The 144,179-nt window shown below is 44.4% G+C and overlaps 1 protein-coding gene across 2 annotated transcripts; it reads right to left on the bottom strand.

Annotated features, from left to right (window-relative positions):
- Positions 1-49,423: 49,423 nt before the first annotated feature.
- C3H21orf91 (chromosome 3 C21orf91 homolog) lies at positions 49,424-87,070 on the bottom strand. Of its 2 annotated transcripts, none has more exons than XM_069760887.1 (5): positions 86,506-86,608; positions 78,495-78,628; positions 56,720-57,223; positions 53,276-53,338; positions 49,424-50,324 (listed from the first exon to the last, which is right to left on the bottom strand). In XM_069760887.1, exons 1-5 carry the CDS (start codon positions 86,571-86,573, stop codon positions 50,176-50,178), a joined length of 918 nt encoding a protein of 305 aa, XP_069616988.1. In that variant the 5' UTR covers positions 86,574-86,608; the 3' UTR covers positions 49,424-50,175. The 2 variants fall into 2 exon arrangements, with proteins under 2 accessions (XP_069616988.1, XP_069616989.1); XM_069760888.1 differs by lacking the exon at positions 86,506-86,608 and adding an exon at positions 86,963-87,070 and having other exon boundaries at positions 49,501-50,324.
- Between the last annotated feature and the right edge of the window lie 57,109 nt (positions 87,071-144,179).

Below are 144,179 nucleotides of genomic sequence, written 5' to 3'. Positions count from 1 at the left end.
CCTCGACTCCCTCATCTCCCACAACAAAAATAATAAACCACAATGGGGAAAGACACGCAGGGGGGAGAGGAGTGCATAGGAGAGGATTAGATACTGACTGCTGAGCCGTGTATCTAATCCTGTCCTGTGTGATACTGTGCTGTGCCGTGTATCTAATCCTATCTTGTGTGATACTGTACACAGGACAGGATTAGCTACACAAGACTAGATTAGCTACACAGGACAGAGGTAGCAGTGGTAGATGGTATATAGAGGCAGGCAGCAGTGGTAGATGGTATATAGAGGCAGGCAGCAGTGGTAGATGGTATATAGAGGCAGGCAGCAGTGGTAGATGGTATATAGAGGCAGGCAGCAGTGGTAGATGGTATATAGAGGCAGGCAGCAGTGGTAGATGGTATATAGAGGCAGGCAGCAGTGGTAGATGGTATATAGAGGCAGGCAGCAGTGGTAGGTGGTATACAGAGGCAGGTAGCGGTGCTATACAGAGGCAGGTAGCGGTGCTATACAGAGGCAGGTAGCGGTGCTATACAGAGGCAGGCAGCAGTGGTAGATGGTATATAGAGGCAGGCAGCACTGTTAGGTGGTATACAGAGGCAGGTAACGGTGGTATACAGAGGCAGGTAGCGGTGGTATACAGAGGCAGGTAGCGGTGGTATATAGAGGCAGGTAGCGGTGGTATAGAGAGGCAGGTAGCGGTGGTATGCAGAGGCAGGTAGCGGTGGTATATAGAGGCAGGTAGCGGTGGTATACAGAGGCAGGTAGCAGTGGTATATAGGGGCAGGTAGCAGTGGTATATAGGGGCAGGTAGCAGTGGTATATAGGGGCAGGTAGAGGCAGGTAGCGGTGGTATATAGAGGCAGGTAGCGGTGGTATACAGAGGCAGGTAGCAGTGGTATATAGGGGCAGGTAGCAGTGGTATATGGGGCAGGTAGCAGTGGTATATAGGGGCAGGTAGCAGTGGTATATAGGGGCAGGTAGCAGTGGTATATAGGGGCAGGTAGCAGTGGTATATAGTGGCTGGTAGCAGTGGTATATAGGGGCTAATAGCAGTGGTATATAGTGGCTGGTAGCAGTGGTATATAGGGGCTGGTAGCAGTGGTATATAGGGGCAGGTAGCAGTGGTATATAGGGGCTGGTAGCAGTGGTATATAGGGGCTGGTAGCAGTGGTATATAGGGGCTGGTAGCAGTGGTATATAGGGGCAGGTAGCAGTGGTATATAGGGGCAGGTAGCAGTGGTATATAGGGTCAGGTAGCAGTGGTATATAGGAGCAGGTAGCAGTGGTATATAGGGGCAGGTAGCAGTGGTATATAGTGGCAGGTAGCAGTGGTATATAGGGGCATGTAGCAGTGGTATATAGGAGCAGGTAGCAGTGGTATATAGGAGCAGGTAGCACTGGTATATAGGGGCAGGTAGCAGTGGTATATAGGGGCAGGTAGCAGTGGTATATAGGGGCAGGTAGCAGTGGTATATAGGGGCAGGTAGCAGTGGTATATAGTGGCAGGTAGCAGTGGTATATAGTGGCAGGTAGCAGTGGTATATAGGGACAGGTAGCAGTGGTATATAGGGGCAGGTAGCAGTGGTATATAGGGACAGGTAGCAGTGGTATATAGGGGCTAGTAGCAGTGGTATATAAGGGCTGGTAGCAGTGGTATATAGGAGCAGGTAGCAGTGGTATATAGGGGCAGGTAGCAGTGGTATATAGGGGCAGGTAGCAGTGGTATATAAGGGCTGGTAGCAGTGGTATATAGGAGCAGGTAGCACTGGTATATAGGGGCAGGTAGCAGTGGTATATAGGGGCAGGTAGCAGTGGTATATAGGGGCAGGTAGCAGTGGTATATAGGAGCAGGTAGCAGTGGTATATAGGGGCAGGTAGCAGTGGTATATAGTGGCAGGTAGCAGTGGTATATAGTGGCAGGTAGCAGTGGTATATAGTGACAGGTAGCAGTGGTATATAGGGGCAGGTAGCAGTGGTATATAGGGACAGGTAGCAGTGGTATATAAGGGCTGGTAGCAGTGGTATATAAGGGCTGGTAGCAGTGGTATATAGGAGCAGGTAGCAGTGGTATATAGGGGCAGGTAGCAGTGGTATATAGTGGCAGGTAGCAGTGGTATATAGGGACAGGTAGCAGTGGTATATAAGGGCTGGTAGCAGTGGTATATAGGGGCAGGTAGCAGTGGTATATAGGGACAGGTAGCAGTGGTATATAGGGGCTAGTAGCAGTGGTATATAGGGACAGGTAGCAGTGGTATATAGGGACAGGTAGCAGTGGTATATAAGGGCTGGTAGCAGTGGTATATAGGGGCAGGTAGCAGTGGTATATAGGGACAGGTAGCAGTGGTATATAGGGGCTAGTAGCAGTGGTATATAGGGGCAGGTAGCAGTGGTATATAGGGACAGGTAGCAGTGGTATATAAGGGCTGGTAGCAGTGGTATATAAGGGCTGGTAGCAGTGGTATATAGGAGCAGGTAGCAGTGGTATATAGGGGCAGGTAGCAGTGGTATATAGTGGCAGGTAGCAGTGGTATATAGGGACAGGTAGCAGTGGTATATAAGGGCTGGTAGCAGTGGTATATAAGGGCTGGTAGCAGTGGTATATAGGAGCAGGTAGCAGTGGTATATAGGGGCAGGTAGCAGTGGTATATAGTGGCAGGTAGCAGTGGTATATAAGGGCTGGTAGCAGTGGTATATAAGGGCTGGTAGCAGTGGTATATAGGGGCAGGTAGCAGTGGTATATAGGGACAGGTAGCAGTGGTATATAGGGGCTAGTAGCAGTGGTATATAGGGACAGGTAGCAGTGGTATATAGGGGCAGGTAGCAGTGGTATATAGGGACAGGTAGCAGTGGTAGATGCATAAGAAAATAAAAACTCTGTACTTACCTTCAGTCCTCTTCCAGGAAGTGCTGAGTCCTGTTCAGGGCAGAGCAGTGTGACGATCTCCCTGCTCTGCTCTGAACAGGTCGGCAGTGAGCAGTGATTGCAGCCTGTACTGTAATAATAAGTACAGGCTGCAATCACAGCTCCTGGCTGCAGATACTCACCCCGAACCTCTTCCCAGCAGCAGCTTCTCCCTGGCAGCTCCTGCTATGATCGCACACACTGAGCTGTGTGTGCGATGACAGAGGAAAAAAACAAAATGGCCGCGATCTCCTCTCACAGCTGTGACGTAGCAGCCCAGGGGGCGTGCCCAAGTCACAGCTGAGAGGCAGGAGGAGCGGTCGGAGCCCGACCGTTGGCTCCTATGTCCATGGCTGCCGTAAGTGAGGTGTGCAAGTGTCGTGCCCAGACACTTACACCCACACTAATGAAAATGGCGGCCTCCAGTGGCAAAAGTAAAAATGAATAAATAAAAAAGTATTAAAGTACTACATTTACTTTTGTATTAAAAATAATTATTAATACAAAAACTAAAATCACGGCACCCTCCCTTTAATAGCACCTCAAAAAACAGCAAACACAGAATAAAACCATTTAAAATGGGCCTAGATATAAGACCAATAGGCCCCACCCCTATACAGTAATACAAGATATGGCATAGTGAGACAAAATACCAAAAACAATAACATGAATGGCTAGATATGGGAACATATGGCGTCCCTAGTACAAGATGTATAATACAGTACAGGGCTAACGAGGCATGTAACCCAAAGGTCTAACTGACCCAATGACACAGCTGAAAAAGGTCACGACACACATTATGTTTCAAATATAATGAAATTCGAAAAATTATTGGCAAAAGAGTGCACATATAAATAATGCCATAACAGATGAAAGGCATGTGCACATATTATTGGTACCATACCAAGAGCTCTTGCCTCACCCCTCACTTGGCTTTGCGTCCCACTGACTTCGGGTCACTGACTTGAGCTGCTTATACTGACGCTACCTTCTCCATCTTCTCCGGTAGTATCAGTTGTCTTACAGACGGACCTTATTGGGGTTTAGTCTCTGTTGGCTGCATATTATCATGGGTACCTCATGTTTTATACTGGTATGGTACCAATAATATGTGCACATGCCTTTCACAGCTTTTTTTTTAACCATTGATTTACATTGTACTGTACATCACAGTGCGGATCTGCAGCGTTTCTGCACGGAAAAATCCACTGCGGATCCACAGCAAATCCGCATCGTGTGCACATAGCCTTACACCCGATTCATATGGATACAATGAAATGCTGTCATGGGAAGCTGTAAATGGTTAATAGCTGCTGCTGTACAAAATCAGCCTAGAACAAAGTCCAGCTCACCATGGTCGACATCCTTGGAGACTCGGAGCACGGAACCGCTGTGTCAGGGCGTAGGAAATCGAAGAAGAAATGAGGAATCCAGCTCAACGAGGTAGTGAAAAAAACTTCTTTCTTTATTCACTTGGAAATATATTCAGTGGAGGATAAAAACATCAGCAGTTACAAAAAATAAAAAGCGATATCAACGCGTTTCTGGTGACCAAGCACCCTTAATCATGATAACAAAATCAGCCTGCACTGGGATGACAAGTGAGAAAAATAACGTGACCCTACACTATAGAGAAGAGTATAGGAAAATGCTTGAAAACACCTCCACACCTAGAGCATGCTGCCACTGGGAAATAGAAGCTTCTGGGGCCAAGGGAACCTGCCACCAGTTTTCCCGATATAATCTCCGGCAATCCCCTTTTAGCCCCATGTGACGGCATTCAATAATGCTGCATGTATGGCTCCAATTCACCCTGCAAAGCAAAAAAAAGACCTTTCATTATACTCAGCTACGGGGCGGTCCGGTCCGATGATCGTCACGGTCTTGGTCCGGTGCCTCCTCCCCTCCTACGTTGCTGTCCTTTTTCATTCAGATGACGTGTCCTACGTCAGCCACACAGTATTCCCTTTCGCACCTCTGCGCATGCGTGCTTCTTTCTTCTTTCTGCCCTGCTGAGGGCAGAGTAAAGTACTGCAGTGTGCGTGCAGCAGGAAAGGTCAAAAGAGCATGCGTGCATGCGCACAGCAATACTGTGCTCGCAGAGAGAAGTGCGCCTGTGCAGGAGCGAGGAGAGGAACACTGTATAGATGACGTAGGAGGCGTCATCAACACGACGCACAGAAGGAGGACGGCATGGTAAGAAGAGAGGAGGCACCGGGTCAAGACCAGTGACGCCCATCGGACCGCCCCGTAGGTGAGTATAATAAAAGGTCTTTTTGTCCTTACAGGGCGAATTGGAGTCATAGTGCAGCATTATAGAATGCGCTCACTTGGGGCTGAAAGGTGATGGCCGTAGGTTATATCGGAAAAAAATGGTGACTGGTTTCCTTCAAGGCCTTAGTCAGACATACGATTTTGCTCATATGTAAAAATACCCGGACTATTGTTTGTCAGTGTGCTGGCTCCCATTTTTATCAGTGATTGATCCGTGTGTCCTCGTTTTTGCCATCAGTGTTTAACCAATTTTTCTTGAGTTAAAAAAATGCGTAATTACTCATCATTAAACAGTGAGAACACAGACAGCAGTCAGGCGACATCTATGCACTATGTGGTTTTTTTTTTTTCGTGGACCCGTTGCCTTCAGTGGTCACTGGTGCTCTGCAATACAGATTATTTATGAAGACAAAGAAAAACAGACACGTTATCTGCTCCATAGGCTATAATGAGTTCTATCTGCAAAAAACTGGTGTCTGAATGAGGCCTAAAGGGCAGCACAGTGGCTCAGTGGTTAGCACTGTATGGTGGCTCAGTGGTTAGCACTGTATGGTGGCTCAGTGGTTAGCACTGTATGGTGGCTCAGTGGTTAGCACTGTATGGTGGCTCAGTGGTTAGCACTGTATGGTGGCTCAGTGGTTAGCACAGCAGCCTTGCAGCACTGGAGTCCTGGGTTCAAATCCCACCAAGGACAACATCTGTAAAGAGTTTGTATGTTCTCCCCATGTTTGCGTGGGTTTCTTCTGGGTTCTCCGGTTTCCTCCCACATTCCAAAGACATCCTGATAGGGTATAGTGAACCCCATCGGGGACAGTGATGATAATGTCTTTATAGCGCTGTGGAATTAAAGACGTTATATAAGTGAGTAAAATAAATAAAGGACATACAATATATCTTCTAGAGGGCCATAGAATGTAAGTCCGCAAGGACAGGGTCCTCTCCCCTCTGTACCAGTCTGTCACTGTAAACCTGCTTACTGTAAACGATATCTATAACCCTGTATGTAACCCCTTCTCATGTACAGCACCATGGAATTAATGGTGCCATATAAATTAATAATAATAATTATAGAGGCTGAAATCTTTACATTTCTAGTCTTGCACAAGAGATGAATGTCTCTTCTAAAGCTGTTTTGCCTAGTATTTTGCATTTATCTAATTATTATCAATGTCTCGGGAAAAAACAGGTATTTTTTCTATAGGGGATCCTCAAATCATCACCTTTTAGGGGGATTTGAGGATTGATTAGGATCACTGCTGCAGATTTTACGCCATTAAATCTGTCTAGACTGTTAAAAGGTATCAACTACTGAGGACTCTCAATTCTAAATATTTTTCTAGACTGTTAAATCATTTTTAGCCACTAGATGGCACTTTTGTTCAGCGACAGATATTATTTGAGCCATTAGTATAGGTTAGTATAGAACCGGAATCCACCCCCATATTATCAGCTATAGAGAATTCTTTGGGGTGGAGGGGAGGTTCCTTAATGGAAATTTAACACCTATGGATTTAGCTCTAAGCGCTTTCTATGCAGAAAGTAGTACAAATACGTTGATAATTAACCTCCCAAATCCTGAATTCTGCATCTTTATATCCAATGCAGAAGGCAGATTGTGTTCCCTGCATACTTAGCACTCGCTGTGAACAATCACTCATTACAAATGATAATTATCCTATGTGGGAGTGAGGGCATGGATGATTCATCGGGGGATCTTCAGATTGGGAAACTTGGAATCTACCAGACAAAAATGAAGAAAAAAAGACAAGATATGTGGCACCTTAAAGGGAATCTGTCAGCAGGATTTCACACCGCAAACTATTTTTAATGTCCATGCAGCTCATCCAAAGACAAGCCCAGCAGAACCTTTACATGGCCAGTCCAATCCTCCGTTCCTGAGAAATCGGTATTTGAATTGATATGCAAATGATGCTGAAGAGCTATGGTAGATCTGAAACCTCCATCTGTCACTCCAGCTCTATTCTCCACCCAGCGCTGCCTTTTCCTGTGCATATGAATAGTTTTGGGCGAAAGGGATGCAGATGGGTTCCTTGTGAGGTGGATGCACAAGATATGGGTGAAGATGAATTTGCAAAGAGTTGGCAGAAAATACAACTCCTATATGCAACCCTTAAATGGGTGGTCCGCAGTGGCGTAACTACAAAGTTATGGGCCCCGGTGCGAACTTTCAAATTGGGCCCCCCACCATGCCAAAATAGTTTCCACCCAAATTCACATTTTCCCTATTAATATTGCACACTATAGCTTTATTGCAAAGTTGTATAGTGTGACCTCAGTTGCATAACTATCCAGGGCCCCATCCTGGCATATATTTGTCCCCCGTACTGCCATTGTTATGTAATGTATAAAAGAAAATAAACCATTATACTCATCAGGGGCTAACATAGAAGTCATGGGGATCCATATGAGAAGTATAATGCACCCCCATAGTACTCCTTATAGTATAATACACTCACCATAGTCCCCCATATAGTATTGTACACTCCTCAGTCCTCCATATAGTATAATACACTCCTCCGTATATTAAAATACACTCCTCATAGTCCTCCATATAGCATAATACACTCTTCGTAGTGCTCCATATAGTATAATACACTGCTCAGTCCTCCATATAGTATAATACACCCCTCATAGTCCTCCATATAGTATAATACACTCCTCAGTCCTCCATTTAGTATTATACACTCCACATAGTCCTCCATATATTAAAATACACTGCTCAGTCCTCCATATAGTATAATACACTCCTCATAGTGCTCCATATAGTATAATGCACCGCCATCGTCATCCATGTTGTACAATTCACTTCCCATAGTATGATGGACCATAGTTCTTCATATAGTATAATATATTCCCCATAGTCCTCAATTCAGTATAATGCAGCCCACATATAGTATAATACAGCCACCCCACAGAGTATACTGCAGCCCTGCCATACAATACAATGTAACCCCCATAGAATATGATGTAGCCCCCCTCACAGTGTAATGCAGCCCCTCCATACAGGGGCAGTGAGAAAGACATGAGCAAATGGTGACTAGGGGGCAGGGGACAAGGACACAAGGGGAGTAGGGGAGATAGGCACAATGGTAACATAGGGGGGCTAGGGAGCAAGGAAGACAGGCACAAGGGGACACGTGGGGGCTAGGAGGCAGGGGAGAAGGTTACAAGGGGACTAGTGGGCAAGGGAGACACAAGCATAAGGGGACAAGGGAGACAGGCGCAAGGGGACACACAGGGACTAGTGGGCAAGGGACACTGACACAAGGCTACACACGGGGACAAGGGATAGAAGCACAAGGGGACTCATAGGGACTAAGAGGAAGGGGAGAAGGGCACAATGGGACACACGGGGACTAGGGTGCAATGGAGACAGGCACAAGAGGACACAAGGGGACTCCGAGGGCAGAGTAGATAGGGACGCAAGGGGACAGAGGAAGATGGGGGGGGGGAGACTTGGGAGGAGGGAAGAAGGGGGCACAGGGATTACAAGGACAGGGTAGATGGAGAACACACGATGAGAAAGGGGACAGGGGAGACTTGAGAGCAGGGCAGACGAGTCACACGGGGACAAGGGGCAGGGAATGCATGGGGGGTGCAGGAGGACTCAGGGCATGGGAGATGAGGAGCATTGGGAGACCAGGGGAGGAGGATCAAGGTGTGTACGGGGAGCCCAGAGGAGCACCATGACCTGAACCTGGGGACCTACTAGGACATGGGGCACGGGACAGCAGGGACGAAACGGGGCTGGTGTCACAGGGGGCCAGGGACGCTGGGGGCCGAGACGGCGACACACGGGCAGCAGACACACCTCACTTCCGCCGGTCCCGTACACCTCCATGTTCATCCCCGGATCCTCCATATGGCTGAGCCGCTGCGGCATCCCCCTCCTGGGCGGCTTGGTCCACGTGCCCCCCACTATCTCCGGAACCGCCTGTTCCCGGTCCCAGCAGCCGCCACAGGCTTTGCCAATATGGCGGCCACCATCACCTGTGCTGCACTGCCTTGGCCCCACACACAGCAGGTGCGCGATGAAGTGATGTCATCACGCACCCGCAGTGGCAGAGGCAGAGGGGAATGATGGGAGAGGGAGCATCAGCTGACGCTCTCTCCTCCATCATTGCTTTGAACTGTACCGGCATCATAAACGCCGGTATAGTTCACTGCGGCGGCTGCGACGGGGGGAGTCGGGTGCCTCTGACCTATCAGGCCCCTGACTTGCCAGTCTGTCGTAGTTACACCCCTGCCTCACACACACTACAGATATCACACACACACTTCAGATATCACACACACACACACACACACTACAGATATTACACACACGCACACACACACACACACTACAGATATCACACACACACTACAGATATCACACACACTACAGATGTCATACACACACTACATATATAACACGCACTACAGATATCACACACACACACACACTACAGATGACACACACACACACTACAGATATCACACACACACTACAGATATCACACACATGCACACACACACACACTACAGATATCACACACACACTACAGATATCACACACACTACAGATGTCATACACACACTACATATATAACACGCACTACAGATATCACACGCACACACACACTACAGATGACACACACACACTACAGATATCACACAGACACACACACACTACAGATATCACACACACACTACAGATATCACACACACACACTACAGATGTCATACACACACTACATATATAACATACGCACTACAGATATCACACACACATACTACAGATATCACACACACACACACACACACACACTACATATATAACACACACACTACAGATATCACACACACACACACACTCTATAGATATCACACACAAACACACCAGCTCATACACACATCTCACACTCCTCTCTGGTAAAGGGGAGGCTGATATTAACCTGCAGCTCCTCAGCGTCTCCTGCTTGCACACCGCTGTCATGTCCCGCCCCTCCCCCGCTCTCCCCTTCAGTCCCAGGGCTCAGAGCAGGAGACGCTGTCACAGTGCTGACTGGAGCTGCTTCCAAGTTCCTCTCCCATACCGCAGCTGCCCCCTCCCCCTAGATACGCCTGGGACTGTTGCCGTGCGGGAGGGATCTCCTCCTGCACTGCAACATGGTGTTGGCCGGTGCCTCTGACCTGCCGGGCGGAGGGCCCCTGACCAGCCGGGCCCCGTCGCAATGGCGACCGCTGCGACCGCGGTAGTTACGCCACTGGTGGTCCGGTATCTACAATATCCTTTCTAAATATTATTTTTATTTATATAGCACCATTAATTCCATGGAGTTGTACATGAGAAAGGGGTTACATACAGGGTTATAGATATCATTTACCGTAAATGAATTTACAGTGACAGACTGGTACAGAGGGGAGAGGACCCTGTCCTTGTGGACTTACATTCTACATTCTAAATATCTATCCCCAGATTCCCCACACACCAACCACTTTTCTAGTTTGCTTTATTACATAATGCCCAACTCTTCTCCCTATCCTGCTAATCACTGTGCTTTTTATTTACTTCCTTTCCTGTTACGTTTTAATTGAGAGGAGTATCAGACAGGATGTCACAGGAGGCTGGGGCTGCACTCACTTCCCTGCAGTGTCTGTCTTCCATCCTGGAAAAGGACATCATCAGGGGCGACGCTACAGTTACTTACTATGGTCTCTTGCATCGTCACCCTCTGAGGACGTCCTGGATTCACAGTGCTGATGGACACTATGGGAGAGGTGAGTGCAGCGCCGTCTCTCTGCTTCTATCTCCGCTGCATTGCTTCTAACTGTGAAACAAGACATCATGAGTAGAGATGGGCAGACACCTGGATGTTCGGGTCTGGTGGGTTTGGCCAAACAGTTGCAAAAAGTTCAGGTTTGGGTACCAGAACAGTACCTGAACCTGAACCCGGACCCTATTCACTTGAATGGGGGCTGAACATTAAATGTTTGCCATGCTGTCATGTGCATGACAGCGAGGCAAACACCACTTCTGATCGGCGGTGAAACCATCCCCACCAGTCAGAGAGCCGCGGTTCCCACGCTGTCAAAAGACAGCACGAGCGCTCAGCTGGGATCGGAGGTATAAAGTGTACCTCTGGTTACTGGTGTCAGCGGATGGGACTACAGCTCCCATCATCCTGAGTCACCAGCCAGGGCAGTGGGATACTCGGTACCGGGTCCGGTATTTAAAGGGGATGTCACGGTGGCTGGGACCCGGTTCGTGGCCCTGGGTGCCCAATTAAAGGGAAAGGTCTTTTAAGGGGAATTGTAAATAAAGTTTATGTTCGTGACACCACCTGTGGTATTCGGTCAGTAGGGACCTACACTATTTAAAGGGGTCTTCTGGGGTGATGGTATGGCAGCTAGATGGTATAACTTCCCACAGGTGAAGTGTATCCCCAGGGCTTCCCAGTGTGTAGATGGAAGATGGTGTGAGGTGCAGTAAAGAACAAGGACACAGGTTTGCAGTCTCTTTACCTCATTTACTGAAGACATCGGGCAGCCACAGTCCAGAGCACCAGATCACAGGGCAGGCAGGGTCCGGCCGGCTTGGAAGCGAATCCAGAGTCCCCTTTAACAGGTGGAGATGAAAGCCTTCCTCTGGCGTGGTGGTGTTGTAGTCCCTTACTGCCTATGGCTTCTGGCAAGGTCCTCACAGTTCTTCTCTGTCCCCCATGTAGGTTAGGACACAAACCCGTATGACAGGTAACTCGAGCCTTTTTATAGGGTCTCTATCATGACCCGGGCTCTATGCATCACTGTAATTAACAAAATCAAACAGCACGTAGTAGTCGTACGGGCCAAGAGCATATTCTGTTCTCCAGCTCTCCCCAACTCATACAGCAATGATATCTCCAATGTAGTTCTCCAATACAAATATAAATACAAGAGGAAGGAGTAAACAAAAACACTACCAAAAGAAATAAAAGAAAATTCTTTTATTAAATAGATTAACAAATAAACAAGCATAAACTTTAAGTACAAAGGATCACAAGTAAAATGAGGAGGAAACAATGCCAGTATCCTGAGGAGATCCAACCGGTCAATAGTGTGGTATGGGCAGACAAAGGCAGCAGCACTCAGGTGCAGACTAACGTCCGCATTATGATTTCAGTCACCAAACACATATCATTCCATAGTGAACACCCGTATACAGCTGCCTCAGAGTAAAGCGCTATGTTAAATAATGTGCTTACCATAGTGAATCCAGACCGGCAAGGATCTCCCCGCAACCCCTGACGCGCGTTTCGCGTGCCCGCTTTCTCAAAAGGGGAAGTAGCTGAAATCATAATGCGGATGTTAAGCTGGGTTCACATTGCGTTAATAGCAGCCCGTTCAACACATACGTTAACGGGCTGCTGTTAACGCAAGTGCTGTTATGGCAGCACGCTAGCGCAGATAGAGCATCTGCTAGCTCTATCTGCGCTAGCGGTGACAAACCCGGAAACGCTGCAGCCCGCGTCTCAGGGTCCGTCACTCAATGACGACACATGACTAGCGCACACCCATTGTAGGCGTGCGCTAGCGATGCGACCGACATTGGACTCAATGGCAGTGTTAACGGACTACATTAACGTAGTCAGTCTAATGACCACGCCCAACGCAATGTGAACCCAGCCTTAGTCTGCACCTGAGTGCTGCTGCCTTTGTCTGCCCATGCCATACTATTGACCGGTTGGATCTCCTCAGGATACTGGCATTGTTTCCTCCTCATTTTACTTGTGATCCTTTGTACTTATAGGTTACACTTGTTTGTTAATCTATTTAATAAAATAATTTTCTTTTATTTCTTTTGGTACTGTTTTCGTTTACTCCTTCCTCTTGTATTTATCTGTGCATCACTGTACCTCCTGGGTGTTAGAGCGGACAGGTTACTTGCAATAATCCAGCTGTCCTGACGGTTTCTGCTGTAAGTCTTAGAGTCCCTCACACTCTTGGTCTTCCGGCTACCGGTATCTGTGCTTTCCAGGGAGATAGCCAAATCACTGCTCTGCTCCACATGTGTCACTATCCTGTGCCTTTTCTCTCCTGTACACTTACCACAAGCTATCCTTTCTTTCTTAATTCTCTTTCTCTAGGATCTGTAGCAACTCTGGCTACAGGGCCCCTTCAGTCCTTCCGACACTTAATGTCTGACTGCTCTCTTCTCTGCCCTCTGACAGACTGACTCACTTTCCTTCCCTCCAGCCCAGAATATGGGGAAGTTCCCCTTAATCCGGGTTCAGAGCTCCCCCTTCTGGCCTGGAGTGTGAACATGTTGTGCGTATGTGATTACCTGATAAAAGAGATCTTTTATTGCTTCCTGTGAGGAAAGAAATGCCACTGTGACGACCAGGACCCTGGGGTGTCACAATCTGACACTTGGTGCCGCTAATAACAGCGAGAGCAGGAGCAGCTGATGGGAGTATTCATTAGCCTGCTCCTGCTGTGTAAATAAATCATTTAAAAAAACCTGGTGTGGGTTCCCCTGTATTTTAGTTAACCAGCCAGGAAAAACTCACAGCTGGGGACTGCAACCCTCAGCTGTCATCTTCAACAAGGCTGGTTATCAAGAATAGAGGGGTCCCCACACCGTATTTTTTAATTAGTTAAATAAATAATTTAAAAAAACGATGTGGGGTCCCACCCATTTTTGACAACCAGCTTTGCTAAAGCAGACAGCTTGGGGCTGGTATTCTCAGGCTGTTAAGAGGCCATGGCTCCCCCAGCCTAAAAATAGCACCCTGCAGCTGCCCAGAAAAGGCGCATCTATTAGATGCACCAATTCTGGCTTTTTGCTCGACTCTTCTCACTTGCATTGTAGCGGTGGGAAGTGGAGTTCATATTTGTGGGGTTGATGTCACCTTTGTATTGTCAGGTGACATCAAGCCCACGACTTAGTAATGAAGAGGCACGCATCCATTACTAATCCTATAATTATATGGTAAGTAAATACACAGAATGAATACAGGCTTTTATTAGAAATAGATAATAGACGCTGCGGGAGAGGTGAGTGGTGAGTGCAGCGCCAGCTCTCTGCTTCTATTTCACTACTGTGAAACAAGACGTCATCAGGGGGCGGAAATAAAAGCAGTGAGTGACATCAATGCCGCCCCACAGCTTCTAGCATCGTTCTCAAACGAATCGTCATCAGGGGCGGTGCTGATATCATTCACTGCCTCTACACGCCTGATGATTATTTGAAGGCACTTCTTGATCCAGTGGGACGCCGCTGGTGTGATTCAATACAAACATGTTTATTTTTCAAAGTAGCACCAAAAATGAACAGATACATTTTCTTTGGATTTCATTGCAGAATCCTAATTCACATGCACGGGAAGGCGTTTGTTGTCAGATTTGACACCTGAACATATTGTCTCTTGAAGATAAGCCACTGCCAGACATTTCTGTCGATGGCTCTCTTTTACAGGATTTACTAAATTAACAAATACTCCAAGGGAAAATAGCAACGTTTAACAACTAGAAAAAAAACCCCATAAAAAGATATATACTTTATTAAATAACCAAAAAATAGAAAAAGTAAGTATAAAAACCTACAACAAGCCCCTATCAAATATATATAGTCCTAAAAAGCGAGGACAGAGATCCCCTACAGATAACCTTAATACACACTAGTAGAAAACAGATAGACCAATAAATGTGTAATGCAATCTGTGATATATTTAAAGCATCTACCAGGGTGACTGATATAGGTGAAAAATATCCCTACAAGCTACACAGGATATAATAAATACCTACACGCTGATCCTGCCTAGATGCGGAGGTTGGCACCATAAGAAACAACGAGAATGGCGCCCCCGCTCGTACGATGACTCACCCTGAACTCCTATCTACTCCCTATAAGGGATAGGAATAGAACGTGGCTAGAGCGTGTGAGTTAGTCCTCTTGTATATGGGGACCTCCCTGTCCTCCTTCTTTATGGAGGCACTATGTAGGTTCTCATGCGCTTGGGGCCTTCTTGACTGTTTGTGGTATTACTATCTTGGTAAACCATGAAACAGGAAACCATCATGCGAGAGTGGTTGTTTAAAAGCGGGACCCACAGGTAATTTATTGCAGCCCTATCTTTTCAATTCATCACTGCCATGTACATATCTGGTCTCTCCTGATGAACCCAGTTCTGTTTGGGGGAAACGCGTCGAGAGGTGTTTTGGAGATGTTATCTGCGCGGTTATCATTTGGCTGGCCACTACATCTGGACTGATCTTCAGTTGTGGACTATTTAGTGCAGCAGATGAGTATATCATTTTTTTCATTGCTGTGTTGTGCATCAGCCGCATTGTTCACACTGTTGGAAATATCTGGGTGCTATGTATCTGGATGTATGTGGTAGCGCGGTTTTATGTATCTATATGGTTTATATGTATTGTTTCTATCAGTCCTGAATATTCAATGTACATCTGATATTGTAGCATTTGCTATGTATTGTGTATCATAACCACTGGTAGATTTATTTGGTTTTTTGTATATAGTATGTGCGCTTGATATATATATATAGCTCTATCCCTTGACCTCACATCACATTTGAGGGGAGGGTCTGTATTTTTTTGATCACATATCTATACAAGTTAACTACAGCCATCTGGCCTTCTGTTTCTATTCCTATCCCTTATAGGGAGTAGATAGGAGTTCAGGGTGAGTCATCGTACGAGCGGGGGCGCCATTCTCGTTGTTTCTTAGGGTGCCAACCTCCGCATCTAGGCAGGATCAGCGTGTAGGTATTTATTATATCCTGTGTAGCTTGTAGGGATATTTTTCACCTATATCAGTCACCCTGGTAGATGCTTTAAATATATCACAGATTGCATTACACATTTATTGGTCTATCTGTTTTCTACTAGTGTGTATTAAGGTTATCTGTAGGGGATCTCTGTCCTCGCTTTTTAGGACTATATATATTTGATAGGGGCTTGTTGTAGGTTTTTATACTTACTTTTTCTATTTTTTGGTTATTTAATAAAGTATATATCTTTTTATGGGGGGTTTTTTCTAGTTGTTAAACGTTGCTATTTTCCCTTGGAGTATTTGTTAATTTAGTAAATCGTTTATTCGTTTTTTCTATGGCTGGCTTTTTATCTGGACCTATCAATACTGAGCAATGGGTGGAGGATGCAAATTTAGCTTTCTCCACTGACAATGGTCCGTCAGGAGTTAGCAGTTCGATGTCCATTAGGAACTTGTTTAACCAGCTTTTTGTGGGTTATAAGAATAATATAAAATCGTTTTGGGAAATTAAGGCTCTGGAGAATTATCTCAAAAACAACATCGTCCCTAGTGGGTTGAGGATCAATCTCTTACCATCACCGAGATTGATTAATCCTCAGTTTATGCAGGTGTGGCAAAGAGAATCAATAGAGTCCTCCTGCAGGTTTATGAGAATTTTTATTGAAGAGGAGAAAATTAATTTTGAACGCACGAGGAAAATATTAGCTGAGCTTATTGATAAAGCTCTGGTGTTTAAATCTGATCCTGAGTTCACAAGGAGGGAGTCTTTGCTACAGACCTCTGTGGAGAAGTTCCAAGCTGGTATTAAAGATAGGAAACATTTCCAATTTACCAGAGATTATACTGAATTTAAGGAGAATAGAGCGTACAATTTTTTGGATCCTCAGCGTGACAATCGCAACCACATTACATCATCAGAAACAGATAACTCTGATAGGGATAGATCGAACTCCAGAAACAGGTGGAGACAGAGAGGTAGAACAAGGGGTAGAGGACAGAGACGCAGATGGCAGGGCCACAATACTTTCATGAATGCCCATGGAGGACCTACTATGGATATGCAAATACAGGGAGGTCCTCAAATAAACAACGAGCAACCCCGGGTGGCCCCATTGCCCTCATTGTCTGTGCCTTCCTCGTCTTTTTTGGAACAGAGGGCCCCACTTGGTTACCCATTGAGAAACAGGATGGTATAGGCCTTGTGGGGTCGAATCAAATTGTCAACCTGAGTGATTACAGACTATCATATGATGAATATAATGTGTTGCTTAAAGGTCTTAATTTTGTCCCCACAACTAGGTTCGATGCATTTGGCTGGGTTAAGGATATTAATTTGTTTGCGCGTAAACTTAAGTGGCACAAATTTTACCTTGGCAAGGATAGAGAAAGATGTGAGAGTCTGGGTATAACAGCGGATGACCTCGAAGCCGTTGATATCCTGACAAATTTATTGGTGGATAACGAACGTACTGATGGTTTGGGTCCCTTTACGTCTCTTAAACGGAAGAGTACTAGAGCACCCCCGGTGGGGGGACTGGATTCCGTGGATATCTTTTTGAAGGTTGTTGAGGAAGAGTTGGTGAGAATAAATCCTAATGATAAGGGGAATGATGTTCATTCTAACCTTTCTAGATCTGAAATGTTGGCTCTTACTGGACTGGAAAGTAATAAAGAAATTGTTATCAAGCCCTCCGATAAGGGGGGCAATATGGTTATAATGAGCCATAATCAATACATGTCTATGTGCCAACTTTTACTTGATGACAAAGAGACGTATGAAATATTAAAGAAGGACCCTACCCCTCAATACAGTAACACCTTGATGGATATCTTAGTCAGAGGTCTGGACCTTAGATTGATTACTAAGGATGAATTTGATTTTCTTTGCCCTTCCTTTCCTCTGGTGCCTGCCTTTTATTGTCTCCCTAAGATACACAAGGGATTAACTCCCCTCAAAGGTCGCCCCATAGTGTCTGGTGTTGATTCTCTGTGTCAGAATGTGGGGATATACGTAGATAAGATTCTTCGTCCTTTTGTCATCGCATTACCCTCGTATTTGAGGGATACTATGGATCTTCTTACGAAACTTGAGGATATTGATATTGGGAGCAATACTTACCTAGCATCTATTGATGTTGAAGCATTATACAGCAACATTCCGCATGAGGCAGGCATCAGGGGGATGGAATTTTTTCTTAATACCCGGTCTACACAATGTGTTCCACACAATAATTTTGTGGTGGAACTTATGTCGTTCATTCTTAACCACAATTGCTTCCTTTTCTTTGGGGGTACCTACCACCAGCTCAGGGGGACGGCGATGGGGAGTCCCTGTGCCCCATCGTATGCAAACCTCTTCCTGGGCTGGTGGGAGGAGACTTATATTTTTTTGGAAGAGGCCTGGTGGTTTCCCAAGATTTTGTTTTGGTCGAGATTTATCGACGATGTGTTTGTGTTGTGGACTGGCACAATTGATGAGTTCAATCAGTTTATGTTGTGCATTAATAATAATACAATCAATATGAGGTTCACATCGGAGATACAGGTTGAGTCTATCAATTTTCTTGACCTCAGCATAGTAAAGAACCATAGAGGTGGGCTTTCCACCAGGACGTTTCGGAAACCTACATCCACTAACAGTCTCCTCAGGTGGGATAGTTTTCATCCTGGAGCTCTACGTAAAGGTATCCCCAAGGGCCAATTCTTGCGTATCAGGAGGAATTGTTCTGACAACTATGACTTTACTACACAGGCTTTTGATCTGAGGTGTAGATTTGGTCAGCGGGGTTACCCTGGGAATGTGCTCGACGGAGCTTGGAGGCATGCAGCGGACTGTGCTCGTCATGACCTACTGTATCCATCGCCCAAAGTGGACACACCCGAAATCCCGAGAATTATTGGCATGTTTGATAATAAATCTAGTGTGGTACGGAACATTCTAAGGAAACATTGGGGGATCCTAAGAGCGGATCCTGAACTGAAAGACTTTGTTCCACCTTTCCCTCAAATTACGTTTAAGAAGGGCAGATCCATCAAGGATCGTTTAGTTCATAGTTTTTATGATCGACCCAAACCAACTGGCACTTGGTTGGATCGCAAGCCTTGCGGTACATTTAAGTGTGGGGATTGTAAATTCTGCCCATGGGTCAGGAAGGATAAAGTCTTTAAAAGTACTACATCAGCCAGAATTTATTATATGAGGGATTTTGCAAATTGTAAATCTGAGGGAGTGGTATATATGGCCACTTGCTTGTGTCCACTTAATTACATTGGGAAAACCAGGAGAGAGCTGCGCAGACGCATTGGTGAGCACCTTGGTGACATCAAGCATGGACGTGATACACCAATAGCTAAACATGTCAGATTAGCCCATTCGAATGATAGTAGGGCAATTTCGTTCTGTGTCCTTGAGGTTGTGCGTCGTAACCCTCGTGGTGGTAATATTGATAAATTGCTCCTTCAAAAGGAGTGCCAATGGATATTCAAACTGCGTACTCTTGTACCGGATGGTCTAAATGAGCAGCAGAATTATTGTTGCTTTCTATGATGTAGTGATCCATTATCACTAGCCAGTCTTTGTATGTGAATATGTTTATTCGTTATTTATCATTATCTTTATTAATCTGTTTTTGATATATTTTTTCTGTGGTACCTGGGTGGGTCTCTATGTGGGCTTTATTAGTTATATGCTGTCGTATGTGAGCCACATTATTTGAGCTTGGCTATCTATATATGGCATATTAGCTTGTGCGCTTGTTTATTGTAGCGGCTGTATCTGGGCTATATTATGGCGCTATAGCGTTCATTGAGGTTTTGCGCCTGCGCACATTGCTCTCTTTATGTTTGCCGGCGCGTACGTACTTGTTCTCCGCTTGTTAGCATTATCATATGGTATGCACCTGCGCACTAGCTCCTTATCGGTCTCTATAGCCATTGGCTTTCGGCGCGTGCGCAGAGTCAGATGGGGGTGTGTTCTACCTCACCTCGTACGCCTGCGTATTTTGCCGCTCCATTGACTATTCAGCCCACGGCGCATGCGCCGCTTCTGGCGGTTCTCCTGTCGTAGCTTCCGCTTTATTCGGCGGCTAGAGCGTGTGAGTTAGTCCTCTTGTATATGGGGACCTCCCTGTCCTCCTTCTTTATGGAGGCACTATGTAGGTTCTCATGCGCTTGGGGCCTTCTTGACTGTTTGTGGTATTACTATCTTGGTAAACCATGAAACAGGAAACCATCATGCGAGAGTGGTTGTTTAAAAGCGGGACCCACAGGTAATTTATTGCAGCCCTATCTTTTCAATTCATCACTGCCATGTACATATCTGGTCTCTCCTGATGAACCCAGTTCTGTTTGGGGGAAACGCGTCGAGAGGTGTTTTGGAGATGTTATCTGCGCGGTTATCATTTGGCTGGCCACTACATCTGGACTGATCTTCAGTTGTGGACTATTTAGTGCAGCAGATGAGTATATCATTTTTTTCATTGCTGTGTTGTGCATCAGCCGCATTGTTCACACTGTTGGAAATATCTGGGTGCTATGTATCTGGATGTATGTGGTAGCGCGGTTTTATGTATCTATATGGTTTATATGTATTGTTTCTATCAGTCCTGAATATTCAATGTACATCTGATATTGTAGCATTTGCTATGTATTGTGTATCATAACCACTGGTAGATTTATTTGGTTTTTTGTATATAGTATGTGCGCTTGATATATATATATAGCTCTATCCCTTGACCTCACATCACATTTGAGGGGAGGGTCTGTATTTTTTTGATCACATATCTATACAAGTTAACTACAGCCATCTGGCCTTCTGTTTCTATTCCTATCCCTTATAGGGAGTAGATAGGAGTTCAGGGTGAGTCATCGTACGAGCGGGGGCGCCATTCTCGTTGTTTCTTAGGGTGCCAACCTCCGCATCTAGGCAGGATCAGCGTGTAGGTATTTATTATATCCTGTGTAGCTTGTAGGGATATTTTTCACCTATATCAGTCACCCTGGTAGATGCTTTAAATATATCACAGATTGCATTACACATTTATTGGTCTATCTGTTTTCTACTAGTGTGTATTAAGGTTATCTGTAGGGGATCTCTGTCCTCGCTTTTTAGGACTATATATATTTGATAGGGGCTTGTTGTAGGTTTTTATACTTACTTTTTCTATTTTTTGGTTATTTAATAAAGTATATATCTTTTTATGGGGTTTTTTTTCTAGTTGTTAAACCTCTCTTTTACAGGACAACAGGGTGTTCGGCTGAATAAGCACTCCTGCGTTTGGGGGTTACTGACACCGTTCGGCCGGCCTCCATGTTGTGTGTATGGCGGAATTAAGTCTGACTGCGGGTGGGAGGCTTTGCTACAGTGTATCAGTGAAGCTATAAGCCTAGATGTTTCGCTTACAAATAATGGTCTAGACTTGATACCTTGTAGCTGTCAGATGTATAAGATTGATCCAGTTTCTATCCCCTGGATGTAAACAAGACACAAGACAGTTCACAGTCAGAAAGCAAATATCTCACACATAGAAAATAGAACAAAAATGATAATAAAAAGTCGGAGATTATTTATTTCAAGTAAGCCCAAACATTCGGTATCCTCGTAGGGTAGTTTCAGGGTTTTCAGGTGACAGCTATGGTGGTGTATAACTAAATATTCAGAGGAAAATCACATGGAATGTCTTTCTCAGCAAAAAAAAAAAAAACAATCTTACTAATCCACTCGGGATCTGGCTGATTAAATGATTCTTAATTATACGGCTGCAGTGTTATCTGTCATTAACACAATTTACCACAAGAGGGGGTTGTTGATTAATTACATGCTAATTGCCAAACATCAGCGTTAAAAGGATCTCATCTATCAAGATGCTGCACATTTCACCATCGGTGGGGAATTGATGGCAGGAGATGGGCTGACAATATTATTATAATCTGTCTCTGGTATGAATCCACCCACCTCCTCATCCCTTTACAAGTCCATGGACGTAACGTGCAGATGTAATAAATATCCGCACTTAGGGCCAACATATCATTAGGCTTAGTGTAAGCCTCGATAATTGCTCAGTATGTCGCCTAAAGAATAATTGTCAAAACAAGTTGGAGAATGGGCGTAGTGGGAATAGCAGGGAGATACAATAGTGAGGCCTAACACAAGATGCTTTCCATCAATTATAAGATGACAGCCAAGAAATTATAAGAATCATATTACAATCTTTAGCTGCAAAGAGACCACGCAGCGCTCACAAGTGATCGGCCCCAGCATCTACTGATGTCGTTATGCTTTATAATATAGAGAATGATGGGATTATGGGGAATGTAGTCAGAATAATTACATGGAAATTTCATAGTTTAAAGACTCATAGAATCACCCTTAGGTCAGGGTCACACTGGAGTGTGGAATGTGAGAAACTCGGCAATCTGGAGCGCCCCCTAGGGCCGTGGGATACTCAGTATCGGGTCCGACATAGTTCTTAAAGGAGAAGGTCACGGCAGCAGTGAACCGGTCCGTGGCCCTGGGCGTCCATAAATAAATTGTTGTGTTGTGGTAGAAAGGTTATGGGGAAAATGTTAGTGACGCCACCCGTGGTGTTTGGCTATAATGGCCGACGCTGCAGTCAGATCCTCTGGGGCGATGGTGGTGCAGCAGGGATGGTGCAGCTCTCCACGGGTACAGCTAGCCCCAGGGCAGATGTAGAATTAAGTGTTAAGATGGCGGTTGTAATTATGCCGGGCAGGTGACACATTTGAAGTGATGGCCGGGGACCACCACGGTGCAGGGAGACAACAGTACACAAGATGAGGTGCAAACAACAAAGGGTAAATTTATTGGAAGGCAAGGAATGAAGTGGACGAGGAAGGTGCAAACAGGGGTATGCAATGGCAAAAGATAATTTACAAGAGTTGTATTCTTTAGCTGGGCCGTCAAATAGCATGGTGCTCAAACTGTTTCAGACTCAATATATGTCACACAAGCAAATGCAAACAATAAACAAAGAATGATGCTACTCTACGTATAGCCTCCCTGGCCTTTACTAAGCAGGCCTCACGGCCGCCGTGTTCTGACTATTGAAGCCTACACTAGGCCCTAACGTGCACAAAACAGGAACAAACTCATGGTGATGTTGGAGACTCAGATCCAGTCCCTGGCGGCCCCAATAATCCAGTACGGCGCTCTCTGTCAGCTCCATGAAACGTGGACTTCTCCTTGCTTCTGAGTCTGGGAGGTGCTCCTGGAAACTGTAAATCCCTTTCTCGGTATCTTCGTGGCTTCTCAAACTAGCACAGGACAGCCACCCTTGCTGCACCCGAAGAGTCTGTCCAATTTCACGAGTCCACTCCATCCCAGGCTGTGGGTCCTCTTTTACAGCTACAAGCACAAAGTTCTCTGCAGCAGCATCAGCTCACACAACCTGTCCAGGCTCCACCCCTCCCCTCAGCACAGTGCAGTTCATTCACACAGTCTATTGCAGATGGGGGGGGGGGGGGGGCCGAACATTCCATCACACCAGACAAGGGGTGCTGTCTCTTAAAGTGACAGCGTGTTCCTTACTGTACAACGAGGTCAACCATCAGCACTCAGACAGGGGATGCACGCTCCAAAATCCAAGGATCCAATCGGACAAAAACGCATATAAAGAAGAAAGAGCAGCATCCATACCAGGTGATGTTAATCCAAAAAAGTTCTTTATTCCGCCATGATAAAAATACAACGTTTCGGCCTGATTGGCCTTTGTCAAGTATACACATTGTCCAAAGTAGCCATCTTAAATAGTGTGAAACCCACATGAGCTCCAATCACCATCAAGGGGCGGCCTTTATTAAATATACATTTAATGTGCTTAAATATCAAATACTATACATATATCTACTAAGTAACAGCTAAACGGCACCATCACTACCCATATCCTATGAAAATATATACAGGAAAAACATAAAATTCAAAATCACATATATAAACAAACGTCACAAAGGTGCACAGTCCAATGATTGCATTTGTTGTCTGGTTGCCATATCGACATCTCCACCAATCGCATAATGTCCATGGGCCAATCCCCTTTCTCATCCAATCCCTGTGGGTTAGGAGAAAAGGCGCACAAAATAAACCCCCCAATCAAAGCAGAAAGTACAAGGATGCATGCGAGCGCCATAGGACGCCGGCGCACACGCACGGCAAACTGCAGGGCCGATCACCTGACCGCCCCACAGCGATTACCAAGTGCGCAAGCGCCGGACGTCCCCGACGTCATAGAACGCAGGAGCGCACGCGCAAGGCGCACCAAGGGGACGACCAGCAGGCCGCCCCCAGCACAACCAAGCGCGCACGCACCAGGCGCCCCAGAGTAAGCGTCTACATCGGAGCACCAGACCCGGCAGCGAATCACACGGCCGGACCAGGCGCCACAGCCCTATTGCTATGGCAACCAGCCCGCCCGTACGCCACACCAGGCCAGCGCTCCAAGATAGACGCAAGCATAGCCATCTCCATGGCAACCATCCCTCACAAACAACCGCGATAAAGCAGGCAGGGAGCGCAGGGAGAAAAAAATGCAAAACATATCAACATATAAACAATACGCCATAAATAGCAGATAAGGCACCTCCATCCACTCTCTGACTGCCAAATCACGACCCTAGGCACAAAAGAGAGAAAAAAACAAAAACAAATTACAATAAAAACAAAGCACAGAAACAGCACAAGATTAAAACACACACGGAGTAGAGTACGCACACTGTGTCAAAAGGGAGAATCCTATACATCTGAACACAAATATCAGACTACCTGTAGCACATCAATATTGTAACATAATTATGTAGTGCAAATCTGTAGGTTATAGTCTAGATTAAGCCCCTTGGGCTGCAGTGTTTCCAAAACTGAAATCCACCTTAGTTCCTTTTGCTTCAATATAAGATTCCTATCACCCCCTCTCCTCAGTGTCGGGACCCCATCAATTACTCTAAAACGCAACTGATTAACAGAGTGTCTGCACTCACTAAAATGTTTAGGTATTGGCAGGTCGGTTAGATTCGTACGTATCGTGCTCTTATGTTTGCTTATTCGTTGTCTCACTTCCATTGTCGTCTCACCGACATACATTAGTCCACATGGACAGACTATCAAATACACGACAAACTTTGGTGAGCACGTATATCGTTCTTTTATTGAAAATTTCTTACCAGTATGCGGGTGACAAAAACTGTCGCCCTTAGGCATATTCCCGCAGCACGCACAATTGAGACAAGGAAAGTTGCCCATCCGAGGAGGGCACAAAGTCCTCTGGACGGCAACTCTCCCGGCCCCAATATCTGATTTGACCAATAAATCTTTAAGATTACGTCCTCGTCTATAAGAGAGAATGGGGCGTGAGCAAAAATCTTGAATCTGAGGTAGACCCCTATGCAAAATCCCCCAATGTTTATTAAGGATATTAGCAATGCCATTGCTGGCCGGGCAGTAAGTGGACACAAATGGTACCCGTTTCTGTTTGTCCCCCTTCTGGCGTTGTAAATCCTCCTCAGTCAATCTAGCCGCCCTGTCTCTATGACCCATAACTTTCACTTGTGGGTACCCCCTTCGAATAAATTTGTCACACATTTCGTCCAACCTCTTATCACAAATCTGTGTATCAGTGACTATTCTTCGTACCCGAAGAAGTTGACTCCACGGTAATGAATCCATCATATGTCTGGGATGGTAACTATCATAGGATAGAAGGCTGTTCCTATCAGTTGTTTTAATAAACAGGTCAGTACAAAGTTTGTCATTCTGTTTATAGACCATAGTATCTAAAAACTGTACCCTCTCCACCGAACAGGTCATCGTAAATTTCAATTCCGGGTGTATATGATTAAGTTCTGTCAGAAAACCAAGGAGGTCCTCATGGGTACCCTCCCAAACACAAAAAATATCATCGATGTAGCGCCACCAGGCCCGGACGTGCCGCCAGAAGCTGGATCTGTACACGTGTTGGTCCTCGAGTACCGCCATGTAGATGTTGGCATACGTGGGGGCCATTGCGTGTGCAATGCGAGAAACTCACTCGAGTCTCTCGCCTCAATACATGGCACTGTCGCCGGCATTCGGGACCGGAGTGTGCAGCTGCATGTATTTCTATGTAGCTGCCTGCTCCAGTCCCAAGTGCCGGTGGCAGTGCCGGGTATTGATGTGTGGCACCCCTGAGGGTCCAGTCACCACAGAGGTACTGCACCTCATCCAGAGGTGTGGTATCCCACTCTCAAGTAAGGAGGGGGCACTACCCAGGACTCTAACATTCACACCCAACACACACGAGTTCAGTCGGGGCACCTGGGCATACCCCGGGGAGGATGACCTCATCCCAGGCTGGATAGGACTGGGTGGTAGGAGTGGGTGGAGTAGGTAGGAAAAAGAGGAGGAGTTTAGAGGGCGGCAAAGCCAGTGTGCGAAAGCAGTTGGTCCTGGGAGACCAAAGGAAAAGGAGTGAAGAAAGTGACTGAGAGGAGAAGTGTGAGGGAGAAACAGAAGGAAAACCCCAGAAGGACAGAAGGGGTCCTAGGCACATGGGAAGTGCAGAAGCCACTCGTGGTGCCCACATCAATGCCGACCATAGTCGAGTGGAGGAACCAGGTTGCAGTCAGGGGACCGGCCCCAATTTAGTGGAAATCTTCAAGGGTTCAACTAAGAAGCCGGCGGAGGCTGTGGCATCTGTAGGAGTCACGGCCACATTCATCCATAACTTGCTAAAAAGGCAGCCGTATAGAATCCAGGGGCTCAGGTTCGTGGCTGCTGGCTTGGGACATTGAGGGTGAGGCGCTGGGCAGGAGAGGTGGAAGCCAGCTTAGTGAGATGACCAAAGAAAGACATAAGAGAGGACTCCTGAAAAAGTGCAGTTTAAATGGGAGTTTGCTGGGCCACTGACCTGAAGGACACAGCACCTGGCTGGCGTTTGTGGACTGGAGAACTGTGAGTAAAAGTGGAAGCTGCACCTTGCTGTGTCCTTTGAGTTATTGCTGTGTAAGGGGGTGGTGCTGTTACGGACAGTAAGGAACACGCTTATAAAGAAGAAAGAGCAGCATCCATACCAGGTGATGTTAATCCAAAAAAGTTCTTTATTCCGCCATGATAAAAATACAACGTTTCGGCCTGATTGGCCTTTGTCAAGTATACACATTGTCCAAAGTAGCCATCTTAAATAGTGTGAAACCCACATGAGCTCCAATCACCATCAAGGGGCGGCCTTTATTAAATATACATTTAATGTGCTTAAATATCAAATACTATACATATATCTACTAAGTAACAGCTAAACGGCACCATCACTACCCATATCCTATGAAAATATATACAGGAAAAGCATAAAATTCAAAATCACATATATAAACAAACGTCACAAAGGTGCACAGTCCAATGATTGCATTTGTTGTCTGGTTGCCATATCGACATCTCCGGATGACCCCATCAATTACTCTAAAACGCAACTGATTAACAGAGTGTCTGCACTCACTAAAATGTTTAGGTATTGGTAGGTCGGTTAGATTCGTACGTATCGTGCTCTTATGTTTGCTTATTCGTTGTCTCACTTCCATTGTCGTCTCACTAACATACATTAGTCCACATGGACAGACTATCAAATACACGACAAACTTTGATGAGCACGTATATCGTTCTTTTATTGAAAATTTCTTACCAGTATGCGGGTGACAAAAACTGTCGTCCTTAAGCATATTCCCGCAGCACGCACAATTGAGACAAGGAAAGTTGCCCATCCGAGGAGGGCACAAAGTCCTCTGGACGGCAACTCTCCCGGCCCCAATATCTGATTTGACCAATAAATCTTTAAGATTATGTCCTCGTCTATAAGAGAGAATGGGGCGTGAGCAAAAATCTTGAATCTGAGGTAGACCCCTATGCAAAATCCCCCAATGTTTATTAAGGATATTAGCAATGCCATTGCTGGCCGGGCAGTAAGTGGACACAAATGGTACCCGTTTCTGTTTGTCCCCCTTCTGGCATTGTAAATCCTCCTCAGTCAATCTAGCCGCCCTGTCTCTATGACCCATAACTTTCACTTGTGGGTACCCCCTTCGAATAAATTTGTCACACATTTCGTCCAACCTCTTATCACAAATCTGTGTATCAGTGACTATTCTTCGTACCCGAAGAGGTTGACTCCACGGTAATGAATCCATCATATGTCTGGGATGGTAACTATCATAGGATAGAAGGCTGTTCCTATCAGTTGTTTTAATAAACAGGTCAGTACAAAGTTTGTCATTCTGTTTATAGACCATAGTATCTAAAAACTGTACCCTCTCCACAGAACAGGTCATCGTAAATTTCAATTCCGGGTGTATATGATTAAGTTCTGTCAGAAAACCAAGGAGGTCCTCATGGGTACCCTCCCAAACACAAAAAATATCATCGATGTAGCGCCACCAGGCCCGGACGTGCCGCCAGAAGCTGGATCTGTACACGTGTTGGTCCTCGAGTACCGCCATGTAGATGTTGGCATACGTGGGGGCCACATTGGACCCCATGGCGGTACCCCTCAACTGCTGGTAGTAATCATCCCCAAAGAGGAAAAAATTCCTCCTGAGGATGAACTCCAGCAGTGTGAGGACCAACTGTGCACAATCCGGCGACACATACGAGTCCGACAGCGCCACACCGACTGCATCCAGACCCCTCTCATGTTCGATGGAGGTGTACAAAGTCACAACATCAAATGATACCCAAAAAGTTGAGGCACACACCGAGACAGTATTAAGTTTCTCTAAAAAATCATTCGTATCACGAATGTAGGAACCGGCAGAAGTTGAAAAAACCCGTAGAATCTTATCCAAAAAGATTGACACCTTATTACACATGGAGCCCCGGCCCGATACAATAGGGCGTCCGGGGGGATTTAACAAATCCTTGTGTATCTTTGGCAATGTGTACAGGACAGGGGTAATAGGCGAATTAACAAACAAAAATTCAGACAGCTTCTGATCGATGAGTCCATTATTTAAGGAGTCATCGATCAGAAGCTGTAGCTCCCTCTGAAAACCTGCCGTCGGATCACATGTAAGTTTCTTATATACCGCAGTATCTGATAATTGTGTCATAATTTCTGCCCTATATTTCACAGTATCCATTACCACTACTGCACCGCCTTTATCGGCAGGTTTCACTGTAAGTGCAGTATTATTTGAGAGGCGATCTAGTGCTTGTCTCTCAGCCCTGGACAGATTATTGAATCCATGATGGCAAAATCGCTCCCTTAATTTTTTGATGTCCCTCTCCACCAAAGTAATATATGACTCGACAAACTGATTTTTAACGTGGGGTTGAAAAGAGCTTTTGTTAAACAAACCAGCTCCTTTAAGCGTAAAACCCCCCACCACCACATCCGTTGGTTCATCAACACGCGGCTGTATCTCTGAAAAATAAGAGGTTAGTCGCAGCCTTCTATAGAAAGCAAACAAGTCACATTCGATCTGAAACCAATCAGGAGAGTTTTTCGGACAAAAAGACAAGCCTTTAGCCAACATATCATACTCGATACCAGTCAATTGGGCAGATGATATATTTAACACCAATTCATTGCGGTTTAGTTCACTTTCCGACGTTCGTCCATGTTCCGTGTTCTCATAGGGAACTTGTGGAATTTCCTCCGTTCCCTGTTCGAACCGCCATTTTTTGTGTTTCCTCCCGCCTCTCCGGTTCCTCCTTTTGCTGTTGTTGCGGCCACTTGTCTGACCCCTAAAAAACTTAAGGATGAAGAAGAAGCTCCCAAATTAGAGTCATCAGTTGAATCAGAATCTGCTGTTGTAAAGCCAAATCTGTGTGGGTCCCTCTCCTGCGGTCTCTTTCTCCTCCTTTGCTGAAGAGGTCTAGACCTCCTGTTGTTAAACGATAATTGTGTCCCCGGATGCCAGGAAAAAATCCGTCCTGATTTATAGTCCTCCATATCACGGAACCATTTGGATCTTTTGGTTTTCTCAATATCACTCCGAAATTTTACAAGGTTACCCTCCAATTTATTTCTGTATGCTGTCAGCTCGGGCACAGTCATTAGACCAGTCAATTGTTGCTCCAATTCTAGCACAGACCCCTTGATAAGCTCCATCTCCTTACGGAGGAACTCTATATTCAGGAGCATCAAATCAAAGGAGTATTTGTTAGTGATGGATTCAAATTTATTACAGAATTGAGCATTGTCTACCATCAGAGTGGGACGTAGATGTGGACGTAAGCCGCGAGGTATTCTATGGGCTTTATAATATTCAGTGAGTGTAGTCACATGCAGTTCAAAGGAGATCAATCTCCTAGATTCAGTCTCATGTTTCTTACATACCATGTCTGCAGTCGGTTTACTTAAAAAGGTATTGTCATTAGAAGTACCAGATAAAATCCGTACTGCGTCCTCCTCCGTGTATGAGAAAATTGAGGCAGTCTCCAGTTCACCCACCTCTGGAGTAGATAACGGCTCCATGGCCATAGTCCGGTGCACGTTGGTTAGGATCCACAATAGGACTGTACAACGAGGTCAACCATCAGCACTCAGACAGGGGATGCACGCTCCAAAATCCAAGGATCCAATCGGACAAAAACGCATATAAAGAAGAAAGAGCAGCATCCATACCAGGTGATGTTAATCCAAAAAAGTTCTTTATTCCGCCATGATAAAAATACAACTGTTCGGCCTGATTGGCCTTTGTCAAGTATACACATTGTCCAAAGTAGCCATCTTAAATAGTGTGAAACCCACATGAGCTCCAATCACCATCAAGGGGCGGCCTTTATTAAATATACATTTAATGTGCTTAAATATCAAATACTATACATATATCTACTAAGTAACAGCTAAACGGCACCATCACTACCCATATCCTATGAAAATATATACAGGAAAAGCATAAAATTCAAAATCACATATATAAACAAACGTCACAAAGGTGCACAGTCCAATGATTGCATTTGTTGTCTGGTTGCCATATCGACATCTCCACCAATCGCATAATGTCCATGGGCCAATCCCCTTTCTCATCCAATCCCTGTGGGTTAGGAGAAAAGGCGCACAAAATAAACCCCCCAATCAAAGCAGAAAGTACAAGGATGCATGCGAGCGCCCCATTCTCTCTTATAGACGAGGATATAATCTTAAAGATTTATTGGTCAAATCAGATATTGGGGCCGGGAGAGTTGCCGTCCAGAGGACTTTGTGCCCTCCTCGGATGGGCAACTTTCCTTGTCTCAATTGTGCGTGCTGCGGGAATATGCTTAAGGGCGACAGTTTTTGTCACCCGCATACTGGTAAGAAATTTTCAATAAAAGAACGATATACGTGCTCATCAAAGTATGTCGTGTATTTGATAGTCTGTCCATGTGGACTAATGTATGTCGGTGAGACGACAATGGAAGTGAGACAACGAATAAGCAAACATAAGAGCACGATACGTACGAATCTAACCGACCTGCCAATACCTAAACATTTTAGTGAGTGCAGACACTCTGTTAATCAGTTGCGTTTTAGAGTAATTGATGGGGTCATCCGGAGATGTCGATATGGCAACCAGACAACAAATGCAATCATTGGACTGTGCACCTTTGTGACGTTTGTTTATATATGTGATTTTGAATTTTATGCTTTTCCTGTATATATTTTCATAGGATATGGGTAGTGATGGTGCCGTTTAGCTGTTACTTAGTAGATATATGTATAGTATTTGATATTTAAGCACATTAAATGTATATTTAATAAAGGCCGCCCCTTGATGGTGATTGGAGCTCATGTGGGTTTCACACTATTTAAGATGGCTACTTTGAACAATGTGTATACTTGACAAAGGCCAATCAGGCCGAAACGTTGTATTTTTATCATGGCGGAATAAAGAACTTTTTTGGATTAACATCACCTGGTATGGATGCTGCTCTTTCTTCTTTATAAGCGTGTTCCTTACTGTCCGTTACAGCACCACCCCCTTACACAGCAATAACTCAAAGGACACAGCAAGGTGCAGCTTCCACTTTTACTCACAGTTCTCCAGTCCACAAACGCCAGCCAGGTGCTGTGTCCTTCAGGTCAGTAGCCCAGCAAACTCCCATTTAAACTGCACTTTTTCAGGAGTCCTCTCTTATGTCTTTCTCTGGTCATCTCACTAAGCTGGCTTCCACCTCTCCTGCCCAGCGCCTCACCCTCAATGTCCCAAGCCAGCAGCCACGAACCTGAGCCCCTGGATTCTATACGGCTGCCTTTTTAGCAAGTTATGGATGAATGTGGCCGTGACTCCTACAGATGCCACAGCCTCCGCCGGCTTCTTAGTTGAACCCTTGAAGATTTCCACTAAATTGGGGCCGGTCCCCTGACTGCAACCTGGTCCCTCCCCTCGACTATGGTCGGCGTGGATGCGGGCACCACGAGTGGCTTCTGCACTTCCCATGTGCCTAGGACCCCTTCTGTCCTTCTGGGGTTTTCCTTCTGTCTCTCCCTCACAGTTCTCTTCTCAGTCACTTTCTTCACTCCTTTTCCTTTGGTCTCCCAGGACCAGCTGCTTTCGCACACTGGCTTTGCCGCCTTCTAAGCTCCTCCTCTTTTTCCTACCTACTCCACCCACTCCTACCACCCAGTCCTATCCAGCCTGGGATGAGGTCATCCTCCCCGGGGTATGCCCAGGTGCCCCGACTGAACTCGTGTGTGTTGGGTGTGAATGTTAGAGTCCTGGGTAGTGCCCCTCCTTACTTGAGAGTGGGATACCACACCTCTGGATGAGGTGCAGTACCTCTGTGGCAACTGGACCCTCAGGGGTGCCACACATCAATACCCGGCACTGCCACCGGCACTTGGGACTGGAGCGGGCAGCTGCATAGAAATACATGCAGCTGCACACTCCGGTCCCGAATGCCGGCGGCAGTGCCATGTATTGAGGCGAGAGACTCGAGTGAGTTTCTCGCATTGCACACGCAAGTGTGACCCTGGCCTTAAAGGGAGTCTGTCTGTACTAATTACCTATAGAAGTAGTGGTACGACTGTGTAGGTGCCTGTCCCACAATAGAAATGACTTGTCTGTTGGTTGCAGGCTCTATGCTAGGGATAAGCTGCACCTCAATGGGGAGGGGGCCGGTGTGCTGAGGGGAAAAATGACTGGAAGGTTGGAGGAGTTTAATCTTGAGGCTGTGGAGCAGGGCAATTACTGTACTGCTGGGGATGATAGTGTAGAAAGTGAGCTGGGCATAAGTAATGAAATTGGGGGTCAACAGATTAAGCAGGAATTGAGGTACAGAGAAAGACTTAAAGTGCATGTGCACTAATGTCAGAAGCCTCAGCAACAGGATGGAGGAACTAGAATTAATAATGTGGGAAGAAAATTATGATATGGTGGGGATAAGGGAGACATTGCTGGACAACATATAATGGAGACATGGCTGGATGAAAGATAACGGAGACATGGTTGGATGACAGATAACGGAGACATGGCTGGATGACAGATAACGGAGACATGACCAGACGACAGATAATGGAGACATTGCTGGACAGCAGATAACTGAGACGTGGCCGGACGACAGATAATGGAGACGTGGCCGGACGACAGATAATGGAGACGTGGCCGGACGACAGATAACGGAGACGTGGCCAGACGACAAATAACGGAGACATGGCCGGACGACAGATAATGGAGACATTGCTGGACAGCAGATAACTGAGACGTGGCCGGACGACAGATAATGGAGACGTGGCCGGACGACAGATAACGGAGACGTGGCCGGACGACAGATAACGGAGACGTGGCCAGACAACAAATAACGGAGACATGGCCGGACGACAGATAATGGAGACATTGCTGGACAGCAGATAACTGAGACGTGGCCGGACGACAGATAATGGAGACGTGGCCGGACGACAGATAACGGAGACATGGCCAGACGACAGATAACGGAGACATGGCCAGACGACAGATAACGGAGACATGGCCAGACGACAAATAACGGAGACATGGCCGGACGACAGATAATGGAGACATTGCTGGACAGCAGATAACTGAGACGTGGCCGGACGACAGATAATGGAGACGTGGCCGGACGACAGATAACGGAGACATGGCCAGACGACAGATAACGGAGACATGGCCAGACGACAGATAACGGAGACATGGCCAGACGACAGATAACAGAGACATGGTCAGACGACAGATAACAGAGACATGGCCAGACGACAAATAACCGAGACATGGCCGGACGACAGATAATGGAGACATGGCCGGACGACAGATAATGGAGACATTGCTGGACAACAGATAACTGAGACGTGGCCGGACAAAAGATAATGGAGACATGGTCAGACGACAGATAGCAGAGACATGGCCAGACGACAAATAACGGAGACATGGCCGGACGACAGATAATGGAGACATTGCTGGACAACAGATAACGGAGACGTGGCCGGACGACAGATAACAGAGACATGGCCAGACGACAGATAATGGAGACATTGCTGGACAACAGATAACTGAGACATGGCCAGACGACAGATAACAAAGACATGGCTAGACGACAAATAACGGAGACATGGCCGGATGACAGATAATGGAGACATTGCTGGACAACAGATAACTGAGACATGGCCAGACGACAGATAACGGAGACATGGCCAGACGACAGATAACGGAGACATGGCTGGATGACAGATAACGGAGACATGGCTGGACAACAGATAACTGAGACGTGGCCAGACGACAGATAACAGAGACATGGCCGGACGACAGATAATGGAGACATTGCTGGACAACAGATAACTGAGACATGGCCAGACGACAGATAACGGAGACATGGCTGGATGACAGATAACGGAGACATGGCTGGACAACAAATAATGGAGACATTGCCGGACGACAGATGCCGGACAAGTGACCAGACGACAGCTAATGGACGAGACCTGTGACCGGAATGAAAGGGGGTATCCTCTACGTCTAGAGAAAAGAAGGTGTAATCATATTCACTGACGGCAATTCTTTACAGTAAGAGCAGTTAGATTATGGATTCTTTATTGTAAGAGCAGTGAGCTTAGGGAACTCTCTGCCACATGATGTCATGGTTAAGCCATTACAAAAAGGACAAGGATTGCTTGGATGCCTTTGTTGAAAGCATTACTCGGTATGGGCACTAGATTCTGTGATGAGACGTTGATCCAGGGATCTAGTGTGATTGTCGTATGTGGGGTTGGGAAGGAATTTTCCCCCTAATATGGAGCTGTTAATATCTGCCCCATGGGGTTTTTTCCTTCTCTGGATCAACATGTTGGGCTATAACTAGATGGACTTTGTCTACCTTCAACCTAAAAAACTATGAAACTATAAAGACATATCTGTCTGCCATGGTGCACTAGGCGCTGATTCATGCTGCCTGAGGTTTGCGCAGCATCAAGTAGGTTCCTTGTAAGAAGAATGGATATAGAGGCTTATTGGCAATGCTCCATGCGGGAAAACTATACAAATTAGCTTTTTGCAGAAGGAGAGAAGTCGTAGAAGAAATATTTCGAAGACACGTGAAGACACTTGTGCAGGTTGTCAGCCAGGGAACAAGACATATGTTTATGGTGAGACCGGTGAGGGCTGGAGGGGTTAGGATTAGAATTTACAGTAAAAGACAGGAGAAAAATGTTTGGGAATAGAATATATTACCACCCCGAGGAGAAGACTTTGTTGAAGGTGATTAGCATCTTATTTACCATCTGTCACTTCTCCGCTAGATAAGAGGGAAATAAACACTTAAGAAGAACTGTTTAGTGGTATCGTCCCATCAAATTGCGTATTAATGGTGTCTTATGTTGATTTTCCTCCTTGTTCCTATACGTGGTGCAGCTCTGGTTTATAACTTAGGACCCGCTCTGCTCTCGTAGGGATCTCCAGCAATCTGTCTCACTGTTGGAAGATGGGATTTCCACAGCAAACATCCACATGAAAAGTCTTAGCCCATTAACGCAACAACACCATGTTCACCAGACCACCAGTACAAAGTCCAAAGATGTGGTGGGACCAGTCCCTAGATCTAGAATACCACAGAAATGAACATAGATGGAAATTACCTACATTATGGCCAAAATATATCTTAAATTTGCAGACATTTATGGACAAGTCTTCAGTTATTACCAGAAAATCCCATTGATCACAGACGCTTGGTAGACCATCAATGTGAAATTTGTGTAGACCTACGTTGCTGGCGCCCTTACACTGCAGCACTTAGCACAATGCCACTCTACATATGTGGCTGTAACTGTTACTGAATCACAGCTTTTTTTAACTTAAAGGGTTATTCCTGAAAAAATGAAGCTATAGGATAGGGAATAACTTGCTGATTGCTTCAAGTCCAATCTCTGGGACCCTCAGCAATCTTGAGAACGGGGCTCTGGAACCTGAAGACAGCGCTCTGCGGAGCTCCTTCTTAAATGGAGTTGAGGTGCACAAATTCAGACTCCACTCCATTCATTGTCTGTGGGACTGCAAGTGAAAGCCAATTGGCGTTCTAGTTTTGGCTGTCCCATAGACAATGAATGGTGTGAATGTTGAGCATGTGTACTTCTGCTTTATTCAAGATGGAGCTCTGCAGAGAATAGTCTTCATGTTCCAAAACCCGATTTTCCGGATTACTGAGGATCTCAACATTAGGACTCACCCCCCATCAATTTATAGGTTACCCTCTATCCTATTGATTAGTGATAGCTTCATACTTTGGGAATAACCCTTTAAATGGGTACTGAACTCATTTACATGCTAAGGACCCCCATAGATCCAACATTTATGGCCGAGCACATGATTTTTGTGTGCTTTATGTGCGAATATCTTGTAGTTTACAACTTATTAGAACTTGGAGCCTGGCAGCCCGTCCATAAACGCCGGACCGCTCCAACCACCTTTCTGCTGTTAGTAATAGTATTCTTACTATTACTGTACTTAGGGGAAAGCTGCCAATCAGGGGGTTGTGGGTGGAAAATATCCTTAAGAAACTCCTATCATTTGGTGTCATCAGCTCCTATGCACACTTATTTGTCTCTATGGTTACAGACTACAAATAAATCTTGTGTAGTCTGATATTGTAGTCACGTGTTAATCTGCAACTTCTTGCTAAACTGCTTGCTGTGAAGGATTAGGAAAGTAACGTCGGTCTGCAGGATCCATCTACAGCCAGGAATGGTAAGCACTAACTAATTTCATTCCCACCAACTCTACTGCAATATCCGAGAGACTAATGGAAAAGGCGGACAACTTCTATACTTCAGATTAGCTGGAAAGTCACCAGGTTGGCTCAGACGCCTGCTGCAACCTCACAAAAAACAGCTTTCCCCGCCCAAAGTTTTCTGTGTGTATGTAAACTTCTGACCCACTTGATCTACTTTATTATGAATGAAATGATCCTTTGGTAAGATTCTGGAACACATACTTGTCATGTACAAAGTAGGTATCAGAAAAAAAACTTGCTCAAACTATGAGCAAATGGAGTTTGTGAAGGGATGAAAGAAGAGTTTAATGATTTTCATATAAAGGGAATCTGTCAATAGACTTTTGCTATGTAACCCGAGAGCAACATCAGGTAGGGACAGAGAGCCCGATTCCAATTATGTGTCACTTGCTTAGCACTTTCTGTAGTTTTGAAATCAGTGTTTTGTCAGCAGGAAATTATCACTGCCGGACTAGTTGTCATGTGCCAGGTAGTCCAGATAATCTGTGTAACCCCGCCCCCACCACTGATTGGTAGCTTTCTGATAATATAGTGTACTCAGGAAGCTGTCAATCAGAAGTGTGGGAGGGGTTACACACAGCGCAGCATTCTGGGCACTGCTACATGTACAGCAGAGAAAACAGGGATTCTATCAAAACTGCACCAAGTAGTCCAGGACGTGACACAGATTCCCTGTAAATTTATGTTAAAATATGACTTCATCTGTTAGTGTCTCTACAACATGGATAGCGTTAATGTTTGGTGATTCTATGACAAAAACTGCGAATGATAAAAAAATGAAGGCAGAAGGTTTTGTGTCTCAGAAGTGAGATCCAATATCCAAATCGGTGACGGCCACTTTAGAACCTTCATTTAATCATGGAGCTATACGCATCCTTGCCACAAAATTGTTTATTTCATTTAATTATTATATTCAGTTGCCCTATCTCTGTTGCGCCCCCTGCAGTTTGGCGTCAGTATTTTTTTTATTAAAACATCTGCCTTCTTTCCCTTGAGGTACAGAGCAGGGACTTCGCAATAGTCTGTCAGTTCGAGGTTTCCGTCTGGATTGATACAGATTCACTGATGATTGTTGGTGGCTGTGGCACAACGCAGGGAGAAGAATTCTTTACAGTAATCAATCTGTAAATGTCTGGCAGCGAGTTGGGGACGCTGACCTTCTACCCAATTATCAGGATTCCTGTCACACACTGACTGGGGGGCACAGAGATGAGCAGAGGGAAAGCTCCAAGTCAATCCCAATCTGAAGAGACGAGAAAAATATTATCTACCAACAAGTCAGTGAAAATAAGTAAAGTAGAGAGAGAAATCCAGCCGGGGGTACCACAGCACAGATAATTGGGACACTGAATATCTTAATTTTCTCATTACTGCATTCCGAGAGATGCCATTTTTGGAATGTTTCCTTTTTTGGGGGGCTGGGCTAGGTGTGTACAGTGGCACGCAAAAGTTTGGGCACCCCTGATCAAAATTTCTGTTATTATGAACAGTTAAACAAGTTGAAGATGAAATGATCTCTTAAAGGCCTGAAGTTAAAGATGACTCATTTCCTTTGTATTTTAGGCAAAAAAAACAAAACAAAACATGAATATATATATATATATATATATATATATATATATATATATATATACAGTGGGGCAAAAAAGTATTTAGTCAGTCGGCAATAGTGCAAGTTCCACCACTTAAAAAGATGAGAGGCGTCTGTAATTTACATCATAGGTAGACCTCAACTATGGGAGACAAACTGAGAAAAAAAAATCCAGAAAATCACATTGTCTGTTTTTTTATCATTTTATTTGCATATTATGGTGGAAAATAAGTATTTGGTCAGAAACAAACAATCAAGATTTCTGGCTCTCACAGACCTGTAACTTCTTCTTTAAGAGTTTCCTCTTTCCTCCACTCATTACCTGTAGTAATGGCACCTGTTTAAACTTGTTATCAGTATAAAAAGACACCTGTGCACACCCTCAAACAGTCTGACTCCAAACTCCACTATGGTGAAGATCAAAGAGCTGTCAAAGGACACTAGAAGCAAAATTGTAGCCCTGCACCAGGCTGGGAAGACTGAATCTGCAATAGCCAACCAGCTTGGAGTGAAGAAATCAACAGTGGGAGCAATAATTAGAAAATGGAAGACATACAAGACCACTGATAATCTCCCTCGATCTGGGGCTCCATGCAAAATCCCACCCCGTGTGGTCAGAATGATCACAAGAACGGTGAGCAAAAATCCCAGAACAACGCGGGGGGACCTAGTGAATGAACTGCAGAGAGCTGGGACCAATGTAACAAGGCCTACCATAAGTAACACACTACGCCACCATGGACTCAGATCCTGCAGTGCCAGACGTGTCCCACTGCTTAAGCCAGTACATGTCCGGGCCCGTCTGAAGTTTGCTAGAGAGCATTTGGATGATCCAGAGGAGTTTTGGGAGAATGTCCTATGGTCTGATGAAACCAAACTGGAACTGTTTGGTAGAAACACAACTTGTCGTGTTTGGAGGAAAAAGAATACTGAGTTGCATCCATCAAACACCATACCTACTGTAAAGCATGGTGGTGGAAACATCATGCTTTGGGGCTGTTTCTCTGCAAAGGGGCCAGGACGACTGATCCGGGTACATGAAAGAATGAATGGGGCCATGTATCGTGAGATTTTGAGTGCAAACCTCCTTCCATCAGCAAGGGCATTGAAGATGAAACGTGGCTGGGTCTTTCAACATGACAATGATCCAAAGCACACCGCCAGGGCAACAAAGGAGTGGCTTTGTAAGAAGCATTTCAAGGTCCTGGAGTGGCCTAGCCAGTCTCCAGATCTCAACCCTATAGAAAACCTTTGGAGGAAGTTGTAAGTCCGTGTTGCCAAGCGAAAAGCCAAAAACATCACTGCTCTAGAGGAGATCTGCATGGAGGAATGGGCCAACATACCAACAACAGTGTGTGGCAACCTTGTGAAGACTTACAGAAAACGTTTGACCTCTGTCATTGCCAACAAAGGATATATTACAAAGTATTGAGATGAAATTTTGTTTCTGACCAAATACTTATTTTCCACCATAATATGCAAATAAAATGATAAAAAAAACAGACAATGTGATTTTCTGGATTTTTTTTTCTCAGTTTGTCTCCCATAGTTGAGGTCTACCTATGATGTAAATTACAGACGCCTCTCATCTTTTTAAGTGGTGGAACTTGCACTATTGCTGACTGACTAAATACTTTTTTGCCCCACTGTATATATATATATTCTTTTAGATTTAAAAAATTACAAAAAAGAAAATGGGCTGATGTAAAAGTTACCACACTCTGCATGGTTAGCACCTAGTACTTTTACAAGTAACACAGTTTGTAAATTCTTTTTGTAGCCAGCCAAGAGTCTTTCAATTCTTTCTTGAGGGATTTTCATCTCTTCTTCTTTGGGAAATTGTTCAAGTTCTGTGAGATTCCTGAATCATCTTGCATCCTTTGCTATTTTGAGGTTTAGCCACAGATTTTCAATGATGTTCAGATCAAGTGACTGTGAGGGCCATTGTAAAACCGCCAGCTTGGGCCTTTTGAGGTAATATATTGTGGATTTTGCTGTGTGTTTAGGATCATTAGCCATTTGTAGAAGCCATCCTATTTTCAACTTCATCTGTATGACAGTGTTATGTTTACATCAAGAACTTGTTGAAATTTCAGTGAATCCATTCTTCCCTTTACCCGTGAAATGTTCCCTGTACCACTGGCTGCAACACAACCCTAAAGCATGATTGATCCACCCCCATGCTAAATGGTTGGCAAGATGTTCTTTTCCTGAAATTCTGTGCCCTTTTTCTCCACACATACCTTTGATCATTGTGGCCAAAGATTTCTATTTTAACCTCATCGGTCCACCTGACTTGTTTCCAAAATGCATCAGGCTTGTTTAGATGTTCTTTTGCATATTTCTGACACTGAATTTATGTTCAGGATGCAGGATGATTCCTGATGACTCTTCCATGAAGGCTATATTTGTGCAGGTGTTTCTGAACAGTAGAACAATGTACCACAACTTTTCAATGTTGATTGTGCTTTCACACTCGTGGTAGCATGAGATGGACTCTACAACCCACAAAAGTGGCTCAGGTAGTGCAGTTCATCCAGGATGGCACATCAATGTGAGCTGTGTGCAAGGTTTGCTGTGTCTGTCAGTGTAGTGTCCAGAGGCTGGAGGTGCTACCAGAAGACCGGCCAGTACACCAGGAGATGTGGAGGGGGCTGTTGGAGGGCAGCAACCAAGCAGCAGGACCGCTACCTCTGCCATTTTGTAAGGAGGAACAGGAGGAGCAGTGCCAGAGCCCTGCAAAATGACCTCCAGCAGGCCACAAATGTGCATGTTTCTGCACAAATGGTTAGAAACCGACTCCATGAGGATGGTCTAAGTGCCCGACGTCCACAGATGGGGGTTGTGCTCACAGTCCAACACCGTGCAGGACGCTTGGCATTTGCCTCAGAACACCAGAATTGGCAAATTCACCACTGGCTCCCTGTGCTCTTCACAGATGAAAGCAGGTTCACACTGAGTACATGTGATAGAGTCTGGAGACAGTGGAGAGCGATCTGCTGCCTGCAACATCCTTCAGCATGACCAGTTTGGCAGTGGGTCAGTAACGATGTGGGGTGGCATTTCTTTTGGAGGGCCACACAGCCCTCCATGTGCTCACCAGAGGTAGCCTGACTGCCATTAGGCACTGAGATGAAATCCTCAGACCCCTCGTGAGACCATATGCTGGTGCGGTTGGCCCTGGGTTCTTCCTAATGCAGGACAATGCCAGACCTCATGTGGCTGGAGTGTGTCAGCAGTTCCTGCAAGATGAAGGCATTGAAGCTATAGACTGGCCCGCCCGATCCCCAGACCTGAATCTGATTGAAGACATCTGGGACATCGTATCATGCACCGTCACATTGCACCAGACTGTCCAGGAGTTGGCGGTTGCTTTAGGCTATGTTCACACTTTGCGGATTTTGCTGCGGATCCGCAGCAGTTTCCCATGAGATTACAGTACAATGTAAACCTATGGGAAACAAACGCTGTGCACATGCTGCGGAAAAAAACGCGCGGAAACGCTGCGGATTACATTCCGCAGCATGTCACTTCTTTTCTGCGGATTTTCACCTACTCCAATAGGAAAATGCAGATGATAATCCGCATAAGAATCCGCAGTAAAAACCGTGACGGGTTTTCACTGCGGATTTTGGAATTCCGCTGCGGAAAAATCCGCAGTGGAATCCGCAAAGTGTGCACATAGCCTTAGTCAAGGTCTGGGAGGAGATCCCGCAGGAGACCATCCGCCGCCTCATCAGGAGCATGCCCAGGCGTTGTAAGGAGGTCATACAGGCACGTGGAGGCCACACACACTACTAAGCATCATTTCCTTGTCTTGAGGCATTTCCACTGAAGTTGAATCAGCCTGTAACTTCATTTCCCACTTTGATTTTGAGCATCATTTCTACTCCAGACTTCCGTGGGATATTAGTTGTGATTTACGTTGATCATTTTTAGGTGTTATTGTTCTCAACACATTCCACTATGTAATGAATAAAGATTTACAACTGGAATATTTCATTCAGTGATATCTAGGATGTGGGATTTTAGTGTTCTCTTTATTTTTTTGAGCAATGTATTTAGTCATATGATGTCCTACTGCCAATATTCATTTTTGGTCTGATATTAGCCCATTTCTGCCCTATTTATCTTACCAATTATATATATTCCTGCCTCTTTCGTGGTATTCTGCTCATTTTGTCACCCATCACTGTTGATTATTTTGGTTTGTACTAATCGTGATGTAAATGTAGACCTTGTCTGCCGTGATTCGTCACTATATTCCTTTTTAATTATTTTCATGGTCCTTCTTGTACAATAATGCTTTCATTTTCTTTCCTCTGGTGATATTTTTTTCTTGTCTACCATGTTATCCATAATTTTTTTTGTTAAATATCCTTTGCGTTTCATATAAATGTAATTAAGAGATTGATATATTTTGTAATGGTCTGATTTACCTGGTATAATTTTTTTTTTTTAATTACTACAAAAATAAAGTCCTAAAAAACAAAACCCCCCAAAAACACAGCTTTTGGCTTTTTCGAGTAGTTTTTGAAGCAGAAACTTTCCAAATCCTCCTCCAATTTTCAAAACTCCTTAAAGGGACACTGTCACCTGAATTTGGAGGGAACAATCTTCAGCCATGGAGGCGGGGTTTTTGGGTATTTGATTCACCCTTTCCTTACCCGCTGGCTGCATGCTGGCTACAATATTGGATTGAAGTTCATTCTCTGTCCTCCGTAGTACACGCCTGCGCAAGGTGCAATCTTGCCTTGCGCAGGCGTGTACTATGGAGGACAGAGAATGAACTTCAATCCAATATTGCAGCCAGCATGCAGCCAGCGGGTAAGGAAAGGGTGAATCAAACACCCAAAAACCCCGCCTCCATGGCTGAAGATTGTTCCCTCCAAATTCAGGTGACAGTGTCCCTTTAAAAACTGGAGTCTCTGTTCCAAAAACTGAGCAAAAAAAGAATCAGTGCACACCTATAGCTATAAAGACTTAAATAATTTAAGTTATAGCTGTTGTAAAGGGACGAGGAAAACAAAAATAGCTACATCTTCAAGGGAAAAAAAAACAAACAAAGCAGACTGGCCACTAAACCTTGACTTCTGCTTTCAGTTCCGACTTTTCAGTAGTCTCTTTATCATCATAGACAGGATTAGTGACAGATGACACCGCTATATACAGTAGATAACACAAGATCCACCATTCACAATAGGTGATGTCACAGCTCACCTTCTTCCCTTCCTGTACAGTCTTTTATTCTAACAGGCAATCCCATCATGTGTGATGCAGCCCACGCATCTAATCCAAGCGCATGATTCAGTCTGTGCATCTAATCCCAGCATGGGATACGGCGAGCAGTTCCCAACAAAATGTCTCCGCACTGTGATCCTAAACTTCTTCCTCCCGCATCCTTTTGCAAACGCCAGAAGGGGAGGAGTGATGTCACACACACACACACGTGACCAGACCCCGCCCACATTTACAGCAGTCGTAATGCGAGCTAGTGGTACATTACATTTTCATAGCAAATTTCAGCAGCTGCTCCCTTTAGTGTTTAGAAGTTGAAAACATCAAAACAAACATTTTTTTTCCCTATTTTATACCATTAAAACGTGAATATTGGAACATTAAAATACACTGATATGTTACATTTTTTTCAACTGGAATTTTTCTCTTTTTCTATGACATTCCTTTTAAACAATGGGTTATTTTAGGATGATACATTCATGGTAATGTATGTAAAGGAAATGTAAAGAACTTTTCTAGTATAATTCTCCATGACTAATGCCCAGGATTCGGAGCTGCAGCCAAACAGGGCACATTTTGTCATGTAAGTAATCCTGACTCTTCCGCGAGACGATCGTCAGCGGTTTAGACTAAATGAAGCAGAAAGCTGCATAATCCAGGACTTGTCAGATGACAGACGCTATAAACCTGACTCATGTGGAAGATGGGCTCCAAAAAAAGGTTTCAACTTGTACGAGAACCCGATTGTCAGGGACAAAAACTTATAAGGAAAAAAAAAAAAATTAGGAAATGAGTAAATGTGGAAAGTGCTTATTACTTGGTATAAGATGAGAAGAATGAAATAATGGAACCGGCAGGAGCAGGGCGGCGTCGTCCTAATTATGCGCTAAGCCATCACAGCCTGCATTAGCTAATTATCATACTGAGAAAAAGGCTTGGGTAAAGCGGCATAAAGAAAGGAGAAGAAAATCATAAGAAACGACTTATGAACTCAATGGATCTCCAATCTGAGCTGCTTAATTGTGAACAGAAGATTTCAGCGTCGCCAGAAACGCTAAATCCTAAATACTTCTCCTGTTGGGGGGATTGGCTTTCCTGAAGGAGATGCACCATGCATGGAGCTTCTTTATGACATCCATGCTCTCCAATTAGGGTTACCTTCAAGAGAACGAAAAAGCTTTCTAAAAGTCGGAGGGTCACTCATCCGCTGATTATGTTAGCATTGCATCCAGGATAAACCTCGTTCGAACCCTGTTGTCCACGAGTTTTAAAAATTGACCCCATTCATCATGCCAACCAAAAACAAAGCAAAGAATGATCAACAATATTGAAGTCGCTCAACGCTCGTTTCCCGGCCTCTTTACTCCGTCTGAGGAAAGAAAAGTGATGGACACAGATGGTCCTCGACACAGTATAATGTAAGTCCATATAGTACACAGAGTATAATGCAGCTCCTCCCCCACACACACACAGTGTATAGTGCAGCTCCACCAACACACACAGCCCTCCTCCTTGTTCCCCACGCTGCTCCAGCCTCTAGCACAGGATGAAGTAACGTCATCACGCGCCCGCTGAGTCACTAGCAGAGGGGGAGTGATGGGAGAGGGGAGCGTCGTCTGACGCTCTCTCCTCCATCATTGCTTTCAACTGTATCGGCGTCTATGATACCAATAAGGTGTATGAGCGATGGGGGGGAATGGCGTCGGGCTCCATAGCCCCCGCATGGTGTCCTGCAATTAGCGGTACGCCACTGGCAGAGGGCCCCTGGAGGAGCAGGGGTCTTAGGCAGCTGCCTAGTCTGCCTGTCCCCGTCGGTCCTGATGCGCACAGACGCTAAGATATAGGCTGCCCTCACACTCGCAGTATTTGGTCAGTATGTTACATCAGTATTTGTAAGCCAAAACCAGGAGTGGAACAATTAGAGGAAAAGTATAATAGAAACATATGCAAAACTTCTGCATTTATCACCCACTCCTGGTTTTGGCTTACAAATACTGATGTAAAATACTGACCAAATACTGCTAGTGTGACCGCAGCCTAAGGATCTCAGGTACAAAAATAACAGCATATCCAAAATATGATTCAGACACATCAATATTAAAATATCTTTATTCCAAACATGAAAGAAACAAAAAAAAAAAAATTGCAGACATTATTACACAAAGCAAAAAAGTAATAAGCTTAAATACAATTCAAAACATCAAAATAATGAAAAAAAAACAACAAGCTAAAAGTTTCACTTTCCTAAAGTGAAATCAGTCTTAAAAATTTTTGTCGACAAGGCTACGGCAAAGCACAGCTTTCACCAGTGTAAAGATCTTATAAAAAAACAAAACAATATATACATATGAAAACATACGGCCGCAAGTTAAAAAAAAAAAACAAAAAAACAAACAAACAAAAAACAAAACAAAGGAGGTGGTGTCTGTGGCAAGCAATCAAATCACAGCAATATGAAAGCTAGAGCTTGGTTACAATGGGCAACACCCCCGTTTTGTTTTTTGTTTTTTTTTATTAATGATGGCCGTACAGTCCTGTAGCATTCCCTTGAACCGGGCAATATGGAAGCATGACAGGCAAAACATGTTACAAACTTTAGCTACATAATTAGCGCAACACACAAGGTTCTCAAAATAAATAAGCTTAAAATCTAAAAAAATATCTAAAAACACTACTCTAAATTCACACTAGAAAAAAAAAACAAAAAAACCCAAGAACAAGATACAAAAGTATAACCAAAGTGACATGAATTTTTTTTTTCTTTGGCAGTGCTGAAAATATCTAGAAATAAATGAAATGATTGTGAGTTTATTAAGTTGACCGATAGATAGAAATCATATTGCTACCCTGTGGCCACTTGAGTTGCAATGAACATATCGGTGCATTAATGCCGCAGCAAAAAAAAAAAAAAAAAAAAAAAAAGTTTATTTTTTTTTAAAGTTCTGGTAACACTGCATCTGCCAGTCTAAACCAGGACCCAAAAGATATTGCATAGCAACAGTTACTGATCGAAAATAGAATATATGTCCTGATGATCTCATCACAAGTCATACCTAAAGCACCAATACATATAGATCTCTGTGCATGGCTTTTATGTAAAATCTATGTCTACCGTGCATACCGCACATGTCTTGGTACAAAGAAAGTTAAAATCAGCCACCCGTGATCAATTGCCCTTTTTAGCTAACCGCCTGACAGACCCTAATTTACGCTTCGAGCGTGGATTTCTGAATTTTTAGAGAGACTCTGGATACTCAGGATAATAGATTTCAAGAAGATGGAAGGTCGCTTGTTATTGCGGAAGTGCACTGTCACTACTGGAATTTATTTGTGCTCTTCGACAAACTACAGGAATAAGGCCGGGATCACACATGCGAGAAACACGCCCATGTCTCGCATGTGAAATCCAAGCTCTGGCGCCGGCACTTGGGAGAGGAGTGTGCGGCCGCATAGCAATACATGGAGCCGCACGCTCCGCTCTGGAGTGCCGGCGCCAGAGCTTGGTTTTCACATGCGAGACACGGACGTGTTTCTCGCATGTGTGATCCCGGCCTAAGTCTTCTATATTCCGATCAGAATGGGTCAGTTCCTACATTTATAAGTGGTGAGCGAGCGCGCTCAATAAGGTGTTATCGGAGAATGCTCAGGTGCTAACCGAGGGTCTTCAGTGTGCTCGAAAAGTACCATATGTTCAAGCCCCCGCTAAACTCTGTGCGCACCCGAGCACGCTCGAGTAACGAGCACATCACTGTTTATAACTTCTAAAAAGGGTCTGTGACATTCATGGTCTATCCTGATCATACAGCACCAATGTGGAAATTCCTATAAAAACCAACAACCTCAAAACATACAATTTAAGGGTGTCCAGTAGTTGGCAACCCTTCCACCCCCACTCATTATTGGGAAAAATAAAATAAAAAGTCTCCATGGACACTATGATCGCTTCAGCCAAATGTTGCACCGTTCACATTTTATTCGAGGGTGAAGAAAAGGAGTAATGATTTTTATTTCTAACTTCCCTGTGTTAATAAGGGAATATTTATCATCAGTTATATTACTTACTTTACAGACATCATCATCACCGTCCCCATCGGGGCTCACAATCTATATTCCCTAGCAATACGTCTTTGAAATGTGGGGGGAAACCACATAAACACGTTGTCCAGTAGTGAACGACCGCTTTAAAAATACTACACACTGCGTTCTTTTGAGTCACTACACCTTCAAAAACTAAAAAAAAAAAAACTATTAAATAAGCCATTTAACCCCTTAGTGACGGAGCCAAATTTTTGAAATCTGACCAGTGTCACTTTATGTGGTAATAACTCTGCAACACTTCAACAAATCCCAGTGATTTTGAGACTGTTTTTTCGTGACACACTATACTTTATGATAATGGTAAATTTAAGTCGATATGTTTTGTGTTTATTTATAAAAAATATATAAAAAAATTTGAGAAAAATGTTAAAAAATTAGCAATTTTCAAAGTTTGAATGATTATCCCTTTAATCCAGATGGTCATACCACAGCAAATCATTAATAAATAACATTTCCCACATGTCTGCTTTACATCAGCACCATTTGTAAAATGTTATTTTATTTTGTTAGCATTTGAGGAGGTTTAAAAATGTAGCAGCAATTTTCCATTTTTTCAAGGAAATTTACAACATTTATTTTTTTAGGGAACTATCGATGTTTGAAGTGACTTTAGGGGTCTCATATACTGGGAAACCCCCCAAAGTGATACCATTTTAAAAACAGCACCCCCTGACATACTGAAAACTGCAGTCAGGTAGTTTATTAACCCTTCAGGTGCTTTTCAGGAATTAATGCAAAGTGGTATGACAAATGAAAATGTGCATTTTTACCACCTAAATGTCGGTAACTTCTGAACAGGTTACAGCAGCCGTCAGACAATAAGGCCGCTATTTGGTCGTGAATCGCCATCGCAAACATCAGGACCACACAATCATGATCTGAGGGCACCAGTTTGGATAAAGAGGAAGCTCCCACACTCTGTTAACCATTTATAATGATGTAGTCACTATTGACAGCAGCATATAAGGGGTTAAACAGATATGAACGGTGCCAACACTGATCGTGGCTGATACAGCAAGTTGTCAGCTATAGTGGACAGCCGACAGCTGCTGGATTGTCACCTGTATGGGGAGGCTATTCTCTTATATCTCAGGTCAGTTAAAAGATGCATTGGCGGTCATTAAGGGGTTAAAGAACGCAAAAAAAAAAAAACCAAGAATAGAATATATAACAAAGAATAAAAAAATAAAAGAAGAATATATAACAATGTCCCTCATCCCACCCCCGGTCAGACATGGTAACATTGTGTGCAAAGCAGAATACATACATGAAGCAAACTTTATAGAACTATAGTACCCAAAATATTTATTTGTAAAAAACAGTAGCTCATAAAAAGGCTCCTTGTAAACTTCTTTTTTTAGTTTGTAGAAATAAAATTTATGCGTTTTCAAGCCATAGTGAATTTTGTTTATTTCATTTATGTTTTTTTTATTTTTAAACCATAAGAAAAAAAAAACTAAATAGTAAAAAAAAAAACAGTCCGTCGTCTGCAAGTGGCGAGATTTTTCATTGTAAGATAATACTCAGAGAGGCTGCTTCTTGGAAGATCGATGTACAACTATAGATGCCTATAGAAATAATGCATCATCCCATCCGCTGTGGTCCTTAGTCCACTCGCTTTACAAGTAGGCACTATAGTTTTAGGATTTGTCACAATACTGACCAGTTTTAGAAAATATATCTGAAAAGTTCTCCCCCCCCCCCCCCCCTCTCCTTTCCCCAAGGAGCAAAAGCTGGCATTATTGCCTTGATGTATGGGATTTGGTAAGACAAGTGGCCTGTTTAGACGGTGGACCCAAAAGAGAACCTCAATTGACAACTCTTGCTGGTGAGGAGACAGGCTCAGCCCTCCTGAACTACGTACGATCCCCTCCATTGTAGGCTAGCCCAGGCTGAATTATCGCTACCAATCGCTTTCGTTTAACCCCACTGGAATGTTTTCTGCTTTTAAGGAAAAGCAGTAGAGAAATGCCGACCAACAGGCGTCCACGTTCATCGCTTGACATAAGTCCTATTCTTGGACAGTATAGAGCCGCGTGAGATCTACGCGAGACCGCCAGGGTCTTCCTTGTGCAGGTTAGCGTCCCATCCGCTAGTCATTGATTGTCATATTAACTCTTAATGCCTGTCCGTCCCATCTGGAGACAAGGAAGCTTGGAGCAGTTTTTTAGCAGCTGTTCTATGGAGACGTTACGGACGTGGAGCTCGGAGGACAGAGTATCTTTTTCCTGTAGTACACAGCTGAGGTCTTCAAACACATCTGTAGAAAGAAAAAAAAAGAAGAAAAGTTTGGCATACATCGCACTTGTGCCAAGTACACGGTAAATTCATCATGTTCTATCCACATTCTAAAACATGCGGGATCACATACAAAGCCAAAGCACAGGACATTGTGACTTGTACCAAGGGCAAATTCAGAAGTTTTCAACCTTTTACGTTTCCGTATATGTTTAAAAAATGCTGTATAAACACTCATTTTATTCTATAAAATGACTGTTCAAACCAAGCACTGATGCTCGGGGCACCCTCAGCGTGGCCAAGTCATTGCGTGCACCTTTATCCCCTTGTTTTATATCCAATTCCTAGATCACGATTGATAGCTCTGGCTCCACGAGAGAGGAAAACAGGAATACAAGTAGATGGGAAGGTGCACAGAACTGCTGAGCCGCACCAAGGTTGTGCCCAGCGTATGAGCTTGGTTAGATCCTTCTTAACCTATACCTGGAGTAAACACACCAGAGATCAGCTGACAATACATGGAGGACTGGCCCTGGTCCGTAGCTCGTGCCCTTGTGTAAATGTTTCCAATAATTCCTTTACATGGCATCATGGTGGAAATGGGAACGGCTGATGACGGCCATTACATAGTACACAGCAGGAGCACCTTTAGAAAATTATCTCAGCACAGGAAACATTTTATTTAAACATCCAGTTGTGGAAATAATTATAATTCCAATATCTAGTGATTAAAATGTACTTTTGTTTGTGGGAAAACCTCTTTAAAGCCAAAATGTTCTCCATCACCAAAGGTTTGATATTGCAGATTCCTATAGACAGTATTTGAGACCTTGTTCTCTTCCTCGGTCAAGAGGCTATTTGCATATTTTTATTTCCCAGGCATCATTGCATGATCTATTCATGTCCCCACATCAGTTTGTAAGGAAAAAAACAGAGGATGGATCTTTACGTGTGTAGCTGAAGACACCATATGCTGAAAAAGAAGATCCACTCGTCGAAGTGTTGAGAATCAACATTTTATTAGTAATGAAGACAAAACCACATGTTCTGTCCTGATGAAGAAGTCTGAACTTTGAAACGTGTTGACCAACATCAACCTGGATCTCCTTTTCCATCATACAGTGTCTTCGTCAGCGCAGTTAGAGATCCATCCTCTATGGTTTTCCTTCCATTGTATGTATCCTGGATCTGCAGCAGCCGTTCTACTGCGCTTTCTCTGGTGTTTCAGCACACAACCCTACCAGGTGGGCACATCCCGGCACCTATCGGTCTCATACCCTATATCCGGGTAACACCCTATTTTGCGCTATTGTCTTCTAGTTTTCTCCTATTGGATCCCACAGCATTTTGGCACTTTCCTTACAGAGATGTTCTTAAGTTTAAAAGTTATCCCCTATCCATGGTACGTAGGATAACTTTCCGATAACGGAGGGTCCAACTATTGTGGCTCCCACCAAGAACCAGGACTCTGAAGAGTTCCCTGTGAATGGAGCGGAGGTCGATCATATGCACATTCATTTTAATAGGAGCAACGAAGATGAGCCGAGTGCAGAGCTCAGCAATTTCCAGCGCTCCCATGAAGAATGAATGGAGCTGCAGTGCGCATGATTGACCAGAGTCCTAGACCCTCAGCGATTGGAACGTTATCTTTTATCCAGTCAATAGGTGATTTAATATCCTTTGCTTATATCGCACCATCATATTCTGCACCACTTTACTACAACAATCATCATCACCGCCGTCCCCGTCATGTCTGTCCTCATCACCGCCGTCCCCATCATGTCTGTCCTCATCACCGCCGTCCCCATCATGTCTGTCCTCATCACCGCCGTCCCCATCAGGTCTGTCCTCATCACCGCCGTCCCCATCAGGTCTGTCCTCATCACCGCCGTCCCCATCAGGTCTGTCCTCATCACCGCCGTCCCCATCAGGTCTGTCCCCATCAGGTCTGTCCTCATCACCGCCGTCCCCATCATGTCTGTCCTCATCACCGCCGTCCCCATCATGTCTGTCCTCATCACCGCCGTCCCCATCATGTCTGTCCTCATCACCGCCGTCCCCATCATGTCTGTCCTCATCACCGCCGTCCCCATCATGTCTGTCCTCATCACCGCCGTCCCCATCATGTCTGTCCTCATCACCGCCGTCCCCATGTCTGTCCTCATCACCGCCGTCCCCATCATGTCTGTTCTCATCACCGCCGTCCCCATCATGTCTGTCCTCATCACCGCCGTCCCCATCATGTCTGTCCTCATCACCGCCGTCCCCATTGGGGCTGGCAATCTAAACCAGAGAACCCAAAGGAAATCCACACAAAGTCCTTGCAGATGGTGTCCTTGGTGGGATTTTAACCCAAGACCCCAGCGCTGCAGAAAAACAGTGCTAACCACTAAGCCACTGCGCCGGCCAGGGGATAAATTCTAAACTTGAAAACACACCTTTAAAAAAGGAGAAACTTTACCCCTTAGAAACATATTTTTACAAAGTATGCAACTACAAGAAGGGCATTTAATTTTTCTGCCACGTTCATACAAGGATCTTGACCTCCAGACCAAGCTTTACGAGCTGATTATCTGATGCATTTTACAAAATGGTTGGGCCAATAAAATGTGCCACTTAATGGCGCTAAATCCGCTCGAGCTTGTTAAGCGCAGTCTAAAAATACGGCTGTAATGCCATCAGGCGCTGATCAGCTTTACTGTAACCTATACTTAGCCGGCAGCTTAGATTACCGCACATCTGCAGCTGCCACGGAAGGGCTGAGCTGCACTTGCTGACATATTGATTTAATGCCGAGCAGTTTTTTTTTTTTTTAAGGCAATATACAGGAAAGAAAGTGCTATTAAAATAAACAACCAAAAAAAAAAACCCCACAGTATTTCTACTAAATTTATGGAACGTGGAGGTGCGCGGGTAGCGGCAGTGTTACCGGACCTCCTGAGGATGCGCCAGTCATTCGATATTGAGACTTACCCTGGAGTTGCCGGAGGAGATGATCATTTAATCGTCCCAGTTCTTCTCTGCTCATCGAGCTCACTAGAAGCGAGGGAGAAACGTACAAAAATCAATTACCGTCACCGCAGTAATCCAAGTAATTGAAAACATCCAACAAAAAGAGAATAAGAAAATCTCTGGTTGGGATCGGCTCAGAACAGCGTACGGCTATAGCAAGTAAATAGCGTGGCAGGAGAAAAAGACTAAGTAGTTGTGTGCACTGGTGTTAATTAGCTTTGGGAGCCAACACTACAGCCAAAATCTATAACCGTGCCGCGAAGACTTAAAATTAACGAGACCGTAAAACCAGCTTTCAGGTGACTAAAGTCTGAGAAACAGCACCACACTCCTCCATAGGTTGTGTCTGGTATTGCAGTGTGGTCCCCTGAAGTGAATAGTGCCAATGTCACACACAACCTGCGTACACGTGTGGTACCATTTTCTGGAAGATAGCAGTCAAGTTTTGTAATCCAGGGACGAATATGTATCTCCAGCTGGAAATCCCTGGGGGTCCCAGCAGCAAAACAGTCTGGGCTCAGCATATCCAGAGGACAACTATGAAGTACAATCCTGGTCACCGGAGTCTGCTGCCTTCAGTACTTCTAGTTCCACAGGAGAGAGAACGATTGCAGACCAGTATTAAATTCTCCATACCAAGTGGTGCAGATCTGCAGAGGATCGGAGTTATACAACTCCCACCTCTTCTCTAAAAGCCTAACCATGAAGTCCTCCGAACTGAGCCATTACCGCACCATGATGGAATGGACGTCACGCAGGAGACCCTCAGGTTGGAGAACACAAAGCTACTCATTAATATTTGCAGAAAAATCCCCTGCATTTAAACTAATCAATTGGCAAACGCAAATCTACAAATGTATGATCTACTAAATCAAGATAATGCTCCGTACACAAGCCACCATCTATTTGTCTTCCTGTCAATCAGAAGAACCATTTTTTAAAGCAAACATCCTAGGGCAGCTGAGAGGGTTGCAGGGTTTTGAAGAAGATGATGTGACCTTGGATTATTCTTTGCAATGAGCAAACTAGAATAATCCACTACGACAGAGAATGACCCAGTGTGGACAGTCCTCACATGGGGCGAGAATCGCCAGAATCTTCCTAATAACGCTGTGCCTAGATCGCAGGAGGACAGCGCGAGGCAATTACTTGGTCACTGGTCGAATCTCCTATGCCAACTATAGAGAAGCCATATTTGTGCCGCCCTAGTCTGGTCCTCCATGTCAGCCAGGCTTCACTACCATGACCAGCATCCTGAGCAACGTGCACCCGTATTAGACCCAGCGACATGAAGATGCCAGTCACAGATGTGAAGACCGGCTAGTAAGTAGAACCGGACTGGGTGCCAGACTAGGAATGTGCAACTCCATACTTAGCTCTAAAGTCGACATACAAAATGCCTGTTTGTTAGAGGAACATCTACTTGATATTTTATACTATACATCAGTGGTCCTCAATAGTGATGAGCGAGCGTGCTCAGGTGTTAACCGAGTGCCTTTGGCGTGCTCGAATATGTTAGAGACCCTGCGTCTGAATGTCTCGCGACTGTTCGAAAGCCGCGGAACATGCTGCTGCGGGGACATCATTTTCAAAGACGCCAAAGACACTGATAGCACCCAAGCATGCATGGATAACACCTCAGCTGAGCACGTTTGCTCATCACTAGTCCTCAAACTTTTTTTTTTATCTTGCGCGTCACATTCAGGCGGTGGTGAGCCACATTCACTCGGACTCATCCTACTTCAACTATAGTGACATCAAGAATCCCACAGTCCCGGTATCACCACAGCTTCTCAACACAAAACACACCAAAATCTTGTGCCTTCTCCATTTATTGGCAGGATACTTACATTAAGGGGCTCCCACTTTACCCCCTTTTGACATTCTTGCATCAAGCACATTCACCACAGTATCACACACAAATTCAATACACCCCCCTCTAAATGGTAGTAAAATTCTGCCTCCTGTTTACTACATTTACCCCCTGCATATGCACATCCAGATCTGCTCTTCTGTGCGGGATGCTCAAGACACCATCTGAAGACCTGCTCTAGTTGTTTGCTAGACCTGGAGCTAATGGAGTAAGCTGGCAGACGGTCACGAGCCACATCACGGACCCGTGAACCACATGTGGCTCCTAAGCCACACATTGGAGACCCCTGATGTACCTTATGGCCTGTAATAAAAAAAAAACAAAAAAAAATCATCTTCTATACAAGAAATGTTTTCCGTATCATGAACTGGTCAAGAAACTATGGAGTCAAAAAAAACTATGGGATGTCCTATATAAAAAAAAACCCCGGCCAAAACATACAAACAAGTGACTGCAAAAGTTGAGCACTCAAACCAAATGTCAATTCCTTTGACGGTCATAAAAAGAGGATTTTCATGGAGCCCACTGAAGAATGCTCAAGACAGAACATACTTCTTTGAAGAACTTGATCAAGAGTTGCAAAACCATAAAAATAATAGGGGCAATTTTACATTATTTATTAGATGGCTACTAGAAAAGGATTCTCCCATCTGATAGTTAGGATGTGCCACTGCTATATGTTGTGTCGGGGTAGAGTCTATTAGACTCTTACTGATCCCGAACAGTGTACTGGTGAAGTGTAGCCTCTACTTCCAAGCTTTCCCAGCACAGGACCTTCTTGGTCCCATTAGGTTGCCACGCTGCAGTTCCCAGGTGGCTAGTATTGCATCCCCTTCATTCTAAGGATCGGTTTGGGTAAAAAAGGCCAAACACTCATCCACCATAATGTGATGGCATATGCTAGCAGTATGTCATCACTTAGAATTATAGAATGGTAGAGTTGGAAGGGACCTCCAGGGTCATCTAGTCCAACCCCCTGCTCAATGCAGGATTCACTAAACCATCTCAGACAGATATCTGTCCAGCCTGTGTTTGAAGACTTCCATTGAAGGAGAACTCACCACCTCTCGTGGCTGCCTGTTCCACTTATTGTTCACCCTAGCTGTCAAAAAGTTTTTAATATCTAATCTGTATCTTCACCCTTTCAGTTTCATTCTATTGCTTCTAGTCCTTCTTTGTGCAAATGAGAATAAAGATGATCCCTCTACAGTGTGACATCCCTTCAGATATAAGTAGACAGCCATTAAGTCTCCTCCCAGTCAAAACACAACATGGTTGCCACACCTGTCCATGGGTTGTATCCACTATGTCTGTCCAGCTCCACTAAAGTAAGTGAGGCTGCAACACCACAAACTACCTGTAGGCAAGGAGGGCACTTTTTGTTTAATCATTTAATACCTTCGCAATCCAACCTTATCTCCAGAATCTAAGGTCTAAAGGGGTTTAATATGGAGATTATATACACAACACTTCCTGCCCCATTTGCCCTCTTTAACACAATGGAAACAAGATGAGCAGTAATAGATACGTACATTCTTCTTTGTCGTAATGCTGGTGTCTTCTGCGAACGTTGGGTCCAGACGGCTGGTTGGAGTTCTCATCAACCTTTTCTTTACAGGAATTTGGCCACAGCGTACTATGTAGGACGCTCATATTAAAATCCCTGCCGTTTCTTTCCAAAACCCCCTTTGTACACGTGGATATACCCCCAGCCCCAGTATCCAGCCACTTTTCGGAATACTTGGGGACCTGCGAGTCGTGCTGAGGGATCGGACCACTGTCGTTCAGATGTCTGAATTTGTAAAGTTTGTGATGTGCGCTCTTGTGACACTCGGAATCAGAATACAAATCCTTATTTTGTGCATATTGGACAATCCAGTTTATTTTTTTGCTGAGAATAGTCTTTACTTCTTCATAGGGGCTCTTAGTAAGCTTGGAGCGGGAACAGTCTTGGTTTGCAATCTGGTGATATTTCTCGAAACAGTCCCTGTGGCCTCGTAACGATCTGGTGTGAAGAAGATCACATTTTGCTATTCCTAAGGAAAAAAAACAAAAACATAAGTTAATCAGTATATAAACCAACAATTTTTTTTTGTGGATACAAACATAACTTGGGGCCATTCTTGTGTCCAACACATCACAACACTGGCACGTTCCCTATACAATAAAAAGTGTGTGTGTCACGTTCTTGATGGGGAGTGTGGTCAATAATTCAATCCTTGCATGCTGGGCTGTGGAGTCGTTGAGTTGGAGCCCATTTTGGTGGAGTCAGAGTTGGACTCATGGAAATTGAAGAGTCGGAGGTTTGGCTTACCGACTCCACAGCCTTGCCTGCATGTGTTACGGCTGTCGAATAGCGGCAAGCCATGCAACTGCGGAGACTGGAACATAGAGTATCTTCGGCGTGCTCGGATACTATTAGCGCATGCATGGATAACCCCTTATCAGAGATCGCTCATCACTCCTGCCAACATCAGCTCAGGAATTACCAATGGATTAGCAAGCTACCAACTGGAGGTGGCATAGGAAACAATGACATACAGTTTCCAATAGGTCTACAAATCAACAATGTGGGAGGACGAAATGGCGAATACATTGACAAGACATTCTTGCTGGCACCCATCATAGAGCGATGGCTAGAAATAGGTCATCAATTATGAGATAGGAGAATGCCTCAATTGTTTTTCACGTGGAGCAAATAGGATCTAATGAGTTGTAAAAGATTAGAAAAACCACGTTTGCCAAACCGGTTCATGGGTTGTGTCCAGCATCTCAGTCCGGCTTCAATAAAAGATAGTAGGGCTGCAATACCAAAAACTACTTCTAGGCAAGCAAGGCATTATTTTTTTGTCTAACCATTTAAAATCTTAAGGTACCGTCACACTAGACGATATCGCTAGCGATCCGTGACGTTGCAGCGTCCTCGCTAGCGATATCGTCCAGTGTGACAGGCAGCAGCGATCAGGCCCCTGCTGTGCTGTCGCTGGTCGGGGAAGAAAGTCCAGAACTTTGTTTCGTCGCTGGACTACCCGTAGACATCGCTGAATTGGCGTGTGTGACACCGATTCAGCGATGTCTTCACTGGTAACCAGGGTAAACATCGGGTAACTAAGCGCAGGGCCGCGCTTAGTAACCCGATGTTTACCCTGGTTACCATCCTAAAAGTAAAAAAAAAACAACCACTACATACTTACCTACCGCTGTCTGTCCTCCAGCGCTGTGCTCTGCTCTCCTCCTGTACTGGCTGTGAGCGTCAGTCAGCCGGAAAGCAGAGCGGTGACGTCACTGCTCTGCTTTCCGGCCGCTGTGCTCACAGACAGTACAGGAGGAGTGCAGAGCACAGCGCTGGAGGACAGACGGCTGTAGGTAAGTATGTAGTGGTTGTTTTTTTTTACTTTTAGGATGGTAACCAGGGTAAACATCGGGTTACTAAGCGCGGCCCTGCGCTTAGTTACCCGATGTTTACCCTGGTTACCGGCATCGTTGGTCGCTGGAGAGCGGTCTGTGCGACAGCTCTCCAGCGACGCTGCAGCGATCCGGATCGTTGTCGGTATCGCTGCAGCGTCGCTAAGTGTGACGGTACCTTAAGTCACCCCCTTCATCTCCAGAATTTAAGGTTTCATATACGGTAAGTTATAAAGGTCGGTCGAAAATATAATCCTTCGGATTGCAAACATTTTGGCCCTGGCAGGGTGAAACCAAATTGGATAAATTAGGCTGATCAAATGCCATCTTTGTAGGTTTTCTTTGTGACTATGATTAGTTTTCTATTCAGAACACAAAATAGGACTTTTAGTGCCAAGATTGATAGGGAGCTAGCCGGTGAGATCCCACCAGTCAGATTGATGTACACCTAAGAAAACTTGATTGTATTGAGAGAGAACAATCTAGTATAGGCATGTACAAACAAGACAGGGGAGAGATATCAAAACTTTAGTTGGAAGGTAGTCAGCACTACAAATAACGTCACCATCATTAAAACAGAAAAAACCTGAAATGCAAAGCTAAAGGGGGCTGTCAACCATGCATTTTTCAGAAGGATTTTTATCAGTTCCCTCTGGCCATGTATACATCAACAATCTTGATATGGGTTCATGCTAATAATATGTCCTCCGGTGAGTTCCCACATAAGAAATGTAGTAACCGTGGAAACAGTTTACAAAATACCCATGGGTCTGTTCTAAACCTCCTCAGCTCGCTCTGATGGACGTGGTGTGTAATTATCACTATCCCGATGATCACCTGTAATACCTCATTTGCCCTTTGGTGGCCACTGTAGTAGAAATGAGTCAACAGGCAAGTTCCTCTATGAGCCAGACCTGAAGCGATCACCTGATCACAGCCGAGACTCTCACATAAAAGAGGTTACCGTATATATATTCGAGTATAATCTGAGATTTTCAGCCCATTTTTTAGGCTGAAAGTGCCCCTCTCGACTTATACTCGAGTCATTGTCCCAGGGGGTCGGCGGGGGAGGGGCAGCTGTCCATCATACTCACCTGCTCCCGGCGTGTCTCTGCATGTCCCTGCTTCTCTGGCGTCCGCAGCTCTTCCTGCATTCAGCGGTCACTGGTATCGCTCATTAATGTAATGAATATGGATGTGACTCTACTCCCATAGGGGTGGAGCAGCATATTCATTACTTTAATGAGTGGTACCAGTGACCGCTGACCACCGGAACAAGCTGCCGGCGCCACTACATCGGAGAAGCAGGGACCGCGCCGGGAAGGTGAGTAATGGGGGAGGTGATCCATGCGATATTCACCTGTCCCCGTTCCACCAAAGCGCACGCTCAGTCTTCCGCATCCTCTGGCTGTGACGTTCAGGTTAGAGGGCGCGATGATGTGGTTAGTGTGCGCGCTGCTCTCTGCCTGAACCAGCGCTATGCAGTGACAGAAGACAGAGCGGCACAGGAACGGGGACAGGTGAATATCGCATGTGCCGGTGTCCCCGCCTGCTCAGGACAAGAGGGGAGTATGTCTTTCTTTTTTTTTTTTTAAATTGCAGCAGATGAGGCATAAGTTTCTATGGGGCCATAATCAACCTTTGTGCAGCATTATATGGGGCAAATGTCTGTATGGAGCATCTTATGGGGCCATAATCAACCTTTGGGAAGCATTGCATGGGGCAAATGTTTCTATGGGGCCATAATCAATCTTTGTACAGCATTATTTGTGGCATATTTTAATATGGAGCATCTTATGGGGCCCATCAAACTTTATGGAGCATTATATGGGGCTCCTGATTCAATATAGATATTCAAAGACACTTAACCTACTGATGTCTCAATTAATTTTAATTTTATTGGCATCTATTTTTATTTTTGAAATTTACCAGTAGCTGCTGCATTTCCCACCCTAGGCTTATACTTGAGTCATTAAGTTTACCCAGTTTTGTGTGGCAAAATTAGGGGGGGGGGGGGGGGTCGGCTTATACTCGAGTATATACGGTACTTATGAGGAGATTAAATATTCACATATTAAATGGAAAATTAGGAACAATTGGGGCCATCCATACCTCCTTTCTTTATATTAGGATAACTGGGGCTTTATTTCATCAGGCAAAATTCAGCCTTAGTCAAATGTTTCCCTGTCTTATCTCATAGGAGGTGTGAGGTTTCTCCTTTCGTGCACCTGTGATGTGGAAAGACTCCATTGAAGTTCTCACTAAGGACATCAGACGATTGACTTTCTGCACTTATGAAAAATGGCTAAACTATTGAAGCTTCGTTTCAAGCCTCCTTCTTCGTGAAGATTAGAGGTAAGTGCTCCGATACAAAACAGCATTGAGCGCTCTAGCCGCAGATCACCCGCTCGCTAATGAAAAGCTCGAGTTCTGGGACTTAGAGAATATTTAAGACTCTTGAAAGACTTTTCCCCTGAAAAACTGGCTTGTTCTAAAGCAGGTAGGACTGCTGAGCCAAGATAGGATTGAGCAGGTTTTAATTTCATGCTTATTAGTCGATTTTGCAAAGGAACTGAAATTCTTGACAGGGAATGTGGACATGAAACGTCTGACGGGAAGGAGTAAAAAAAATAAAAATAAGTTAGGTCACTTTCAGAGAACATTGATGTGCACTAAACTCATCGTCCGTCTTAAAATGAATGCATTTTTTCATATTGCAGAATTTTTACATTCTATTTTTCCATGCAGGATTATTGGGGGGTTGGGGGACATCTTTCCTGAAATTTTGTTAACCGCCTTCAGAGGTTTACTTTACAGCAGCCACAGACCACAGGAACCTATAGACTGGAGACCTCCTTAGCTTTCTTATGGATTGTGCTGTGGACAGCGAGAGGGAGCGAGATGGGAATAAACTTAAAGTCATGGACACCATTAGAGGCATTTTTTTTTTTCACCTAGAAGAAAAATTAACAAAAAAATAAATCCAACAGAAGCAACAAGAGTTCATGGCCAAGTCCATGAGGGATCTTGTCCCGTGGCAGGGTCTGCAACCCTTATCTCGCTTCTCCTACACCATCTAAGCTGATTTATGACTACAAACGAGCCGAGAAGACAAGCAGAGCAAAGGTTACATAGATGTGCTTGTGGACGGGCGAATAATAATTACGGTACATTTAAGAAGCGACAACATAATCCGCAGCACTTTACAAATTATGTCACTGGTAACTCATTCTGCCATGTACATTCAGGCTGTAAAAAAGTCAAGAGGCCAAATGTTTTCATAGACTGTTGTATTCAATTTCCTTTCCAAAACAGAAAAATTGCCTCCATTAAAAACCGAGGATTTTAAAAACTTTTGACTATGAAAATTGTAAATTCACACCGAAGGCATCAAAACTATGAATTAACACATGTGGAATTATATACTTAACAAAAAAGTGTGAAACAACTGAAAATGTGTCATATTCTAGGTTCTTCATAGTAGCCACCTTTTGTTTTGATGATTCTTGGCATTCTCTTGATGAGGTTCAAGAGGTTGTCACCGGGAATGGTTTTCACTTCACAGGTGTGCCCTGTCAGGTTTAATAAGAGGGATTTATTGCCTAATAAATGGGGTTGGGACCATCAGTTGTGTTGCGCAGAAGTCTGGTGGATACACAGCTAATAGTCCTACTGAATAGACTGTTAGCTTTTTTTCTTGCCATAATACAAATTCTAAGTAAAGAAAAATGAGTGGCCATTATTACTCTAAGAAATGAAGGTCAGTCAGTCTGAAAAATTGGGAAAACTTTGAAAGTGTGCCCAAGTGCAGTTGCAAAAACCATCAAGCGCTACAAAGAAACTGGCTCACATGAGGACCCCCCCAGGAAAGGAAGACCAAGAGTCACCTCTGCTTCTGCGGATAAGTGTATCCGAGTCACCAGCCTCAGAAATCGCAGGTTAGCAGCAGCTCAGATTAGAGACCAGGTCAATGCCACACAGAGTTCTAGCAGCAGACACATCTCTACAACAACTGTTAAGAGGAGACTTTGTGCAGCAGGCCTTCAAGGTAAAATAGCTGCTAGGAAACCACTGCTAAGGACAGGCAACAAGCAGAAGAGACTTGTTTGGGCTAAAGAACACAAGGAATGGACATTAGACCAGTGGAAATCTGTGCTTTGGTCTGATGAGTCCAAATTTGAGATCTTTGGTTCCAACCACCGTGTCTTTGTGCAATGCAGAAAAGGTGAACAGATGGACTCTACATGCCTGGTTCCCACCGTGAAGCATGGAGGAGGAGGTGTGATGGTGTGGGGGGCTTTGCTGGTGACACTGTTAGGGATTTATTCAAAATTGAAGGCATACTGAACCAGCGTGGCTACCACAGCGTCTTGCAGCAGCATGCTATTCCATCCGCTTTGCTTTTACTTGGACCATCATTTATTTTTCAACAGGACAATGACCCCAAACACACCTCCAGGCTGTGTAAGGGCTATTTGACCAAGAAGGAGAGTGATGGGGTGCTACGCCAGATGACCTGGCCTCCACAGTCACCAGACCCCAATCGAGATGGTTTGGGGTGAGCTGGACCGCAGAGTGAAGGCAAAAGGACCAACAAGTGCTAAGCATCTCTGGGAACTCCTTCAAACTTGTTGGAAGACCATTCCCGGTGACTACCTTTTGAAGCTCATCAAGAGAATGCCAAGAGTATGCAAAGCAGTCATCAAAGCAAAAGGTGGCTACTTTGAAGAACCTAGAATATAAGACATAATTTCAGTTGTTTCACACTTTTTTGTTAAGTATATAATTCCACATGTGTTAATTCATAGTTTTGATGCCTTCAGTGTGAATGTACAATTTTCATAGTCATGAAAATACAGAAAAATCTTTAAAAGAGAAGGTGTGTCTGTACTAAAATATATATATAATTTTTTTTTTATTCAAGAGTATGGCTTGAGAAAAGGAAAAGTGTGGAGTACCTACTCCCCATCCCCGTGGTCAGCACGGTGCCGATTCACATGCGATACATATTGCTATGAATACATGGTCTTACGGTTTTGTGGCAAACAGATCTCCAGCAGCCAGTCTGATACTCACGATATTTGGCAAAATCCCAGAAGTGAGTGTGGGAGTGAGCAGCTCTTCAGCATTAGGAGGTGACCAACACCTTGAATGACAAATTACAAGACCAGACGACTTTCAATCTGTATAAGTGATTTGTCTTTTGTGTTGGGTTTTTTTTTTTCGGAGCCTCTGAACCAATAACTAGTTTTCTGTAAAATTTATGGTCTCAAGTTTCATCACTTTCAATGGCTGACCAGGAGTCAAATATTGTAACCTGAGGGACCATCTGATGTAATTTCAGAACATCAAAGCTTTTGGAAGTAAGTCTAGGCGTACACTAACAGGAGATAAAGCCTCTATAGACTTTTTAGTGGTCATCATCACATTTGGAAAGTCAGCTTTTGCCAGACCAATAGACACATAAAACAGCTGTGCATTTATTTATCCAGACACGTTGCTCCACATTAGTTAGAGATGTTCCTTAAATGCCATCTTCGCACACTGAAATAGACAGGCGGACAGCAGATTTGTCACTAAACCGGTCAGCTGTGCTAAAAAAACGTATGCTGCAAATTGGAGAAGAGAAAGAAGAAAAGCAAGCCTCGGGCGTGCAATGAGCATCTCTGGCTCCGAACATATTGCTAAAGCAGATTTCTGGAGGCTTGGTTCATCCTTAAGTGGATAGCGGACAAATACCGCCGAGCAGCGGCCAGCTGAGCTCAGCTTCCTCCTGTTATAGTGCTCTCATCTACGACTTTACCAAAGTCTCTGCTTCATACAGGACATCACACATACAGATTTCGGGAGAGAAAACCTTCTCCATGTTATAGAAAACTCCTCCTATATACAGCTGCCTTGGTTTGCCAAATGGTGGTCAATAAACCCCAATTCTCCCTACAGATGAGGGCCCATACATGCGAGACATTAAGGACATAAATATTAGTCCCCATCTTAAGCCACGGTTTGTACCATGTACTGTGATTCAAAGCAATTCCGCAATGTTCTGATGATCTTTATTGGAAACAGTCAGCAAGCTTGTTAGCCGGGCTCCAGTGATATGGAAGGACTCAAGGGGGGAGGTGGATTAATGACGCATGCCATGTTCATGTCACAATATCTCACTTTTTACATTTCTAGACGCTTTTCACAAGTTGATTAGCAAGTAGGGATACACTTGTCCCAAAACTTGCAAGAAAGCTTTTGTGCAAACTATGCCTGCTCGTAGTAAGCCTAGATTTCATTTTTTTGTACATGTATAGCTAAGACATGCATCAAAAGTTATGAAGAAACATTTGGCACACCTGACAGTGATGGGTTATCTGACACGCATTGTCACATACCCGCTTCTCAGCAAGTGACTTGGGGTTGCGCCTGCAAGGGTTAATCTATCTCCTCTCACTCAGTCCAGCATTCAACCTCTGTCCTATGCTGCAATGGGAACATAAATCACACCCCGACAGGCCACACACCCGCTCATACACACTGCCACCACTCACCAAACACACGGGCGATGAGTCCCGGAAATATTACTACTACTACTACTGTCTGCCAATCACAAGGAACACACACAAATATGCTATGGATTCTATAGAACATGCAAGGTTCAGACTTAAAGTTTTAAGCTTTAATAGAAATGGCACAGTGCTTACAATAAAAAGGGTATAGAATATGGAAATAAAAAGATATGCTAATATGCAAAACCGTTAATAAAAAGGGAGAAAACTTACAGAAATATCTAACTTTGTAGTCTGCTTTCTGCTCCCTGAGAGGGGAGGAATATGGAATGGATCACATGAGCATGGCTGTCCCTCAGTCTGTGAACATCGTTCTTTGTGTGTAGTCCTAATTTATAGCGTCAACCTGGAGGACAAATTTCTAGACAAGCCTCTCAGGTTGATATTATAATTGCTGGTTTGCAGCTGGACCATGACCATTCCACCAATGAATATATTATTTTCTCTGAAACTCTTTGTGTAAGTTTCTCACAGGCTGTAATTGACATCTCTCTTCAAAACAGCCAGAAGGTGTGAAACATTTCCCTTTCTTCCTTGTTCTTAGCAAGGCCCCCTGGCGAGATTGGAGACAGTAGACTGCCTTTTCAGGATAACATATGCTGTGACCCCCTGTGAGACCTGTAGTCTCAGGACAGCTGTTAAATTACTTAATAGTCACACATTCATACCTATACATATTTCACTACATTCACTTTATTGGTTTCTGCAGTTTTGAAAAAAAAAAAAAAAAACAGTTTTCTCAGCTGCAGATCTAGCAGTTCTTTAATGTTGAGCTGTGTATAACCCCACCCACAGCACTGATTGGCAGCTTTCTGCCTATGCACACTGTACACAGGAAGCAGCCAATCAGAAGTGGGGCAGGGTTACACAGACTAATTTATATGGAGGACTACATGGCAGCAGGTTTACTAGTCCTCTACTGATAGTCTGCGATCTTACCAAAACAACAAGCAGCCAGGTAAGTGACAGAGCTGGAATCAGCGGCTCTGTCCTTAAATGCTCTTAGATTGGGTGGCAAAAACCTGGTGACAAGATTCCCTTTATTCTCTGAAATGCCCTTAACAAGACCTTTCCAACAAACATCACATGGTTCTGGAGCTATAAATCATAACAAGAGCAAATGGTGGCATTGCGTGATCTGTCAGACAGGACATAATGAAGTTCATGCATCATCCAGTAATCACTTCTGTATACTCTGCTGCCGTGTGAAATGTCCTCGTTCAGTGGTGGCCTGAAGAATCCCCGAGGATGGATGGAGTCACTGTCCACAGTACCGGGAATGACTGATCTCCAGAAAGTAGTCCTCTAGTACTAGGAAATTCATATTAGCAATATTAACATGTTTGAAAGTGACCGAGTGGTTCCTACAAACAAAAAGATTTTTTTCATGTCTGCATTTTTTATTTCATTTTTTTTTTTCTTTCACTGAAGTGTAGTGGAAAGAAAAAATAAAGCTTCACTTAGCACAAAAAAAAAATAACCTATCGACTTCGAGCTTCGAGGTCAGACCCACACAAACCCTAGTGATATACTAATCAGTTTAAAAGATAAGACCTCAACGAAGCACTCATCCTCCCAAACTTTTTATCTTCTCAATATATAGCAATCCCCATATTATACAGCACTGAGCACTTACAATTGCTCATTTTGCCTTTCTACCAACTAATTCTTCTGTTTTCCATTACGTCTATGACATCACGAGAATAAAAATGGACTGCCTGAATCCTTCTAAGCTCTATGTGGAAACAAGAAGTTAATTTTCCCTGTACGAGTCCCTGTCAGGAGGTAGGAGGGAGTAAAGAAGAAATAACTGGGTAGAAAGGCAAAATGAGCAATTGTAAGTACACAGTGCTATATAATATGACTGCAATATATTGAGGATAAAAACTGATGGGCGTGCTTCGTCAGTTAGCCCACCTTATTAGTGTTTTCCAAAGAAACTTAATTTTAGTCAATAGATCTTTGAACAATAAGGCTAAGTGCACACATTGCGGAAATCAATAGTAAAAAGATCTAATGTTAAAATAATTATAAAAAAAAAAAAGTTATTCTCACCTTCCGACGTCACCGATCTCCTCAGCGGTGCACGCGGCGGCAGCGATGCTGTGTGCAAAGGACCTGGGATGACGTCACGGTCACGTGACTGATGTCATCGCAGGTACTTCGCATACAGCATCCCAGCCGCCGCGTGCACCGCTGAGAGGCGGGAGGACTCCAGGGGCCATCGGAAGGTGAGTATATCACGATTTTTTAACAATTATATGGTGCCCTGTCCGTGGAGGAGAGTCTCCTCTCCTCCACCCTGGGTACCATCCGCACATGATCTGCTTACTTCCCGCATGGTGGGCATAGCCCCATGCGGGAAGTAAGCAGATCAATGCATTCCTATGTGTGCGGAATCCCCGCGATTCCGCAAATTAATGAACATGCTGAGTTTTTTTTTCCAGAATGCGTTTCCGCTCAGGAAAAAAAACGCAGCATGTGCATACAAAATGCGGATTGCATTCTTTTAATAGGATGCTTAATGTGAGCGTTTTTTTTTTTTTTGCGGTTTTATAGCAAAAAATCCGGAACGTGTGCACACAGCCTAATAAGTTCCATAATTGGCTGTTAAAAATAAAAAAATTAAAAAAAAAATAGATGTGTCCTATGCTGAGATAATCTTATAATTGTGCCCCTGCTGTGTACTGTGTAATGGCCGTGTCTGACCGTACAGGAATAAGGTCTGATCATACCACATCTTCTGGAGCACAGGATCAAAAATAATTAATTCTGTGAGGTAAAACATTTCACTGCCGTTTTTTCAAGCAATATTTTACCTCAAAGAAAAAAAAAATCCTCTGTGATCCCATGCTGCCCTGTCTGTATCCGCTCTTTTGCTTCCTCCCCTGCCCAGGAGATGTGGTGTGATCAGACCATGTTCCTGCACGGTCAGGCACAGCCATTACACAGCAGTGACACATTTATAAGATTATCTCAGCACAGGAGCATTATTTTTAAAACACATCCAATTGTGGAACTTATTATTCCAAGATCTATGGATTACAAGGTTAATTAAAATTAACTTTGTACATAGGAAAAGCTCTTTAAGTTGAGCCCAGTCATTATTATTAATGTAGGAGTCCGGTAATATTCTAAAAACACGGCTACCTACCATCTTACAGAAACAGCGCCCACACCTCTCCACGACTGGTGTCTGGTACTGCAGCTATGCTCTACTGAAATAAATGTGAGAGAATACCGGGCATAACCCGTGGACAGACGTGTAGCCATGTTTGGCTTCCAAGTGCCGTGCTATAGTCACCTGTATGACAACATGCGGTCAGCGCACAGCAGAACAATCATTGCTTGCCACCATAACATTATTAGATATTTATTAGAATTAAATTCCACTTATTGTGTTGCAGAATGTTCCCCTGGAGCATAAATCAATACAACATTAAGCACCCGTCTGTCTGCCCTGCGGGAGCATGAAGCGCCATCACTTAACCCGGGCACACAGCAGAGGTCTCGGAGGGGGAGCTTTTGAGCGTGAGGTTTCCTTGGTCATTTGCACCAACAAATGCCGCTTTAACAAGCGGAATCAGCGAGCGGTCGGCCGCTTGCTTGGCCTCTATTATGTGTGTGCATTTCACGTTGTAAGCTGTGAAGAGCGAGTTTAGGCTTTCCGCTCCATCAAGTGACATCTATTCAGTGGAGTTTGTGCAGCTGCCAGTGCCCCTAGTATCACAGCCGGGTTCCCACAGCTACCAGCTCGTTATGGCTCCACAACAACTATTTCATGTGGTTTAGTCAAGAACTCTGCATCAAAAGAGTAGCAAGTGGACAACAAAAAGGCAATTCTACCCCGTGAGATTCGTACTAGAGGTCCTCTACCTTATGTGAATTGCACGGGGTCTCCAGTCCCTCTGACAGCCATTAAAAAAAAAACAGTTTTTGCTACGGAAGGAAGACAAAACAGGGCTACACTTATAGGTCCTTCAGTGTCAACATCTCCACCCAATGCAACCGTTCACTTGACCCAAAAAAGGGGTAAATAATTCCCAAATAGACATAAAAATGTGCCATTAAGTAAGCCCAGGAATCCATTAAAGAATACAGTGCGACACTTGCCTACATCTCAGTATTATTATACATTTTTATAGCGCCATTTATTCCATGGCACTTTACATGCGGAAAAGGGGCAAATATAGACACGCACAATACACATGAGCAAAAAACAAGGCACTAACAGGTACAGAAGGAGAGGGGACCCTGCCCGCGAGGGCTCACAGTCTGGAGGGAATGGGTGAGGATACACTAGGTGAGGGTAGAGCTGGTTGTGCGGCGGTTCAGTAGGTTGAGGATCACTGCAGGCTTGTCGGAAAAGGTGAGTCTTCAAGTTCTTTTTGAAGGTTTCTATGGGAGGCGAGAGTCTGATGTAGGCATCTTGGTTCCGTTTGGTTGGCTGAACTAAGAGGGCCAAAACGTAGGAAGTGAAGACTGAACGTTGATGAATGCCTAGGTGGCCTGATCCCGAAAAGATCTCAAACTGGGCAGTGACTTCTAATCTGTGCTAGTCCTCCTCCTCCAACCATTTTATTGCATTGACTCTAAACATGTGGAAGCCAAGATATTCACACACCTTCAAAAGAGCAAACATTGAAATTCTTTCTATCCTCTTCTCTCCCCTTCTAATGCGCTAGCATAGTCAGAAAACCTCCACCATTTTATAAGTGATGAAATTAAGGCAATCCTGAACACTGAAGCAGCCCAAAAGAAGCCATAAACGGACACTCTTGGCCTCCATCTGCTGAATTATGGCCTACAGCCACGTTCAGCATGCACCAAACATGTTCACATAAGATGCAAACATTTGAAGATCTACAAGGAGGCAACGTTGTACAAAGAAAAGGATATAGGTGCCAAGTGACCTCCTGGACAGAGAAAGCCCAATTCAGGTCGGTCTTGCCACCATTTTAATGTGCATCAATAACCTCAACCGGAACACGGTCTCTATAAATTCTGCCAGGTTGGCAAACAAAGATGTACTAGAGTCATGACCAGCAGGGCTGCGGAGTCCGAGCCCATTTTGGTGGAGTCTGAGTCATGGAAATTGAGGAGTTGGACTCCAAAGCCCTGATGACCAGGTCTCCAGGGTTTCCGTATAAAAAGGAGCCCAATTTGTCTTCGCCATAGAGACTCAGGAAATCTTTGTACACTGCTTGCCTCCTCCACATGGATCTGCTTGGATTACGAAAAATATATATATATTTTTCCCCAAAAGGAAACATGGTTTACTGCAGGTGAACCAATTTTTTGAAGACATGGTTGGTACGGTTACTATAATAGTTTTCACTGAGTTAACTTATGATCTTTCAATATAAACTTTAACAATCTGCATGAAAAGTTATCCAGCTTGGATGATCTTTCAGAAGAAATGGCGGACAATAAGTAGATTATGGCACTGTGGTGAAGGACATCATTTGCAAAAAAACTGCACGATTGTTGGGTGCGGTGAAGGTAGGCACACCTAGATTTATACGAATCTCAGAAAACACCTTCAGCATTATATCATATATTCTTGTAACAATCCACATTTCAGATAAGCAGGAAGATTTTCAGTTCGTTTTGCTGAACTTTTTTTTTTTTTTCCTTCAATTTTTAGTGTAGGGAACAATAAAAATGTGAATTGCGCATTAAGGAGTTCAACGGCTTTGGTAAAAATCCAGCTTGAGATTTAGGAAACACAATGTCTGTCTTGACGAGCCTCTTGTCACTTGCTGTAAATGAGCATGCTGAGCGCTGTCACCATCGGGGACGCATGAGCACTCAGGTGAGGCGGCAGCATCTGTGCAGCAGCGCCAGGCCCGCGAGGAGTAAGCCATAAACAGCTTATGATGCCATAAAGGGAAACTTTCTCCAGCCGCTTCCATCTCTGCGTTACGACCTGAAGTCCCTGGTTAGGAAGTCGAGGCTCCGTTCCTCAAGACTGCACCCCTCGGTGCTCATGTTAAATCTTAATTTGTAATGTCCCCTTGCAGATGAGGAAGATATAATGAATTCTCGCTTTCTATGGGGGACAAGTGTCACTGCTGATCTGGATTCACAAGTGATGAGTAAAATAAAGGACGCAGACTCGGGCGATAACGTGACAATATCAGCATACATTGGAAAACTAGTGATGAGTGCTCCCCATGGGGGTCCCGGAGCATTGCATGATGGGTATATGATCTACGCAACAGCAACAGTCCCGAGCGACGCGTTTCACATTTTCTCCATATACTGCAAAATAGGCCTGCAATTCAAGTATCTGGGAAAGTTGTGTGACGGACTAGCCTCCGTCACACATGCCATGGATGAGACTGGTCGTGGATATATTGGCAACTACCATAGTGCTAGATACCAAAAAGGATGAATAAATCACAAGACTAGCTGGTAAGAGAAAGGACTGACCCACAAAAGCATCAGATTCTGCCGGGAGCCCGAGCTGTACAGCAATCATGGCCATAAGAGGTCCAGCAGAAGAGAACCTCTTACGGAGGGGACGTTGTGGCAACTTGTCACTTGGGTCCGACTGGTTATTAATTCATCATTTTTAATCACAAATGGACCCAAGACAATTTATCATTAACAAAGATCGCAAAACAATTAGAAAAACAAAAGTGCACGGGTACAGTGGTCCCCACTTACTCTGATGGGCCCAAAGAGTCACCACCCAACTATGGCCGACAACCCCTGAGGGAGCAAGAATTGCAGTTCTACTGGAATAAGACATTGACCTCATGTAAAATTTTGCAACACGGCCAGTGGAAATCAATGGACGCATAATAAAATAGCGGAGCGCTCTCTGTATTACAGAAGGATTTTCTAACGGAAGGGTTGGTGCGAAAGAGAGGAATCGTACACTGGCACACGGGCCGCTTACAACTCCATAGAACAGAACCAGAGTGATTTTGTGAAGGTGTTCAGAATTGGAAACAAATGTTCTGCCCTTTTCCACCTGAAAAATCACATTGTTTTACCCCAAAGAATGATAGCCGCTAGTTGTCGCAGTGTTGTCTAACTTGCTGCCCACTGCCTGTTGTAAAGCGTAATCTGTCTCTAGCAGCAGCCACAAAAGACAGATTACAGGAGATGAGGGAGAGAAACTACACTCGGGCATAACAGGTGGAACAGTAAGTCCAGGCTGCAGCTGCTCTCCCTCTTCGGCAGCGACAGGGACGCCAGCAGTGAACGGGCCCCATGTGTCACTACGATCGCACGGGAGCCCGACGCTGGCACAGGAGGGGAGTATAAGCTGGTTTTATTTTATCAGGGCCAAGTGTGGCGGATGAGAAAGTTGTCCAAGTAATAGACAACTTCTTTAAGTTGAATTCGGAAAATCTTCAGTCTGTATGAAAAAAAAAAAAACCCCGAGCCCTGCTCCCCCGTCACTGGGTACGCTGCTGCTCAGATGTATTTTTTAGGCCTACAGTGCTGACGGCATATCAACAATATCCCAGCTAACAATGCAGCTCAGCGGCTCTGAGCAGCAAACGCTGAGCTCAATGATCGGCTGCAGCGCTACCAAAGTGACATCAGTGCTGCAGCCAATAACAGACACCGGGAGCAGCGGTGGAGACCAAGCGCTGGACTCAGACGGGGAGTAAAGAAAAGTGTTTGTTTGCTTTTCAAACACAAAGCGCAGTTGGGGGAAGAGGGATTTTCCAAATCCGGAAAGCCTCTAATGCTGCAATACCATACATAACCTTCAGTTTCCAAGGAAAAGGTTAGACCATTGTTCTAACCAGCTACATTGAAATGTTAATGAGATGACAAATCAGGAAGACAAACACCTTTGTTATGGGATTTTTTTTTAAATTTACTCTTTGCCAAGAGTGTGCAAAGCAGTCATCAAAGCAAAAGATGGCTACTATGAAGAACCTGGAATATAAGACATAATGTCGGTTGTTTCACACTTTTTTCTTAAGTATATAATTCCACATGTGTTAAGGTACCTTCACACATAACGATACCGTTAAGGATATCGTTGCAATGTCACGCTTTTTGTGAAGTAGCAACGATCCCGCTAACGATCTCGTTATGTGTGACAGCGACAAACGATCAGGCCCCTGCTGGGAGATCGTTGGTCGTTGGGGAATGATCAGGACTTTTTTTGGTCGCTGATCACCCGCTGTCATCACTGAATCGGTGTGTGTGACGCCGATCCAGCGATGTGTTCACTTGTAACCGGTAAATATCGGGTTACTAAGCGCAGGGCCGCGCTTAGTAACCCGATATTTACCCTGGATACCATTGTAAAAGTTTAAAAAAAACACTACATACTGACGGTGACGTCACCGCTGTGCTCTGCTTTACGACCGGCGCTGACAGTCAGTGTGGGAAGCTGACGGCGGGGGACGTGAGACAGCAGAATGTAAGCATGTAGTGTTTTTTTTTTTTACTTTTACAATGGTAACCAGGATAAATATCGGGTTACTAAGCGCGGCCCTGCACTTGGTAACCCGATGTTTAGCCTGGTTACCCGGGGACTTCGGCATCGTTCAAGACAGTTTCAACGATGCCGAAGTCTTTCCCCTGATCGTTGGTCACTGGAGAGAGCTGTCTGTGTGACAGCTCCCCAGCGACCACACAACGACTTACCAACGATCACGGCCAGGTCGTATCGCTGGTCGTGATCACTGGTAAGTCGTTTAGTGTAACGGTACCATTAATTCATAGTTTTGATGCCTTCAGTGTGAATGTACAATTTTCATAAACCTGAAAATACAGAAAAATCTTCAAATGTGAAGGTGTGTCCAAACTTTTGGCCTGTACTGTACATTCACTGGCATAAGGCATAGTGACACTCATCAAAGGAATACGGCTGGATTACTGAGAGCCATTTCCCTTAATCGCAGTAGAAGGACACTATCCAATAAAGTGTCTCGGTGCGTGTGACCACAGCGCTATCACAATCAAATTATCTTATAGAAAGTTGGATAAACCATAAATAAAGTGCTTATACGTGAATGGGGCGAGACGCAGCAGTGTTGTCACCCCATTCCGGTATAAGGAGATTTTTATGCACTTTATTTATGGTTTATCCAACTTTTTATAAGATAATTTGATTGTGATAGCGCTGTGGTCACATGCACGGAGACACTTTATTGGATAGTGTCCTTCTACTGCGATTAAGGGAAATGGCTCTCAGTAATCCAGCCGTATTCCTTTGATGAATGGCATTATGCCTTATGCCAGTGAATGGAGGTATATCCTGGATTTATGGTTGTTTATTGCAGTAATTGTTTGGTTTTACCACTTAGCTTCAAATATATTCCACATGATTTGGTGTACAGTGCTGCTTGTCTCCTAGTCTGACTTGAGGCATCCATTATATACTTTGACATGATTTTATATAGTTTTGTGAATAAACTTAATTGATTTTTCTATACACTTCATGGGCCTTAATTGGTTCGGAGTAAAATACTCTAAATACGCAGTCTATAGCCTGATCCGAGTTTGCTTTTTCTCTTCGGGGTATGTGCAGTCTGTGTGTACCAGATACTGCCGTCCTCAGCAGCACACAGCTTCGAACCTGCACTTATTTCTTCTTCACTTCCTTTCATTTCTTTTTCTATTTGGGTTTTTTTTTACCCTCCCCGAGACTGTAGATGCTTTCTCCTCCTTAGTATTGCACATGTGATGGAATTCTTGCCTTTCCAGGTAATGCAGTGATCACCTGTGTAATACTAAGGAAATCCTGAAAACAGGACCCGTTGGTGGCTCTTGAGGGCCGGAGTTTGGGAACACTGCAGTGGGGAGTGGATGACAAACCTGAGCCAGAGCCTGGTGTAGATTAATTTCTACCATTTTTTTTTCAAGGACGGAAAAATAAATAGCAGACCGACAATATCTGAAAAGTTGCTTAATATATGGCACATCCTAAATGCAAAGTGAAGACAAAAAACCCCAGATAAGCTGGCCCCTTATCTCTATGTAAGAGCCCTCTGCGCTCTATGTTACCCTGGGAACACAGAGAGAAAGAAATTATTAGTCCCCCCAAACACAAAAATAACAAACACAAAATAGATATCCGCCAAGTGAAACAAAACAGACCGACGGTGGAAACATTAGAGCGTTAATGTGCGATGGTAAACGTTCTCGGAAACAGAAACAAGGCCGCCGTCCATCCACCAGATGACAGCATCTCCATTTCCACAGGGGGTCTTCTCGCAGCTCGGCCCCCTCGCTGCTAATTTCCGATTATGCATCCTAATTACGCAGATCTGGAGACATGAGGCCGAGGACGGCGACATTCCCCCACATCGTACAAAACAGGAGGCGAACGAACGCAGCGTCTAATGTGTCCCAGCTCAGGATCCGGCAAGTGGCGCCACAACAGGAACGTTACATGCCGCACGCACGGGCCCTCACCGCCATCCGCGGACATACTCGCTATACTCAACTTGTACAATGCGTTTGTGCAGGTTTGCTGCAATTTTGACAAAAATCTGCAACTTGTGAACGCAGCCCAGTTATGAATTACTGATTTCTGGGACCTCCGCTCCATTCACCGTCTGACTGCCGGCAGGATTAGCGGAGTACAGGACTGATGTCAGTGCCAGTCCTATAGACAATGAACGGAGCAGAAGCACACCACGTGCATGGCCACCACTCCATGCCCACAGGACGTCTCAACGCTCCGTTCTCCGGATTGATGAGGGTCCCAGGGGGTCTGGAAGGTGATGATTGTCAATGTTTGGGAATAACTCTGTGCCCTCATATACAGACCAGGATTTCCAAACCCAACTACGTCACATGAAACTTGGATGTGTGAAACTGGCGTAACACTTAAGATCGGCAGGTGAACAATAAATAGTAAAGATTAGCAAAAAAGAAAATCCTTTATGATGCCAAAATTCTGCATAAGAGGACATTAAAAAAAAAAATATGCATAATTGCTTCCTGCTGCTCATGCTGAAACAGTCAGGTACACATGATAATTTCCCATCTTGGCATTAAAAGGTGTATTCCAGTCTCTAAAATCCTGTCCCAATATGCAGTACGCATAATAATATTAGCAAATACCTCCAATTAGAAATGTAGTATAGTTCTTCTGATTTGCTACGTCGCTTACCCCATGTGCAGGGCATTGCAGTTAGTTAGGTATCCATGGTTACAACCACTAACATCTAATGATCTGTCACCATTTCAGTGCTTGTAACAATGGATAGGTAAGTTACTGCAATGCCCTGCACATGGGGTAAGCAACTTAGCGAATCAGAAGAACTATACTACATTTCTAATTGGAAGTATCTGCTAATATTATTACACCTACTATGTATTGGGATGTGATCTTGGAGATGGGAAACCGCAGAATTCACAACACCCATTTTATGTCAGTTTCGTGCAGCGATTTCTGGGTGCAGACTACGTGTTTGCTTTGTCCACATTACACTGTTAATACAGTTTTTGCTTAGTTTTTTTTTTTTAATTCTGCAAAAACGTTTTTTTTTTCCAATTTCTCATAGTTGAAAAAAAAAAAAAAAAATTGCTGAAAAATTGAAATGTTGCAGATTAAAAAAAAAAAAAAAAAACAAAAACACTGCAGTTCTCAAGTTCTGTTGCAAAAAATAAAATAAATAAAACCACCACAACATGCATCATCCAATGTTATGGATCCACTGCCATTCCTGCCCTAGGACACTATTTGATCGGGCTTGACGTGGACATTTAAAAAATAAAACATGGACCCACAAATGAGAACATGGATGAAAATGGTCTGTGTTTTCGGGATGAGATCTGACCCCAGCATTACACCGGCACATGGCGTCATATAGACGATTTTTCCTAGAAGAAGCTTCTTCAAAAAAAGCACTTTCTATACTTCTGAGTGGAACAAACCCAAACAATGAGGCCACGTTATCCGGCTGCAGGACTACGGCCGCGGGTACAAGGAGTGCAAGACGAAACGTGTGCGCAGTAAAGTAATTTTTCCATTGTTGCGCACTATGTTCCATTCCAGCAGCGCTTTTTCAGGAGGAATACCCTTCAATCATCAAGGCATCCTGCCAAATACATCAGCTGGCTCATAGCCACAGGGCTAGAAAATTTGGGATGAATCTTGGGTTCAGCACTTTCTAGAGCGACTGTGGTTTTCATGGGGCGCACAGTGTTAACATGGTGCTCGTCATACCCCCCAAATATGGAAGGATCTGCTCCAAAACTGCGCTGTCACAGTCTCTGCCTACACAGCAGGCACTGGGAGAGGAGCTGCAACCATTAAATATTAACACCCCGGATTAAATATTTACATGAGGTCAGCTTAAGGCTATGTGCACACGTCAGGATTATTTGCAGAAATGTCCTGAACAAAAATGGGACTCTTTCTGCAGGAAATCCACATGCGTTTTTTTTTTTTTCGGGGATTTTTTGTGTTTTTTTCCCGGAGCTTCCCAATGCATTAAATAGCGGGAAATCCGGGAAAAATCCGCAAAATTAATGAACATGCTGCGTTTTTTTCCGCGATGCGTTTTTATCACTGAAAAAAAACAACGCAACATATGCACAAAGATTGCAGATTGCATTCTATTAATAGGATGCGTTTTTTTTTTTGCAGTTTTATCGCATTTTTATAGCGAAAACACACGTGAAAAATCCGGAACGTGTGCACACAGCCTCAGAGTGCAGATAATAAATGAAGCACAGGCTGGGTTTACCCCTGCATTTTGGGGGGGCTGGATGTTGGGCCTTCTTCATACATTGCAGCATTGTGTGTGCGCGTCGTTCTGCCGCTCACAGCGCTGAGCGCGGACAAACAGTGAAGGGGCCGCTGCCATTTTATTCTGCTGATCGCTCGGCTTTCAGGGGTCAGACACGTTCGGATCACACATTGAAGATTCGGCCTTTTTTAGAGAGAAGGACGACATTCTGACGAGTTATTGCTGAACCTACAGAAATCGACGACTGCGCACATTCTGGGGTATAGTGAGAAATCCCAATGGTGGATTGCCCTATAATAACCCTACACAGGCCTGCTGCTATACTAAGGAATTTACTGCCCCCGAGACTTGGCGAGAACTAGGGCACGGGATATCAGGCAAAAATATACCGCCACATGGAGCTCATCAATACCAGAAATAGGACAATGCCGTTACAATTAACAGGCTATTTCCAACTCAACAAAAGTCATCCCCTATCCACTGGACAGTCCATAACTCGCTGATCGCATGGGGTCTGGCCTCCAGGACCCCCACAGATCCGGAGAACGGGGCCCTGGAATACTGCACTCATAGGACAATGTCAGAGGAAGCCATTCCGACAAACATCTCTCCGCAGCTCATCCATATCATGCAAACTAAACCAGACAAGTCAGCCTTACCCTCAATGCTCAGCTCGAAGCAGATGTGGCAGAAGGACAGGGTCTCGGTGTCCGTGCCCAGCTTGCAGATGCTGCATACAGTGTCGTCATTCAAGTCAATGTTCACAAACTGCTCCTCTTCTGTCATGGTGCCCCTGAGACAGAAAAGTCACATAGGAATAAATAATAGCCAGAAAACAAGGGTGTCCTTTACAAGGTTAGGTAGAAAACAACATTATATTTAAGGCGGACGTCCACCCAAGTGCGGCAGCAATTAATAGACTCAATACAAAGCGCTAACTCACATGTCTAAAAGGACCCCAAAAGTATTTCTTTTTTTTTTTTTTATAATTGAAACCATGCACTAAAAATGTATTTTCTAATATAGCCAAATGCGGAAACAATGCAATCAAAATTTACATCTTAGCGAGGCAGAGGCCAGATAGATTGCGTATAATTGTAGAAAACTGAAGAACATTATATACCGTATCCCCCCTGCAGTGATCAACCAAGACGGATCACGCCAAGTTCAAAGTGTATAATGAGGAGATAGGTCACAAAGGAACTCAAGGTTAGCCCTAAGCAACTAAAGGGCCTCTTTTCCATTAGCTAATCCATAAGTCCAGACACTAAAAAACGATGGGGAGCGTGAACGTTTACAAGAACAAAGCAGTTTTCTAAAAAGAACATTGCTCTCAGTCGGAAGTTTGCTAAAGATTACTTGAACAAGCCAGAAGGCTACTGGAACAATGTTTTGTGGACAGATGGAGACCGAAATAGAACTTTTTGGATAAAATGAGAAGCGTTACATTTGGAGAAATAAATTAAAAAAACCTCATACTGTATATAAAACGTGGAGCTGGTAGTAGAGAGTTTTGGACCCTTTTGCTGCACCTGGGCCAGAACAGCTGCCATCATTGGTGGAACCATGAGATTTGACTTTCATGAGCAAATTCTAAAAACAAAATATCAGGACATCCGTCCATGAGCTAAATCTCGTGAGTCGTGCAGCAAGACAATGACCCAAAGCACTAGATGTCACTAGATTCCAGGACCACAGGCAGCAGGAATCACAGACTGGGCACATGACTGTAGCCAGGTACCGTATGGTTCAGAGAAAACCGTTGATGAGCCGAGGACTACAAGGGTAGACCTGAATAGTTTGGCTAAGTCTCCGATTGGCTCCTCCCTGCTCCAGGTGATTGACAGGTCTGTCCCCATGCATACATATTGTAGCGAATCAATCAACTGGAGTGGGACATCCACTCTCTTCTTGACCCTCCACTGAAACTGCCCTCACTAAAGTCTCTAATGATCTACTAACAGCTAAATCTAATGGTCACTACTCCATGCTAATTCTCCTGGATCTCTCCGCAGCATTCGCCACTGTGGATAATCAGCTCCTCCTCTCTATGCTCCGCTCCATCGGCCTCAAGGACACCGTTCACTCCAGGTTCTCCTCTCTGACCCCTCCTTCACGGCATCTCTTGTTGGTTCCTCCTCCTCCTCTCACCTTCCCCTTACTATTGGGGTTCCTCAAGGATCAGTCCTAGTCCCCCTCCTCTTCTCTTTGTATACTGCCCCATTGGACAATCAGTAGATTTGGTTTCCAGTACCATCTCTATGTTGATGACACACAATTATACACTTCTCCTGGCATCATCCCCGCATTACTACAATACACCAGTGATTGTCTTACCGCTGTCTCTAACATCATGTCCTCCCATTATGATTCTCGTCTGGACTATTGTAGCTCTCTACTAATCGGCCTCCCTCTTACCAAACTCTCCCCTCTCCAATCGGTCTTGAATGCTGCAGCCAGAAACCTTCTTCACCAACCGTTACACCGATGCCTCTACCTTGTGCCAGTCATTACACTGGCTACCCATCCGCTCCAGAGTTCAATATAAACTTATCACTCTCACCCCACATAGCGCTCCACGGTTTAGCATCACCCTACATCTCCTCCCTGGTCTCAGTCTACCACCCTACCCATGCCCTCCCTTCTGCTAATGACCTGAGGATAGCATCCTCAATAATCAGAACCTCCCACTCCCGTCTCAAGACTTGTCATGTGCTGCGCCAATTCTTTAGAATGCACTACCCAGGACAATTCGAGTAAGTTTTAAGCATACCCGAAAAACGCATTTCTTCAGACTGGCCTACCGCTTCAACAAATTTATCTAACTATCCCTGTGTTGCCCATTCAAAATTTTCTTCATAACCCGGTTCCTCGTATTATCTGTTCTCACTTGTTTTATGCATTTAATAGCCCCGTGTCTGTACTTTAACACATACTGGTTGGTAACCGGTTCATTTCTGTCTGGTGCCAGCAGTAGGTCTCCATTCGCTGCACTAATCATTGTACTGTATAAACCCCTTTGTTTCTTTGATTTACTTACTATTTTTGCATTTATTTTATGTATTTCCATTTCCTTTAACCATTTCCTGTTCTCTTGGCCAACAACTTCTCTATCCCGGAGGCATCAGATGTGGGGTGAGGCCTTTGATAACAGCAACAACACGTTTACCATGACCGAAAATTAGTTCCTTGTGACGGACCGTTTCAATTCTCCAAAAAGCACATGGATTTCTGCAAGTGGCGTTCAGAGGAATTGGACAGAGGTAAAAAAAAAAAATCTGCTTCTTGTAAATAAAGCACACGTTTCTCCATATGAAGAGCCTTTTCAGGGGCTCACAGAGGCAGTCAGATTCTTTAGCAAGAGGCCCTACAGCCTCTGTGTCGCCATACCATGCGTTCCCGGGTGCAACCTATACAGTGGGGGAAATAAGCGCCACATCCACAGCAGGCACACAGCTCCCCAATCATTGGATAATTCACTCATTTCATAGGCGCTAACCAGCAGTACTGGGACTCCTTCCTCCATTTGTCTACCCGTACTTATGGATCAAGCGACCGCCTGATTAAGACCCGGGAGGGTGGAAACGTCACTTAGTTTCTGGTCGCTCCTCACCATCTGTATAAATTTAGTTTTGCTCCCACTAATGTTTCGTTAATAAAAACACTTTTTTGCACATTTACTCAAGAGAGTGTGCAGTGTATATTGACTCCTCACTCACTGGAGGGGGTAGCTGGTTATTTTCTCTTTATTTGCATTTACTTGAAAAGTGCTGTTGGAAATCATTGTTGGTAGCGCAAAGCAAAACGGTCCTTTTCTCCAGATCTGGGGGTCTTTCTTCTGTTAGGACTTTACAAAAGACTTGGACATCTGAAATCAGACATCCTTAACTCTGTTGGGGGCCCCATAATCATTAAAGAGGGTTGTCCAGGTTTGTGCAGACTTGGAGCCTCACAGTGCGGGAATTGTGCTCTGTCAGGATACTCAGCTGCCAGCAGTCCTGCGACTACAAGCATGTGATCTGCACACTTAGGGCCACAGTCTGACTAGACGTGTGCAGCCATGCTCAATGCAAAGTGAATAGAGTGACGCTGCGCAAGTCTAGTCGGAGTGTGGCCAGGAAGTGATCTTTTGTGCAGCGCACAAGACCATAGTGCTCAGCGGTGAATCTACTGTGTAACCAAGACTCACACTGCTGAACGCAAACCGAGCGATTCTTTGATCGCATTTAAATGACCGCCATCCAGGAAAGGTTTACAGATCGTAGGTTGTATCGTGCCGCTGGTGTCCGTGTAAATGGACCTTTAGATTCTTGACCAAATCTATCCATATCAGTGGGCTCGGACGACATTAGCCTAACATGTAGGGGGCCTTACAGCTTTTATGTCACTTAGATCATTCTCAAAAAACTTCCATGCATGTAAAAAAAAAAGAAAAGTATTTGGGTCCCATGAATCCCATATTATGTGCCCGTAGAATCCCATCTATCTAGAATCATCATTGATACGTCATGCTACAAGGAGTTCCACAAAAAAAAACAAGGAGCCCCAGGGCTAACTCACAAGACCACGCAGCGGACATGTTTTCTAGTCCACATTACGGGTCCAATCACCCTGACCACAGGTCTCAGGATTCCAACTAAGTCTGATTAGTTTGGATAATGGGTCCTGACATGTGACCGTTAGATGAGAAAGTATGGCCACTAGATGGTCGCGCGAATAATACCTTCCGGAAACCATACGCCAAGTGCCACACTGGAGCCATGTGCGACAACCGAAACCTTCACGTCTGCGTTGTTGGCCAATGATGGGACTCCATGTATAAGAAAGATAATCTTTAGATTATGTAATATCTGCTTTAATGATCTCCCCAAATTACCGCCATCTATACGCAGTCTGGATATATGCGATTCAGGGTTACAGCAGTTATTAGAAGCTGAGAACCTCAGGCTGAAATTTACCAAGGTTCATGTTGAGATGAGGCCCGGGATCGGGGCAGTAGGGTATACGGTAATTTGCAAGAACGGGGCAGTAGGGTATACGGTAATTTGCAAGAACGGGGCAGTAGGGTATACGGTAATTTGCAAGTTTAAACAGCTCATTGGAGAAATAATCAAGTGGAAAATGCTAGCAGAGCTGAGACAGCCTCCGACAAGTCCTCGGCAGTAATGAACCGTGACCCCGAGGCTGGGGGGAGATGACTGACTTATGGTGGGTGCACACAGAAAAATACAGGGTCACGCATCTATGGAGGTCAGGAGAGTCATGTGACCATCAGACCAATGTGAAACTGCCCTCAGCATGCACCGAAAAGCTCAGGCTGCCAGGACACGCTGGGACTTCTGGTTGCACACTGGCACCGCACTTGTACAATACATACACATGAGATCACTCGGTGCACATGGTTCTGCCTGTGACTCAGATAAGACATGATGTAACAGCACAGCCCGAGCTCGCTGACAACTCTGACACAACGTTATGAAAGCAATTAGCAGAAGTCGCTCTACGCGATCCACCGTCACATGTGCCACCGCATTATCACACGTCATGTACTGACCCCAATATACGGCACAAAGTGCACAATTAGAAACAGCAGAGACCATCCTAAGCATGTACAGATGCAGACCCCCATCTCCGGGACCCCCACCCACCAGAGCAGGGGTCAGTGAGCAAACGCCATATCGCCCAGTTGGCATTGCACATGGGGTATGTACAGAGATACTTCCATGGCAAGTTACCACCTGGTCCATGGAATAAATGAGAACTTTGTAAAATTACCAATATTTTTCCACCACCTACTGGATGTACCGAGATGAGGGGTCACATCCTCATAGATCCCAAGAAGGGGGCTCTGAGCCCTGCCACAACCGAGCACAGATCCCAAGAAGGGGGCTCTGAGCCCTGCCACAACCGAGCACAGATCCCAAGAAGGGGGCTCTGAGCCCTGCCACAACCGAGCACAGATCCCAAGAAGGGGGCTCTGAGCCCTGCCACAACCGAGCACAGATCCCAAGAAGGGGGCTCTGAGCCCTGCCACAACCGAGCACAGATCCCAAGAAGGGGGCTCTGAGCCCTGCCACAACCGAGCACAGATCCCAAGAAGGGGGCTCTGAGCCCTGCCACAACCGAGCATAGATCCCAAGAAGGGGGCTCTGAGCCCTGCCACAACCGAGCACAGATCCCAAGAAGGGGGCTCTGAGCCCTGCCACAACCGAGCACAGATCCCAAGAAGGGGGCTCTGAGCCCTGCCACCATCGAGCACAGATCCCAAGAAGGGGGCTCTGAGCCCTGCCACAACCGAGCACAGATCCCAAGAAGGGGGCTCTGAGCCCTGCCACAACCGAGCACAGATCCCAAGAAGGGGGCTCTGAGCCCTGCCACAACCGAGCACAGATCCCAAGAAGGGGGCTCTGAGCCCTGCCACAACCGAGCACAGATCCCAAGAAGGGGGCTCTGAGCCCTGCCACAACCGAGCACAGATCCCAAGAAGGGGGCTCTGAGCCCTGCCACAACCGAGCACAGATCCCAAGAAGGGGGCTCTGAGCCCTGCCACAACCGAGCACAGATCCCAAGAAGGGGGCTCTGAGCCCTGCCACAACCGAGCACAGATCCCAAGAAGGGGGCTCTGAGCCCTGCCACAACCGAGCACAGATCCCAAGAAGGGGGCTCTGAGCCCTGCCACAACCGAGCACAGATCCCAAGAAGGGGGCTCTGAGCCCTGCCACAACCGAGCACAGATCCCAAGAAGGGGGCTCTGAGCCCTGCCACCATCGAGCACAGATCCCAAGAAGGGGGCTCTGAGCCCTGCCACAACCGAGCACAGATCCCAAGAAGGGGGCTCTGAGCCCTGCCACAACCGAGCACAGATCCCAAGAAGGGGGCTCTGAGCCCTGCCACAACCGAGCACAGATCCCAAGAAGGGGGCTCTGAGCCCTGCCACAACCGAGCAAAGATCCCAAGAAGGGGGCTCTGAGCCCTGCCACAACCGAGCACAGATCCCAAGAAGGGGGCTCTGAGCCCTGCCACAACCGAGCACAGATCCCAAGAAGGGGGCTCTGAGCCCTGCCACAACCGAGCACAGATCCCAAGAAGGGGGTTCTGAGCCCTGCCACCACCGAGAATAGATCCCAAGAAGGGGGTTCTGAGCCCTGCCACAACTGAGCAGTGACTGGGCATTAGCACCGCTCTACTTACCGGCATTCTATACGGTACTACCTAAAGTAGAGTACAGCGCCGCTCGGCTATTGCTGGCAGCCACATACAGAATTAATGGAGCAGTGGTGTGAACGCCGGGCTATAGCTACATTAAAATGGGGTCCGTTTTTAGGATCGGTGAAGGTCCCCGAAAGTCAGTTAGACACACAAGTGCAGGCCCCTCACTGACCAGAACAGGATCTATTGACCTTATGCAGTCTCGGGGGGAGCTCCCCCAAATGCCCTTATTTAATTACTTAGAATTACTGGACCAAGACATATTATTTTCTACATGGCAGAGGATACAGAGCAGGAGGAGGATTTGGTATTCTTAGTAATCTGGGCAGCAGTGCTCAATGTCAGGCAGCAGCTGCACAAGCACACAAGATTTTAGGGTGTATAAAAAAAGAGAAAATCCCAGAATCCCAACGTATTGTTACCCCTTTATACATCACTTGTGAGGCCACATCTAGAATACGGGATCCAGTTTTGTCTGCACATTTTAAAAAGGACATTCACAAATTAGAGTTATTTCAAGGGAGCTGGTGATCCGGGCCCTCACTCCTTATGGCCTCCGAGTCATGTCTATCGTCTGTCCCAAGTCTCCTCTAAAATTGTAGGTGCTATAGAAATAAAAATGTATTATTAATAAGATTATTACAAGCGATGGAGGCCTCTCGTATGATGAAAAATGGGGCTTGTTTAGCTTAGAAAAAAAAAAAAAAAAAAAAAGACGCCTCAGAGGGGATCTCCTCTACATGTAGAAATCTATGTGTGGTCAGTACAGAGGACGGCACAGGACTTCTTCCTTCCAAGGACCTTACTAAGGACCAGGGGGCGCTGATAACAGGCAGCTGAAGAGGAAAGGCTTCTTTACAGTTAGAGCAGTAATGGCAGGTAACCCCGATGATTGTGGGTTATGGACAGCGACACAGAACTGGTGGAGAACGGTGGAACATGATGGAACAGCAGAGACAGAAGAAGAAGCTCCTTTACAGTAACAAAGCGCGGTCTATGGTGTGGCTGAACAAAGTCAGGAAACATCACAGCGTCACGCGGCCCCAGGGTGATATTTTAAGAGTTCTTAAAGGGACAGGATCAAACAAAAAAAAAAATTGCCCACCGTGCCCGGGCCGGTAACCCTGTACCATCAATAATAAGTTTCCCATTGGAGGGGGAGGGGAGGGGTACAGACGGCACAGGGCGACAGACAAGGTCACTTTATGGGGAAACTATTACCAAGTTCCACTAAGACAATCTCAGAGACAAGCTGTGACTACAATGGGGGGGATTCAGGGCCCCCGGGGGCCACGGCTCCTGCCTCACATCTACCCCCAGTGTCACCACATAGGAGATAGATACAATGTAACCACAGAACACGCCACAATGGGCAGGAGGGAAGACTCCAGCCCATAAGGGTCCCCTGTGCCCAGCTCATAGCCAACACACCAGTAACACCAGGTCACACAACACACCGACCTGTACCGGACGCCGGCTCCTCCCGCCCGCAGCCTGCTCCTCCAGAACTGATGAAGCAGCATGGACATCCCCGAGCAAGTCACCCACTCACTCTCCTGGATCATACCAACCTCGGACACATCTGAGGGCAAACTACGCCCAACAGAAGTAACGGCGGAGCCCGGGATAATACGTCACCGCATTTACCGTGACGGACACGTAGTCCTACGGGGCGAAGAAACGGAGAGGTACGTAAGAAAAGTCAGAAAGCGCGAGAGTCTCTCCCCCCACTAGGGAACAATTATGGTTCAGTCCAATCACACAACACGAAGACGAAACCATTACACAGTAGAGGGGGGGGGGGGGAGAGTGGCGATAGCCTCTTAAGTTACACAGGAAATACCTATTTAGATCAACGTGAAGCAGATAGATCGCGTCTGTAAATATTAATATTGCTTTCATACGGCTGGCGGCTTACCTCAGCTGGCTGTCCGCCTCCGCCATGGTGTGTGGTACAGTCCGCCTGTGTATATTCCCGAGGAAAGGACACGCTGTTCTTTACGTCACAGAAACAGACGTTGTGTGAAGCCGAACGGAAAGAGACAATGAAAACAGGGGCCCGCCGTAGCCACGCCTCCGCCAGCTGATTGGTTCTCGCAGGTGTAGTAAAATTGCGTCACTTCCCCGCCCCTTCTCTAGTGAACATGTGCTCCACGTGTGTTCTGAGCCCGCCCGCCTGCTTTTTGTGTGTTTAAACTTTTTTTATTTGCCCGGCCGCATTTGTACCAAAACAGAGATGTCCCATGTGTCAATGCGTGAGTGCGGGGGAGGGTGAAGGGGGATTTAACCCCTTAAGGACTGAGCCTATTGTGATATTAAAAATCAGACATTTTACATCTCATCACTGTTTTCCTTATACACTTTAAACCGCTGCAGGTTTTTTTGTCTGGAAGGAAAAAAAAAACGACCAAAAACCTGCCATGTGTGAACAAGCTCTGAGAATTTGGTGTCACATGGCATGGCTGGTGTCTTTTTCAGGCGAAATCATCTAAATAATCCAAAAAAACTTTAAAAGAATGAGCATAACTATTTCTATGTAATAACGACTGGCTGCACGCATCCTCAGGAAACGCTGAGCGGTTATAGGGTCCATTCTGGCGTCTTCTGCACGGAGCTGAGCCGTTATAGGAAGCGACGGGTCCATTGTGGCGTCTTCTGCACGGATGACACTCTGTACTTGTAACACCCCAGCGGACCGGTTGTTACAGTGATGTTGTCTTCCTTTCGGGGAGGGCGATAGCATGTGTGGAGGCAATGGGGTTCTCTTTACCAGGTAAACACACACATGCACCATATTCTGAATCCAGGCCAGGAGGGGAGCTCAGGACCCGGATTCAGGGGAGCTTCCCTCAGCTTTAAGTATCCTGGCCAGAAGGAGGAGTTAGCCAGTTGGAGAAGCCAGTCTGAGAGAGAAGGACGTCTGGAACAGACAGGGAGGCCTAGTAGCCACGTGGGAGCTGCAGCCTCTCGGAAGAGAGAGAACCTGAAGGGTTGTTGCATGCAGTGGAGCATTGAGGAATGGAGCAAAGGAACAGGGCTCAGAGGGGAACTGTGAATGGGGATCCTCTGAACCAAAGGGCAGAAACCGGGTACCGGGAGCCCGAGGCTATTGTGGGACTCTAAAACACATAGCAGAACCAGAGGGCACTAGACTATACGTTAACTGCCCGCACCAAGCCTGAGGTACAGCAGTACTCTAGAGCCCGGGTCGTGGTAGAGACCCTATAAAATGGCTCAAACTGCCTAACGTGCAGGCAACTGTCCCAGGACAGGAGAGAGATGATTCCTTGCCAGCAAGCTACAAGCAGCAGGGACCTCGACATCTTAGCACAAGTAGGATAGGCTTACAGACCTCACCTGGGAGAGGGATCCACTATTGCCTCCAAGCTGGCCGGACCACATCGCCATCCGTGCCTGGCACCCTGGACTGTGGACTGCCACCAGTAAACCAGGTAAAGACTTTACAACTTGTGTCCTCCACTGATTTGTCGGCATACAACATGCTTGCCACACACCTTGGGAGCCCTGGGAACCCCGCTTCACCTGTGGGAAGCGTCACCATCCAGCTGCCATACCATCACCCCACTGACCGAGAACCACAGGTGACATCACAAACAATAGACTTTAGTCATAAATCCCCTTTAAAAGACCTTTGCCCTTAAATTGGGCGCCTAGGGCCACGGACCAGGTCGCAGCCACCGTGACATCCCCTTTAAAGGAACACTGTCACCTGAATTTGGAGGGAACAATCTTCAGCCATGGAGGCGGGGTTTTTGATTCACCCTTTCCTTACCCGCTGGCTGCAATATTGGATTGAAGTTCATTCTCTGTCCTCCATAGTACACGCCTGCGCTGTGCAAGATTGCTTTGTGCAGGCGTGTACTACGGAGGACAGAGAATGAACTTCAATCCAATATTGCAGCCAGCATGCAGCCAGCGGGTAAGGAAAGGGTGAATCAAAAACCCCGCCTCCATGGCTGAAGATTGTTCCCTCCAAATTCAGGTGACAGTGTCCCTTTAAGTGCGACCGGACCTGGTACTGAGTACCCCACTGCCCAGGCAGGCGACTCATACCTTATAACACAAGTCAGTGGGAAGGTTCAGAAGACGCCTGGAGAACGACTGGACATTTTTTTGAGGATTCTTTCTTTAAAAGCAAAGAGGGGCTAATAGGGACAAAGAGACCTACATAAACCTGGGGCCGGCCCTAGCTGAAACCATTAGCAGGAGTCAGATCGGGATTTTAATTGGAAATATTTAATGGGGCGTTCTAGAACTGAGCTATCCTTACGATAGAGCATCCATATCAGAGGTGTGGGGGTCTGACCTGTTATGAACTGGTGGTTTAGGAGCAACATGGGACGAGCTCTGAAGGAGGTGGTACATGTACTGACCACAGTAGACCAGTGGGGAAGCTGTTTGTTCCTGATAGATGGACAAGTAAGGTAATTTCTGAGGTTCATTGTTCAGTGTTGGCTGGTCATCCTGGGATTTTTGGTACCAGAGATTTGGTTGCTAGGTCCTTTTGGTGGCCTTCCTTGTCGCGCGATGTCCGTGCTTTTGTGCAATCCTGTGGGACTTGCGCCCGAGCTAAGCCTTGCTGTTCCCGCGCTAGTGGGTTGCTTTTGCCTTTGCCGGTCCCTGAGAGGCCCTGGACGCATATTTCCATGGATTTTATTTCGGATCTTCCTGTTTCCCAGAAGATGTCTGTTATATGGGTTGTTTGTGACCGGTTCTCTAAAATGGTCCATCTGGTACCTTTGCCTAAGTTGCCTTCCTCCTCAGATCTGGTTCCATTGTTTTTTCAGCATGTGGTTCGTTTGCATGGTATTCCGGAGAATATTGTGTCTGACAGAGGTTCTCAGTTTGTCTCTAGGTTTTGGCGAGCCTTTTGTGCTAGGATGGGCATTGATTTGTCTTTTTCTTCGGCGTTTCATCCTCAGACTAATGGCCAAACTGAGCGAACTAATCAAACCTTGGAAACCTATTTGAGATGCTTTGTGTCTGCTGATCAGGATGATTGGGTGTCTTTCTTGCCGTTGGCCGAGTTTGCCCTTAATAATAGGGCTAGTTCGGCTACTTTGGTTTCACCTTTCTTTTGTAATTTTGGTTTTCATCCTCGTTTTTCTTCGGGGCAGGTTGAGCCTTCTGATTGTCCTGGTGTGGATTCTGTAGTGGACAGGCTGCAGCAGATTTGGACTCATGTGGTGGACAATTTGACGTTGTCTCAGGAAAAGGCTCAACGTTTTGCTAACCGCCGTCGGTGTGTTGGTCCCTGGCTTCGTGTGGGGGATTTGGTTTGGTTGTCTTCTCGTCATGTTCCTATGAAGGTTTCTTCCCCTAAGTTTAAGCCTCGGTTTATTGGTCCTTATAAGATTTCTGAAATTATCAATCCGGTGTCTTTTCATTTGGCTCTTCCAGCCTCTTTTGCCATTCATAATGTTTTTCATAGATCTTTGTTGCGGAGATATGTGGTGCCCGTTGTTCCCTCGGTTGATCCTCCTGCCCCGGTGTTGGTTGAGGGAGAGTTGGAATATGCGGTTGAGAAAATTTTGGATTCTCGTTTTTCGAGGCGGAGGCTTCAGTATCTTGTCAAGTGGAAGGGTTATGGCCAGGAGGATAATTCTTGGGTTGTTGCCTCCGATGTCCATGCCGCCGATTTGGTTCGTGCTTTTCACTTGGCTCGTCATGATCGGCCTGGGGGCTCTGGTGAGGGTTCGGTGACCCCTCCTCAAGGGGGGGTACTGTTGTGAATTCCGCTCTTGGGCTCCCTCCGGTGGTTGTAAGTGGCACTTTTGTGAGTTCTGCTCTTGGGCTCCCTCCGGTGGTTTTAAGTGGTATGGCTGCTCCTTGGATTTAGCAGTCTGCAGCTGCTTCCACTGATTGTCTTTCTGCTCGGCTATTTATGCCTGGCTCTTCCCTTCAGCCAGTGCCACATGTCAATGGTTCCTGGTTGGATTCACATCTCTCTTGGATTTCCCTGATATCCTGACCAGTTCAGCAAAGATAAGTCCTTGCTTTGCTCTTTTCTGTCCACATGTTGTGGACTTATTCGTTCTGTGCATTCTATGTTTCGTCCAGCTTGTCAGTATGGATTAATTCAGACAAGCTGGAAGCTATGGGAAGCAGATTTACCCTCCACACCTTTAGTCAGGTGTGGAGATTTTTGTAAACTCTGTGTAGATTTTTGTAGTTTTTAATACTGACTGCACAGTATTCTATCCTGTCCTATCTATCTAGCTAGACTGGCCTCTTGTGCTACATCCTGGTTTCATTCTGTGTATGTCTTTTCCCTCTCCACTCACAGTCATTACTTGTGGGAGGCTATCTATCCTTTGTGGATTTTCTCTGAGGCAAGATAGTTTTCCTGTTTCTATCTTTAGGGGTAGTTAGTTCTCAGGCTGTGACGAGGTGCCTAGGGAGTGATAGGAGCATCCCACGGCTACTTCTAGTGTTGTGTTGAGCTTAGGGACTGCGGTCAGTACAGGTACCACTTCCTTCAGAGCTCGTTCCATGTTGCTCCTAAACCACCAGTTCATAACACTGACCCCCGGCTCCTCCACCTATGTGCTGCTACCATGACTCCACAGCTAATGAAGTGAATGGTGTGAGCTGTGGTAACCGAGAACGGTCACCACACCAAAGTATGGAGTCCTAAGCTTGAATCTCATTAGGTGAAATTGCATCACTATTTGGCGGTGTCATAGAAAATATGAAAATCTCTGAGCTTTCACTCCCTCCCTCCTTCCCCCTCACACAGATTTCCAGTAAGGAAACAAATAGCTGACAGTCTGAGCCTCTTGAAATAGACTAGTACTAGTTGTGAAGTGACAATCCTAATTAAAATGCAGGCAGCTCCTTTTTGAAGAAAGAGATTCTGGCAGTACTAACGAGGATGTCTATTGTGCTTAGACAAAGCTACTGTATATAGATTGGACAGGTAGTTAAGGCAAGAAAAGACTTTCCAGAGGGCTGGATAACAAAGGTACATGTGTTTATACATAGTAAGAAAAGTGACAGAGCCTCTTTTTCCCCAGCAAATACTTTGTCCCTTCAGAGGAAATGTTATACATTGACCCCAGACTTATTTCTCCAAAAGAAAATTATGAATATTGGAGTTCATATAGATTTGATAGGGATGGGGCATTCATATTCAGCTTCAGGACAAGTTCATGTTTTTTCATAACTGTAACCCCTGCCTATAAGCCACAAATCAATAGTGGGCAGATCTCTGACAACAGCCATGTCATGTTTGGTCTCTGGGAAAAAGTAAAATCTAGATAAAAAATATGGCTGCGATCTCAAATTTCTGCTATCATCACAAGTGAAGTTATGGTATAAGTTGGGAATTTCATAAAATACGGAAGGGCTGAGGATATCCCGCAACCCGGCACATGTGAGGTCATCACGGAAGGGGGGAGGTGTGGTTGTAACACAGTTGCTGGACATTTTTCAATCAAAGTGCTCGCCTTTGCTAGGCTGAATCATATCATCATATGAATCATGAAACATAATGCTGATACTCCCATTCAATACCTGGCGGCGGAGGTTGCCACCCTATGAGGAAGCATTGTGGTGCCCACACTAAATGTCGGATAAACCTGTCTGACCCAAAAATGAAAAAATTACCAAACAAGCACCATCACCCATTAAGTTCTTAAGTAATTAACAATGATAACGTAGTCTCAGCATTATTTTCCCAAAATTAATGTTACCAGGTTATGCTATACATAAAACACGTTTGATTCACTCACCAATATACATATGTTAAGAGTTTTAATACAAAAGCATTTTTTTAATCTTTTTTGTTTGTTACATAGAGGCAAGTTATTGTTATTTTTGGCAAAATATATATTTTCGCCAGAGCCGCTGCCTCTCCATCGCCAGAGCCGCCGCCTTGCCATCGCCGCCGCCTCGCCCCTACCTTCTGCCTCTTCCCCATTATCCCGTAGAATGTAAATCCGCAAGGACAGGGTCCTCTCCCCTCTGTACCAGTCTGTCACTGTCAACATGTTTACTGTAAACGATATCTATAACCCTGTATGTAACCCCTTTATCATGTACAGCACCATGGAATTAATGGTGCTATATAAATAATAATAATAGTAATAATAATATCTGTGATCAGCGTAGTAAGTGTCTTTTGTTTTATCCGCTTTATTTTATGTAACCGTATATGCTTTATTGTTTTGTCACCTTTGTAAAATCTTTTGTACATTTTTTATAAATACTGCCTATCGTTTTGGATTAAACATAAAAATTAATAGTACTGTTACTTTTGTTCTGTAACCAGCACTCTGAAGTCATACACTACCAGCACCAGGCCTCCAGTCAGCCTGTATAAAACACGACTGTTGGTGTTGGCGAATAGTGCTGCGGTTATCGTGGAGTTTGCAGTGATTGTATTGGGGGTATATACATATATTCCATACGCTGGAATCAGAGGTGTATATACGATACGCTTAGGCTAGGTTCACATTACGTTTTCGGCATCCGTTAGACGGACTACGTTACACCGCGGCATAACGCGGTGTAACGTATTCCATTAACGCCGCCATTTAGTCCAATGTCGGATGCATCGCTAGCACACGCCCACAATGGCGTCATTAAGTGACGGACCCTGGGACACGGGCTGCAGCGTTTCCGGGTCCGGCACTGCTAGCGCAGATAGAGCATCTGCTAGCTCTATCTGTGCTATCGATATGACATATCGGCACTTGTGTTAACAGCAGCCCGTTAACGCATGTGTTGAATGCGCTGCTGTTAACGCAATGTGAACCTGGCCTTACTGTTAGCTTCCTAATAACTGGCCCATTGGTAGAAACAGCCTGCGGCATCCTCCGTTGATCGTCGGTCAATCCTTTATTTGTCTGGACGACTGAGGTCAGCAGAGAACTAGTTGCTCCAAAGATAACAGCGGGTGGATCTGCACGACGTCCAAGGCTGCAATCTGTGACAGCCAGGATTCGTTTTTATACATAAATACCCATTGTCCTGTAAGAAGATAGATATGTGAGAAGACGCACACAGTTAATGCCTAACAGAGTGGCTGCAAGCATACACTGAAAAAGTGAAAGTAGAAAGAATTGCATTAGTAGGTACCCAAGAGTGAAGTGCATGTTTCCTCAGGGAAGAGATTGGAGGGGACACCAGGTCAGGTGACAGCTTTGGCGCAGTTAGTAATTATAAAAAGCCCAGGAGGGCAATGAAGGGGAAGAGCTAGCATCTAAACTTGTAGCAGGACTGATGTGCACTACAATAAGTTGGCTTATAGCCACCATTATGAGAGACCAGACCCGAATGAAGAACCGAGAGAGACCAAACCTGAGTGAAGACCCAAGATAAACCAGAGCCAAGTGAAGACCTCGATAGGGACCAGACCAGACTTGAATGAAGACCACAGAGACCAGATCCGCATGAAGATCCAAGAAAGACCAGAGCCAAGTGAAGACCTGAGACAAGCCAAACCCAATTGAAGACCCGAGAGAGACAAGGCCCGAGTGAAGACCCTAGAGACACAAGATCTGAGCGAGATCAGACTTGAGCAAGATCAGACCCGAGTGGTAACAGACCCAAGAGTTACCAGACCTGACAGTTATCAGAGCCGAGTGAAGACCAAGAGAAACCAGACCCAAGAAAGACCAGGCCAGAGTGAAGACCCTAGAGACACAAGATCCAGGCGAGATCAGACTCGAGCGAGATCAGACCCGAGAGGTAACAGACCCAAGAGTTACCAGACCTGACAGTTATCAGAGCCGAGTGAAGACCAAGAGAGACCAGACCCAAGAGAAACTAGGCCCCAGTGAAGACTCGAGTGAGACCAGAGCCGGGAGAGCTGAGCCAAGTGAGCCGAGTCGGAGCCGAGCGAGAGACGGCTAGGCACATCATATGGATGTTCGTGTGATTCCATTGTAGACATAGTGGGAACAAAGGCGGCCAGTGTGACGAGTGGGCAGAGTATCTCACCAACCAGGGACTTGTGGCCTAGTGATCAGCATTGTCGACTCCCATTAGGGCCACTTGTGTATTGCCTAGAGAGTGACGATGGTGATGGTGATGGACCCGGTTGTGACAGCGACGCCCTTTAGTTTGGGATATTAGGTCTAAGACATCGCTGACAGTAACAGTTATTTTATGGTAATAATAGAACGATAGTGAGTAAAAAGCATTGGACTCCCCGGTGGCTGCTCCTGTCAGGAGGCTGGGCCAGGTGCCCATCACGATGCAAGCCCCGACTGAATGGGTGATGACTTCCGGTCGTGCCGGAAGTGACGTCATACGCCGGAGTGAGAGAGTGTGCTGAACGCTTCCAGGTGGGAGTCGTTCCAGGAGCGCGCACACCACTCCACTCAGATAAAAGAAAGCAGCGTACAGTTCCCCAGCGGTAAACAGCCTCAAGCATGGCGGACCCTGCTGCAGATGGACACGCACCAGAGGAGAAAGGAAACCCACAGCCTGCCGTGGTATCCAAGGGGTTCGGTGGGTGAGTGCCTTTGTAAGGCAAAAAACATCAGTAGTGATGGACTTATATCATGTTTATATTGTAGGTTAAAAAAGCCACCTCAAAACAGAAGAATAGGGCATGTGCGTTATGCAGGGAAACCCTCCCTAAAACATATGAAAAACGGATCTGTCGGCCATGTATTGATAGGACAGTAGCCGAAGAGTCACCGTCCCTGCTCCAAAGTATTAAAACCATCATTAGAGATGAGGTGAAGATATCACTAAAAGAGCAGTTAAAGGAACAAAGGTACCGTCACACTCAGCAACTTTGCAACGAGAACGACAACAATCCGTGACGTTGCAGCGTCCTGGATAGCGATCTCGTTGTGTTTGACACGCAGCAGCGATCTGGATCCCGCTGTGCCATCGCTGGTCGAAGCTAGAAGTCCAGAACTTTATTTCATCGCCAGGTCGGCGTGTATCGTCATGTTTGATATCAAAAGCAACGACGCCAGCAACGTTTTACATGGAGCTAACAACCAGCGAGAACGATAAGTGAGTCGCCGTTACGTCACTGGATCGCTCCTGCATCGTTCTGGAGTTGCTTTGTTTGACATCTGTACAGCGACCTAAACAGCGACGCTCCAGCGATCTAGTTTAGGCCGGCTCGTTGTCTATATCGCTGCAGCGTCGCTGAGTGTGACGGTACATTAAGCGGCAGTCAGCGCTGAAAAACCCTCCCCTCCCCATACCTCAAAAAAAAAACAAAGTTCAGACAGATTCAGAGGAAGAACTGGGAGAATTAACCCCCTCGGAAGTGTCGAAACTGGACTCCGCGGATGAGGAGTGTGGCCACCCTTATTTTTTGTCCGAAAATATTGGGGAATTACTAAAATTGGTTAGGTCCACTATGGGGGTCGAATTCGAAACGCCCAAGGAACAACGCACGGTAAAAGACTCCATGTTTAGCAATTTAAAAGGGAAAAAATGTAAGGTTTTTCCCTTTTATGAAAACCTCCTAAATTTAATAAAAAGGAATGGAAAAAAAACTAACAAAAAGATGTTGGTGCCTCAGACACTAAAACGTAAATACCCGTTTGATGATGAAGTCTGTGACAAGTGGGAAAAAGCCCCAAAACTAGATGCGGCCATTGCCAGTACTTCGAGAGGAATAGCCCTACCATTTGAGTATATGGGTGCCTTAAAAGACCCCCTTGACAAGAAGGCTGATGCTTTCTTAAAATCCGCTTGGGAGGCATCAGCGTGGTCATTCAAGCCTGGGGTTGTCACCACTTGCACAGCTCGTGCTATGATCAAGTGGCTGGAGGAATTAACTGAACAAATTAAAAACAAATGTCCGAGAGAAAGGCTATTAGAAGGCTATTACCCTCATTACTGAAAGCGGCAGGATTCCTAGCGGACACGTCTGTAGACTCCGTGTGATGTGCCGCTCGTGCATGCGCCCTATCAAATTCGGGGCGTAGAGCACTATGGCTAAAAAATTGGACTGCAGATTTCCAGTAAAAAGTAAAACTCTGTGCAGTCCCTTGTGAAGGTCAGTACCTTTTTGGGAAGGCATTAGATGAACTATTGGAGAAAGCGTCGGATAAAAAGAAACGGTTTCCACTTCCTCCCTTCTCTAAACACCGGTGGGGTGATACTCGATTGTCCTTTCGAGGATCAGGGAATAGAGGTGGCCGAGGACACTCAGATGATAGATCCATGCGAGGAAAACCCTGGAGAAAAGATAGGGGATTCCTCTTCAGTAAGCCTCCTCTTAGACCACATTCCAAACCTCAATGACACCAGGAATACAGTGGGAGGAAGACTCTGATTTTTTCTCCATCAATGGTTAGCATTACCTGCCTCACAGTGGATAACCAATTTACTATCCGAGGGCCTGCGGCAGGGCCGGCGTCAGCACCCGGCGTACCCGGGCAAGTGCCGGGGCCCTGGCGAGACAGGGGGGCCCATTCAGGGCTGGCATTAGGGGCAGGCAGCTGCCTGGGGCCCCCACTCACCCAGAGGCCCTCAGCTAGCGGCACATCATGCAGCCGCTATGGGGCCTCAGTGAGGCAGGGGGGCTCGCCTGTCGCCAGCGCCTACTCCCCCGCCGCCGCATTGAACTATACCGGCGTCTGCCGGTAAAGTTCAAAGCAAATGATGGAGGAGAGAGCGTCACCTGACGCTCCCTCTCCCATCATTCCCCTCTTTGCCTCTGACACTGCCGCTCCGGGTGCGCGATGACATCATTGCGCACTCGCTGTGTGTCAGGCAGTGCAGCAGCAGCCGCCGAGACTGAAGCAGGGAGCAGCGTGGGCACGTTGAGAGGTGAGGAGTGTTTTTTTTTTTTTTTTGGAACTATAACAGTGAGTACTGGACTATGGGACCATTCTTGGGGGAGGGGGGCTGTGCTGTATACTACATGTCTGTGCTATATACTACATGACTGTGTTATATACTATGTAGGCTGTGCTATATATTATATGGGCTGTTATATGCTACGTGGGCTGTGCTATATACTACATGGCTGTTCTATATACTACATGGGCCGTGTTATATACTATATGGGCTGTTATATGATACGTGGGCTGTGCTATATACTACATGGCTGTTCTATATACTACGTGGGTCGTGTTATATACTATGTGGCCGTGTTATATACTATATGGGCTGTTATATGATACGTGGGCTGTGCTATATACTACATGGCTGTTCTATATACTACGTGGGTCGTGTTATATAGTATGTGGCTGTGCTATATACTATATGGGCTGTTATATGCTACGTGGGCTGTGCTATATACTACATGGCTGTTCTATATACTATGCGGGCCGTGTTATATACTATATTGGCTGTTATATGCTACTTGGGCTGTGCTATATACTACATGGCTGTTCTATATACTACGTGGGCCGTGTTATATACTACGTGGGCTGTTATATGCTACGTGGGCTGTGCTATATACTACATGGATGTTCTATATACTACGTGGCTGTGTTATATACTATGGCTGTGCTATATACTATATGGGCTTTAATATGCTACATGGGCTGTGCTATATACTACATGGCTGTTCTATATACTACGTGGGCCGTGTTATATACTATATGGGCTGTTATATGCTACGTGGGCTGTGCTATATACTATATGACTGTTCTATATACTACGTGGGCTGTGTTATATACTACGTGGGTTGTGCTATATACTACATGGCTGTTCTATATACTACGTGGGCCGTGTTTTATACTATGTGGGCTGTGTTATAAAATATGTGGCTGTGCTATATACTATATGGGTTGTTATATGCTACGTGGGCTGTGCTATATACTACGTGGCTGTGTTATATGCTACGTGGGCTGTTATATACTACATGGCTGGTATATGCTACGTGGCTGTGCTATATACTATGTGGGCTGTGTTACATACTACATGGCTAGTGTATGTGTGATCATGAATCATGGTATGTGTTAAAGGGGGGGCCCACTGAGACTCTTTCACCCGGGGCCCTCAAAAACCTGGAGCCGGCCCTGGCCTGCAGCTAAGTTTCACCAGCCTCCCACCACGGAGGATGATATTCACTCAAGTGGCCAGGAAAAATCAGGCCATACTAGAAAAAGAAATCCGAATCCTCCTTACAAAAACAGGTTCTGAAAAAGGTGCCACATCAACAAATAGGAGAAGGGTTCTACAGTACCCCTTTTCTTTCCCCACTCTGCCTCTGACACTGCCGCTGCAGGTGCGCGATGATGTCATCGCGCACTCGCTGTGTGTCAGGCAGTGCAGCGTCAGCCGCCGAGACCAAAGCAGGGAGCAGCGCGGGCACGTTGAGAGGTGAGGAGTGTTTTTTTTTTGTAACTATAGCAGTGAGTACTGGACTATGGGGCCATTCTTGGGGGAGGGGGGCTGTGCTGTATACTACATGTCTGTGCTATATACTACATGGCTGTGTTATATACTACGTAGGCTGTGCTATATACTATATGGGCTTTTATATACTACTTGGGCTGTGCTATATACTACATGGCTGTTCTATATACTACGTGGGCCGTATTATATACTATGTGGCTGTGCTATATACTATATGGGCTGTTATATGCTACGTGGGCTGTGCTATATACTACATGGCTGATCTATATACTACGTGGGCCGTGTTATATACTATATGGGCTGTTATATACTACGTGGGCTGTGCTATATACTACATGGCTGTTCTATATACTACATGGGCCGTGTTTTTCTCGTACAAGTGCTACCCATGGTTTTCACAGACAGCACTCGTAGCCATGTTATACTCTGGGGCTGTGCACGTGTTCGATTTTTTTAAATTCAGATTGAGAAGTCCAAGGAAAAATCGTAGGGACATCCAATTTTGATCAGAGTGTTAGATCAAAATCGGCATTGTAAGTCTCCAGGTCCATGAAAAACGTCAGACTGCACTCGGACAACATGTGAGTGCCATCCAATTTTCACAGACTGACAGAATGAAAATGAAGAAGGTGGAGAAACTTTATTTTTTTCCCTCCACCTCTGAGAAAAACTGATTCCACTCTGATCAAATTGTGATCAGAGTATGATCAGCATAATCAGACCATATTCCTCAGACAGAGAGAAAACGATCATCTGCTCATACCCCATGGCCTCCTTCAGACAAACCGGTTTAGTGTTATCAGTGTTTTAGGTCCGTGTCTGCTCCATGTGCCCATTTTTACCATCAGTGTTTTTCACAAATGGATAAAGAAACTAATTACAAAGCTTCGTCCTTTGCAATTTTAATTACGGACAACACACGGATTATACATTGATGCTATCTGCGTCCTGTCCCCAATTTTTATGGAACTATAGACTTTTATTGGGATTTTTCACCTGTGAAGCTGGCAGGGTCGGACTGGGCCACCGGAAAACCGGAGGATTCTCCGGTGGGCCCAGGCCCTGACACCTGCTGGCATACAGGGCCAGCAGCTGCCTAGGGCCCCCACTGCTCCATGGGCCAGTGGGGTGTCGCTAATAGGGGCACACCACACAGCTGCTATGGGGGCGCCCAGTGCTAGCAGAGCAGCAGCAGGTGACAGGAAGCCTAAGCCTGCTCCTGCTGCTAAAGTGAAATGAATATTCACGCTTCACCATGCCCCAAGGGCATGGAGAGGAGTGACTTAATTTCACTTTAATAGTGGGCAGTGTTTGCTTCATGCTGCAGCTAATACTGCCCGCTATCAGGGCCTGCAGACCAGGGCCCCCACTCCCCCAGGAGTCCCCAGCCCATGCGGCCGCTATGGGGCCATAAGCCACGGGGTCCTGGCATCAGTGCCACCCCCCCCCCCAGTGCACGCCGCATTCTAATGGAAGAGGGAGCATCAGATGAAGCTCTCCCATCATTCCCCTCTGCCTCTGACATACAGCGGGTGTGGGATGACATCACTTCATCACGTACCTGCTGCATGCCAGGCCAACTGCAGAGCATCTCCTGACACCGCTGACATCAGAGCAGAGCCGCCGCCAGAATCAGCATGGGAGCGAGGAGGAGAGGGGAGTATTGTGTTGTTTTTTTTTAATATATATATATATAAGTGAGTCCTGGTTGTATGGTGGGGCTGCATGATACCCTGTGGGGGGAGCTGCATCATACCCTATGGGGTGGAGCTGCATGATACCCTATGGAGGGAAGCTGCATCATACCCTATGGGGGGCAGAGCTGCATGATACCCTATGGAGGGCTGGAACTGCATGATACCCTATGGGGGAGCTGCATCATACCCTATGGGGAGGAAGCTGCATGATACCCTATGAGGAGGGAGCTGCATGATACCCTATGGGGAGAGAGCTGCATCAAACCCTATGGGGAGAGCTGCATGATACCCTATGGGGGGAGCTGCATGATACCCTATGGGGAGGGAGCTGCATCATACCCTATGGGGGGAGCTGCATGATACCCTATGGGGAGGGAGCTGCATCATACCCTATGGGGGGAGCTGCATGATACCCTATGGGGAGGGAGCTGCATCATACCCTATGGGGGGAGCTGCATCATACCCTATGGGGGGAGCTGCATCATACCCTGTGGGGGGAGCTGCATCATACCCTATGGGGGGAGCTGCATGATGCCCTATGGGGAGGGAGCTGCATGATGCCCTATGGGGGGAGCTGCATGATGCCCTATGGGGAGGGAGTTGCATGATGCCGTATGGGGGGAGCTGCATGATACCCTATGGGGAGGGGGGCAGCATGATACCGTATTGAAGGGGTGCAGCATGATACCCTATTGGAGGAGAACAGCATGATGCCCTATGAGGGGGCAGCATGATGCCCTATGAGGGGGCTACATTATATTCTGTGGGGGGCTGCATTATATTCTATGGAGGGGCTGCATTATACTCTGAGGGGGCTACATTATATTCTGTGGGGGGCTGTATTATACTATTTGAAGGGGGCTGCATTATACTCTGTGAGGCTGGTTGCATTATATTCTATGGGGGGCTAAATTCTATTCTATGGGGGGATTGCATTATATGCTATGAGGGGGCTACTTTATATTCTATTATATTCTTTGAGGCCTGCATTCTATTCTGTAAGGCGGCTACATTATACTACATGAGGGGGCTACTTTATATACTATGAGGGGGATACATTGTAACCTATGAGGGGGCTACTTTATATTGTATGAGGGGGCTACCCCAACCCCTATAACATAATTAAGACATGTACTACTTTATATTATACCCTGATATTAGCGTATTTTACCCCACAATTGGTGGTCTTGTATTTATTTCTATGTAGCTACATAGAGGGCCCCAAGAATGATTTTCTTTGGTGGTCCCAAGGTGCTCCAGTCTGGATGCCTATAAAATATAGACACATTGCCATGATATTTGCATGGATAGTGCGAAAAAACACAAACATGTGAATACGGATAGATCACTTACGTGCAACACGCATGTCTGAATGAGGCCTAATAATCTGGACATCAGCATGGCAATCCATACTTACAGTATAACGACAGTCTCGCTATGACACCTCCGATCCATTATCCATTTAAGCCCCCTCTGGATTACGATGTGTAAGCATAAATACGAATGTGACTTAGTCAAAATAAATTCACACGCTGCATTTTTGCCGCTGAAAATAAAATGCTTCGTTTTACAGTACCAGCAAAGTGAATGAGATTTCTGAATGCGTAGGCACACACTGCTGATTTTCTTCCTTGCGGATTTGAACACTCAGAGCATTTTTTTCCAATATGAGGCATGTCCATTCTCTTGTGGGTTTTTGCAGCAATTTTCACTCATTCTAATGTTGATGATCTGATTGTTTATGATGGCAAAAAAATAACTACTAATGGCAGAACATCACTCCCTGTAAGCACCAGTTCAGATGTGATACCCAAGTAGTCGCTCAGAGCTACCGATTGATTGGCTGCAGCCCTGTCGACATGAAGTCAGCGCTGCAGACACTGGAAGCAGCGGTAGAGACTCCGCGCCGGACCCATGGAGAATGAGTAAAGAACAATATGAATTTTACAAAACAAATTGCAGTCAGAGGGCAAAAGTTTTTTGATTTTTTTTTCAAAATCAGAAAACCCCCTTAACTCACTAAAAAATATGGTACACCGTTCTCATGCCACATCAATATTATTAATGATAATTATATATCTCTGATTATAATATAAAATGTAAGACACATCAATGATAATCTTTTATCAGGACCCAAACAATTTATGACTAATTTTAATCCTATCTAGAATTATACTTCTATTTCTATCATTTTTAACTTAATTTATGACATTTCTATGAAACAGAAAATGTTACTGATAAAATGTAAGGAAGTTAAAATAATATACAAATACCCGCTCTCCCCTACCCACTAATTAAATCTTATAAAATAATTTAATTTCAGAATTTTTTTTGTCCTTTTTCGTAAAACAAACATTAGATACAGTAAGTGCTCATTGGATTGCTGTTTTTTTTCCTATAGAAGTTAAAAACATTCCTACCCAATGAAATGATTTTGTTTGACTTTTGTTAGACAACACAAAAGAAGCCGTAGATGAAGCTGTCCATCAGCCGTGTTCTTTTTACATATAAATTATAAGACCGTTTTTGGCTTGTGGAATAATATGTGATAAAGTCCTATAGTACATCACTGGAAGTCGCAGAACTAAAGATTCCAAGAACATTACAGATGATTTATTGCATCGAAATGTCAAACATTAAATTGCATGAAGTAAAGTCGGCAGCAATGAGGTGGAACGAGAACTCTGTGTCCTGAGGCTCGGCATTCGATGACAAGGAAATAGTATTTAACACCGGAGATGTCAAAGCAAATCACAGTCTGTGCATTGTATTTAAAGATACTTTGTTCTGTCTTGTCAATTGCCTAAATGTTCAGTTGAGGGTCAGCCAGGCCCCCCAGAGTGCAAAAGAAATCAACCAGTGGCTCCAGGCTCAGACACAGGACCCTAAGGGGATCCCCACTTGGAGCTGAAGTTGGAGTCAATTGCCTAAATGTTCAGTTGAGGGTCAGCCAGGCCCACCAGAGTACCAAAAACTTTACCAGTGGGCCCAGGCTCAGACACAATTAACAGGACCCCAAGGGTCTCACCATTTGGAGCTGAAGTTGGAGACAATTGTTCTGTGGACAATTAGGCATTTTGTATTTTTGATGATTAATTTTGTTATTGAACAAGTCCAGTGCTGTCGGTCAATCCAAAAGGTTTGTAAACCTGAAACCTCAGAGTCTAGGAGGGGTTTTTTTTTCTCAGGAGAATATCTACAGATGAGGAAACATTTGTTGGTACCTTTTCATTAAAGCAAGAAAAATAACTTGAAACTGCCAAAAATAATTTGCTATATAAATTAATTGAATATCAACTAATGAAAATGGCTTGGACAAAAATGAAGGCACCCTAAAAGGAGCTTTCTAGGACTATTTAATTTTGTTTTACTAGGAGCCTAAGGCAGGTAGTTGCTAACCACTTGCCTGTAGTGCCCTGCGCCAATCTTTGCCAGCACAGCGTAGTCATAGACCGCTCCTGCCCACGATCCAGCGTCTTTTGCTGACTTCACATGGACAGAGCTGCAGCTTCTCTTCTGCTCTGATCTGTTGACGGCTTGTGATTGCCGATTGACAAACTCTCTAGCTGCGGGAAGCGGCTGTCAGTCGGAATGACGTCAGCAGTCATGCCCTGTCGACAGAGCAGCCACGGAATAAGAAGAGCTACTTTGTTGACATGGAGTGACCACTGTCTGTCGGCACCAGGTGGAACGGGCAGGTAGTTGCCTTTCTTAGCAACAACTCGGATGTTAGGTTTTTGGCCCATAGTTAAAAAAAAAAAGACAACCTATTTGCAATCAGTATATGCTTTTTAGGGCAACCACTAAAAGGCAATTTACAACATGATGATGACTATATTTTCTTGAATAAAATCATCATTAACCAATGCAGCATTTTTCATGGAAATCTGTGGGTGGCTCAATGTGAGTTACCCTTTCGTAGGCACATTGTAGAGCAATGTTCCCCAACTCCGGTCCTCAAGAGCCACCAACAGGTCATGTTTTCAGTATTTCCTTAGTATTGCACAGGTGATAATTGCATCACCTGCACAGGCAATAATTCCATCACCTGTGAAATACTAAGGAAATCCTGAAAACATGACCTGTTGGTGGCACTTGAGGACCGGACTTGGGGAACACTGTTGTAGGGGAAAGGGCAGTGAAATCCTGTATAGATTATTATTAGATCAGAAATGCAGGGGAATATATCCCACAGATATGCAACATGTCCCATATTCTGCATGCGCAATATTTCTGAGAATTAGGCAACTTCTATATCTTGTGATATTTCTGTTAATTGTCTGCCCCCATTTTTTTTGTATTAATTTGACCTGTTTTTACTAAGCCGTTCACTATAAAGTAAAAGCAGATGTATGGAATTAATCAGTCATAAAACTCCCCCGAGCAGTTCTCCGGTGGATTGAAACTGGGAAATAATTGACATGATGTATAAGCTGATCTACAAGAAGCTCTTTATGCATAAAAATTTCTACTCAATAACCTGATTTCCTTCTCAGCTGCTCATTGGTCTCATTAAATCCAGCATTTTCTTCAGGTTTTGTATAATGTTCCTGTAACGTAATGATATGTATTTAATTCATGAAGTATATTATTATTGGCAAGTAGAAATAACGCGCAGTGTTTTAATCTGTATTGTGTAGGACATCTTGTATTTGAATGCAATTTTATCTAGCTTGAGGATAATAGGTTTGAAGTGGAGCAAAAAGTAGGACATGACAAAAACACTCACTATCCACTCGCTTTCATACCGGCCAGAACGTCCCGTGGACTCCAAGATAATACAGGAAAATTCCACGACTTTGTCACAGTGGTAGTTTGGACAGATTCAATTCAGCAATTTTTTTTATCTATATGATTTTACACGTGGAGTCTGTAAGTTTCCAACTAGTAGAGGTTAGATGGAGCAGTCAGACAGATGAAGGAGACACTATGTAGCCCAGTTGAACTGTCTACACTACAGCTAGCTACCAAGTAGGGGTGAGTAGCACTTACTGTACACAGTTCTATAGTATATGGTCTTAAAGAGGGCCTCAAAAGAACATGCAAAAATTGAGCCAAAAGAAAGAATTCCAGAAGAAAGTGATGGCAAAATGTGTAAGGTAATGCAAATCATAGCCAACTGATGGTAAATACTGACTATCTGCCTCTGATGACCAAGTTATTGCTTCTTGTATGTTTGGTGACACCATGAAGCACGTTGCCTCCTGTTATTTTACCATTCTCCACATTGTACAGGATGACGCCTCTTAACTCACCTTGCAGCCCCACACGGATCCAGCATAGGACGCCCTGGAGGAAGTTATACGGTATCTGCTTCGTTCGGAAGTCACAGGGCTACTGCAGCCTTTGATTGGCTGCAGTGGTCAGGTGACTCAGAGAAACATCCGAAGACACGCCCCTCTAGTCTCAAAACCACTGCAGTCAATCGCAGGTTCTAATGGAACAAACGCCTTTCCAGGAGTTGACACAGACCTCTAGAGTGGCTTATACTAGATCCACGGGACACTGGAAAGTGAGTAGGCCTCAGCTGAATTATTAAAAAAGCCCCAAAACAAAAATTATTCATGTTTTGGACAACCCCTTGAAGCTGGATTGCCACATATATCCAGTAATGTATAATGGCCGGAGTCTTTCTCTATCATAGTCTGTAGCGTCTGCTGATCCATTTACACAGAATTCGCATTACGGTAAAGCGAGGCGCCGGGACATTGCAGGGAGTTCTGTTTTGACAATTTTGTGCCATTGTTCCAAGGGAACTCTGAAAAATCTGCAATTTAGGCATCAAACACATTTACGTTTGCTTGGTAACACAGCTGTAATTACATGTGACAGCCGGCGTGGAGGACGGCAAAGGAAAGTCTCCTCACCATATAATCAAGTGTCATTACAATCAATGGAATCAGATCTTACTCACTCGTGTGAAGGAGGCTGCTTTGGGGCAGGCATCACCATATAATAAATGCATTTTTCGGTCTTGTCCCCGTCCCCTGTGTTAAGGAGAGTCTCTGGCGTTGAATATACGATGGGTAGGATTGCATGCTGCAAAGTGTCTGCAGAGCTAAAAGTCTGCAAATCCGCTGCATACAGGATCGGCGTCCAGGATGAGATTTTATGAAATATCATCCGCATATTGCTGAGAAAACGGTGTACAATGACCTGCGCTGTGCATTTCATATTCCACCAATATGAATTTATGATATTCCCCATGGATTTCACTCTTTGCAATGCATTATCCGGCATATTGCCAGTGGAAAACATAGCACTATCCAAATCATTAAAAGGAATCTCTCAGCAGGTTTTTGCAATTTAGTCTGACAGCAGCGTGATGTAGGGGCAAAGAGTCTGATTCCAGGGATGTGCCACTTGCTCAGCATTTTGCTGTACTTTCCATACAAACAGTGTTTTATCAGTAGGAGATTATCACTGCAGAACTAGGTGCCCTGTGCCAGCCAGTAAAGCTAATTTGAATAATCCCGCCCCACCAGTAATTGGCAGATTGCTGACAATGTATAGTGTACACAGGAAGCTGCCAATCAGAGGTGTGGGCGGAGCTATACACAGCTTAGTATTTATAGCACTGCTATGTCTACAGCAGTGAAAACGGGGATCTTTTTAAAACTGCTCCAGCAGTCCAGTAAGTGATACATTGCTGGAATCAGCTTCTTTGCCCTTACATCATGCTGCTCTCAGATTACATAGCAAAAACCAGGTTATAGATTCCCTTTAAGTGCAGAAATTACCACTTCAAATGTGCTTTGAATTTTCCACTTGGCACTTGTGATCCCAGATATTGTTAATTGTCTGATTACAAAGTTATTACTTTTGGAATATTTAAGCAAATCACTTAACTTTACACCATTTCACTAATGGCTTGTGATGTTCCAAGAATTAATATTCATTTATGAGTACCGGTAATTATTAATGTTGTAATATAGCAAGCAATACATATCTGTTGGAACAGGCAGAGATAATATATTGAATATCACACAACCTGATCCACATTTTATCTAGCCTGCAGCAAAAATTAAGTTGGTAGGAACCCAACCTTAAAATGTAAAGTAGAAAAACAATTTAAGATGGATCAATGCCCAGGATATAGGTAATAAAGCAGGGGTGAGGAACCTTTGATCTGTCAAGGGCCATTTGGAATAGCATTCATTTGCCTTTTAAAAATATTAACTTAAAAAATAGCAAACTATATTGATTCAAAGATTTAAATAAATTGCAGCTCCCCTAACACACATTACCGTGCAGCTCCCCCAATGCACAGTATAGTGCAGTTCCTCCAACACACAGTATAGTCCAGTTCCCCCAACACACATTACCGTGCAGCTCCCCCAATACACAGTATAGTGCAGTTCCCCCAACACACAGTATAGTGCAGCTCCCTCACACAGAATAGTGCAGCTTCCCCCTCACACAGTATAGTGCTACTCCCCCAAAACACAGTATAGTGCAGCTCCCCCAACACACAGTATAGTGCAGTTTCCCCACCACACACAGTATAGTGCAGCCCCCACACATACAGTATAGTGCCTGCTCCCCAACACACATTACAGTGCAGCTTGCCCAATACACAGTATAGTGCAGCTTCCCCAATACACAGTAGAGTGCAGTTCCCCCAACACACAGAATAGTGCAGCTCCCCACACACAGTATAGTGCAGCTCCCCCAAACAGGTATAGTGCTACTCCCCCCAAACACATTACCACGCAGCTCCCCCAAAACATAGTACAGTGCAGCTCCCCCAACACGCAGTATAGTGCAGTTTCCCCACCACACACAGTATAGTGCAGCCCCCACACATACAGTATAGTGCCTGCTCCCCAACACACATTACAGTGCAGCTTGCCCAATACACAGTATAGTGCAGCTTCCCCAATACACAGTAGAGTGCAGTTCCCCCAACACACAGAATAGTGCAGCTCCCCACACACAGTATAGTGCTGCTCCCCCCCACACAGTATAGTGCATCTCCCCCCCACACAGTATAGTGCAGCTTCCCAACACACAGTATAGTGCAGCTCCCCCCACATACAATACAGTGCAGCTCCCCAACACACAGTATAGTGCAGCTCCCCCAACACACATTACCGTGCAGCTCCCACAATACACAGTATAGTGTAGCTCCCCAACACACATTACCGTGCAGCTCCCCAACACACATTACAGTGCAGCTCCCCCAATACACAGTATAGTGCAGTTCCCCCAACACATTACAGTGCAGCTCCCCCAACACACTTTACAGTGCAGCTCCCCCAATACTCAGTATAGTGCAGCTCCCCCACACACAGTATAGTGCAGCCCCTACACACACACACACACACACACTAATGCATACACATACACTTGCACAATACTCACCCCTCCTCCTTGTTCCCCGTGCTGCTCCAGGCTCTGCTCTGGTGTCATCGGCTCCACTGCTGGTACAGCAGCGTGGCGCATGATGAAGTGACATCATCGAGTGCCCATTGAGTCATAAGCAGACGGGGAGTGATGGGAGAAGGCGCATCTGATGCTATCTTCTCCATCACTGCTTTCAACTGTATTGGCATCTATGATGCCGATAAGTGGAATGAGCGATGGTGGCACTGGGCCACAGAGTGGCCGTCCGCACGCACCTCTGCATAATTAAAGGGCCCGCGGCTAATAACGGGCAAAGTAGCTGCGGGCCGCAGCAGATGATATCATGGACCATATATGGCCCGCGGGCCGGACGTTCCCTACCCCTGTAATAAAGGAATAACAGTTTATCATTAATTATGAAAGAAAGGTGCGATTACAATCAGTATGTATAGTTAGAGGTCAGGTTCATGCTTTCAGGCAATGATGTGCTAGAGAACTGACCTCTGCTTGGGAGAGGGATTTGTATGCTGTTTTGCTATTCTTCCATCACTGAAGTCAAAGGATAAAATCCATTACAAAACTAACTAGGATTGGTCATGAAATACCATTATGAATAGTAATGAGCGAGTATACTCGTTACTCGGGTGATCTCCGAGTGTTTGTTACTGTTCAGAGATGTACTTTTCCTTGCCGCAGCTGCATGATTTATGGCTGCTAGCCAGCCTGAGTACATGTGGGGATTCCCTAGGAACCAGGCAACCCCCACATGTACTCAGGCTGGTTAACAGCCATAAATCATTCAGCTGAGTCAACAAAAACTAAATCTCTCAGCAGTTACAAATACTCGGAGACCCCCCGAGCGTGCTCTGGAAAACCCGAGCAACGAGTATACTTGCTCATCACTAATTATGAATCAAAATCACAACATTTCTTCTCATCGTCTTTGAGTTTACATAAAATTGCTACAAATTGCTGGGGTTTCTTGCTGTGAGAGGGAAAAAAAGATCTGCTTAATTTTCAGACTGGAAAAAAAATAGTTGACAGTATTAAAAAATTGGATAATTTGAATAATAAGGTGATGGTTTTGTGCTCATGTTTGGTATCACTTTTAAAACCAATTTAAGGGTATGTGCACACTGTGTCTCATAGACCCCGCCGTATAGAAGATCGGTTACATAAAAATAAAAAGGAAAAGGAATATATCCACAATGGTCGGTTTCACATTGCTGTACAAACGTTCATTATTTTTAAGGTTTAGTGTCCACTTTTTCTGGCAGGAATCCGTCGCTGTGTGCACATAGCCGTACATGGCAGCTTCAGTGTTTGAAGGAGAGCTGTAAACTTTTATAATATACAGTAGACTATTAGGCCGGCGACACCACACTTAGCGTAGAGAAAATACGGTCCATTTTTTACAGGCGAAATACACAGAAAAGTTCCTGAACAGTGATCCATATTCAACGCGAGGATGCAGTTTTTTTCTCTAAAAATTATCCGTGTGTCATTCGTATGGTGAGAATCTCGCCAGCTTTCAAAATGGACATAGAATGGATCCACGGGCTCAAATATTCGTGAAAACATATATACAGTATATATATATATATATATATATACTGTATATGTCAGTGATACACATATACAGAGCTAGATAGCTTAAAAGCCGGTGGTAATTCAATTGTCGGCTTTTGCCATCTCCTTATCAAACCCGACAGGATATGAGACATGGTTAGAAGTGTCTGTGTGCAAAATTTGGTGGCTCTAGGTGTTAAAATAAAGGGTTAAATCACGGAAAAAAATGGTGTAGCCTAAAGAGGGTCCATAGTTATTGTCCCCCCCCCCCCCCCCCGGCTAAAAACATTTGCTCCCAGCCACCCCAGAAAAGGCACATCTGTAAGATGCGCCTATTCCGGCACTTAGCCTCTCTCTTCCCACTACCGAGTAGCGGTGGGATATGAGGTAATAAAGGGTTAATGTCACCTTGCTATTGTAAGGTGACATTAAGCCAGATTAATAATAGAGAGGTGTCAATGAGACACCTATCCATTATTAATCCTATGTTCATAATGGGTTAAAAAAACACACACAATAGGAAAAAAGTATTTTAATGAAATAAAGACACATGGTGTTGTTATAGTTTATTAAATGCTCAATCCAATTGAAGACCCGTGACACCTGAAACAAAGTTAAAATAAAAAAACAACAATATCCCATACCTCTCCGGCGTTACAGTCATGTCCCACGATGTAAATCCATCAGAAGGGGTTAAATAATTTTACAAGCAGAAGCCTTTTCTGGGGTGGCTGGGGGCAGATGTTTTTAGCCGGGGGGGGGGGGCAATATCCATGGTCCCTCTCTAGGCTATTAATATCTGCCCTCAGTCACTGGCTTTCCCACTCTGGCAAAGAAAATTGTGCGGGAGCCCACCCCAGCTTTTTCCGTGATTTAACCCTTTATTTTAACACCTAAAGCTCCCAAATTTTGCAAACACACTACTAACATTATTAGTGAGGAATATGTAAAAATATAAGGGATATGAAATAGTTTACTGCATGTAAACCATGTCTCATATCCTGTCGGGTTTGATAAGGAGATCGCAAAAGCCGGCAATTGAATTACCGGCTTTTCTGCTATCTAGCTCTGTATTAAATATTAATATACATATACAGTATATGTGTGTCTCACTGACATATATATATATATATATATGTGTGTGTATATATAGACTGTATATATGTTTTCACGAATATTTGAGCCCATGGATCCATTCTATGTCCATTTTGCAAGCCGGCGAGAAAATCTCGCGTACGGATGCCATACGGTTACACATGGATAATTTTTTGAGAAAAAAATTGCATCCTTGGGTTGAATACGATCACTGTTCAGGAACTTTTCTGCATATTAGGCCTGTAAAAAACAGACCATATTTCCCTACGCTAAGTGTGACGCCGAACTTTACTGATACAGTTTCCAAGATGAGAACATTACACATGTCTAATGACAAAAACATACTGCAAACGCAAACCACCAGCTTCCTGTGCCAGCCTTACCTCACCATGCTCTGCTGTCTGCTACCTCTGCTCCCGACTACACAAGGTGGTAGACTCAGGGGCAGAGTGCTTGGCCGCCCAGTTATTCAAGATCCTGATCCCCAGATAATAAATTGCCTGGTTTAGTGCTTCTCAAACTGTGTGTTTGGCCTTTTTAATGAGGTACCCCCTTATTTATTAATAGTGATTCTCAGCTGGAAAGTCAGAAATCGCAGTGATTCTAAGGACTCATTCACACCTCAGTTTTCTCTGTGCGTGTTCTATCCGTTTTTTTCATGGATACAACACGTACCCATTATAGTCTATGGGCTGTTCGCATCTATGATATCTTTATGGTCCACGTGTCTTTGCAGAACACACAGAGACTCGCCCGTTGTATCGCCCATGAAAAAGGGCAAATACAAGTCTGTGGGTCTGTGAGAAACCTGTACACCGATGGCATCACTGCAGTGCACTCTATGTACTGTCCTTACTTAACATTGCAAAGTATAGGAGGAGCTTTGTCATTTATTTATCCATCTGTGAAAACACTGATGACACAGTACTATTTTTTCACATACAGTATGCGTTTAAACATGGATGTATGAATGATACCTATGCTGCCCAGCGCTTTTACTGGCTGCAGAATTCTGTAGTCTAGCAAAAAATAATTGACTCGTGTAATTATTTCAATGTAATACTGAGTTTCAGAAACAAGCAAAAAACAACTTAACAGTATTTTTAATTTTGACATCACCTAGCACCACTTTTGGTGAAGTCCAGACCACATACTGATCTATCTGGTGATGCTCAAAAGAAAAAATCCTTAGTTTTACTGTCCAGTCTATATAGAAGTACAGTCAGTAACAGGGCCAGCATAAGAAGGAGCAAACTGGGCAATTTCCAGGGCCCCCATCCTGTTAGAGGCCTTCAATGTTTGCAGCAGACACTGCATTGATAATAGCATTTCTGCATTACTCGTGTAGCTTCTGATGTTGAGAGTGCAGCAGGACCTTTGGTGACGTTATGTTCATTTGACCATGATGTCACCAAAGGTCCTATACTCTGCATTAGTCTAGGAGAACTGAAAAGACAGACCGGTAAGTCCTCTATAGTGTCTGTAAGTGTATGTATGTATGTGCTCTGTGTATGTGTCTTTGTATGTATGTGTTCTGAGTATATGTGTATGCATACATACTGTATATGTGTGTATGTGCTCTGTATATACATATATGTCTGTATGCAGGTACGGATTTGGGCAGAAATTCAGCCCTGGCATTTGAAATCACACAGGCCTATGATGTCCCCGCCCCCGAGCACCAGATGGGCATATATCACTAATATTACCCTGGATGGTGGAAAGCAAGATTTACTATAAAAGCAGTTAAATATAGATTTGTCACCTGCGCTGTGGAGTAATGCTCCTATAACTGTAGATTAGGGGCATATACAAGGGCAACACTCTCTGTGCAATGTTTGACCATGTACTAGTCCACTTACTGGTTGTCAAGATAAAGGTGGCTTGAGATGTCAGGATGTGTTAGTCCTCTTCACATGGATCAGTGTAACCGGCTCTGTACCACAGGTGTTGTGATTTCTGCTTTTGGGCTCCCTCCGGTGGTTGTAGGTGGTAATGCAGTTGTCCCTGGGCTGCAGTCCTGGACAGGTGTATCTACTGATTGCAATTCTGACTGGGGTGTTTAGGTTTGCAGGACTCATTAGTCCTTGCCAGTTGTCAATGTTTCTTGGGAAGTGTTGGATCTCTGTCTGGCTTCTCCTGCTTAGCTGCCAATTCAGCAAAGATAAGTGTCTGTTTCTTTTTCTATGGCACACAAGCTGTGTGCTTGTTTTTTGATTGTATTCCTGCTCTGAGTGTAGGAGTCTCTGGAGTTGCAGATATACGTTCCACGTCTTTAGTTAGATGGAGGAATTTTTTGTATAATCTGCTGTGGATATTTTTGGAAGGGTTTTAATACTGACCGCACAGAACTCTGTCCTATCCTTTCCTATTTTAGCTGGTGTGTGCCTCTTCATCCTGTTTTCTGCCTGTGTGTGTCTTTCCTCTCCTACTCACAGCCAATATTTGTGGGGGGCTGCCTATCCTTTGGGGTTCTGCTCTGAGGCAAGGTAGTATTCCTATTTCCATCTATAGGGGTATTTAGTCCTCCGACTGTGACGAGCTGTCTAGGGCTTGTTGGGTACACCCCACGGCTACTTCTAGCTGCGGTGTTAAGATCAGGATTTGCGGTCAATACAGTTACCACCTACTCCAGTGATAGTTTTCATGCTGCTCCAAGGTCACCAGATCATAACACACAGGACCGTACAGCTGGGGGGTGAAGGTGATAGCTTGCTTCCCCCAGAGAGGCCCTACTTGCCGGCCGCCGAGAGTACGCAAGAACTGCCAACTTCTAGCATGCCCCGCCTGGAAGCAACGCTGAAGCAGTGGCGGAGTGTGAAAGGGGCGTGGTGGGTAATGTGACGTCACACAGCCAATGGGCGGGCGCGTATAGGGATTAACCAATCCAACGCGTTTGAAAGGATACGATCCTTCTTCGTCAGGGCTGGAGTTCCCCATGAAGCCCTAACCTTATATAGCGGTTGTCCACCCACCCACTTTAGTGAAAACCTGCCTCGATGACCTAGAAAGTGGGACTTATAGATGGTATACTAGTTTGGATGCAGAGTACCAACTACATTGAGCATCAATATAAGACCTCAGTTGGAGCGCATAGAGTTGTATGGGGAATGTTGAAAAAAGACATCCATATAGTAGATTAAAGGATGTGTGATCAATAGTAAAATAATTGATGACATGCTCGTGTATGTAGTGAGTAAATATTATTGCCCATGGACTTAATAGGGCATGGATAAAAAGGAGAGAAGAAGTGATAATTAAGGAAATATGGATTAAATAGATTAAGATTAAATTTTTTATTATTATAATAGACTAAAAAGATGCATATCTAAAAAGTACGGTTGCATATACCTGATCCAATATTGAGATAAATATAAGAGTAAAATCATATACTTTTAATTAAGATAAAAAATTTAAAATTACAATAAATGAACACAATAAAACTTAAACTTTCAATTATAGTATAGGATCCCACCTAGATCCCTAACCCAAAGGACACTCATGAATAAATGAGTGGATATGTATGGGTTCCTCCCCCCTTCCTCTCTTTCATTCAGTGGAGCGCCAGTGTGTATTTATTCATTTAACCAAGATTTACTATAAAACCAATATTTCTAATGATACCCGTGATCTGCTGGGGTAAATGATGGAGTCAGTGACTTAGTGCTCCGTCACAACTCTTAACAGTATGTTCTCGTGTCTTGAGAACACAGATTCTGCTAACACCATTGTAGACAAGGCAGCCCACAACCAGACAGGCCCTTCTGGCATTTGCCAGAATTGCCAGATGGCCAGTCTGGCCCTGTCTGTATGTATGTGCTCTCTGTATACCTGTATCTGTGTGTATGTGCTCTTCTTGTATATATGTCTGTATGTATGTACTCTGTTTATACATATGCCTGTAGGAACATAAGTTTAGATATTTCTATAAGTATGTCCTCTGATAGCACCCGTATATGCAGTCCATAAAACTCACAGTCCTTGTTTTGGGCATCCACACCTGCAGTCCAGCAGAAAAAGGCACAACAAAACAAAAACTAAAACTAAAAATGAAATGTTCTTGGGTGTAACAGGATCCCTTAGCCTCAAGGGTATTGCTCTGCCCCATGGTCTGAGGGTGAAATTATTGGGTACTGGGCCACATGCTCTGTGGGTAACATTTTTAACTGGACTCAGTCTCTCTTGGGGCACTGTTAACATTTTTATGCTATTCATTTACTTGCTATTTTATTATGATTCCTATGGTGACAGAACCCCATTAAGTCATTTCCCTATCCATGTTTGCCTGCAGGGTAATTGTCCTGCTCTTACCCACATACAGACCATTTTACAGCACTGAAGTTCGGGTCCCCAATGACTTATATGGGGGTCGGGTTCTGGGGTTCTGGGGTCAAGTTTGGGTCCTGCACCTGACTTTAACCCCTTTCTGACATTGGACGTACTATCCCGTCGAGGTGGGGTGGGCCCCCATGACCACGGACGGGATAGTACGTCCAGCGCGATCGGCGGCGCTCACGGGGGGAGCGCGGCCGATCGCGGCCGGGTGTCAGCTGCCTGTCGCAGCTGACATCCGGCACTATGTGCCAGGAGCGGTCATGGACCGCCCCCGGCACATTAACCCCTGGCACACCGCGATCAAAGATGATCGCAATGTGCCGGCGGTGCAGGGAAGCATCGCGCAGGGAGGGGGCTCCCTGCGGGCTTCCCTGAGCCCCCCGCAGCAACGCGATGTGATCGCGTTGCTGCGAGGGTCTTACCTCCCTCCCTCCCTGCTCCAGGCCCGGATCCAAGATGGCCGCGGATCCGGGTCCTGCAGGGAGGGAGGTGGCTTCACAGAGCCTGCTCAGAGCAGGCACTGTGAAGCAGCCTGCACTCTTATGAGATCGGTGATCTGACAGAGTGCTGTGCAAACTGTCAGATCATCGATCTGTGATGTCCTCCCCTGGGACAAAGTAAAAAAGTTAAAAAAATTTTTTCCAAATGTGTAAAAAAAAAATTAAAAAAAATATTCCTAAATAATGAAAAAAAAAAAATATGTATTATTCCCATAAATACATTTCTTTAAATAAATACAAAAAAACAATAAAAGTACATATATTTAGTATCGCCGCGTCCGTAACGGCCCGACCTATAAAACTGGCCCACTAGTTAACCCCTTCAGTAAACACCGTAAGAAAAAAAAAAAAAACGAGGCAAAAAACGACGCTTTATTATCATACCGCCAAACAAAAAGTGGAATATCACGCGATCAAAAGGACAGATATAAATAACCATGGTACCGCTGAAAGCATCATCTTGTCCCGCAAAAAACGAGCTGCCATACAGCATCATCAGCAAAAAAATAAAAAAGTTATAGTCCTGAGAATAAAGCGATGCCAAAATAATTATTTTTTCTATAAAATAGTTTTTATCGTATAAAAGCGCCAAAACATAAAAAATGATATAAATGAGGTGTCGCTGTAATCGTACTGACCCGAAGAATAAAACTGCTTTATCAATTTTACCAAACGCGAAACGGTATAAACGCCTGCCCCAAAAGAAATTCATGAATAGCTGGTTTTTGGTCATTCTGTCTCACAAAAATCGGAATAAAAAGCGATCAAAAAATGTCACGTGCCCGAAGATGTTACCAATAAAAACGTCAACTCGTCCCGCAAAAAACAAGACCTAACATGACTCTGTGGACCAAAATATGGAAAAATTATAGCTCTCAAAATGTGGTAACGCAAAAAATATTTTTTGCAATAAAAAGCGTCTTTCAGTGTGTGACGGCTGCCAATCATAAAAATCCGCTAAAAAACCCGCTATAAAAGTAAATCAAACCCCCCTTCATCACCCCCTTAGTTAGGGAAAAATTAAAAAAATGTATTTATTTCCATTTTCCCGCTAGGGCTAGGGTTAGGGCTAGGGTGAGGGCTAGGGCTAGGGTTAGGGTTAGGGTTAGGGCTAGGGTTAGGGTTAGGGCTAGAGTTAGGGCTAGGGTTAGGGCTAGGGTTAGGGCTAGGGCTACAGTTTGGGTTGGGGCTAAAGTTACAGTTAGGGTTTAGATTACATTTACAGTTGGGAATAGGGTTGGGATTAGGGTTAGGGGTGTGTCAGGGTTAGAGGTGTGGTTAGGGTTACCATTGGAATTAGGGTTAGGGGAGTGTTTGGATTAGGGTTTCAGTTATAATTGGGGGGTTTCCACTGTTTAGGCACATCAGGGGCTCTCCAAACACGACATGGCGTCCGATCTCAATTCCAGCCAATTCTGCGTTGAAAAAGTAAAACAGTGCTTCTTCCCTTCCGAGCTCGCCCGTGTGCCCAAACAGGGGTTTATCCCAACATATGGGGTATCAGCGTACTCAGGACAAATAGGACAACAACTGTTGGGGTCCAATTTCTCCTGTTACCCTTGGGAAAATACAAAACTGGGGGCTAAAAAATAATTTTTGTGGGAAAAAAAAGATTTTTTATTTTTACGGCTCTGCGTTATAAACTGTAGTGAAACACTTGGGGGTTCAAAGTTCTCACAACACATCTAGATAAGTTCCCTGGGGGGTCTAGTTTCCAATATGGGGTCACTTGTGGGGGGTTTCTACTGTTTAGGTACATTAGGGGTTCTGCAAACGCAATGTGACGCCTGCAGACCATTCCATCTAAGTCTGCATTCCAAATGGAGCTCCTTCCCTTCCGAGCCCTCCCATGCGCCCAAACGGTGGTTCCCCCCAACATATGGGGTATCAGCGTACTCAGGACAAATTGGACAACAACTTTTGCGGTCGAATTTCTCCTCTTACCCTCGGGAAAATACAAAACTGGGGGCTAAAAAATAATTTTGGGGGGAAAGATTTTTTTTTTTTAATTTTCACGGCTCTGCCTTACAAACTGTAGTGAAACACTTGGGGGTTCAAAGCGCTCACCACACATTTAGATAAGTTCCTTAGGGGGTCTACTTTCCAAAATGGTGTCACTTGTGGGGGGTTTCTACTGTTTAGGTACATTAGGGGCTCTGCAAACGCAATGTGACACCTGCAGACCATTCCATCTAAGTCTGCATTCAAATGGCACTCCTTCCCTTCCGAGCCCTCCCATGCGCCCAAACAGTGGTTTCCCCCCACATATGGGGTATCAGCGAACTCAGGACAAATTGGACAACAAATTTTGGGGTCCAATTTCTCCTGTTACCCTCGGGAAAATACAAAACTGGGGGCTAAAATATAATTTTTGTGGGAAAAAATTTTTGTTTTATTTTTACGGCTCTCCATTATAAACTTCTGTGAAGCCCTTGGTGGGTCAAAGCGCTCACCACACATCTAGATAAGTTCCTTAGGGGGTCTACTTTCCAAAATGGTGTCACTTGTGAGGGGTTTCTACTATTTAGGTACATTAGGGGCTCTGCAAACGCAACATGGCGTCTCATCTCAATTCCTGTCAATTTTGCATTGAAAAGTCAAACGGCGCTCCTTCCTTTCCGAGCTCTCCCATCCGCCCAAACAGTGGTTTACCCCCACATATGGGGTATCAGCGTACTTAGGACAAATTCTACAACAACTTTTGGGGTCCAATTTCTTCTTTTACCCTTGGAAAAATAAAAAATTGGGGGCGAAAAGATAATTTTTGTGAAAAAATATGATTTTTTATTTTTACGGTTCTGCATTATAAACTTCTGTGAAGCACTGGGTGGGTCAAAGTGCTCACCACACTTCTAGATAAGTTCCTTAGGGGGTCTACTTTCCAAAATGGTGTCACTTGTGGGGGGTTTCAATGTTTAGGCACATCAGTGGCTCTCCAAACGCAACATGGCGTCCCATCTCAATTCCTGTCAATTTTGCATTGAAAAGTCAAACGGCGCTCCTTCCCTTCCGAGCTCTCCCATCCGCCCAAACAGTGGTTTACCCCCACATATGGGGTATCAGCGTACTCAGGACAAATTGTACAACAACTTTTGGGGTCCAATTTCTTCTCTTACCCTTGGAAAAATAAAAACTTGGGGGCGAAAAGATATTTTTTGTGAAAAAATATGATTCTTTATTTTTACGGTTCTACATTATAAACTTCTGTGAAGCACTTGGTGGGTCAAAGAGCTCACCACACCTCTAGATAAGTTCCTTAGGGGGTCTACTTTCCAAAATGGTGTCACTTGTGGGGGGTTTCAATGTTTAGGCACATCAGGGGCTCTCCAAACAAAACATGGCGTCCCATCTCAATTCCAGTCAATTTTGCATTGAAAAGTCAAATGGCGCTCCTTCGCTTCCGAGCTGTGCCATGCGCCCAAACAGTGGTTTACCCCCACATGTGGGGTATTGGCGTACTCAGGACAAATTGTACAACAATGTTTGGGGTCCATTTTTTTCCTGTTACCCTTGGTAAAATAAAACAAATTGGAGCTGAATTAAATTTTTTGTGAAAAAAAGTTAAATGTTCATTTTTATTTAAACATTCAAAAAATTCCTGTGAAGCACCAGAAGGGTTAATAAACTTCTTGAATGTGGTTTTGAGCACCTTGAGGGGTGTAGTTTTTAGAATGGTGTCACACTTGGGTATTTTCTATCATATAGACCCCTCAAAATGACTTCAAATGAGATGTGGTCCCTAAAAAAAAATGGTGTTGCAGAAATGAGAAATTGCTGGTCAACTTTTCACCCTTATAACTCCCTAACAAAAAAAAATTTTGGTTCCAAAATTGTGCTGATGTAAAGTAGACATGTGGGAAATGTTACTTATTAAGTATTTTGTGTGACATATCTCTGTGATTTAATTGCATAAAAATTCAAAGTTGGAAAATTGCGAAATTTTCATAATTTTCGCCAAATTTCCGTTTTTTTCACAAATAAACGCAGGTACTATCAAAGAATTTTTACCATTGTCATGAAGTACAATATGTCACGAGAAAACAGTGTCAGATTCACTGGGATCCGTTGAAGCGTTCCAGAGTTATAACCTCATAAAGGGACAGTGGTCAGAATTGTAAAAATTGGCCCGGTCATTAACGTGCAAACCACCCTTGGGGGTAAAGGGGTTAAAAAAAGTCCATCCGAATGCAGAAATCCATGGGTCCACTCATACCTAGCAAAGACATGAGATTCTTAAACATGGCTGACATGCTCAGAATGAGGAAAAGGAAGGGGTTACTGGCATCAAAGCTAAGGAGGCAGACAGAGAGACAGGAAGGACAAACTTCCAAAAGGCAAACCTTACTGAATAGCTACACAACAGCAACAATACAATACAATACTGTATGATTTCCAAGTAATAGGAAATAATAAAAAAGAGAGAACTTCACCAATATTGTCCTAAGATAGCATTTCCCTTGTGACTACATATTGAAATATAACGATAATTATTGAACTATTTTCCAACCCCCTTTAACTTTGAAAAGCGTTCATGTTGATATAAACATCCCAGAGTTGCTGATATTAAGCCAAATTAAGTGATTTCTACAATCTGCTATTTTTTGGGGGGTTACCATGGAAACATGGAGAAAACGTTAATGTTTTGCTCATCGCCCTTCTGTAAACCTTTGCACGGATTCCAAATCAAACCCAGCAAATAATTTGCAGATTTGATCAAAAGATCTTTTGTGCTGCATTTTTTCTGTAAGTGCTTTACCCAAAAGAAAGGATGAATCTCAGAAATGAAGCGCTGTAATGAAGACTGGCAGCTGAGCGAAGACTGGCCGTTATTACTACAGTACACAGCCCTCATACTGTGCTGATGAATTTAACGTTTTCTGGGGCTTTAGTCGTATTAATTGAGCTTGAGATATTTTTTGGAAAAAATATGGGCATCAATTCTAGAAACAATTCAGCAGAGCTGTAAAGAGCAAGCTTCTGAGCGCCAACCACATCCTGCGCGCTCTGCGCTTCTACATCGGAAGCTCCGGCCTTTCAGCACCTGCTATTATTTCATGGCATTGTCCAATTCTCTACATTGCTGTACTTTATATACGGTATTTTGCAGTCTCTTGCCAGCTTTAGTTTACATTGGCGCTCAGGTGACATCCAGAGGTATAACGGAATAACTTAAGGATTGTGGGAGCCGGTGCAAAAGTTCCTCATCCTGATCCCACCACCTACAACAAACCAAAAATTCAACATTGGCATATTCATTGGATTTAAAAAGTCTAAACACCCCTGCTACAACCCTGCCAGGTTTGCGAGGGCCTCTCGCTGTACAGTGCCCTCTTCTGGTCACCACATATTTTAAATTGCTTCATGTCTGTGCTATGACTGAGCAATTCCAAGTGTTTGATCTTCTTCTGGTGAAGCCATTATTTTATTGTTTAATTCCGACCTGTAGAAGCGCAGGCACAGCGCGAAACGGCCGTCGTCCTCCCCTGCTCACACGAGCTTCGGCTCCCTCTCCCCCGGCCATGAATTTTATCTGGAGTTGTGATTAATAAAGAAGTGACTTTTGAAGACTGGTGAGTGCCCTCATTGCTTTTCTCACAAGGATTATTTTATTGTTTAATAGGTATGCTTAGGGTCATTCTCATCTGAAAGGGAAAATTCCTTTTCGTTTACAGCTCTTTAGTAGATGCCTGAAAGCTTTGATGCAAAACTGTTATTAGGAACAGTTTATAATTCCTTCCCCCTAGAGTAATGCCCCACTCACTGAAAAATAGCCCCAAAGCATAATGCTACCTCCACAATGCTACACTGTGGGTATGCTGTTTTTTTGGCGATGCGCAGTCTTGAGTTTGCACCAAAAATGCATTTTGGAAGTATGGCCAATATGTTCAACCTTTTGTCTCATCAGACCATAACATGTTTTCCAACATGATTGTGGCAGACTTTATGCACGTTTTGGCAAAACATAGCTGGGCTTGGAGGTTTTTTCTTTGTAAGAAAAGACTTCTCTTTTGCCACCCTACCCCACAAGTCAGACATATGAAGACTACGGGAGATTGTTGTCACGTGCAGTACACAAACAAGATTTGCCAGAAATTCATGCAGCTCCTTTAATGTTGCTCTAGGCCTCTTGGCTGCCTCCTGGACCAATTTTGTTTTTGTCTTTTGATCAATTTTTGAGGGATGTCCTGTTTTAGGTAATATCAATATTGTATATGTCAAAGAAAGATAAAGGCTCCAGCTTCCATTGTATATAAGAAACATCAAATTTTATTTAATCCATTAAAAAAGTGAAAAGGTATACATATTTTATAAAAGATTGACGTGAGTACCCTCCATAAAAACCAACAGCATTCTTAGTCCTGTTATATGGTGACAATCAACAAAGAAGGAAGAAGTGATATGACAATTGTACATTTCCATGATGCTTCATCAGGGGTGGTTGGTGTATATAAAGGATAAGGAACCAATCACATATATATCTGACATTACTGTCTCACCAAGCACCCCTGCTGAAGCATCAGTGATACGCGCGTCAGGTCGTTGATGAATGAGTCTGTTTTGTATTTATTCTTCTATTTGTCCAGTTATTTGCATGCACTTGTGTATTACATGCTTACATTATTATTTTTAATGGGACTATTTGTAAAAGTATTGGCACCATACTTACGGTACTTTTTCCCTGTATGACTTATGATACCTTCTTATCTCTACCCTGAACTTACCCGCATGTACTTGCTTTGTTTGGTCACCTAGACACATACAGTTTCTGCCCATGCACTTTGTTACAGAATTTTACATCTTTGGGTAATTATTACATTTCTTTCCCCCTCTTAGGCTCACCCACCTCCCTTATCTGCCATGTTGGATATTTATTTCCCTGTTCCTCGTATTTAATTATATTTATTATTAATGATTTACAGTATATTATTATTATTTACAATTGTTTTAGCCATTCTTCACTCTTTGTTAGTTTTTTTTCGAATTTTTGTGCAATTAGGACATTTACCACAATTCTATTTATTTACTGTTATATGGTGAGTGAAAACGGTGGGTAAATGAAGCGATCCAACCAAATAAAAGAAAGCTATTATATTAGAACAATTAAAACATACTATTAAAGAAGATGAATGCCATTAAAGGGATTGGGGTAGAGTAGACAATGCACTGAAGAGATGGGGTATATAAACCGTTAAATAACCCCCATAGCATGGTAACAAAAGCACTCCCTACATGGTACAGTGCAGAAGTATATATACACGGTAATGACCATGGTACCAGTGGGGGACAAAGGAAGTTTGAGGATATCAGAATACACTATATATCCCTATATACTCCCATGGTGCAAAAATAGCAATGGTTAAACCCTAAAGCTAAAATGCTGAAAGACATCATGTAATAAGATGCTACAGAGACAATGTGTAGAAGTAAAGGTATACTTGTGTGTGGAGAGGTAGGACCGCCTAACAGGGATGAGCTTAGCGTCCCCCTCACCCCTCACAATGGCCAATAAACAGAAAAAAACTAAGGTAGAAACATAATGATTAAATACCCTGCCGAAAATAAATAAAGAGCACAGTACATGATAATAATATACTCCTGTGCATATAAAGCTGTGGCCGGCCTTTCCTTTGCCCTGGGCATTATATTCTCCCATGGCTGTAGGTCCACTAGTTGGGCTCAGTCCGCCTCAGGCCTTATCCACATCCATGTCACTTGACAAATGGAAAGGTTAATATTAGAGTTAGGACTGTCCAAATTGGGGTCACAGTGACCAGGGGTGGGATGGCTTTCGCATTTTTTTGATCAAATAACATGTCAACTAAGTACCGTATATTATTTTCATGCACTATGCTCTTTATTTATTTACTGCAGGGTATTCAATCATTATGTTTCTGTCTTTGTTTTTTTTCTGTTCAGTGGCTAGTGTGAACGAGCGTTTACTTGCTGCATGTACACCTAGTTCATACCTTTGGATTTTTTTAACAGCATTATCTAGGGGCAGAGACCCTGATTCCAGTCCACTGTCACTTTCTAAACTGCTTGGTGTAGTTTCAATTAAACATTGTTTTATCTCGAGGAGATGATTGCTGTTTGACACCGCCCCTACAACTGATTGGTAGCTTTCTGCCTATGCCCTGTGTACACAGAAATCGGCCAATCAGTGGTGTGGATGGGGTTATACAGAGCTCAGCAGTTAGAGAACTGATAGATCTGCACCAGAGGAAATGGGGATTTTATATTAAACTGCAACGAGCGGTCCAGTACGTGACACATCACTGGAATCAGAGTCTCTACCCCTACATCACGCTGCTCTCAAATGTGGTAGCAAAAACCTGGTGAAAGATTCCCTTTAAAGCCAAGGCATATTGCTCACCAATAACGCTGGCAGCAGGTGCTGGGTTGTGCCAGCCTCTTAATCTTTGTTATGAGATACAAGAAGGCCGTCAGGCCTAATGGATTGCGGGTGTCAGACATGCCTGATTGAAATGTAAATCAGCTGCAAGGTGAGAACAAGGATGTGTGACAGAGATACGGAATTATATGTGTGGTAGTTGTGTTACCTTTTTAAGAAAATAATTCTTGTGTACAAACCCTCTCGCCTATATTCAATGATTCCTTTCAAACTCCGCTATGTAGTAAGTTGTTATTGGTTTCCTCCTTGAATTTACGCCTTTTACAATCAGCCGTTCCCTTCACAGTCAATGTTGCTTGATGCTCATGAATTGTACTTTGGCGCAGCCTTTCCTATGTGCTGAACACCTTTTTTTTTTTTTTTTTACTTTTATTCGTTCTATAATTGTCTGCCATGTTACAGATAATGTGCAGATGGAGCCGGGTCGTGGACACTTTGCCTACAAGCCCGCCACCTCCTATTACAGATGTCCGGATCCCTCACCTGACGCCTGCGGAGCGTGCGACCAGATGCTGGAATTAGCGGCCAATACTGGATAGGTGGCTGTCGAATGATGGTTCGGCTCACTGGCGGGCCCCTGTGCAAGAACATTATATGGGCCCATTATATGGGCCCTCTGCAGTCCAATAGCTCATCATAATGCACAATTCCTCCTGTTTTGGGGGTGGAAATGGGCCACATTTACCTCATGTACCATACATGTAGTCACCCCTGGTTTGGTTGAGCAGTTCCTGGAACACTAGCTCTGCCGATCGCTCCCGTCTTCTATGAGAGTCACTGACTGACTTCTCTCTCCCCACTAACATCATCTGTGGGGGATACTCGGTGGGCACGCACACATACACATACTAGACTGTCAGCTGAACCCACCGATATCAGCAGTTTGGGCTGATGTGAGGTAAATGTGTATTGGGGCCTTTAGTGCCCCTGCTGCTGTGAGCACAGGACTTTATTACCCGACTTTTTTCTTACTACGTAAAATGCTTCACACATCAGCTTCATTTGTAAATGTTTTATTTAGTTTAGGGTTTTTTTTAGATGCAATTTTTTAAATAGTCTAAAAACGTATTATTATTTCGCTGTTGTAGAACCTGTGAGCTCTTCCACCCTAATTTGTCTGTTTTGACAAGTATTTAGTAGTGCACGTCTTCTCTCTGGGTAAGCTATTTAATTCCCCCTGCATTTGTTCTGGGTGGGTTCAGATCAATTTATGAAAAGAAATATATATATTTTTTAACAATTTTTGTATTTGCATGGTGCTTCATATGTTCATTCCACTTCCATAGACAAAATCTAATGGGAGCGTGAGAAGGATGTAGAGGGCAGCTCAGAAAGTATAGAGGAGGGAAAGCATCCGGGTCTTACAGTGAACACGATGGCCTCCTTGATAAGCAGAGCTTGCATCCAGCATGTATTGCTGAGAGGGGAACATCCTCCCTGTAAATCTGAAATGTGGGGCAGGCCGCAAACCGCATATAGGGAGATATGAAAATGATCGAATAAATGAATGATTGAATGAATGAAAATTGCAGTCCAAGACTTAGTGTCATTTATTAGCTCAAGTTAACTACTAAAAAGGGTGTCCAAATCCTTGAAGTATCTTTCTCATCTCTCGCTATCTCAGCAGGGAGAAAGTAAAGGGCTGCAGTAATTAAGGTTTCCTCTACGCTGCCTCATTGAAGTGTATGTCTTGTGCAGACTGCAAGTTAATGAAGTGAATACACAGAAGAGAGAACACTTTGTATCCTAGATTAGAAACTTGAGTTTACTACATAAAATGAAATGCTATGGATATTTGAGGAATATTTCAAGTGTTCTATGATAATCATGATGATCCGTATGATACATGTAAGAAGAGAGCCCAGAATTGGGGTACCTTTGTCATGCCGAGGGCCGGAACTGTCACCTTTGATGTCTGGGGGAAAGTTTAGAGACCCGGACTAACCTTTGCACTGGACAGCAGGGGACGGAGTGAGAATAAAAAGGGCAGAGCGCGCGAAACGGCAGGCAGACTTAGTGGGAAGACGCAACGCGCAGCAGAGGAATTTGGGTGCTCTGTCCTCTGAGCACCGTGACAGCGCAGGACCGCACTACATTGTTCCGGTAGTTCGCTACAAAGACTGTGACCGGAGAACCGTTTTCCGCCCGTTGGCCTACACTGCCCAAGTTGCTTTACATCCTGGGCCCCCGTATAACACACACGTACCGCCTAAAAGAAACCGGGTGACCTATCGAGAACTTCATCCCTACTCACCCGCTTATTTCTGCTGGGATCTGTCCATCCTCGGCAGTGCAAAGGACTCCTCTTCTCCCGGTTACTCAGACCCCGAGACAGACATTGAGGACTCATCTTCACCGCCGGGAACCGCTGCATCGATGCCTACAGGCCGGCATCATATCCAACACGTGCTGACCGTCTTGACACCTCCGCATGCATCTGAGAATCTTCACTCTGAAGCCATCGGACTGATAAGTTTAGTAATACTGAGCATTTGTTATACCTTCCTCCCTCATTATCTCCCTCAGTACATTAAAAGTGTTAATTCTGCCTCCCTCTACCCTCCTTTCTCCCTGCGTGGTGTATATCCCTGTTACAGTAAAGTTTATTTTAACCCTTGCTCTGCCTTCTATCCGTGACTGCATCCCGCAACCTGCTCACATACACACATGTATATCTTTTAGATTTTAATAAAATAAATGTTTTCTGTTCTTTTTTAAATTTTTTATACCAAGCCAGGGCACCATGTGTAACAGTAAGGCTTAATTCACATTGGGGCCATTTCATCAAAACTGGCAAAGCGCTCGCTACTCTAGGTCAGTCTTGCTGGAGCAGAAGGATGAAAATTTATTAAGAGATGCATACCACTTCATTAATTTGGGGCTTCTTCTGAGTGGCGCGCACCTCACTTCCATACACCGTGCCGGCAATGTTACTAGTACGTAGTATATTACTGCCCTTTTGATGAATTTGACAGGTGGTGTTGCCTTCCCTCCTTCTGAGGCTCCTCTCCGCCTCCAGACATTTCGGCAGAGCTGATTTAGACTGAGGTGAAAATGGCACAATTTATTCCAAAATGTTGCCACTTTTGTGGCTTAAAAGCCTTGAAGGATCGACCTCATAATGTTTTGGATCAGTGCTTAGTCTGGGAATGTGTCACGCCGTAAGCGGCGTTAAAGGGGTAGGAGGGCGTACTGGGACCCGCACCTGTCCCTACCACTTTAATGGGGCCCTGGCTTTCCCTTATCTTGGGGGTACCTATAATGGTTAGGAGGCCCGAGCCGCCAGCGTCTCCCTGTCTCCTGTGCAGGCCCTATAAGTGGCCCCCTCTCCCCCCCAGGGAGGAGGACTGCACCAGTGTATAAACACAACAATAAACAGGGTATACAGACAAGGTAACTAAAAAAATCTCAAACTCACCAAATGCTCACACAACCACAGATGGTACACATAGAAGGGAAGAGAAGGAGAAAACTAGGAAGGAAAACAGGTTTAACAAGCAACCAAAACTGCAGACACCAATCTCTGTAATAAACCTAGAAGCTCCAAATATCATTCTCCTTCAACCTCCAAGCCAGGCAGCAGAACTGATCACTGACACTAGCTGTAGTCAAGGCTGGGTCTATATAGAAGAGGAGATTACAAAAATCCACTTCAGCTGAGAGACCCAGCTCACAGCAACTTAGCAAATAAGGTTAACTCCTGCACTGCTGGCACGAAGCAGCCAGGTCAAAATACAGGAGAAGAGCTTCTGATCACTGTGTGTGAACGAGGCCCAGAGCTCTGCGGTTCTCTGGAACCTCTCTGTCGCGGTAGCCCCATGACAGAATGCTACCAACATACAGTTATATGAAAAAGTTTGGCACCCCTATTAATCTTAAGCTTAATGTTTTATAAAAATTGTTCTTTTTGCAACAGCTATTTCAGTTTCATATATCTAATAACTGTTGGACACAGTAATGTTTCTGCCTTGAAATGAGGTTTATTGTACTAACAGAAAATGTGGAATCTGCATTCAAACAAAATTTGACAGGTGCATAAGTATGGGCACCCTTATCATTTTCTTGTTTTAAATACTCCTACCTACTTTTTACTGACTTACTAAAGCACTTTTTTTTGTTTTCTAACCTCTTTGAGCTTTGAACTTCATAGCCAGGTGTATGCAATCATGAGAAAAGCTACTTAAAGTGGCCACTTGCAAGTTGTTCTCCTGTTTGAATCTCCTCTGAAGAGTGGCATCATGGGCTCCTCAAAACAACTGTCTAATGACCTGAAAACAAAGATTATTCAACATAGTTCATCAGGAGAAGGATAAAAAAAGCTGTCTCAGAGATTTAACCTGTCAATTTCCACTGTGAGGAACATAGTAAGGAAATGGAAGAACACAGGTACAGTTCTTGTTAAGGCCCGAAGTGGCAGGCCAAGAAAAATATCAGAAAGGCAGAGAAGAAGAATGGTGAGATCAGTCAGACCACCTCCAGAGAGCTGCAGCATCAACTTGCTGCAGATGGTGTCACTGTGCATCGGTCAACTATACAACGCACTTTGCACAAGGAGAAGCTGTATGGGAGAGTGATGCGAAAGAAGCCGTTTCTGCAAGCACGCCGCAAACAGAGTCGGCTGAGGTATGCAAAAGCACATTTGGAGAAGCCAATTTCTTTTTGGAAGAAGGTCCTGTAGACTGATGAAACCAAGATTGAGTTGTTTGGTCATACAAAAAGGCGTTATGCATGGCGGCCAAAAAACACAGCATTCCAAGAAAAACACTTGCTACCCACAGTAAAATTTGGTGGAGGTTCCATCATGCTTTGGGGCTGTGTGGCCAATGCCGGCACCGGGAATCTTGTTAAAGTTGAGGGACGCATGGATTCCTCTCAGTATCAGCAGATTCTTGACAATAATGTTCATGAATCAGTGACAAAGTTGAAGTTACGCAGGGGATGGATCTTTCAGCAAGACAATGATCCAAAACACCGGTCCAAATCTACTCAGGCATTCATGCAGAGGAACAATTACACTGTTCTGGAATGGCCATCCCAGTCCCCAGACCTGAATATCATTGAACATCTGTGGGATCATTTGAAGAGGGCTGTCCATGCTCGGCAACCATCAAACTTAACTGAACTGGAATTGTTTTGTAAAGAGGAATGGTCAAAAATACCTTCATCCAGGATCCAGGAATTCATTAAAAGCTACAGTAAGCGACTAGAGGCTGTTTTTTTGCCAAAGGAGGATCTACTAAATATTAATGTCACTTTTCTGGTGAGGTGCCCATACTTATGCACCTGTCAAATTTTGTTTGAATGCAGATTGCACATTTTCTGTTAGTACAATAAACCTCTTTTCAAGGCAGAAACATTACTGTGTCCAACAGTTATTAGATATATAAAACTGAAATAGATGTTGCAAAAAAAAAAACAATTTTTATAAAACATTAAGCTTAAGACTAATAGGGGTGCCCAAACTTTTTCATATAACTGTATTTGTTAATTGTGTCCATAGGGGACCATTATTCAAATAGAGGCCAAAAGAGTGTCCTGTTAGTCACTTTCTGGCCATTATACTGGAAATAAGGTATACAAAAGTTTAGTACCACTTCCAAAACCGTACACAAGACTTTAAACTATCTGGCAGTTTATACCACACTGGTTGATGATACGTCAAGAAGTTTTTGGTGCAAGGCACAAGTTTCGGACCACTTCCATTAAATATTAATTTTCTATTAATGGTTTGGTGGTGGCGAACCTATTCATTATATAGTGACAGCTCTTTTCGCTGTCCTCAATCAACTTATTTCCATGCTAAATATTTCACATAATTCTATCCCATGAACTTTTATATTTATAGAGTTTTGGCAAAGCTCATCTATTTTCTGAAAGATTAAAGCACAGTGAACCCTACCAGCTTTATTTCTTAAATTTTGTTCTAATAAACCACCTGAATATTTATGGTGCTGGATGAAAACTCATTTTTCCCCGGAGAGATAAAGATGATATAGGTCACGACCTTCTGATTTTTATGCAAATGTCATTGCTGCTAACGGGAATAATGAAATTGATGTCCCAAGTCTCAAGCTTCTGTTTCTTGCCGTCTCGTAAGCTTGTATTAGCGATACATTCATTGGTTTAGTCAAAGACAAAGACTCCGTAGCATAAATTTCATGTTACGTTGAAGCAAAGCGGATTGTATTATAAATGTTTTTTTTTTTGGGGGGTGGGGGGGTAGGGTTGACACAGATGTAATACGGCTGTAATAACGACGGAAGGTTAATTATTGGTGTGTCTACAATGGTACCTTAGAGGCCTCCATTACCAGTGATTCCCTAATTCATGGAAGATATCTTATAAAAGAGCTAGAAGTCTAATAATGCAAAAAAGAAAAAATGATAAAGAAAAATAGGGTTCAAACACCTTAAATATCCATCTAATTCACAGGTGCATGTTATATGGTCAGTATAAAAACATACATCGACGATGCGTCTGCACACTGCGACTAATACATGCATGAACTCCAATTTCGCTGCAAATGTTAAAAACATAAGGTACCTAGTTACCTTTTTTTTTTCAAAGAGCACAAAAGCCAACCAACTATGTCAAGTTTTAGTCTATGTATGGAGAAAATAGAGATTTCAGGTCGCCCTGTGCGATGCAAGACCTGGTTCGTCCATTTTCAAACCCAAGAAGCCAAAAAAGCCAGCATCATCTAATTAAACTGTAAACTTCCATTATTTTTTAATTAAAACAATAACATGGGACATACGGTACATAAAACCACCAAAAACAGAGTAAAACTATGTCACGCGTCGTACCAACCCTTAGTCATAAAGAAGGTGCAAGGAGTCAGCTCACCCATAGATTGCTTGTTGCTGCTCAAGGATCTGTGTTCTTTAGGGGCATCTGGCAATAGTAACAATAATCCGAAAACAGATATTCAGCAACAAGAATCCATTAATTTCCTTCTTTATTTCGTGTGATTAAAACAAGGAGATGTCCAATCCATGCAGTATGCAGGAGAGCACAAGGGAGCGGGAGAGTGAAGAGACGGGACGACGGCCGTTTCGCGCATAAGCGCTTCTATGGGTCCTTGTGAAGCGCTTGTGCATGAAACGGCCGTCGTCCCGTCTCTTCACTCTCCCGCTCCCTCGTGCACTCCTGCCGTTGCCGCACTATGTCTGTTATGGCGTAAGTGCTAAATAAAGTACACAAATTTAGCTGAAGATACAGGGTGAGTGCCGCATTCTTTCTTTCTGTTTATACTGCTTGGATTGTGGATTTCTCATGCAGAGCACCACCCACCGCATTCATGAGACCAAGTATATCCCATCCTATGAAGATCACAGGTTAATTGTTCAACATATCATACAGCTATCGGTGCCGGTCACACTTACTGTTCTCTTTGGACTTGTTGTCCAATCCATGTGTCATATGAACTGCATCACTACTCGTTTTGGATTACCGTACTTCTTCACCATGGTGTGAAGCCCTTAGTCTTAGTTACAAGTGAATGGAAAGAAACATCACGCCCAATGGAAATGACATCAGCACCTGATGCTTAATTAAGACCACCCAAATTAATGATGATCCAGTATGCCTAAATTTATAAAATGATATTCTTCAAATAGACACATGGATCAAGCACATGTAGGCATAAAAACACAATGTTAATAATTTAGAATAAATTCATGTCTATTCTTCAAACTTCTATGATGAGAAGTTTAAAGAATAAATATCTAGAATGATTCCCTATTGAGGAGCTTAAACTATGTATCGCCCCCTATGTTGGGTTGGCCACTTTTTCAATTGCTTTAATTTGTAAGACAGAGAAATCAGATGCGTGTATTTGATAAAAATGTAGTGAGACTGCAAATATGTTTTTGTCAGTTTTTTCCAAAATCTGACAAGTGTCTCCTAATATGGGTTTGTAAAGTGCATGGAGTGCCCGTAAACGACATGATGTATAAGTGGCTAAATAGATGACGTTTTGTATTGAGGTTAATGTTAATGTTACATTTAATCTTATAAAGTTGACTCGTAACACATAATACCCAGAGACATTCAATACATTACAGCACTTACGAATCTGATTTCAGAAAACCATGGCTCTATAGAGAAACATGTGAATGCGGATGTAACACCTGAGGAAGTGTGGACTGTTATACACTTTTTTTTTTCAATATCAGATGGAAATCTGGAAATTGTCGCTCTGTTGATTGACAAAGCTCAGTTTCCTTGAGTGGGTACTGTCTGCAGTCTATACAAGCGATTGAGCGTGGACACAGTGGGCCCAATACATCAAGACCAGTGCACATCTCTTTATGAATCAGGAGCGCCAGATGATTGCACCTCTATGTGAACCTTGCCTCAAATCCTACTTGAAGATGCGGCTTGAGGGTAGAGGAACCGCGGGTGCAGCTTAACAGGGTACAGGTACAGTCAGTGCAGCTTTAGGATTCAGGGGCCAGGGGTGTAGCTTCAGTGGGTTAAGGTACCACCGCTTTAGTGTGTAAGTGAGTCTTCACATGGTTCAGGGACTGCTATGTGCGGTGCCAGGCTATAGGGACCTTTAGGTGCAGTTTCAGGTTCAGGTCCTGGCCACCCAAGGACCAGGGGTTCAGGTTCACATACTAACTACACGTGATACAAGGACGAGGACCTGGCAACCTGCAGTTGCACACACACAATGTAGGGAGCTGCAGGGGAAAACATCACTCATTCACCACCCTACTGGGGAGGGTGCCTTTTATACAAGATGCCTGCCAGCTATTGGCTGGGGACATTTTCAAACTACTCTAGCTGCCCTTTTAAGAACAGGGGAGCATATGAGCACACTAAATGTGCCGCCAGGAAGCCTTTGTGGTGTGCACAGGCGCATGACAGGAAGCGGGAGACGGGAAGGTCATTGCGCAGCTGGGGCAGTGAGTATGTCGCCATCCATGCATGGAGGGGGAAGAGGGATCATGCAGGGGCATTATTGTAACAGCAACACTATGTATTTGACTACCACGGAAGAACAATCTTTTTAAATAAATGTATACACATACAGATAAGTGTGATATTGTGACTAACAGTAATAAGAGTTAAGCAATGTAACACTAACAGAAAGCAACGATGAGACTTGATGCGATGTCTATTCAATGTTCCCTTTATATCTACACTGTTATTCTTGCAGTAAAACGGAGGTGAATAGTAATGCTTCATCTGTATGCATTAGCTTAACGGGCGTCACTCTCACTACCAGGCCGATCACCATCATATTCCTCTTATCGTTACACTGGCCCTAACGAGACTCACCAGTACTAGGCCACAAGTCCTAGAGATGTGGGTCACGTGATGCACACTATGCTTGCCACCCTGGTCATCTTCGTTCCTGAAGCAGGGCTCCGTCCCACACTCTGTACCGTACGTCTGTGCTGGAAGTAATAACCCTGACTCCTTTTAAAGATGACAGTCGCACCTCTTCTCTTAGGGCAGAATCAGGCCTTTGGTGCTTGACCTGAAGTATTGGCTCAGGAACCTGCAGTCTGTCCTTCTCTGGGATCAGATCACTTTTGGTAATCTCTACTGCCTTGACAACCACGAGTTCCCACTTTGCCACCCTGGCCTTTTATATTTAGCAACTGCGCCACAGCTGTCACCTGACCTGGTGCCCCATTCAATCACTTCCCTCTGGGAACACACTGTCCATCCTTCTCTGTTCCTGTCTGGCCAATCCAGCCAGCAGATGGCAGCATTTAATTGCAAGTGGAATGTAGGAGTACATTTTCTGTGTACCACCCAGTTATACGTGCTTGAGCTTAGACTGATTCACAGTTTCCCAATGTGGCTGCTCTCAATTAACAGACGGAGGTGTATATGCATATGTACATCCAGTGGGTGGAAAAGTGCACTGTACTGCTAGGCCACAGAAAGAGTGCAATGAAGACTAATTAGCATATGGAATAAAATTTATATTGTGGACACAGTGAAGTATACAATAAAGCTATGAATTTTATAGAGCCTTTTTTTTTTTTTTACCTAGAAGACTATGTGCTCAGGATAAATTCTGGTGTGTTACCAGGCAATGTCATAATGGGAGCTACCCATGTACTGTATATTAGGATACTACCCAAAAAGGGAAGAATATTTAGCAATCGGATAGAAAAGTGCCAGCCAATCGTAGTAATAAATCCAGTTTAGAAATTAAATTACAGTCCTGGACAGAGGTTTTACTTTACCCATCATAAACACTGTTTGGATTTGCAAATCCCTAATTAGCGGAGCAGAGATTATCTAGAGATTATTCAGGTTTCTTAATATGCTTTGTGCACATAAAATATCCTAAAACCGAAAATCATCATATTTTACAGCTGAGGTTAAAATACATCCAGGGAGCATGTTGTAGTACGTGGGTGTGGATTGTGCTGATATAAATGTATATGGGGTGGAGATGCTATTTATATGATCTCATTGCCCTAATAAATGCACGTAGAACAAGCTGTGATTTCACGTGAAAGTCACAGATGACTACAAGAAAGTGAAAATGATGCCACGGATTTGTATAGTTAGAGAATGACTTTTTGTTGGCAAGAATAGTGTTATCTGCAGTCTTAAGCTATGTTCGCACGTTGCGTTTTGCTGCTTTATTATGCAAATTTTAATCTTTTACAGCAGTCCGGTCCTCAAGAGCCACTAACAGGTCATGTTTTCAGGATTTCCTTAGTATTGCCCAGGTGATGGAATTATTGCCTGTGCAGGTGATGCAGTTATCACCTGTGCAATACTAAGGAAATACTGAAAACATGACCTGTTGGTGGCTCTTGAGGACCGGACTTGGGGAGCACTGTTTTACAGTATCAGCTAAAGCTGTAAGATTTCAGAAATGTCAGGCACACACATTTTTTTTTTCTGACTGATTTGGAAAACTGCTGCAGCGTTGGGGCCGCGTGGTCTGACCGCTTACTAGGACCTATTTGGGTGAGACTTTCTTCTCTGTACTAGATTTAGACTATTCATGTTTTGGGCGTCTATGGGGTTACAGCTATGGTGGCAATATGATTCAACTTACCATAGTTACACCCACAATGTTATATTAATTTGCTAGAACTGTGACAGTGCGGCAATATTAATATGTTTCATGTAGTATTATTACATTATGGGGATTTTTATGGTCTCTGAACTCCCGGTCCTTATACATATGTAATAGTGTCGGATCTCTTTTTGTTTGTGTCCTTCACTGTGATAATTTGTGTCCATATAATCTTTTTAATAATAATTATTTGAATATAGTGTCTTATACGAGTAATTAATAAAATATTTGAGACATTTTATATGGGTGTTTTGTACTCCTTTTGTGTTTTGTACATAGCTGTATTTTGGAGTATACCTGTTGTCAGTGGTGATTTTATTGGTTCTGATGGCAAAAGACTGATGTGTGAAAGGGGCCTTATTTATGAGATGAAGGAGGGGGGATAGCAGATTTTCTAAGACACATAGAGAGTGAATCTTTACGTATTTATTTGCAGTGAAAGGAAGGAGAAGAATAAAATGGAAGAAGAGATTGATGAAAACCTGTCTGCTCTTCTGACATATCTTTATTTTTGTGACTAATTTTTATTATTTTTTAAATACGGTAGCAATCCTGGTACTCTGCATTGTTCCATTCATCTGTTGTTTCTCCTGGAATGTATACATAATTTGATAAATGCAGTTGTCTTTCTCCTTGTCAATAGATTGTGCCTTTACGAAGTTAGACACTGCTGGCACTGACTGGGCAGACACAGATCTCTTGGATGAGGCATATGGTAAACCCAATTTTCATTTTCATTTTCAGTCAAAGGGTGAAGTTTTGCTACTGATTTGACTGGACGCATTAGAGGACAACCTCTCCACATCATGCATTATTCTAACATCCTAAAGCCCTCATACACTTCAGGTAGCTGTTGGCTGACTGATGGTTCAGCCAATTGTTTGGCAACTGTCTCGCCCGAATCATACACAGGAGTGCACGCTTTGCCAAGCTGTCACGCATGCAGGTGGCCCACGTGGTTTCATGTACCCATTGTGTCTTAGGGCTAGGCCTGCCTAGGAAGGGGCATAGATAAGTGGATACCTGGTGTTCACTGGAGCTCCTGATCGTGTAGATAGGCTGGGCTGCAGGTAGCCGCCAGGTACCACTCCTAGGTGATAAGGACTAGGGCTGCGTTCAGACTACTAGGTTCTAGCTTGTCCACAGAACAGTTACTGACACAGACTCAGGATACGTTCAGACTTGACTGATTGAAGACTGGATTTAGCAGTCCAGATACACAGATTATTACACACGTATAGATACACGGGTCTGGGTTACTGGTACTGGCACCAGCCACAAACGAACCAGGGGAAGAGGTTCAGGCACTGGCCGTACTAGGACTGGCTGCACAAGAACCATGGACTTCTAGTTCAGGACTGGCAGCTTATAGACCATAGACTTCTGGTTCAGAACTGGCCACACAAGGACCACGGACTTCGGGTTCGGACATTGGTCACACCGAAACCGGATTCGTGTTCAGGACACTGGCCACACCCTAACCAGAGATTCCAGTTCAAGGTACTGGCCACACTGGGACTTGGGGTTCGGGTTTGGGACATGGCCATGCCGGGACCACGGTACCTCACAACTGCACTGGTAGACCACCACACTACGTAATAACTAAATATTTGCTTAGCTCTTCCCTATTGGGGAAGGTGCCTTTTAAACAAGATGCCTCCCAGCTATTGGCTGGGAGTCATCTTACAGGTGAAGTCTTACACTAAATAACTCTCAGCTATAGGCTCACACAGACCGGGGCTGGGGCATGAGTATGCCGGTGTCCCTACATGGTAGGGGAAGGGGAGCCATGCGGGGACGCCGGCAGCGGAGTTGAACAAGCATGCCTGTGCTCTCTAAGAACGCTCTGACTCCACTCCTCTGGTGGTGGCTCATTCTGGAGGGCAAAAAGATCAGCAATCTGAAATTGGACATACTGGATCCTTATCTACCCCGGCATCATTACACATTACACAGCTGAGCCCATCGATCTCAGCGGATTCAGATGACGTTATTCTAATCTGTATGGGAGCTTTAACTAAAATCCCTTTAATAAACATAATTTCCCCTTTTAAATAATTTCTGCTCCCTAATTTGCAGTGTAACATCACTTTTTAGAGCCATGATGCATTCAGTGCCTCCCCTGTATTACTGATTTTCATAGTAACTACTTTTGTATGTTTTTTTCCCTCAATTTTCAGGCAATGCCTGAAACTGACTTGACAAGGAAAGAAAGTGACACGCTCAGCTGTAACAGCAAGAGGCAGTTTATTTATGTCACTGCGGTTGAAGTTCAGTCATTTTGTTTTATCTTGATCCATTTGGTGCTTAACAGTTTCTACTTAGTGAATAATCTTCTTTAGATTTATTTAAATGGCTTAATGAAATGCACTACGTTTGAATAAATGCAAAATACCACCTGCCAATCTTTTTCTAAAATATTACGGATCGCGACTAAAACCCATAAATTAATCCATGTCGAAAAATTAGGTTGTTGGCGTAAAGTAGTCAACTGTAATTTGATGTTCTCTACAGATAATGGAGAGTGTCGGAGGGGCTCCGCGGGGGGCTATTGGGATTATTTATTTAACCGTTAATTAAGAGAAAAAAATGTTTTTAAACAGAGACTTGACTTATACAAGGATCTTAATAAAGGAGTCATCGAAATGTGCCAGAAATGGAGCTCTGCGGTAGATGGATGTTGTCTGTACAGGGAACAGGAGAAAGTACTCTATAATAACGTGGCCCAACATCACTTAGATGTGGCATGAAATATCAGAATGATTAAGTAATGGGCACTTTCCTCCCCCCAAACAGTATAATGCCCCCAAAGTCCCCTCATCGCAATCAGCATGATTCCCCACAGACTTTTCACACAAAGTATCATGTCCTCACTGTCCCCCCTTCTAATATAATGCCTCCCAGTACCCCCCATACAAAGTCTGATCTACACTTCTGGCTAGACTACAACTTCTTATCTAGTATAGAGAACAATTGCTGTGTTGCCCCCTTGAGATAAGGAATCTTTCGGCCATTAGATCCTTTTTTACTTCAGAATATGCTATCTGATTCTTCACACATAACACCTGTTTCAATGCAGGCATAGGTCCTTTTAGCTGTCAGTACTCTTCCCTATCACCTGACACCAGGAACAGCGGTCCCTATGACTACTCAACCCCTCCCAACATGGGCTGGCCCAAATAGTGAACCCTATCCGCTGGTTAGCTAAGTGCTCCAGTTCACAAAATAGATGGAATAACTTTTAAAAGAGCACAATCCATTATATAACCATAGAATCTTCAAGGGGTTGTCGACAGTTTCTCCACCCCTTTGTAATGGGAACAGCCATGATGTTGGAATTGATAATTAAACTAAACACACCTTCTGGTAAGGCTTTTTTTCAGATTTTTGTTTAGGGATCAAAGAAATGGTACATAAGTGATAAACACTAAATACAGGACTACTCACGGTGTCCTAATCTTTCACGGGTTGTAGTAAAAGATTACAATCCCAGATTGCAATCTGGGAAGAAAACATCTGTCTACTTCTATATATGCTGATGATAAGATAATGAATACCCATGGAAATAAATCATGTTCAAGAAATTTGAGTTAATGGAGCATGTCGTTGGGAGCCTGAGCACAATGTGACCCAGATGACTGGTGATGAAGAGAAGATACATCAGGAACGACGATCATTTGTGAAATGCTGTTCGCAATGTCCTTATTAATCTGCCTGTGTATTTACTAAGAAGACCGCCAAATATTCTCATACACAAAGGACCATGAAATATTTTCCGCAATTTTCTATGTTGGATTTATTATTGGAACGTACACCGAGTGCAGATTTGTTAGGCAATTTCTATTTAGGATGCCTAATTTCATTATATAACAACTTCAGTGCTGTCGGTTAATTCCAAAGGTTAATAAATCTGAAACCTGAATATATAAAAACGTAAAAAATACGGTTTGGCTTTCTTAGAAGAATATCTATGTGTGCAAAATTATTATGCAACTGCATAAAAGACATACATTTTCCCATTTGAAGTGTTTTGTTTTCTTCTGTTGCAGTGAGAATAATAACCAAACGGCTCAAAACGTACAAAAATAAATTTCTGACATTTCCAATTTAAGTAATATGGCCACCCTTCTTTTCAATAACTGCCATAAGCTCCATGGAGTTTGTCAGTTTCTTAATCTAGTGTCAATCAACTTTTTGGGCAGCACCAACAACAGCCTCCAGACACTGATCACAGAGGCGACTCTTCTCCACAAGTTCTCAATAGGGTATAGGTCAGGTAAGGAAGGAGCCATGTCATTATTCTTTCATCTTTAAGGCCTTTATTGGCAGCCAAGCCGTGGAGACTTTGATGCTATGATGGAGCATTGTCCGGCATAAAATCATGGTTTTCTTGAAAGATTCAGACTTTTTCCTGTACCACTTCTTGAAGAAAGTGTCTTCTAAAAACTGGCAGTGGGTTTGGGACTTGATTTTAAGTCCATCTTAGACCTGAAAAGGTCCAACTAGCTCATTTTTCATAACACCAGCCCATAATAGTACCCACCTCCACCTTGCTGGCGTCTGAGTGGAAGTGGAGGTCTGTGCCTGTTACTGATCCAGCCATGGCCCATCCAGCTGCTCCATCAAGAGCCACTCTCATCTCATCAGTACATAAAACCTTTGAAAAGTCTGTCATCGGATACTTCTTGGCCCAATCTGAACGTTTCCATGTTTTTTTTAGTCGTGGTCGGGTTCGGCCTACTCACCTTGGTCATGTCTCGGAGCACTGAACACATTGTTCTTCTGGGCCTCCAGAGAGGTTGCAGTTCTGGAATATGACCGCTCGGTAGAATAATGCCTTACTGAGGGCTTCACGTTCAATTCTTCTGAAATATTTGCCAGTTAATGTGTGTCTTTTGTCCTCATTATGTTTTCGTGACCCAGTTGACTATTTGCAACAGAACTTTTGATGCTACTATGATCGTGCCCCAATAACTGAGCAAATTCAAGAGCGCTGCATCCCTCTGTAAGTCTTCTAAGCAATTTTTGACTTTTCAGAGGCAAATCTTTTTTTTTGTTTGCCCTTTTTACCTGAGGAAACTAGCTGCCTAATAATTCTTTAGACCTTTGTGAAGGGGGCTATGTCCTTAGGGCTCACCCTGCTCATTACACAAATACACATCACCTGATCTGCTTTATCCAATAAGCATTCAGGTTTATACAGCGCGGAGTTGGAAAACCTGCATAAAAATAGTAATACGGTCAAAATACTCATTTACTTAATAATTGTGCACAAAGTGTCACAAATGTATAGCCGACGACTAAGCTCAGCAGCTCTGCCCGATATGATGGACTGCAGCTCACTGATTGGCTGTAGCACTGTTGAGTTCCCAATATTCACCACTTTCTAGAAACCGACAATCAGGAGAATTTAAAATGTTGCTTTAAATGCGGAGAAGAGAAAAATCCATGCAGGATGAGCAAAACATCTAAGATGTAACCTGAATTGTTGCATTGTTGAAAATATGACCTCTGGAGCTAAATCTAGTTCTGAAAATACAAAAAAAAGCATCTAAAGCCTCCAGACATCTGAAGAGAACATCCATCTGAGGCTGATGGCTGCATTGTGCCTCGAGTCTCATGCTTTTCATTCCTTGTTCAGTTCTGCAGAGATCTGGGTCAGAGATGTACTGTATGGTCTACACTTGGCTTTGTTGCAGTAAAAACCCTGGGAACATATTTGTGTAATCAAGATGAAACTGGTATGAAGATGTGAGCTCATACTTGACACTGGTACTGGCGAAGGTGTCGCCCAATAAGGATTACTGCTCCCTTCAACCCGAACAATTCTTTGAACCCCCTTCCACCCCTAATAAAGACAAGACCAATATTTCTTTGGAATAATGTAGGCCACAGCAGCCTTTTTATTTAACATATAACAATTAATACAATGAATGTCAATACATTAACCTTTCAGCTAGGAGTCCTTGGAGCCCATAAGAATCTGGTGATTAACGACCCACCACGTGAACGAAACATAAACACCAAATTTTACTCCCAGCCGTTCTAACCCTGGCTCGGGAGCACCAAAACCCCCAAGAGGGTTCACTGTTCACGGAAATATTCCAGGAGATCCGACGACCCCTGACGGAACTCCCCACCACTATAGGCTGAACTGGATGGACAAATGTCTTTTTTCGGCCTTACTAACTATGTTACTATGTTACTATGTATGTTACCACTAGGGTTGAGCGACCTTGACCTTTTTAGAGTCGAGCCGTGTTTCGCAAAACCCGACTATCTTAGAAGTCGAGTCGAGTGGAATCGGCCGATTATCGCGAAAAGTCGGGTATCGCCCGAAACACGAAACCCAATGCAAGTCAATGGGGGAGCATAGTCGGCAGTGAGTGGAGGCCAGGAAAACACCTACACTGCCCATTTTAATGGCAAAAACATCCATTCTTGTTACAGAAGCTTGTCAATCATAATTTACCTTATAATAATTGGAAGGCATTTGAAATTGGGGGTCATTTGGCTAAAGTTGTGGGGGGTAGGGCTGGTTCAAGTAATTAGTGGGCCCAGGAAATCTGGAACACGTCACGGCAGTGGACCAGGGAGAGATAAGTATTTCAACTTTGCAAGTGCTGAGATCCTGAGCAAGCAGGGGGGGCCCACTCGTTGGCATTGGCACTGGCACAGGGCCCCTCAAAGTACAGCGGTGTGTTTGCACGGCGGGGGCGCCTCCCACCGGCAGCAACACTTTTGCGTACTATGAGAGGGCCTGTGCCAGTGACGTCGCCAACTAGTATTCCTCCCCCCACCTGATGAAGGAACCTGCACTTTCATCTGCACCTTCCTCTTTGTCCCCGTGTAAGGTGGTATGGTATGCGGGAAGAGGAACCTGACTTTCAGCAGGGTCACAATCTTGCTGTGTAGCGTGCACGGGGAATTTTGCGTTATGGGTCAATGTACCAGCAGACTCATCTATCACTGGCTGGGCAATGGGCAGGATGAGGAGGAAACACAGATATAGGCCCAAAGAATAAAGTGGGCTAAATGCAGTTCAAAATTGGTAACACAGGACTAACCAGGGGGCATTGCAGTGGAGGACAACTGGAATGAGAGGCTGACACAGAGAGTAGGCCCAAATCAGTAAGTAGTCGAAATGCAGTTCAAAATTGGCAACCGTAGTAAACAGGCGGCACAGCTTTGTTCAGTGGAGGAGAACAGCAAGGAGTGGCAGACACCGATAGTAGGCCCCAACCCAACTAGTAGGCCAAATGCAGTCTAACATTAACAACTACTTAACGAGAGCCTGAAAATGGAATTTCAGGACAGGAAACCAGGAGAACAGCAAGGAGCGGCAGACACTGTTAGTAGGCCCCAAACCAACTAGTACGCCAAATGCAGTGTTCCATTTAACCACTATTTAACAAGAGCCTGAAGATAGAAGCTCAGGAAAGGCAACCTGGAGAACACCTTGGAGTGGAACACACCGTCTCTACACCCCATACACAATTTGTAGGCCTAATGCAGTGTAGTTTCCAACAACTACTAAACGAGAGCCAGAAGATCGAAGCAATGGAGAGGAAACCTGGGGAACACCTTGGAGTGTAACACACCATCTCTCTACACCCCATACCCAATTTGTAGGCCTAATGCAGCGTAGTTTCCAACAACTACTAAACGAGAGCATTAAGATCGAAGCAATGGCGAGGAAACCTGGGGAACACCTTGGAGTGGAACACACCATCTCTCTACACCCCATACCCATTTTGTAGGCCTAATCCAGTGTAGTTTCCAACAACTACTAAACGAGAGCCTGA

The sequence above is a fragment of the Ranitomeya imitator genome, chromosome 3 (genome assembly GCF_032444005.1).
Source record: "Ranitomeya imitator isolate aRanImi1 chromosome 3, aRanImi1.pri, whole genome shotgun sequence".
Taxonomy (NCBI): Eukaryota; Metazoa; Chordata; class Amphibia; order Anura; family Dendrobatidae; genus Ranitomeya; species Ranitomeya imitator.
The sequence above is the reverse complement of the archived record's forward strand: the minus strand, read 5'-3'. Positions and strand labels throughout refer to the sequence as shown.

Coding starts and splice junctions, on each gene's coding strand:
- C3H21orf91 (XM_069760887.1), bottom strand. CDS start 86,573: ATGTCCATGCTGCTTCATCAGTTCTGGAGGAGCAGGCTGCGGGCGGGA. Junction 57,224..78,494: donor CTTCGAGCTGAGCATTGAGG/GTAAGGCTGACT, acceptor TTTTTTCCTTAG/GAATAGCAAAATGTGATCTT. Junction 50,325..53,275: donor TCTCCTCCGGCAACTCCAGG/GTAAGTCTCAAT, acceptor TTCTTTCTACAG/ATGTGTTTGAAGACCTCAGC.